The 138,534-nt window shown below is 36.3% G+C and overlaps 1 protein-coding gene and 1 long non-coding RNA gene across 2 annotated transcripts; both read right to left on the bottom strand.

Annotated features, from left to right (window-relative positions):
* Positions 1-25,643: 25,643 nt before the first annotated feature.
* On the bottom strand, positions 25,644-29,033 carry LOC130218216 (uncharacterized). The gene is made up of 2 exons (XR_008835926.1): positions 26,843-29,033; positions 25,644-26,754 (listed from the first exon to the last, which is right to left on the bottom strand). It is a non-coding gene; the product is annotated as an uncharacterized LOC130218216 (long non-coding RNA).
* An 8-nt stretch (positions 29,034-29,041) lies between these two features.
* Positions 29,042-112,775, bottom strand: vipr1b (vasoactive intestinal peptide receptor 1b). The gene is made up of 13 exons (XM_056450344.1): positions 112,426-112,775; positions 90,787-90,877; positions 84,712-84,822; positions 71,060-71,160; positions 68,548-68,645; positions 60,899-61,034; positions 48,477-48,630; positions 48,319-48,379; positions 48,048-48,120; positions 44,683-44,774; positions 35,407-35,536; positions 32,752-32,793; positions 29,042-29,902 (listed from the first exon to the last, which is right to left on the bottom strand). Exons 1-13 carry the CDS (start codon positions 112,480-112,482, stop codon positions 29,708-29,710), a joined length of 1,341 nt encoding a protein of 446 aa, XP_056306319.1. The 5' UTR covers positions 112,483-112,775; the 3' UTR covers positions 29,042-29,707.
* Between the last annotated feature and the right edge of the window lie 25,759 nt (positions 112,776-138,534).

Genomic DNA, 138,534 nt, shown 5'->3' with positions numbered 1-138,534 from the left:
TTTATAAGAAATGTTATGTAACTCGGCGAGGTTTGAGTGAGGTTTGAATATTTTACTTTAGTGCCTTGTAGTAATAATAATAATGTAATAAATACATGGGAAATATATGAATTTTACAAAATGATCTATATAAACTGTAATCACAAATTAACTATGTATTTGTTACTCTAACCCTACAGTAGTATAACCATGGTGTTTGTAGTAAAACTGTGGTTATACAACTAGTAAATATATGCTAAAAAAGGATTATTAAAGGATTGTTAATTTTCATTAGGGAGCAAACAAAGCCACCATTGTTTTTGTCAGAAATTCTAAGAAATTTAAGTCTTCCTGTATTATGCCTTGCTTTTTCCTTCCTAAAGTTATAGATTTACTCCGACCCTTAACACTATCTTAACAAAACTGTGATTAACAGCATCTGTTAACATTCTTTCTCAATGATAAATGCGGATGTCCAGGGTAAAAGAGCCACATCTTTATTATTGGACATGAATCATTAATCAGAGGAAGTTTAATGACTTTTTATACAGGACGATTTTCTCGCTTGTCTTGCACTGCTTAAATAAATACCTTAGTGCATCACCCATATGTCTCATTCAATTCATCTTTTAAAAAGTGTGTCAACAAGTGTTTATCCCTATTCAGAATGTTCTGATATTATTCATGACCTCTTTTTATGTCTCTGTGGCACACACACACACATATATATATATATGCATTACAACCAAACGTGTAATTCTAGGTTCATTCATGCACAGATGCACCAATCAGAGAAGGGAAATGGATTTTTCAAAGGTTAATTTCTGCATCCGAGTCTCTGTCAAAGCGGTTTGCACACCTGACTGCTCCGTGTATAATAATGCGTTTGTACTTGACACGGCTCTCAGCTGGACTCTGCACTCGGGTTGAAATTGAGTAGGATCTTCACCAAATAAGCTTTCCCACAATGCTTGGTGACCGAATGTCGATTGCTATTGTTCACAGGCCTCACAATTTTGGATTGAAAGGAGCCTCTACGGCAAACAAAAGAGCCACAGGAATCATGTCCGGTACTGTACCATCTCCATCATTTTTTACAATGCTCTTTGTCCTGATATATCATTGTCCTCTCAGTGAAAACGAGACACCCCAGAGACGTTTTGTACTGTTTGGAACATGAGACAGAAAGCATGTTAATTGAGGCAGTTCTTTGGCAGCATCTGATTAAACCAAACAATATATATAATCAGATTGTTGGTTTTATACATGTTTTGCGTTGATTAAATCTCATGTGTGGGCTGACATTTAATAAAGTCTTAGCACATAGCTCAAACATAATGTTAAATGAATAGTTCTGGCATTAATGAAATTTTGCTCATTCTTTAGACACCCGCGTGTCATTTCAGACCTGTATGACTTACTTTTTTCTTCTTTTATTATTACTTCTAGGTAACACTTTAGTTTATAGACCAATGGGCTATATGCACAATGTTTTCAGCCATTTTCCGTTGAAAGTTTTGTGCAACGATTTTCAATTTCATAAGGTCATAAGCATCGATGTTGTAATGTAATTCAAACATATTCTGTTACATAGACTTAAGCATCCATTTGGTTGTTAAAGCGTAAAAAGAGACAAAAATGGTTTAAACACAGGAGTTGTTATTAGCGGCAGGCTAGCATAGAAATTCCATTAAATATACTGGGGTAAAAAAATGTCCTGATTTGAAAGATATGGCATGGAAAATATAATTTAATGCAGTGCTTCTTCACTGAAAAAAGTGTTGCATGCAAAACTGTTGCAAACAATTTATTTGTGTTGAATTTAAACAAATTAAATTGAGCAATGTTCAACTTAATTTGTTTGTTTAAATTCAACCCAAATAAATTGTTTACAACCACTTAACGTAAAAAAATTGAGTAATTCCAAGGAATCATCTTTGAATAATTTTTTTCAGTGTTGTTTGGTCTGATACCCACTTTATGTCGTGTGAAGATCACTGTTTTTTTAACGAAATTAGATCTTAAACACAGCGATTTTGTATGGCATGACAATTACCCAGAAGCCCTGAGGCTGGCAGACTGAATTTAAAAGTCCGTGCACATATACCCCATTCTCACTATTAACTATTTTCTTATTAGCTGAATATTAAATTACTGGCTGTTCAATTAAAGGAGCCATAAAATGCATTGATATACAATGTACAATTTTTCTTTGAAATCTGGAAGGTATGTGTGAAAGTTTTCCAGAAATGGTTTTACAGGTCCATTTACAACCCTCAGAATTGGCCCTAATATGATATGGTTGGTGTTGACTATATTTGGAAGAGTCATGAATAATAATGAGCTCTGTTCTCCAGCAGCTCCAGTCAGTGCCTGACGTTAAAGTACATATATGTAATACATACCATGTCTTGTATTCTGAAATACACAAAATAATCATACTTTAGTTGTCAAATATATATATATATATATATATATATATATATATATATATATATATATATATATATATATTTATTTGTGTGTGTGTGTGTGTGTATATATATATATATTTATTTGTGTGTGTGTGTGTGTGTGTGTGTGTGTGTGTGTGTGTGTGTGTGTGTGTATATATATATATATATATATATATATATATATATATATATATATATATATATATATATATATATATATATATATATATATATATATATATATATATATATATATATATATATATATATATATATATATCTTTCAACTGAAATGGCAGAGAGGTTTATTTTAGCTAGAAGGAATGAGTGAGCTATATTTCCGCCACCAGAATATTATAGTTTGCTCTCAATTGACAACATCTGGCTTTCCTTTGTGAAGCTAATATGGAAGTAACTGAAACTGCAATTCATTGAAATTCTGCTAGTCCTGGCTCAATAATAAAGCACATTTCTATTAACCCCAATGTTAAAATGTCCAACTTTACAGCAGAAAAAAGGTGTTTACAGCCTGGTACAAAAAACGATTTTGGTGTATATAGCTGATATTATACCTATTGTAAGGGGGTGATTTAAATTTTTTTTTAGAACTCATTCGTTTCATTTATATTAAGTTTGCATAATTAAAGGCATGGCCACTTGAGTGACAGCTAGGTCTCGCTGGTCGCCATCATATCATTCCAGCTGAACCGAACTCTGCATATACATTATATTCTTGTTTTGTTTTATGTGACTTTAGTCAATTGTCTTTTGGGATTATTTCTTACAATTATCAGATAATATGGCATGCTCTGTGCACTTAATTGTACTCACAAACCATTCAAGTGACCTCCATTTCCCAGGTGAGAGCAATTCTTATATACCTCTACACCTTATCTATAAATGTATCTGTTTTAAGATAATTAATAATTAATAATTTTCTTTAGAATCTAAATGCACTCCAGAATCTGATGGATTGATTAGCTGTAGGCTATAGAACAATCATCTGAAACATTGTTGTATAGTGTTTTGCCTGGATTTCAGAAATGGCCTTGCATTAACTAGCACAGACTATATTTGGTATTTGAGACTGTAGCTCTGCTCATTCTCATGTTGGCCATGCCCACTCGTAGCTTCATTTGCGCTCTTCAGAAACCTATGGGTGATGTCACGGATACTACATTCATATTTTTTCAAGTCTATGTTTGCTCTTGAGTTGCATTTTTATATGACATATAGGCCTTTAATGGCTTATTTTTGCAAATCCATGTTTCAGATCTCTTAATCTTTACTAACTATTAATAAGAAACGAAGTATATGCTTATTTAAGCCAAAATTCATAGTTAATAGTTTGTGAATAGCTTAATTTGGACATTGAATTTTTTAGGAAAGTGAAAGGTAGCTGCCATTCTGTCTAATAACATGGAGAGAATAAATATCTCTTTAATGATTTATTTATTTATGGCATTTTGCATCCTTGATTATGTGTTTTAAAAATGATACTCCAAACATCCCTGTGACCCGGCGTGCACAGACATAAGATGAATATTTTATACTTCACATTACCAGAGGAATTCTTCAGGGACATTGTACTCTGTCCTGCACATTCGCTCTACTTTGAGATTACTGTGACCCTGAAAGACCCGCTTGTTTTAATCAGTTTTAGCTGTGCTGGGTTTTTTTTATTCAACCAACCAAATACACATAGAGTCCACAATGAAAATCTGAGATTCAAATTCTAATAGATGATCATTTAAGACTAATTCTTTTGTTTAAATTGATACTTTTTCTTGGAAAAGATCCATTAAATTCTATTTAAAATTTGTAAAAAAATTTCTCTCATCAAAATGGAAGCTTGAATCCATCATTGAATAAAATAAAAATCTTTCTCACAAAGGTTATTTTTTTCATTTTATATCACAGAAGTGCTTTTTTCTAAATGTTTTCACACAGAACTCTTGTTTTGTACTTTTAATCTTTTCAATTTGTAGTCTTGCCAAATTGAGTTCTCAGGGGAAAAAAAATAATTTTGGGATATCAACTTCTGAATTTTAAAGGGAAAATATTAGCTGCGAGTTATAAACCTGAAATTGTTACATAAACTATCAATTCTGACTTTTTCCTCAATTCAAAAAAAAATTAAGAATTGCTGGCTATAAATTTGGAAGAATTTAGTTGTTTAGATTGCATCTATGCAGTTGATTTTTAAGAATAGTGCCTATTTTAAATATTTAAAATTTTGGAGATTTATTGGAGACAAGCCATTAGCCTGTCATTGAGCAGAGCAAAGATGGTTGACGCTTATTTTAATTTATGACAATGAGCAATAAGACATTATAAGCAAAAAGGTGCACTTTAAATTTGAATGGTGACACTCACAGACATCGTCACCAAATATAAATCAGAGGTAAGACTTTGTCATACATAGCTGTTGGCTAGAATTATGCATTATAAGGTTTACATTAGCGAGAGAATTCACAGATAAACCAAGACTGCAGTTTTTCTAACCATAAACAACTCTCGTTAATATTTCAGCATGCTGTCACTTTTGTATTTGACAGGAAACGCACATTTACCAGTAGGAATGATGACATCCCGCCCCACTCATAATTCTTTCTTCATATAGCCATATATATGCCTGTTACATATCCATTACACTGTGATATAGCCTGGTTCGATCCTAATCGATCCGCTCCAGAGTTCGTTTCAATTGAGCCAAGACCACCTCATTCAGACGATCTCGGACCGATTGTTTTGGCGCGGATCCGAGCACAATTTCTGTATTTACATATGCCAAACGAACCACGCTAACGTGGGAAAAGCGGCAGGTTCCGAAACAAAAGTCTAGGTGTGAAAGCACCCTAACGAACGGCTCCCACATTGCCGATATACAGTACAGCCATATTGCACTGCTACGAGTGTGATATTGCTTATATTAACTGTTTACTGTTTATTAAGTACTAAATAAGCATATTAAGATGGTATGGCCTAATACATCAAGTGAGACTAAAGATTGGAATAATGACCACTAAAATTAATTTTAAAAGTTCAATTATATTAGATAAATGAAAGAAAAAAAATATTGTTAATCAAAATATGAAAACATCATACTTTTACACAAAGAAAGGCTTACACAAACTTTAGGTCAAACCAAATACCACAAATCTGACATTCTAAGTTGCACTTTTCACGCTTATCCTCTATTATAAATAATTTTATTACTAACTTTAAAAAATGCAACAGTTAAGCTTCTTCACAGTGTCCACAGACTTTCGGTTCCCTCTGTATTAAACACTGACATCTTTGTGTAAACGAGTCTCACTCTTTGAAAGCAGATTGTGAAATTCCATGTCTTTTGAATTCCAGATTTTACAGAATACATTCTCGATGTTTGGTTTTCAGAGAAATGATAAAAAATCAGTCACTACATATTCCATTTTATGTCCAACTTTGAATTATGTTTTTAAAACTTTTATTTTCTTGCCAATAAATGCATCTCATAAATAGAAGTCGCACACCATCATATGACAGATTAAAGCCGACTAAATTACAGACGCTATTGAGAGATTTATGAAGTGAATACAAATTTATGAAGTGGACACATATTATACCAGAAGCCTAAATCCTCCTCAAACAAGACTGTAGACTTTTGAGAAATTCATATTAAAATATAAAATTGTGAATATATCAAAATGTTCATATAATATTGATGCTAAGATATGAATAATACTTAAAAATTTACCCTATTGCAATTTAATGAATAAATTACACAGTCTGGACTTGAGCTTCAAATAAATGCTCCATACACATAAGTTCAGGCACATATTTAATACACAGTCTGTCACATATTTCATAAAGTCAAAAATGTGATGCTGTCAGATTTTATCCCGGCTTGCGTTTTGAGAACGGTTTATAGGCCTATATTTTTGACAGCTATAAATTTGCACCTCAAGCTAATTCAACATTCAATTTTTCTGGACGTTTTTGTGTTTTATTGCGACAGCCTATCCTATCAGTGCTGCAATGGTATCAAACCTTTCATTAAAGAACAAACACGAGTGAACAGAGAAATCCTGTTGGGACAGTTTTACTTTGTAGTTCTTTCTTCCTGAATCTGAAATGAACACTTGAAAGCAAAGCTTTAAGCGCAGGAGTTAATCGTCATTTTCATAAGAATTTGAAGTCAGCGGCCTGATGGAGTCATAATGAATGAAGAAGGAAACACTGTTTGTAATTAGAAATGGAGATTAAGCTACATGATTGTTATCAAAGACTTCAGACGGGTCTTTTCCAGTTTATTCTGTCGATGGGTTTAATCGCAGAATGATTCTCACTGGTTATCTGAAGCTTTGGTTTGTGGTTTATTTTTAAGCATGACATGGGTTGCTGGTGCGTAGAATAACAATGTGTTCACTGGGAAGTTTTTTTTTTATAATAGTAAATGATAACGAAGTCTGAGATTGAAGAACTGAGATTCAAGACTTTGAGTACGCATTTATGTTTACACAGAGATAAAAAGGGGCTTTTAATTATCAAAATAATTAATGTGGGATACAGATTTAATTATGGCTTTAATGTTTTTTTTATAATTTTTTTTCTAAGTGAAGAATATTGGTTTTTACTGTGATTTACAGAAATCATCCTTAAAAATGTACAGTGCACGGCATATATAGGTACTATCTTTCTATCTTTTAAGGTCTATCTTTTAAATTAATATTTTTATTAGGAAGCTATACAATATATATTTGAGTATATACATTAGATTAGTCAGTACTGAAGTCAAATCTGGAGCTTATCTAATAAAATAACATGATAACGGTCCAAAACCAATTAAATATTAAATACACTTAAAAATATTAAATACAAATTTTAAAAAGAGGAAAAATCGAGAGAGGGAAGTTTTTTAAAATAATTTAGTTGAAATTTTGTAGGTTGTAATTTATTGATTTATTTATTTTTTGCAATATTTTGCTTAAATTTAATTGTATTATCTTTCAATTTCTAAATATGTTTGGTGACTAAAATATTATTTTAATAAATATCTGTTTAATAAATCTGTTTTGTTTAAATGCACCAAAATACATTGCCTATATTCACTGAGAACTGGATACAAATATTCATTTTCAAAATGGGGTGTACCTAATTATGCTGAGCACTGTAACTCATAAACAGTAATTTATAAACCCAAACGTCTTGTTGGGCATATTTTAGTGCAAGAATGTTATTACATTTTATAGTTCATTGAAAATGTTAATGATTTGTCAGCATCCATCAGGCCATTTACTCATTTTTCAGAAAGAAAATGTTAATACCTTAAAGTATAATAAAATTAAGTTTGATAGCACATCTGTATATGTTATTCTATATTATTATATGATATGTTTTAATTTATAAATCAAAAATAAATATTTTTTTTTAATTTGTAGATGAATATATCTGTTATACTGAATTGTTAATAATTGTTGATGTTTTTATTCTGCTCTGGAATCTGTAACAGTGCACAGAACCATAGAGTATTATATAAAGTTGTGAAATTTTCAACACTGACCACAGCAAATTTGGAGTCTAACTCTGTAGCACCACCAACAGACATTTTTTTGTATTTGTGATATTAATTCTGAATTATGTCATTTTCTATTCTTTCTATTTTATTTACACAAGTTACTTCAAATTCACAAAATTCTGTCTTTACATTTTAGTTTTTTCAAAAAGCATACCTTTTAAAACTCTTTTAGAAAATAGATGATCAGTTTTTGGAAAAACACAAAGTGAAGTTTCATAAACTAATTTCAAGAGGAGCACGTGATATGATTGAGCACTACTGGCCACTCATCTGTAATCAGTAATAATCCAATCAGAGTGATCCCAGTTTACTATAAATGCATCATTTTCTCCCTACTGTTCTATCTTCGTTTGGAAGAATCCCCCTTCCACCCCATCTCCTCCTTTTCCTCCCTTTTCTAAAGGGGGAGCTCTCGAGACCTACCTGATCTCGGATCTCCTGATATGCTTATTGACCGGGCGGGTGCTCTGGGCTCAAATATCTCCGAGCTCAGGGTCTCTCCCAGGACAGCATGCCAAACCTGCTTTAAACGCCAAGCATATCTAAGTGGGAACTCTTGAAAACTGATTTGACGAAGAGCTTGCCAAAGCAGAGACTTTTCTTAAAGGGGTATATTTTATGTTAAACAAAGAAAAATATTTTAAACAAATTTGGAAACTGGTAGTCAATGACATACTGTAGTTGGAAAAACAAAAACAATGCAAGTCAATGGTTACCAGTTTTCAACATTCCTGCAAATAGAAATGAAAAATAACGACAGAATATTTAGTTTTGGGTGAGCTGTCTCTTTAAAAATTCTGCAGGGCAAAAAGCATTGCTCAAAATGAGGAATAAGCATTTTGAAAAATAGAAAAATGAGGTGGTTACTTTACTAATCCTTAAACCATCCAACATTAGAATTAAATTGAAAAATGTTTCACATAAACAAAATACTTTCAACAAACCATGAATAACCCTAAAAGCTTGATCATTTCTGCAGAAATATCACAGTGGTAAATAGCACTGTAGTAATATACAGCTCTGGAAAAACAAATAAGATGATGCTTGTTTGTATCCAGACTAAACATTACAGTGGTAAGAAGATAAAAAAATGGATATTCAGGCGATCTTACTAGAATCTTGTCTCTTTAGCAGTACACTCATGTTGGCCATTTCGATTGTTTTTTGCCAAACCTTTCGGAAACTCGGTATGTGTCCACCTGACAACAATATATGTGTATTTTAATATATACTGTTTTTTCTCAAAAAAAAAAAAAAAAAAAAAAAAAAAATCAATAAAACCTTAAAGGACTTCTCATCAAGCAGCTTTTTTGATTATTTAAAGAAGTGACACATGGACATTGACTCCAGACTAGGCTTTAAGTTTAAGCACCTTTGAGTATGTACTTACAAAAAATGCTGTGCATGCCACAAGCATAAATGAGGCCATGTACACTTTCTGTAAAGCGAACTTCTGCCAATGCCACAATGAAGTCATTTTTTTCAGCCTGCCCATGCAAACTTGTGGACAGGATGAGTAAATAAATTAGCCTTAACCCATTGACTTCCATCTATTAATTCATTCATTTATTTTCTTTTCAGCTTAGTCCCTTTATTAATCTGGGGTCACCACAGTGGAATGAACCACCAACTTATCCAGCATGTTTTTACGCAACGGATGCCATTCCAGCCGCAACCCATCACTGGAAACATCCACTCACACTCATTCACACACATACACTACAGACAATTTAGCTTACCCACTTCACCTGTATCACATGTCTTTGGAGTTGTGGGGGAAACCGGAGCACCCGGAGGAAACCCACGCAAACGCAGGGAAAACATGCAAACTCCACACAGAAATGCCAACTGACCCAGCCGAGGCTCGAACCAGCGACCTTCTTGCTGTGAGGGGACAGCACTACCTACTGTGCCACCACGTCACCTCCATTGACTTCCATATAGGAAAAAATACAATAGAGTCAATTTCTTTGGAATTGGTTCCAGCATTCTTTAAAGCCTCTTCTTATGCAGAAAAAATGAAACTCAAACAGGCTTGGAAGAAGTGGAGGGTGAGTAAATGGTGACATAATTTCCATTTTTAAATGAACTATCCCTTTAATTGCTGCTTGCAGCCATATTTTGAAACATTAAAGTAGACACTTTAATTACACTTAAAATGCTTTCTGTGTGTATAAAATCACTATTGTAATTTTAATTGGATGTAGACACCAAACGGGACATCTTGTCTTGGCTGACCCATATGAACACTGAAGCATTGGATTGTTCCTAGCAGTTCAGAACGGCCATATTTTCCCCCTAATTCAGAAGGCGATGCAAATAAACCTATATGTTTTGCTTCCTAGTCTTCCTCGGAGCATGGTAAGAAAGTCAACGGTCGATAAGCTCTGTCTGTGTTTGATGTTAGTGGTCTGCTCCATTCATGTGTGAAATTCTCCACCTCTGGAAAAATCAAACACATAAACCCATTAAAACTTGTGCAGTTTGCCACAGGCTGAGTCTGCACCACTAAGAGTGCATCTTCCCCAACTTGGACTGACTGGAGGAGAAAATGTCAAGCTATCCTTAAAGTGGAGAAGAACTGTTGAGAAAACATGAATTATTGGTCGAATGGCACTTAGCTTGATTCTGTTCACCCATTCACTCGTCTCATAATGACTTGCTCCATTGGATCTAAATAGGCTCAGTGTGTATTCAAACATTTGTAGATGTTTTACTGGACTGGCACTAGGAAAAAAGAGTCCGGTAATTCAGTTGAAGATAAGATTATTATTATTATTATTAATATTATTTTCCAGATGATATTTATTGGAAAAAATTATCTTTTGTCTTTGCCATGATGACAGTACATCATATTTTACTAGTTATTTTGCAGGAAAGTATTCATTGTAATTTAAAGGTCCCGATAAGTGCTTTGAAATGGGCATTTTTATTCAATGTTTGATGTAATCTCAACATTCAATTTAATTACAGCTCTGCCAGTGAGAGTGACATGAAAGTGCATCAAATGAAACTGAAGTGGGCGGGGCATGTCAGATACTAAAGAGCATTTGATTGGTCAAGATTTGTGGAGAAACTAATGTATGAGGTGACATGAAAAAAAAACCTATTCCATTTAGGCGGAAGTGATAAACTGCAAGCTTTGGATGTTTATTTCAATATCATATCTTCTAAACAGGAATTCTCTCTAGTTTTGGAGCACACTAACTTTTACCCTTAAAGAGCCCTTATTATGCTCTATAAAAGGCCATATTTTGGTTTTGGGGGTCTCCAACAACAGGCTGATTTGCATGCAAGTAATACGACAACAAGATGCTGTGGTGCTATACTTGAACTTGAATTATTGTCGGCTAAGTGAATGAGTCGTTCATAACAGAGATTCTTTCACAAACGAATCGATCCCTACGTTAGAATCAGAAGTGAAGGAGAGGGGGTGTGTTTCAGGAGACGAATTAGATCAAATTAAAGAGAGAGGGAGGATAATACATTTCCATGCACACAAACACATGCTCTTTGTCAGCAATACCCATGCGGACACTTAACCATTGATAGAGAAAAGTGATGTAAAATGATCATTTTCGTAATTAAAAAATATGTTTGCGTACTGACCACAGGGAAAACTCCCGATCATAGATATATGTGTATATGTGTATATCTCTGACTCTGGATTGCCACGGTCCTCCACTGCAGCTTGGTCCCGCATTCATTTCAAAAGAGCGCTACCCTGTATTAAAATGGCAGCTCTATTGACGTATTCCTTCCAATAGACAACAACAGGGTAGACGACATCTAATGCAAATATCTAAGGACAGAGAAAAACACCCACCACGGCTTATGAAGTAGCAGAGTTCAGAGTATATGGGCTCTAGATCTTTACCGATGTAGGCGCAAAGTCCAAAGCGCAGGGTGTAAAAACATTAAGGTAGTGTCAGAGTCCACTTTTGCTATTTTAAGGACGGAAAAATCCGATTTGCGCTGTGGCGCATGGTCTAACTGGGTTGAGCTTATTCTTTTAATGAGTTATAGGTGTGTTTTGAGAATAAACCAATCAGAGTCTCTTCTCCCATTCCCTTTAAGAGCCAGTTGCATTTGCTATTTACATGGCGGACTTTGTAAGTGGAAAAACTGAACGCTTCACTAGCGAGAAAACAGTTAAACAGAGCATTTGCAGCACGGGAATGAAAAAATGAACCTCCTCATTCTTCACTTTCACTTTCAATCTCTTTTGTGGATAAGGAAACGTGTTGTACGTACAGACATCCATTAGCCTACATAATTAATTTCATTTGTTAAGCGCAAAGATTTGTTTCAAAACTGTTTCTAAATTCAGTTCTAATTTCCAGCAAACGAATAAATTAACAGTAATAACAAAGTGTGGTCAAACAACTGAGTTATATCCAAATACGCTATGCCCATATGGTCCAAAACCTGACAGGTGGACAAATCTAAGCTACAACAAATACAAATATGCATATAATAAATAAAACTACAAATAATAACATTATACAAAAGCAAATTGTCATGAATAAACCGAAAAAGCCCCCCGAGGTGAAGAAGGCATGGAGGCAGTGGTTTTTATACTTATGTAGAAAATAATAATTTTTGTAATATTTTATTTCTTTTAATTCTTTTTCATTTGTAAAGATATTTGTGTATTGTTGTACATCCTGTGTGTACTAAGCAATGTGTACTAACGCGCTCTGCGCTGGACTTTAGACCTGCTCTCAGCTGGTCTATTGTGCAGTGTATTTTAATTCCTCAAAATAGCAACGTGCCAACAATGTGCCTTAACACACCTCTCATCTAGACCGAAACACCCATGAGTCCACAAAGTGGCACAGCTGGATTTGCCATTTAAACAACATGGCAGAAAACAGGAAAATTATGGTCTGAAAATAGCAACACGTCATAGAAACACGTCTTGCACCTTATTGCGCCGGGTGTATGATAGGGCCCTATGTATTGGTTTATTTAATGTTTTTATTATATGTGATATTTGTATATCTTTAAATGATTTCAATACAGCTAAGGCTATTTTATCTAGATCTATGAAATTGTGTTGAGCCTACAAAAGTGGACATGTAATTTGTAAAGTTTTATGTCTTTCTGTTGTATTCGTATGTGAATACAATTATGTATTCATTATCTCCAAAATAAATAAAGAAAGAAATCTAGCTGCTCGAGTCATCGACAGAGCTGAATAGAGCGCTCTTTTGCCCGGTCTCTCACAAACAAATACATGCATCTAAACACGCATGTTTCATGCACAAACACACATTTTAAATGTGACAAAAACCATTGACAACTGAGTCAATGGAAAAGCGGTTGCTCCTTGTGCTACCTGGTGGCTATTGCCACACAAATTTATTTTTTTATGAAAAGGCAGTGACTGCGCGTGACAAATTGCAGCACTACGCGTGAAGAAACACATGTTCTTAGTAGCCACATCTGTAGTTAGTCTAAAATTCCTTAGAAAAATTACATCATCAAAGTGGTTCAGAATTATTACCTCCAAGAACTGTCTTAATCGGCTGCGCTCCCAAAGAGCAATCTCACACACTCATTGCATTCTATTTTCGTCTTCTAAGATGCTAGTAATTTATTACTGTATATATAAAAAAGGCCCACAGTGACTTCTCCTACCACAGAAAATTCCAAATTTGGTGCCAGTTTATCAGGAAGTGATGTTTTTGCTCTCTTTGACACATTGGATGGAAAGGGTGTTTACAAATGATGAAAAAAGGTGAACGTATTTACAAATGTTTTATGCAAAATTCCAGTTATGCTCATTAAGTCTAATTTGCATCTTTGGATGGAAACACAGCGATTCTCTATATTGTGATTTTAAAAACAAAACAGCTTTAGGACTTCAAATATTGTAAATCTAATTAATTCCATAATAGCACAACACTAATATAAAAAATATGATATACTATGACCATTAAAATAATTAATTCTGGCACCAAAAGCAATATTAATTAAGATAATAGCAATCATTGGTGTGGTTTTGCAGTTAATATATATCTCTGTTTCTGTTGGAAATACAGGGAATAGCTGGCAAGCATCTGGAAATGACCAATGCAATTATAATTACATTTACACATCTGCCAACATGTACAAATACATGTTTATTTAGTTAATAATAGAGAGTCTTGTCTAGTCAATCTCATATAGCAAATTAAAATAATATGTGGAAAATATGTGACATGCTGGTCATGAATGTAATGCAGGTCTCATAATTTATATTCTCCAACATCATGAATTCGCTGCAATTAATTTTCACTTTCAAATGTGTGTGAAACCACAACCTTGGCTTTGAATAGCAAAAGAAGAAAAAAAAAATGGATGTGAAATCCAAAAAAATGGCCTTTGTGTGTCTGAATGGCTGGGGGACAGTGCCAGCATAACACATTAATGAATCTAATATTTTCTTGACTCATAATATACACATTCCTGCGCTGTGCAATGGTCCCTCAGCTACGAAAGGAAGCTTTGAAGCTTATAATTGGCCCAGCACTCAATTTATAACCAAGACAAGTAGTAGAGCCCATGTTCACAGGTTAAATAGCAGCAGAGTCGAACATCTGAGGAGAATATTAGAAGAATATGGCTCACAGAAGGCTGAATGAACACATACTGTACGCACATACTGCATTTGTGAAAATAGAACACCTTAATAAAAACACAACACGTCTTCTAAGAAACAATGAAAAGCTGAAACGTAACGCAAGTTAACGATTTAATACAAATTTTTAGCAAATGTTTATCTAGAAAGACTTTAATAGTATAGAAAGTAAAAATATTAGATCACACAGAATGCAAACTTTAAAAAAAATGAAATTAACCTACTATTACATTCATTCATTCATTTTCTTTTTGGCTTAATCCCTTTATTAATCAGGTGTTGCCACAGCGGAATGAACCGCCAACTTATCCAGCACATGTTTTACGCAGCGGATGCCCTTCCAGCCGCAACCCAACACTGGGAAACACCCATACACACTCTTTCACACACATACACTATGGCCAATTTAGTTTATTCAATTCACCTATATATCGCATGTCTTTGGACTGTGGGGGAAAGCGGAGCACCCGGAGGAAACCCACCCGGACATGGGGAGAACATGCAAACTCCACACAGAAATGCCAACGGACCCAACCGGGGCTTGAACCAGTGACCTTCTTGCTGTGAGGCGATCGTACTACCCACTGTGCCACCGTGACGCCCCTACTACTACTTATTCAGGCATATTTATTTATATATTTATTGATCCATGCATGTATATTTAACATGGATAGATCTCCTCCGCAATAAAAAATAACTTCTGCAGATGCAGATGAAGACAAAATTTTGGCCATCTGGCAAGTTTTTAATTCTTTTTCAAATATTTCCCAAGTGATGTATAATACAGCTAGTATTTTTTGTCACAGTTTGTCACAGTATTTAAATGTATATATATATATACACATTTCCATTCTCATTTCCATATAAATATATATATATATTAAAATAAAATTAGTTTTTAACTTGATGCCACAACCCAGCACTAAGGGTAAAGGGTACACTGACTCATGAACCCCCTGTCAGAACAAAGCAGTGTTGTCCAATGACTTGCCTAGTTAATCTAATTAACCTAGTTACGCTTTTAAATTGTATTTTAAGCTTTGCAAAAACATTTGGGACTTATCATAGTTTGTTTTGAGCAGATGATTTTACCATCGCTTTCATCATCATAGGTCATTACTCTTTTATGTTCAGCATGTTTTTTTTTCTTTCAACACAGGTGCATTGTTGATACATACCACTGTCTACATTTCTGGAAAGCATGAGTTATGTAGTCTGAGGTATGTATTGCAGCATTTCGTCTTTTAAAATAAGCGCTACGGGGCATCATGAAGCTACCGATGACTTCTGTTACTTTTAGCACAACCACTGCTTACCTCTGTACAGACGGCTTTTCTGGTGTTACGAGTTTGCCCAGTAGCTCGCGCGTACGTCAATGAACTTTTGATATGAAGCTGATATGACCGTGATGACGTGTTTCGAGTCTGGCAAAGAACAGTTCCAGAAACCAGGTAAAACCAAAGCAATAAAATGAAATAAATGAACAGGCTAAAAACATGGAGAAATCACACGGCCACGACTGCTTTTGAAAACACTATTGGTTGGGTTTAAGCACAGGGGTGGGTGGATCAGTCGATCAGTCGAAGCAGGCTGGCATGTATTTTGTAAGTGTGTATTGTAAGTATATATTGTGCCCTCTGATGGATTTATGCTAAAAGAGGACGCGAAAGAAATTTGAGATCAACAAAAAGCATACACAGCGGCCTCTGGTGGATTTGCAAAAACAAAAACCATGAGCAGACCTTGTGCTAGTCACGTATTTCAGTGTCCCCAAAAATGTAGATGTAGGTACGTCTCCATAATGAGCCTTGGTTGCTGTTTTTTATTATGTCTTCAGAATAATTTTTTTGATAACTTGCAAATAGGGGCGCTTTTAAACATGCAAGGCACATCGTATCAGAAAATAAATGAATTTACTAATATGACTAGTTTAGCACTAACTCTAGAACGCAAGCTTTTTGATTAATTCATTCATTTTGGCTCAGTCCCTTTATTAATCAGGGGTCACCACAGCAGAATGAACTACCAACTTATCAAGCATATGTTTTACGCAGCGGATGCCCATCCAGCTGCAACCCATCACTGGGAAACATCCATAAACTCTCATTTACACTCATACACTACGGACAATTTAACTTACCCAATTCACCTATACCACATGTTTTTGGACTTGTGAGGGGAAACCAGACCACCCATGCGGACATGAGGAGAACGTGCAAACTCCACACAGAAATGCCAACTGACCCAGCCGAGGCTCGAACCAGCGACTCTCTTGCTGTGAGGTGATCATGCTACCCACTGCGCCACCTTGACACCGACTTTTGTGATTCAAAAGAATTTAATTAATAAATGTTTTTTTAAAATAAGAGGCACCTTGGTTTGCTATGCAAGAACTTATGGTCTTGTGGATTTAAGCATGGCCTTTTCATTAGGGTTAAGTTGACCCTAGATCAGGGAGTCAGGGAATGATGCACAATAGTCCAGAACTGTCCAGACCGGTTGTGTATAGCTGTGATTTCGTATTTAAAAGATTTCATTAGGGTATTTAGTCTTTTCAAAACTCTCCATTCTCATGGGCTGATGGTGCTGCTGTAGTGTAAATGGCGGACATAACTGAAACAAATCCTATTGGTTTTAAAACAAATATGCACTAGTGTAAACACCACCTTATACCTTTGTTGCATCATGAAAGCCTTTTGAACATTCTGATGTTTTCATCTAAAAACTTTTAATAAATGCAAAGAAAAAACATTTCTATTTTTATTCATCAAACATTTGTCCATTATGAATTGTTGCACATTCGGAAAGAAAACGAGGAGATAAAGCAACAACAGACTACAGATTTGTTTGTGTGTTTTTAAGCTTGAAACATTAATGTGATTGATGTTATTATAAAAGGCTGTGTGTTTGACTACTGTATGTGTGGAAGTATACTTAGGACTTTAATCTCAATAGGAGCCTGGAGATTTTGTATGAATGCCATTTCAGGTGTGTATGTACGTGTGTGTGTGTGTGTGTGGGACTCAAATGCCTCTCATCAGCACTGCAGAGCCTGAGGCAAGTCAAGCTTTCTCTGATTGGAGTCTGTCTGACAGGTCGAGCTCCAGTCGTGGCTCTCAATCACGCCTACAAAGGTGAAATCACTGCCTTAGAACTGAAAGCACAGCAAATCATCTCGCTTTTCTGCTGAAATCACTTTAAGATCTATTCTGGCACAATGTCATGCTGTCTGACATGGAAACCACAGAGCACAATGTTATCTGTTGCTGTGGGGTCACTAGACTCGAGATGAGGATCGTTTCCTTCTATAACAGGTTGATCCAGCATTACTTTGGCACAGATTTGGTTCAAAAGGTGCAACATTCGAGAGCCTCTGTCCATCCTGTGCTCCATGAAAATTTGCACAAATTATGCAATTAACTCCCCTTAAGCTGTGAAGAATCAGCAAAAGCTTTGCTCTGAATGCAGTAATAAGCATTTTCTAAAAGTGGGTAAATGAGGTGATTATTCTAACTCATCAACCATCAAAAAATAAAAGAAAATGTTAAAAGCATAAAGCTTCATAACAAATTACTTTCAGAAGACCATGAAAAATTAAGAGTCCACTTCAAAGGTATTTTCCATTAAGAGTTTGTGTTTTGAGTTAAATGTTCATTTGTGTTTTATGTCAGAAATTACCAACGATGTTTCTATAAGGTCATGATACTGGGATTTTTATCAAGCATACAGTATTTGTTTTGTAAAAATGAAAAAAAAAAAAAAAAAAAAAAAAAAAGATTATCACTCAATGTTCCATTTAATATACACTCAGCAGCCACTTTATTAGGTACACCTTACTTCAGGTAGTACCGGGTTGGACCCCCTTTTGCCTTCAGAACTGCCTTAATCCTTTGTGACATAGATTCCACAAGGTACTGGAAATATTCCTCAGAAATTTCCACAGGTCCATATTGACATGATAGCATTTATGACTTATGACGCTTTATGACATGGCGCGTTATCCTGCTAGAAGTAGCCATCAGAAGATTGGGATACTGTGGTCATAAAGGGATGGACGTGGTCAGCAACAATACTCAGGTAGGCTGTGATGTTGACACTATGCTCAATTGTACTTATGAGCCCAAAGTGTGCCAAGAAAATATTCTCCACACTATTACACCACCACCACCAGCCTGAACCGTTAATACAAGGCAGGATGGATCTATGCTTTTGTGTTGTTGATGCCAAATTTTGACCCAACATCTGAATGTCGCAGCAGAAATCGAGACTCATCAGACCAGGCAACGTTTTTCCAATCTTCTATTGTCCAATTTTGGTGAGCCAGTGCAAGTTGTAGCCTCAGTTTCCTGTTCTTAGCTGACAGTAGTGGCACCCAGTGTGGTCTTCTGCTGCTGTAGCCCATCTGCCTCAAGGATGGATGTGTATGCATTCAGAGATAATCTTCTGTATACCTCAGTTGTAATAAATTATTTTTTGAGTTACTGTTGTCTTTCTATCAGCTCAAACGAGTCTGGCCATTCACCTCTGGCATTAACAAGGCATTTGCGCTCACAGAACTGCCACTCACTGAATGTTTTCTCTTTTTCAGACCATTCTCTGTTAACCCTAGAGATGGTTGCGCGTGAAAATCTCAGTAGATCAGCAGTTTCTGAAATACTCCAACCAGTCTATTTGGCACCAACAACCAAGTCACTTAAATCACTTTTCTTCCCCATTCTGATGCTCGGTTTGAACCGCAGCAAATCGTCTTGACCACAGCAAATCATCTTGACCAGTGCCTAAATGCAATGAGTTGCTGCCATGTGATTGGCTGATTAGATATTTGCATTGACGAGCAGTTGGACAGGTGTACATAATAAAGTGGTCGGTTAGTCATTCATTCATTCATTCATTCATTTTCTTTACAGCCTATTCTCTTTATTAATCAGGGGTTGCAAAAGCAGAATGAACCGCCAACTTATCCAGCACATGTTTTACTCAGTGGATGCCCTTCAAGCTGCAACTCATCACTGGGAAACATCCACACACACTCATTCACACACATACCATAGGGACAATTTAGCCTACCCAATTCACCTATACCACATGTCTTTGGACTGTCAGAGAAACCGGAGCACCAGGAAGAAACCCACGCGAACAAGAGGAGAACATGCAAACTCCACCCAGAAATGCCAACTGACCCAGCCGAGGCTCGAACCAGCGACCTTGCTGTGAGGTGATCGTGCTACCCACTGCACCACCGTGACGCCTGGCCAGTGAGTGTACAAGATAATAATGTACATGATTATGGCAGCATATACAGTAATATAGATATAGGGCTCTAGAATTTCCTTTCAAATCTACTACTAATGTGTCTTCAGTTTTTAGAACAATATTTGCAGTTTACTTATAACCTAATTTTGATTCATGCTTATGATTGACTGCGGCAGGTCCCACATTAGCTAATGCATGATCCACCAATCAGAGGATTTCTAAATCACTATAAATAATCAGAGTATCTTACCTTAGCCATCTTTGCTTTAAAAAATCCCCCCTTCCACCCCTACTCCCCCCCCCCCCCCCCCTTTACTTGACAGGGCGGCACGGAGGCCCAGTGGTTAGCACTGTTGCTTCACAGCAAGAATGTCACTGGTTCAAGTCTTTACCTGGCCAAGTTGACATTTCAGTGCGGAGTTTACATGTTCTCCCCGTGTTTGCGTGGATTTTCCCCGGGCTCTTCGGTTTCCTCCCACAGGCCAAAAAACATGTAACATAAGTAAATTGACCAAACCAAATCAAGACCATAGACGTGCGATTAATCAGCAATATTTCTCTTAGTTATTTATAATTTGCATTCACTATTAACAAGCAGGGGAGTTCTCAAGACCTACCTGAGCTCAAAGTGTGGTTTATTAATAAACCAGCAAGAACACTGCTAGTTCGGCGCTCTCCGGGCCGGTCAGCGTTTCTGTGTGGAGTTTGCATGTCCTCCCCGTGTTTCACGTGGATTTTCCCTGGGTCCTCCAGTTTCCTCCCACCGTTCAAAGACATGCACCTTAGATAGACTGACTACTTCAAAACTTAGTCAGATATATATCAGCAGTTCACAGCAAGCGAGTTCTCGAGACCTGAGCTCAAACTCTCCTCTTGCCCTCCAAACGGGAGGGAGCCCCGGGCTCAAGGATATTTTGGGCTCAGGGCTCTCTCCCGGGACAGCATGCCAAACAAGCTTTACTATCAATCATTAGCTAAGTGTGAACTCTTGAAATCCTCATCTCGAGGATCTCAAAAGCTCAGGGCTCTCTCCCAGGACAGCACGCCAAACAAGCTTTATTATCAATCATCAGCTAAATGTGAACTCTTGAAATGAAAGTATGTGAATATACAATATTACATGGTTTCATAGTTAAATACTGGGGAGATTTGATTAAATGGTCAAATTGGATTAAATGCTATGAAAGTGTAATTAAAATTATAATACAATGACACATTAAGTGTCTGTATAATATCTGATCTTCAATTCATTTGTTGGGCTTACAGCATTTTAAAATTATTTTTTGTAAAACAAAAATGAAAATAGGTGAATATTTATACCACAAATGTTTTTAGACTTTACTATGGGTAAAAACAAATATTTATTTTATGTAACAGAGTATGTTGCTTTAAATATGTTCATTAAATGAAACATTGAATGCCAATTTTCGAAGTAATTGTCAGCATGTAAACATCTAATAATTACTACATTTACCTGATCTAAAAACATCCACTAAAAAGGATTAGAAGTACAAAATTACATTTTAAAGCTTGCTGTCATGTAATTGGCTTTTTAATTAGCTTCTATTGGTGTGTATTTATTAAATCATGTCAAACATAAACCATTTAAAAATATACTGAAATATTACATAACGTTACTGAAACAGTTTATTCAGTAATGTCACGTCAACAAAACTAAATCAAAGGGTTCGATCAGGTATAAATAGCTCAACTGCAGGTTACCAGTTTTCAGTGTAGCATATCTGAACAATTTATATGGCATCAGACCCGAAGGGAAGCTGGGATAGATGAAATATTTTGTCTCTTGAGCATTCTGACAGCTTTATTTTTCATGTATTTTGTTATCAGTACGATCTGACCTCAGAAGATGGATGATCCCTGACTGAAGCGGTGAACTCTTCAAAACAAAAACACAGATAAGTGTGCTAAACTGGGGAATGAAACTGAAAAACACATCCGAAGCACACGCTGCTCTTTTTACACGCTTCAGTTTCCTGAAATACAGACTGGTTTCAATGAAAATTTAACATGAATGGGTAACATTTATATTCAGGAAACTAAATCTTTCCTGCTATTTTCACAACACAGCATCATGTTAAAATCGAAATAATTACAGAGCACATAATGTTCACAGTGATCTGTTTTCTGGGCCAGCTGAGAAGAAGGTGAAACCACACAGAGAAAATGATCTAATTTGGTGTTTTTGAGTGTTTTATTCATAACGTTCTCAGCCAGAGTCTGACGAACGACTGGAAGTGGCTCTTTCATGTCAGATTCCTGCTGATGTGTGCGTTTATAATAATGCAGCCACTTTGTGGTGTGACTTTAATTGGATTCACACTGGGTAACAGAAAACATAATATACCCAGAAGTGATAAAATGACATTAAAGAGCTGAAATGATGATAGCTAGATGATAACTCATCTCAGTATGAATAGCAAGACTGTTAAGTCAGATTGTGAGGTATTTGACATTACAGTGATAATTCACTCAAAAACAGTTATTTATCGTCAGGCCATCTAAGATATAGGTGACTTTTTTCTTCTTTAATAGGACATAACAGAAGATTTTTAGTTGAAACTGAAAGGAAATGCTAAACAGTCAAGAGCAGGGGTGCCCAAACTTTTTCCTATAAAGGGCCAAAAAGCAAACTGGATTGAGCGCTGTGGGCCAAATATAGACCAAACCGTATATATTAAATTTGCCATGGGTAATTTTCTAATTTATTCTGTAACATTTAAAAATAACTAGAAAATGTTGCTTTAAATCCTACTGACTAATGCAGTATCATTTTTAACATTTTAAAATGAACTTATTACAATAAAACATAAACGATCCCATTTATAACACAAGCTCAATGCTGAATACACAAGTCAAGCTTCACAGATGTTTTGAGCATCTGTTGAGTAACATTATTTACATTTTAAAAGTCGGATTCATTAACAGTATTTAATTGAATCTTTTCATTTCAGTTGGCTTTTTTGTAGCTCAGAAATAAAACAAAGGATCAAAAGGTTATGTTATGTTATGTTAATTTCTAAACGATGATCCTTGTCAAAGGCATTCGCCTCAACCACCTCCCCATCATTCCCCTTCTCATTTTAGATAGGATTGCAGGCCATGTAGGGTGCCATGGGCTCTACTTTAGGTATCTCTGGTCAAGAGTAAAAAAACAACAACAATGTGATCTTACAGCAATTTTTGTAATTTTTTTCATATTTAGTGACAAATTAACATGATTTTATTTGTAGATTTATTACGATTTGCTCATTATCTAATGACAGTTGGATTTAGCGGTGGGTTATGATGCACGCCTCTTTTTTTTTTTTTTTTTTTTTTTTTTACAAAAAAAAGAATAAATACATTAAGTATTAGCCAATTTTGTGACAATGTGTAAAAAATAGTTTCATCATGAGATCGAGCTTAAAAAAACACCACCTATTTTATTAGAATTATCCCAACCACAAAATGCAACCCCAAATCAGAAAAAGTTGGAACAGTATGGAAAACCCAAAATAAAAAAAGAAAGTAATGATTTCTGAATTTACCTTAACTTGCAGATAATACAACAAACATTATTTAACGTGTTGGAAGTTGAACTAAAGGTGGAACAGTAAAGTAGTTACCACTTTGTATTGTCACCATTCCTTTTCACAATACTTAAAATATGTTTACGGACTGAAGACAGAAGTGCAAATTACCTTTGCCAAGGGTACTGACACAACCCAGTTTCAGTCTGTATGATCCTTTCCTTCTTTGGTCCAGAGCACACAGCGTCCATTTCTCCCAAGAAATACCTGAAATTCAGATTCATCTTATCACACTACAAATTTCCATTGTGTGATGGTTCGTCCCAGATCCCTCCGAGCCCAGAAAGTGCTTCTGGTGCTTCTGGACACTGTTAACATGTGGCTTTCTTTTGGCACAGTACAGTTTTAACTGGCATTTGTAGATGTAACGTATTGTGGTACTTGACATAGGTTTGCCTAAGAATCCTGAGCCCATGTGGTGATATCACTTACAGGTTCTCTGTGGGATCAGAGATAAAGGTTGTTCTTCTTATGTTTGCATCCTTGTCCTTTACGCACGGAAATTCCTCCAGATTTCTTGAATCTTTTAATTATGTTAATCACTCTTGAAGGTGAAATATCCAAATGTCTTCCTATCTTTTTTTTGAGGAACATTGTTTTTAAACATTTCAATAATTTTCTGATGTGTTTGTTGGGAAACTGGCGGTCCTAAAGGAGTAGACCTTTCTTAGATGCCAAATCATAATTACAATCACCTGTTGACTTCACCTGTTTCAAATCAAATCATTATTTAAATAATTTACCTGATAGCCCTAAATTGCTCCTGTCCCAACATTTTTTGGAATGTGTTGTGGGTCTGAATGACAGGAAAGGATGTATGTTTACAAATGAAATGAAGTTGATCAGACAAAACATGAAATATTTAGTGTTCATATTGTCTGCAAGGAAATACAAGTCAAAGTAAATTTCACTACTTTCTTTTTTTTTTGATTATTGTTTTCCATACTGTTCCAACCTTTTCTGACTTGGGGTTGTAGTTATTTGCTATTATTTCTCCTTTTTAATTAAACTATAACTACAGTTATGCAAAGAAAAACCAATACAATGAACACAATAGAAGAAAATAGCTGTTTTTTTATTGTTTTTCCCCAACTACTTACTTTAACTTGTGACATAACTGACTATGTGAATAGAGATCTTATAAAACACTTCGTGTGTCTGTCAGTTAAAGTGCAACAAAAAATTTTGGGTCAATTATCCACTTACTAGCAAAAGATTTGGGAACTGATTTTCTCCCTTTTAAAACATACCAAAGCTCATTTATTTTGTTAAATCTTTTTATTGGTTTTACCGCTGTTTTGAGTTCTTTGGGTCTTTGAAGTTTAAAGTGCATGTCATAACCTACATCAACTTGTGTTTGTTGATTCAACGTGTTTTTCAGATTAGAATGGTCCTTTAAAGCTCAAAGGCAGGGTTAAAAAGTTGAACAGAAAAACCTTAACAGATACCAGGAAAAGTTCCCTTTCCTGCAGGATCAACATGCACCAGCACAATAGATTACTGCAATTATCTAGACAATTAAACAAGCCTCTAAAAGCTGAAAAATGTGTTTTGGTATAAGCATTTGCTTTCTTGCCCTTTATTTCATTCAGCGTTTACCAGAAGGCAAAAGCAGAACAGTTCTTCAAAGTATGTCTGGGATTTGACAGACACAAAGGCTCGGAGGGGAAGCTGGGTATTTGAGTAGAGTGAAATTTACACAGCAAATAAATGATTTATCCGTATCTCTCAAGGGGGAGGAAGACTGTGACACGGGGCATATTCTTAGCTTTCTTAAAAAGCCAGATGCAAAACATAAGCCAATGGAAAACCTCAAAAATATTTGGTAATTAATATATTTAAGTGTGTCATTCCAACATCATCCACTATAATAAATAAGAGTTAGCAAAAAGGTTTACCTGAAATCTCAATGTCTTCAATTGATCAGATGCACAGATAGTCCAGCTCCCAAATACTCCAGACTCATGCCATTTGTTGACAAAATGACTGAAATGCGCAAAACATTTTTTTTAGCTGAAATCAACCTACAAATGGCTAACTTTTAATTCATTTCAGTGTACATTTCTCAATTAACCACCACTTTTTCAATGTTTTTCCATGCTTTACAACAAGACTAATATATCCTATCAAAATAAAATAAGTCAAACTGACATTTTAACACAGAAATCGCGATGTAAATGTACAGCTCAAGTTGTTTATTTAAAATGATTGCTTGTGAACATTAAAACAGCCATGAAAAAATGGTCCCAAATGTTACAAAAATACATATACCATGTATCAAGCTGGTTGAAACGTGAATACAAAAATATTCAGCATGTGTACACATGGCTGTAAAGATTTTGGGTCATGCTTCTTTTGTGAATTTATTACTCGTAACGTGTGTTGCTGGTCTAGCATGCGGTATGAACAAATAGTACTCACTTTCACAGCACAGATACACAAATACTATAAACAACATCCAGTTCTTCCACCGATCAATTTTGCTTCACGTAAATTCATGTGCAACAGCGTATCTATATATCATTCCAAAACTAGACACAACCTGTACAGCGCAAATGATTAAAATTAGGCACCATTTCACACACTGGCAGCTAACACAAAGTGATCTTTTTATATAAATCGAAAATGACAACTCAAAACAGTTTTATATAAGAATATACATTCTTCGTTGTGACATATGAGAGGTATTCTGGCTAATCACACATTTAAACTATAAAACACAAGCCCTCGGATGATGTTTTGAGGCTTTTTTTTTTTCTTTTCATTAAATATTATTATAACCTTTCCGAGACATCCCAGCTCTAGCATTAAAATGAGTTCACTGTACATTCCCTTTATATATTCTATCCGATGTGACTGAATTATTATTTTATACTCCACTGGAAACAAAAACACAAGAGACCACAATCTAGACTGAACTACCTTGATGTGTCGCTGACCCAGTTTGAGCCGCTTTCCGGGATTTCACAGGCCTCGATCTGGCTGCGAGTCCATCTCGATGAGCACAACTGTAAGACAAGTGCATTGGTGTGACAGGCGGCCTGCCTTTTTTCCCTTTCCCTTTAGCTTGTATATAAACACTAAAATCCCCTAAGCACTGAAAGCAACCAAAGGACGTAAAAAAAGCAACCGTTAGCAGTAGCGCCAAGACTTACAATGCACATAAGTACCACTTCCATTGTTAGCATGAAGTGGTCGATGGGTGTCGACCGTGACGGATTTATCAAGCTCCAACAGTGGCGTCCTTGATGGGAACATTGTCGACGTTGATGTCACTATGGATAGTTTGTTCTTTGCACAAAAGGATTTGACGTTAGACCACAAAAGTGTCATGTCACGGTGATACATGGCACAATGACAGTAAAACAAGCATGCTCACTAAATGTTGACACTGCTGTGATGACTGATCTGGAATGATAGTGCAGAGAAGGGCATTCGGCTTCCAAACGTGCCTACACACACTCACACGCACACACACACACACACACACACACACACACACACACACACACACGCATGTTGGTTTTGGTGGTTTTCGAGGACCCTCCATAGGCATAATGTATTTTATACTGTAAATATACTTACATTGTGAAAAAATGCTGGGTTTACACAATGGATTTGTGTTGGGGTAACATTAAGGAATTAAGTTAACTTATGCATTAAGAAATACTGGGCTATTTAAACCCAAACTGGGTAAAACATGGACTAACCCAAACATTGGATTAAATTTGCAGTTGGGTTCAATAGTATCTGGATGCAGCCTTTATGTTACAAGCTGAGATTGCATCTCTTAGCGATGCAATGTCAGACACAATGCACTTAATGGAGCTAGTAATGTCACTGTGAGGGGTAGGGTTAGGTGAGCGCATTAAAAAGCATTGGATACAGCACAGATTGCACTGCACCAGATCTGCATCCAGGCCCCTCTCGTTGGGTTAGTCCCTAATACATCCAGAATTGGGTTACATTAGACTGTACTTTTTTCACAAATTTAAATAGGTTGAACCTAAGACAAATAAGTTGTAATTTAAGTAGTTTGAACAAACAACATGTCATTTTTGAGTGTATGTAAGTATACTTATGGCCTTACCCCACCCCTACCCCTAAACCCAACCCTCACAGGAAACCTGTGGCAAATATTGAATGTCAAAATTTTAAATTTTAAACTACTAAGACACAGCGCATGTCCTCATAAACCATTTCAACATTGTAATACCTTCTTTAGGTCATACCAATGTCATTATTAGGTATGGAATCACCACTCTTGAAAGATGTTAATTTAAATGTTTAATTGTGCAGAAAAAAACAAACACACACATGCCACAAAACTACTTTCATTCAACAATCCAACCTTCTGGCTGTATGAAACGCTTATACACAAAGAAAATGAAAGAACACCGTAGTCAATAACAATAATAACAGATCAAGCAGAGGAAGAAAATATGGAATCACTCAAATCTGAGGAAAATGATATGGAATCATTAAATAAAAACACCACTAGTACTATGTTGCACCACCTCTGACTTTTGTAACAGCTTGAATTTTCTGAGGCATGGATTTAACAGTATTCTTCATCAATCTGTCTCTAACTTTATCTTATTGCAGTTGCCAGATCAGCTTTGCAGGTTGGATCCTTGTCATGGACTATTTTCTTTCATTTCCACCACAGATTTTCAATTGGATTGAGGTCTGGACTACTTGCAGGCCATCCTATTGACATTTTATGTCTTTCCTGTAGGAAAGTTTTCACAGATTTTGCCTTATGCATTATCAATCTGAAAAACTGTCATCATCACCAAACATCTGTTCAACTGATGGAATAAGAAAAGTGTCCAAAATCTCAATATAAACTTGTGCATTTAAAGAGGATGTAATGACTTTCATCTCTCCCACACCTTTACCTGACATACAACCCCATATTCTTAATGATTGAGGAAATCTGTCATCATAAATTTATATGATGTAAAATGTAAATCTTTTAGGCGATTTCTTACAGTCCAGTCACAGACAGTGACCCCTCTTTCTGCCCATTTGTTCCTCATTTGCTTTGTTGTGCATTTTCTGTGTTGAAGGCATATTGCTTTAAGTTTTCTGACGCTTTGACATCTACCAGTATGCTTCACTTCTTCAAACCTTCCCATTTGATTTGTACTTGATCTAGACACAGCTGACTGAGAACAGCCAACATCTCTTGCCACATTCTGTGAAGATTAACCTTGTTTGAGAAGTTTGATAATCCTTTTCTTGATTTCAATTGACATCTCTCATGTTGGATCCATGAGTTATGCTAATCAGCTTGGTTTAACAACTCACTAAGGTGTGCAAGCCCTTTTTTTAACTGCAGACTAATTAGCAGTTGTAATCATATACAACAGTTTGTTTTAAAACTGCAAAGTACATGGTGATTCCAAATAATATTCCTCAGATTTGTGTGAGTCTTTGCTTGATCTGCAAAAACAGTTGTAATTGACTACAGTGTTATTTCATTTTCTTTTCTTTTTTAAGTGTTTCATACAGCCAGAAGGTTGGATTGTTGAATAAAAATAGTTTTGTGGCAAGTATGAGCTTGTTTTCTATTTCTACCCAATTAAACATTTGAATGAACATCTCCCAAGTGTAGCAATTCCATCATTTTTGCCAGGGATTGTACTTGTAAACCACCAAAACCAGTACACACACACACACACACACTGATCTGGAAACATCACAAAAAAATATATATGAACAACATGTTTCAAAGAAACATCACATTTGGTCTCTACAGTGTATCTCCATATATTGGATATTCAACAATCCACTTTTGGTTGCCTCCTTTTTATTATCATTTGTTTTACTTACCTCATAAGCAAAAATATATAAGAGCAGTCCAGGTAGAGAATCCCTAACCTCTTTTTCCAACAGTGCATCATCAGTCATTTTTGATGACGTCGTTTCTTCTGCATCCCTGCAGAGCCGAGTCGGCACAAAATGACGGCAAGAGTCTGAAACCACAATCTCTTGGTGTTCTCCAGAAATTCACTGCAGGTTTATTTACAGGTTTAATGTGTTGCTGAAGATGATTGGATGTTGCGTTTTTCTCATAAGAACCTTATGACTCTTCAAACTGCACTATGTTGGAAAACAATTTAATTTTAGTAAGTCATATCTCCCAAGAGTAATGTAGTATTTCAGTCTTTCTGCACATGTGCATGGCCTCTCGGGGTCTGGTCGTAGATGGCAGTAGCAAATCACTGTTGTGGGTCAGTTAGACTGTGATGGACGTTTCATCTTGACATGTGGATGCGCGGCGAGTCTTAGGGCTGCAGCGGGTCAGCATGGAGATCTGTGTGCTGAAGTTGTTGCCGTTGCTGCCCATGGATGGGTGCTGGTATTTTGTGTCGGGACCCAGAAATCTTTCGAGGTGCCATCGCCTCCATTTCCTTTTGATTTCACCTTGGACCTGAGAGATGGATAAGATCCACTCAGTTGGTGATGTACAAAATGAACTCATATGATACTGTATTGCGTAAGTCAAATTAAAGGGATAGTTTACCAAAAAAATCTATCATTGTTTCCTCACCCTTCCGTGTTCATTCTTCAGTTGAAGACAATGAAGGATATCTTGAAGAATGTTGGAAAGTTATTAACTCCACAGTCTTTTATGCTCCCTATATAAATGTCAATGGCTGTTGGTTTCCAATATTCTTTAGAATATCTTATTTTGTGTTCAACTGAAGAAAGGCATTTTCGTCTGAGCGATCCCTTTAAGTTAAGTAGAATGAGTTTCAAGTGTTGTTTTATGTTACCAAGGATTAGTAAATAGACTGCACACTCTTATAAGTAAAATAGAAGATCCATTTTAATTTTCTCAATGAACCTCAATAAAACTATTCCTAAATATGCATTTTAGTCATCCAATGGTCTAAATAAACATCTAGAAAGATTTTTTTGTTCAATGAAAATACTGATGAACTATTGATGTCAATAATTATTAAAGAAACATTTTGTTTAAGAGTGTACATGGCTCTGGAGTCTTGATATAAATATTCTTGTTTTCTCAATTGTTTTAAGCTTTAAAAGTTTCATTCATTCATTTTCTTTTCTGCTTAGTCCCTTTATTAATCTGGGGTTGCCACAGCGGAATGAACCACCAACTTATCCAGCACATTTTTATGCAGCGGATGCCCTTCCAGCCGCAACCCATCTCTGGGAAACATCCACACACACTTATTCACACACATACACTACGGACAATTTAGCCTACCCAATTCACCTGTACTGCATGTCTTTGGACTGTGGGGGAAACCGGAGCACACGGAGGAAACGCAGGGAGAACATGCAAACTCCACACAGAAACGCCAACTGACCCAGCCAAGGCTCGAACCAGCGACCTTTTTGCTGTGAGGTGACAGCACTACCTACTGTACCACTACGTCGCCAAATTGCAAGTTTTATAACTTAAAGACAATTGTGGGATATACACTCGCTTTTCTAAACAGCCTGAATTCTGAGTCAATAAATTGTGCAATATCTACTACCTCTAGAGTTATTTTCGCCAGAAACATGCATCAAAATGTGTTCCCGCAGGGCAACGTCTTTCAGATTCTATAGAAATGTTTCCATTTCAATAGAAATGTGTCAAATTAGTCATAAATATTACTAATAAATTAAAGCCAGTCTTAGCCATTTTTAATTTTCTTTTTTACAAAGGATCGGAAAAAGACTTTAGTTAATTTCTAAAAAACAATAACAGGAGTTTTTAAATATTGTGTAAACTATTTAGATAGTACTATGATTTTAGTGCACTATGAATGGAGCGCAATTGTCAATATGAAAATCGCTAAAACTAAACTTTAAAAAATAGATTAAAAAGCAAATAACACGTACTGTAAGAGAGATGATGTTAATGCTTTAATTTTTTTTAATCATTTATAGTTTAAATGTTGGAACATTCAAAATGAATAGGGTATAGAGGGGATAACTGGGAATAGAACACAACCAGGAACTATGCTTCTAACTACAGCTCTAGAGAAGTAGCTGCAAATGTACAAGTTTGCGACGCAGTTTGCAAATGGAACGATGGATTTGGCCCGACAATGGAAAAGCAGTTGTTCCTTGCGCCACCTGGTGGATATTGCGTAAAGCACAAAAGTGTTTTTTTTTTTCATCGAAAAGGCAGCCTTTGTTGCTGCAGCACTGTGCGTGACTGCGCGTGACAGATTGCAGCACTACACGCATTCTCAGTAGTCACATCTGTATATACCCAAGAAACCTGGGTTAGTGATGGTCCAGTAAAGTACGGTCATTTTAAACATCTAAAATGGTATACATTAGTGTAACATGTCTAATTCTTTTAAATGGGATCTATTATGTGCCTTCTTACAAGATGTAACATAAGTTTCTCTGATGTCCCTGAGTGTGTATGTGAAGTTTCATCTTAAAATACCACATAGATAGATAATTGTTGATAACTCTTTGAAACTGCCCCTTTTAGGCTTTGATCCAAATTGTGCCATTTTAGTGACTGTCATTTTAAATTCAAATAAGATTGTGCTCTTTTCAAAAGAGGGTGGAGCTACAAAGCCTGTGCTTCAGCATAGTGACAGATTCAAATAGGATTAATGTTATCTCTGTGAAAAACTGAAATTGGAAAAGAAGTGTCCTAGAAATGAAGACTACAGTTTTAATTTGTGCATCCTAAAACCCCACATTTATAATGTCTCTTATTCGCCAAAATTATCTTCAGGAAATAATAACTCTAATGGCGAACAACTGCTTCTCACTCAGGGCAGTTTTTGCCAATGAGGAAGAGACTGTCACAAATGGGCAGGGCTTTCCCTCTTTGATGACACGTATAAAGGGAGAATGTCAGTCAAAGTGTTCCTGCTGACTGTTTTTTTGATGTGTAATTATTTTTAAAAAATAGAATTAATTCATTTTTACCATTAGAGGCTGGCTATATTTACACACATATGCCACACAACTGTGTTTAAACTCCTTATAAAAGTTATTTTTGCATAATAGGTCCCCTTTAAATGACTAGAACAGAGCTTGCATTTTATTTAATCTCTACAAGCAGCAAGGCCCAAGATGCTGTGGAGATTCATGTGTATATATAAGTAATATTTCAACACTGCCTTTATGTCTAGAGATTCTAACAGCCAATGTGAGCCAGAAGAATCTAAGCCAATTACAGGCTTCTTGGGCTTTAGCTCTTAGCTTTAGAGAAATTAAATGACACTTGGATATAGGAAGTGGGTTTTGATTAGTTGTGACTGCATCTACACATTCTGTCCATCTAAGTCTTACCTCTCCATTTAGGAAACAGTAGAGTACAGCGACCACAAAACCCTGGTAAAACAAATGAAGAAGCTTATGTCAGTGTTGGTGCAGAGTAAGAATTACAAGGACATTCATTCAAAGCATCACACATAGCAGTGACAATGGGCTACATATCTGGATATTCATACCAGACTGTCTAGAATGTTGCTGGCCTCAAAGATATAGGTGGGTAAGTATATTTAACTAATGGGGCAGACCCGTCCTGAATTCATGCCTGTCATTCTACCGGTTCTGCCTTGGAAACACTGTATAATTGGGGCACTTTTTTGTCCCAAGGCAATTTTTTCTTTGAGACAGACTGTAACCGTTTTGTATTATTATTATTATTATGAAGGTCACACTTAAAAATGCCTTTGAAACTTCTGTACCATGACATCATTTATGTTTTATAAATATGTAAGTACATTTACTCTTATCACAGAGTGCAATTATGACTATTTGAACTAAAAGTAAAATAATAATTTAGATTACACATTTTTACATATTTATTTCATTCATTCATTTTCTTTTCGTCCCTTTATTAATCAGGGGTCGCCACAGCGAAATGGACTGCCAACTTATCCAGCATGTTTTACGCAGCAGTTGCCCTTCCAGCTGCAACCCATCACTGGGAAACACTCATACACTCTCATTCACACACATACACTACGGACAATTTAGCTTACCCAATTCACCTATAGCGCATGTCTTTGGACTTGTGGGGAAAAGATGAGCACCCGGGGAAACCCACACGAACATGGGTAGAACATGCAAACTCTAAACAGAAATGCCAACTAACCCAGCCGGGGCTCGAACCAGCAACCTTCTTGCTGTGAGGTGATCTTGCTACCCACTGCGCCACTGCACGCCCACATATTTATTTATATTTTAAAAATATTTATTGCATGATTAATGCATTTAAATTCATTCTAAAAATAGTAAAAGCTTTATTGCTACCGTTTTTTCTGACAAAGTATTTACACTCACCGGCCACTTTATTAGGTACACCCGTCCAACTGCTCGTTAACGCAAGTTTCTAATTAGCCAATCACATGGCAGCAACTCAATGCATTTAGGCATGGAGACATGGTCAAGACAAAATGCTTTGCTGATGCCAGAGGTCAGAGGAGAATGGCCAGACTGGTTTGAGCTGATAGAAAGCAACGCTAACTCAAAAACCTCTCGCTACAACTGAGGTATACAGAAGAGCATCTCTGAATGCTTAACATGTCCAACCTTGAGGCAGATGGGCTACAGCAGCAGAAGACCACACAGGGTGCTACTCCTGCCAGCTAAGAATAGGAAACTGAGGCTACAATTCACACAGGCCCACCAAAATTGGACAATAGAAGATTAAAAAAAATTGCCTGGTCTGACCACAGTGTACCCATCATCTAATGGCTACTTCCAAATATTTCCAGTATGTTGTTGAATCTGTGCTACGAAGGATTAAGGCAGTTCTGAAGGCCAACCTCGTACTTCTAAGGTGTACCTAATAAAGTGGCCGGTGAGTGTATTTAATGAGAACAATACAATTATAAAATTAAATACAAGAAAAATCCTTTGGAATATAATATGCCTGTAAAAATGCCTTGGTAGGAGTGCAAATATCATTATTTGAACTAAATATAAATTACCAATTTAAATTATTTATATACATTTATTTTATAAATTTGTATTTACTATATTTATTTGACAAATTGTAATATTTATTCTATGATTAGGGAAATTTCTGCCATGAAACTCTATGCGTGCTCAGGCTGATAGGTCACCTGATCTGCTCGTGTGTCATTAACTACTGTACATGGCGCAGGAGATTACTTGCTGCCACCTCGGCAGCCAATGAGCTTGCTCCTCATCAGCTAAAATGCTTCGCGTTGTTTTAGGCTAAAAAATCAATAATCAAAGCAGCAGCAGCAGCGTAGCAGATCTATACCGCCAAGATCAAATACATCAACATTGTCATATACTGTAAATATTCATTACCACACTAAGTCCCGAGAGTGTTCATGACAGAACTACATTTAAATGCATTCTTAAAATAATAAAAACTTTATTGCTACAGGTTATGCACTGAGGTCTTTTTTTTACTTAGAAAGAAAGAAAGAAAGAAAGAAAGAAAGAAAGAAAGAAAGAAAGAAAGAAAGAAAGAAAGAAAGAAAGAAAAAAGAAAGAAAGAAAGAAAGAAAGAAAGAAAGAAAGAAAGAAAGAAAGAAAGAAAGAAAGAAAGAAAGAAAAAGTAAAGAAAAAATACAATTTTCCCCAGCACAATATCTAAAACATAAATGAAAATGTGCCTGAATCAGCCATGCCATTGAATGAACTGAATGAACTAGTAAGTGTGTGAAGTGTTTTGAAGAGACTTTATTTTCCAAACATCCACAGGGCAAAAGTCTCCCACAGTTGAAGAAACACCCAATTATGCAATTACGAAGAAACAGTGGCCAATAGCCAAAGTGTGCGAGCCAGAGATTCTCTTTGAGCACCCGTGAGCCGTTCTACCAGACATCATTAAACTATTCTGCTTTCTGAACAACAGTGCTACGATTAGCCTGAGAGCACGTCCTGTCACTTGTACTATTGATATTTAGGCTCGACTTTTGTTTTTGCAGCTAACCGGAGCGATTAATTCCTTTTGCATACCTGAAATGAACCGAGAATGAGGTCAAACACAAGCCGTAGCTCAGTTTTGATGTTCTCCGGAATGAAGGCGAATATGATAAAGTTTATCCCAAACAGTGGAATCAACAGAAGTGTTGATTTTGCCAGCCTCCTGTGGAAAAGAAGAAACAACAACATAGGAAAAATAGCGTTATGGGATATTTTTCTGTCATTCATAAGCTGCACACAGCGCTGAGTTGAGAATGATATTATTACCAGGTTATATTGAAAAGCGTGGCACTGGAATAACAACATTAGTGATGCTGGGTAGAAAATTGCAGGTGTTTAAGAATTGAGTCTTGTTTTCGTGCGAACCGCTGACAGAGAGCTACTTAAGGACAAAGGACATTAAATCATGGGAACGGGGCGGAGAGACCAGTGACATTTTAGATGATGAGATTGCAATACGGCGGCTTCACACTCGCTGCTGGAGAGACTGGCTAAAATATCCCATACTTTATGCCTGTGTTAAAATTACATAAGCTGAAATGTTTCTCATGTACCTTCTGTTCTCACTCTGCTGAAAAGACCAGAATAGCTGCTCTACAGCAGATGTTTTTGATTAGAGGCTGGTGTCCCCATCAGACTTCAGAAATGTGATGTCCAATGAGACTCCTGTGGCCAACTAGATTTTGTTTTCTGTGGGGTTTTAGGTTGGTTTGGAGACTAGACTAGCAATGACTAGTTGAGCAAGCATTTAATCAGTACACTGAAAAATTGATTCATTGGATTTACTAAATTGTATTTAAGGTATGTGGTTGCAAATGCAAACAATTTATACGGGCTGAATTTATGCAAACAAATTAAGTCAAACATTATTAAATTCTGCGTAAAATTTAGTTTGTTTAAATTCAGCTCATATAAATTGTTTACAACCACTTACCTTAAAAATATTTAGTAAATCCAATGAATCATTTTTTGAGTGCAGTTTCCCAAAATATGAACAAACTTACTGACATAATTTAAAGGGATAGTTCATCCAAAACTGAAAACCCATTATTTACGAAGTCATTATTTACTCACCCTTAACTCGTTCCAGACCTCTTTGACTTTCTTTATTCTGTTGAACACTAAAGACGATGTTTTGAAGAAAGCTGGATACTTGTAACCATTGACTTCAATATTTGTTTTGGCTACTATGAATATGAACGGTTACAAACTGTCAGGTTTAAATGTTCAACAGAATAAAGAACTCACAAAGATTCGAAACTGCTTGAGGGTAAAATAGTGAGTGAGCTTTCTTTTTTGAGCTGTCTATTTAAGGTTGTAGGTTTGCAAGAAATATAGTTGTGAGAAAATGGTGAACTATTAGCTTTAAAATGTCAGGTAAGTCGTTTTTTTAATTTAAAATTGAATGCATCAGTAAAGAGGTGATGAGGTGGCGCAGTGGGTGGCATAAAGGTTGCTGGTTCGAGGCTCGGCTGGGTCAGTTGGCGTTTCTGTGTGAAGTTTGCAAGGTCTCCCCATGTTGCGTGGGTTTCCTCCGGGTGCTCCAGTTTCCCCCACAAGTCCAAAGACATGTGAAATGGGAATGCTAAAATTGACCGTAGGGTATGTGAGTGTGTATGAATGTGTCCCAGTGATGCGTTGCTGGAGATTTACTCTGATGAAATCATCTGAATCATTGAGATGTTGAATTGAGAAACTAACTCTAAACAGATCATTTGTACTTCATAAAATGCTTTTTGTTACTTAAGGCCACCCGGCGCAATAAGGCACAAGATGTGTTTGGCATGATTTGTTGCTATTTTCAGACCAGCGCAACTGTAATTTTCACTTTTTGCACCACGTTATTATAATAGCAAATCCATTTGCGCCACTTTGTGGACTCATGGGCGCGCTGGTCTATAAAGGAGGTGTGTTAAGGCGCATTACTGTCGCATTGATATTCTGAGGAAATGAAATAGACCGCGCCATTGACCAACTAAAAGCAGGTTTAAAGTCCAGTGCAGTGCGTGACAGTTATGCAGGACCAAAATGCTTACACATTACTTGATACACACAGAATGTTGTCATGGATTGGTCAGGCTCTCACGACCCCCACTCACGAAGATCACCATCACCTGACTTCTAATGAGCACACAGCTGCATCACATTCACGAGCACCAGATAAAAGCACAGCACTCCAGTCGCTCATTGTCCGGGCTCGTCTCGACGAAAGCGGACAACTGAGCGACCACTCAGCGTAGTCATCCTCAGCTAAAACAAACGATTTACTTACCTGTTCTCTTTGTATTCCTCCTAGTCTTCCTGGTCCTCCCGAATCGTCCTGTCTTCCAGTCCTTCCAAGTCTGTGTCATCCTCTGTCAGCTGTATCTGGTGTGTGCTGTCCATCCTCGTGTATTCCTGTTACCCAGCCACGGAGGAAAAGACCCCAACATCATTCCTGATCCTCCTGGCTATCCTTCATGTGCTCCTTGTTGTCATTTAATAAACACCCTAACGTTTCCTTACCTCTGTCTCCTGTCCGCTTCATAACAGAAGCCCGGACCCATAACGACGACAACATGAGCACCCCCGATCACCTTCAGGAGCTGGTGGACCAGTTGAAGCGGATTCTACAGCCACCAGCTCCACTTTCCAACGCACCACCAGCACCGAGCACTTCCGCCTCCACAGTTTCTTCTTCGGCCCTTCCTTCCAGTCCCATGGCCCGACCAGCGCCCTACTCAGGCGGAGCGGGGGAGTGCAATGGTTTTCTGTTACAATGTTCCCTCATATTCGAAATGCAACCTTCTCTATATCCCACAGATAAGTCGAAGATCGCCTACATCGTATCTCTACTCTCTGGACCTGCACTTAAATGGGCTGAGACGATCTGGAACCAAGCCGGGCCGGTCATGAATTCCATCACTACCTTCACGGAGTATTTCAAAGAGGTGTTTGGACGTTCTGATGGGGAAGTAGCCGCTGGAGAGCAGCTGTATCATCTAAAGCAAGGTACTCTATCTACACAGGAATATGCTCTCCGGTTTCGCACTCTAGCAGCTGCAAGTGGATGGAATGAGAGATCGTTGTTGACCACGTACCGGCTCGGCTTGGAACCCACTCTCCGAATCCAACTGGCCACATTAGATGATACAATGGGTCTGGAGAGATTCATCCAACATTCTCTCCGATGTTCCGATCGTCTCCGTTCCTATCAACAGGACACCATCACCCCCTCGTCTGCACTCCTCCAATCGCCTGAGTCAACAGCCTCTCCAGAACCAGAACCCATGATAATAGAGTCTGGAAGACTGACATCAGCGGAACGACAGAGGAGGCTGACCCGGGGTCTGTGTCTATACTGCGGTGTCAGTGGACACACCCGTATGGAGTGTCCCCTTCGTCCCATTCGGACTTCAGTGAGTGTATTCAGTACGAATATTGAACAATGTAAACCACTTACTACCACCGTACAAATAACTACTGCCTCTATTTCTCTCCTTGTCACAGCCCTCATCGACTCCGGGTCAGCAGGGAACTTCATCTCCCAATCCCTCTGTCGTCAACTCCACCTCCGTACTGAGGCGTCCTCGCATATATACCAGATACAACCGATAACCCAGTGCACTCGATCTTCGACCCGTATCCATCGACAATGCGAAGACATCCTTCTTCAAGTGGGGTTGTTACATCAAGAGAGGATTCAATTTCTGGTTCTGGAGGGTGCAAATATGGACATCATTCTAGGGCGCCCGTGGCTGGTGAAGCACGATCCCATCATCTCTTGGGGCACAGGAGAGATAAAGAAATGGGGATCTGGATGTACACCTGCCTGTTTTCCAAATCTCCCTCTTCAAGGTCGGAACCCCATTTCTTTGTTTGCAACATCGGTCGAGAGCCCTCCTGAGAAGCAGTCTATCCACATTCCTAAGGAGTACAGCTCCTTTCATGATGTCTTCTGCCCCAAGAGAGCTTCCCAGCTACCGCCGCATCGGCCATGGGACTGCGCGATCGACCTAGTTCCAGATGCCCAGTTGCCAAGAGGTAGGATCTACCCGCTCTCGCTTCCAGAGAATCAGGCAATGGAAGATTACATAAGGGAGGCTCTGAGTCAGGGGTACATACGTCACTCAAAATCACCAGCCGCCTCAAGCTTCTTCTTTGTGGCCAAGAAGGACGGAGGGCTGCGTCCATGCATCGACTACAGGGTCCTAAATAACGGTACAGTAAAATACCGATATCCCCTTCCTCTGGTACCAGCCGCTTTGGAACAGCTCCGAGAAGCTAAAGTCTTCACTAAATTGGACCTCCGCAGCGCGTATAATCTGATAAGAATACGTGAGGGGGACCAATGGAAGACAGCATTCGTGACCCCTACTGGCCACTATGAATATGAGGTCATGCCTTACGGTCTGGTCAACGCCCCCTCCGTATTCCAAAACTTCATTCATGAAGTCCTCCGGGAGTTTCTTCACCACTGTGTAATAGTGTACATAGATGACATCCTCATTTACTCCCGGAGTGAGGCCGAACATCGCCAACACGTTGCGGAGGTCCTACACACATTGAGAGAACATCACCTCTACCTCAAAGCGGAGAAATGCTCATTCCACCAGAAGTCGATTCATTTCTTGGGATACATCATTGACCAAACCGGTATACGTATGGATGGGAAGAAAATTGAGGCTGTTCTATCCTGGTCAGAACCCACTTCCATTAAGGAGCTCCAGAGGTTTCTTGGGTTTGCTAACTTTTATAGACGGTTTATCAAGGACTACAGCAGGATTACATCACCTCTCACTAATCTCCTCAAGGGTAAACCCAAAGGACTGGAGTGGACCAAAGAAGCAGCCGCAGCCTTCCGCCTTCTTAAGAAGGAGTTCACAAGGGCCCCACTCCTGACTCATCCTGACCCAAATCTTCCTTTCGTGGTGGAAGTGGACGCATCCACCACCGGCGTCGGGGCAGTATTATCTCAACATCATGATACACCGCCCCGACTGCATCCCTGTGCCTATTTCTCTCGGAAGTTGAGCCCGGCGGAGCAGAATTACAGCATAGGAGACAGGGAGCTTCTAGCAATCAAGCTAGCCTTGGAGGAGTGGCGTCACTGGTTGGAGGGAGCCAAACATCCGTTCCAGGTGATCACAGATCACAAAAACCTCCAATACATCAAAGAGGCCAAGAGACTATGTCCACGTCAAGCCAGATGGTCACTTTTCTTCTCACGTTTTGATTTCTCCATTTCCTATCGTCCAGGACCCAAGAATCTAAGAGCAGACGCTCTCTCTCGTTTACACGAGCATCACGATCATGAAGAACTCCCAACGAAGATTCTTCCCGAACACATCTCCATTTGTCCGATCACCTGGAACGCTCCTCCAGTCGTTGCCACTCCGGAAGCCCCTGCTCCGCCGGGATGCCCTCCTCATCGGCAGTTCATACCACCTGAACACCGGGTAGATCTGATCCACTCCTTACATACCTCGCTAGGCACTGGACATCCAGGGATCAACAATACTCTCTCGCTAGTATCCCAACGATTCTGGTGGCCAAACATGGCAAGGGATGTGAGGCAATATGTTCAGGGCTGTAAGGACTGTGCCCAATCCAAGAGCCCACGTCATCTACCCGCTGGAAAGCTCCATCCCTTGCCGATTCCGAACCGTCCCTGGTCACACCTAGGAGTGGACTTTATCACTGACCTCCCTTCGTCAGAAGGTAATACCTGTATTCTAGTCATAGTAGATAGATTCTCAAAGTTTGTCAAACTAATCCCTCTGAAAGGTCTTCCCACAGCCTTTGAAACTGCCGACAATATCTTTAATCAAGTCTTCAGGTCATTTGGTATTCCAGAAGATATTGTGTCGGACAGAGGTCCACAGTTCATCTCACGTCTATGGAAAGCCTTCTTCAAGCTCCTAGGTGTGGCCGTCAGCCTCTCTTCTGGATATCATCCCCAAACCAACGGGCAGACAGAGAGGAAGATTCAGGAGGTGGGACGGTTCCTGAGGACCTTCTGCAGTGGTCACCAGAACTCCTGGAGCCAGTATTTGGGCTGGGCAGAATATGCCCAAAATTCACTGCGGCAACCCTCCACCGGACTCACGCCATTCCAGTGCGTCCTGGGCTTCCAACCACCGCTCTTTCCCTGGGATGGCGAACCATCTGATGTCCCCGCAGTGGATCACTGGTTCCGGGAGAGCGAGAGAGTCTGGGACGAGGCTCATCAACATCTGCAGAGGGCAGTCCGTCGAAGCAAGGTAACCGCCGATAGGAGAAGGTCTGAAGAACCCAGATACACACCCGGACAAAAGGTGTGGCTATCCACCCGGGACATACGCATGCGACTGCCCTCTCGCAAGTTAAGTCCCCGATTTGTTGGTCCCTTCACCATCGTGGAACAGGTTAACCCCGTCACCTACAAACTACAATTACCCTCTCACTACCGTATTCACCCTACATTCCACGTATCACTCCTGAAACCCTATCACGATCCTGTTCTTCCCTCCACAGAGCCTGACCACGAAGAGGAACCCCCTCCTCCACTGCTCCTAGAAGAAGGAGCCGTCTACGCAGTGAAGGAGATCTTGCGTTCCCGACGTCGTGGTGGCCAGTTGGAGTACCTGGTGGACTGGGAAGGGTACGGCCCCGAAGAAAGGACATGGGTTCCCAGAGCTGATATTCTCGATCCTAGTCTCATGGTGGAGTTTCATGAGAGCCACCCTGAGTTCCCAGCGCCTAGAGGCAGAGGGAGACCACCACGGCGTCGGAGGTGTCGGCCCTCAGGAGCGGGCCCTGGGGAGGGGGGTACTGTCATGGATTGGTCAGGCTCTCACGACCCCCACTCACGAAGATCACCATCACCTGACTTCTAATGAGCACACAGCTGCATCACATTCACGAGCACCAGATAAAAGCACAGCACTCCAGTCGCTCATTGTCCGGGCTCGTCTCGACGAAAGCGGACAACTGAGCGACCACTCAGCGTAGTCATCCTCAGCTAAAACAAACGATTTACTTACCTGTTCTCTTTGTATTCCTCCTAGTCTTCCTGGTCCTCCCGAATCGTCCTGTCTTCCAGTCCTTCCAAGTCTGTGTCATCCTCTGTCAGCTGTATCTGGTGTGTGCTGTCCATCCTCGTGTATTCCTGTTACCCAGCCACGGAGGAAAAGACCCCAACATCATTCCTGATCCTCCTGGCTATCCTTCATGTGCTCCTTGTTGTCATTTAATAAACACCCTAACGTTTCCTTACCTCTGTCTCCTGTCCGCTTCATAACAAATGTACAGCAATTCACAAATATCTTTACATATGAAAAAAATTTAAATATTACAAAAATTATTTTTTTTCTAGATAAATATAAAAACCACTACCTCCATGCCTTCTTTATGTCGAGTTTTTTATTTTTTATTTTACTCATGACAATTTGGATTAGTAAAATGTTATTATTATTAGCATTATTATTTATTATATGCATATTTATATTGTTTCAATAAAAAACAAGTTTAGATTTGTCCACCTGTTGGAGACGTATGCATCACCACATGGGGCATAAGAATAGGACCTGTGTTTGGATACAACTCAGTATTTTGACCATACTTTGTTATTATTGCTCATTTATTTATTGCTGGAAATTAGAACTGAACTTAGAAATAGATTTGAAACAAACCTTTGTGCTTTACAAACAAATTAAATTATTATTAAATACGTAGATTAATAAATGTCTTCAGCGGAGTTCGTACAACACCGTTTCCTTATCCACGAAAGTAAAGGAGTAAAGTAAAGAGAAAAAGTAAAGTAAAAAGAAAATAAAGAGGCAAAATGAAGTAGGCTTGTTTTTTATACTCGTGCAGACGCTGTTTTCTCGCTAGTGAAGTGTTCAGTTTTTCCACTTACAAAGTCCACCATGTAAATAGCAAATGCACATCTGACTCTTAAAGGGAATAAGAGATGAGACTCTGACTGGTTTAATGCACGTTATGCTGAAAACACACCCATAACTCATTAAGAGAATAAGCACAACCATGTTAGACCATGCGCAAGGGTGCAAAGTGTATTTTTCCATCCTTAAAATACCAAAAGTGGATTCGGACATGCCCTTAATGCCTTTGCGCCCTGCGCTTTAGACTTTGCACCTAGATCGTTAAAATATTGTCAGTAGAGTTTGTCTCGCTTCTAGTCCATATATCAATAAATGTCTAAATCAGGCCAAATTTTCTAGACAAGTAAAAATATTGTTTTGTTTTCAGAAATAGTCGAATGTAAGTGGGTTTGTTTTTCCCGTACAAAATAACAAGGTACACAATAAAAGCAATAAAAAGTACTATAATATGATGCTTTAAAACGTACTGAAGTAGAAGTCAATTTGTGAAGATTCATTCATTAATTCATTTTCCTTCAGCTTTGTGCCTAGTTTATCATGGAATGAACCAGAAAAATTGTGAAGATACTTAAAAAATTAACTAACATGCAATTAAGAAGCAAAACCACTTTGCTACCTTTCAGCAGTGCACATAATATAACGTATAGTGCAAGTCTGGTGCATCATCGGTGTAAACAGCCCTTTATTCATCTTGTTTTTGTCCCAAGCTTGTATTTAATATTTATTTATTATGATGAAAAATGTATAAATAAGCAGTCATATGGGTCATTAGTAGGCCCACACTGAATCTGCGCCTACAGAAATCCACAGAAAACGCTATAGATTTTTTAGCCCATGATATACTCCATTTATACTTGCGATTGTAGATATGTATTTATTCCATTTTTATATTAATTTAAGCAGTACTAGAGAATATGATGCAAATGTTAATTTATTTGTGTTCAATACAATACAATTAGTGAACTAAATTTTCTCTGTGTTTTAGTGAATGCATTATATGAGACAGCTAATGTAGGTGTAAGCAAAACAAGGTTCTAAGTGGATCTTTTATGTGATAAAATAATTTTAATATTTAGTAAAAGTTTTTTTTTTTCAAAAACCTTCAGCAGATTCTGTCTGGCTCTGGTCATTTGCAATATTCCCAAAGTCATATGATAGCATAAATTGAAGAAAAGACTGACATTTAAATCTCGATTCACAGATAATCTTCACTTTCGCTGCAGATCTCAAATCTCATTCCCATTTGACAAGATGTCTCACACAGGTTAATATCCAGACTAACATCTCTTTTGAGTCATAGAATGTCCATACAGTATCCCTGTGATCTGTCCCTTTAAAGTTTGACCTGGTTTTCTCGGCAGGGCAAGGAGATTAAAGAGAACAAATTACAGAATGAATCATATCTGAACTTAAAACCTGTTTGAATGGCGTCCAAAATACTTACGAATATTGGTTTGATTCATTTCTCCCGATGTCAGGACAGTTGATCTTCTGCCTCAGTATCCGAATGATACAAATGAACAGGATAAAGTTCATCTGTTGTTGGTGGAAAAACAAAATAACAATAGTTATTTAGTGCAGATTTCAGCGCAGAAAAGATTACTGAAATCACTGAGAGTTCAGTGGTACTAAAGTACAGTGTTTGTTATAACAGAAGTAAGCATGGGTTGACGTCTATTAGCAAAGATACAGAACAAATCTAGCTCCTTCAGACGCTAGCGAGACAGACAACATTAACTCTAAGTAGACGAGATGGACTGTGCTTACTTTCTGACTCGCAAAAACAAACCATAAGAGTGCGGGAAGACGAGAAGTGCTTGAGATTTCCAGTCTAACATTAGCAAATCCCAGACACCATAAATAAATTTGCATAAACATTCGACTGGAGTGACACTTTTTCCTCTCTGTTTCTCTATCCCCATGAATCCCTCAAAAGAAAAGGCAAGAAGGGCTTGTTAGAATGTTTTTCACACCTTTCAGGCTTTATTGATATTTCATGTATAATGTAAATCCCTCTAGGGGTGGCATCGGCTGACACATACGTCAACAGGTTTGTGTGTTACTTAAATCTTAACACTCAGCACTAAGGAAAATCAATACAGTATATGGTGATGAAATAAACAAGCAGCAAAATCCAGCAAAATGACAAAACTCAAAGTAAAATTAATGAGAGAGTGATCGCTGGGAATGACGTCACAATAATTATTAGAAGATAGATCAAAGGTGTGTGTGTGTGTGTGTGTGTGTGTGTGTGTGTGTGTGTGTGTGTGTGTGTGTGTGTGTGTGTGTGTTTATTGTGTAATCTGCAAGCTTGCATTAATTATTTCAGGGGAAATTGTATTGATTATGTGACGCTGGGTTAACACATTTGTGAGACCTGTAGTAAAGATTATTGACTTATAAAGCAATTTGGCTTTTTTTTTTACAGAAAGTGAAAATACAAACACAGACATATTACATAATATTAAAATGACAAATAAAATATCATAGTACAAAATTTCACACAAATAAAATAACATAGCAATACATAAAAAAACATATATATACATATATATATATATATATATATATATATATATATATATATATATATATATATATATATATATATATATATATATATATATATATATATATATATATATATATATATATATATATATATATATTTGTATACATATATACACACACAGTTGAAGTCAGAATTATTAGCCCCCCTGTTTATTTTTTTTTTCCCCAATTTTTGTTTAACGGAGAGATTTTTTCAGCACATTTCTAAACATAATAGTTTTAATAACTCATTTCTAATAACTGATTTCTTTTATCTTTGCCATGTTGACAGTACATAATATTTTACAAGATATTTTTAAAGACACTTCTATACAACCTAAAGTGACATTTAAAGGCTTAACTAGGTTATTAGGTTAACTAGGCAGGTTAGGGTAATTAGGCAAGTTATTGTATAAAGATGGTTTCTTCTGTAGACAGTCAAAAAAAAAAAAAATAGCTTAAAGGGGCTAATAATTTTGACATTAAAATGGCTGCTTTTATTCTAGCCAAAATAAAACAAATAAGACTTTCACCAGAAGAAAAAATATCAGACATACGATTAAAATTTCTTTGCTCTGTTAAACATCATTTGGGAAATATTTAAAGAAGAAAAAAAATTTGAAGGGGGTTAATAATTCTGATTTCAACTATATTTATATATATATATATATATATATATATATATATATATATATATATATATATATATATATATATATATATATATATATATATATATATATATATATATATATATATATATATATTATTAGTTTACTACACACAAAGAGAAATATTTCAAGCTTTCATTTGTTTCAATTTGAATAATTATGGATTAAAGATGAAAAACCCAAATCAAGTAATTTACAAAATTTGAATATTTCATGTGACCAATAAAATAAGGATCTTAAACACATGTTGGCCTTAAAGTGTGTTAATGTACTGTATTATGTCCTCAGTACTTTGCTGGGCCTCGTTTAGCACAAATTGCAGCATCAAGCTGCTGTGGCATGGAGGCGATCAGCCTCAGACACAGTTGAGGTGTTATGGTAGCCCAAGTTGCTTTGATATTGGTTTTTCTAGTAGTTTTTCTTTTTAGCCCAGCACAGACACTTCTAACATTATTTTTGGTTCAAGAGTGGCTTGACACATGGAATTCTACAGCAGTAGCCCATGTCATGCAGACATCTGTATGTGGTGGTTCCTGATGCTCTAATACCAGCCCTCAGTTGCCCTTGCTTGACAATCCTCTCAATCCTCTTTTGCTCTTTATGGAGGGTTCCAATGATGGGTTTTTGCACAACCATCAAGTCAGCAGTCTTCCCCACCCATGCTTCTAAAGCCAACTGAGCCAGATTGAGGCAATTTCAAAGTTTTGCATTAATTAGGGGACTAGATTAAGACACAGGAAGCCTACAATGTTGAACTTTGTCATGATATTCTAATTATGTGAAATACTGGATTTGGGTTTTTCGTCTTTAATCCATAATCATTAAAGTTGAAACAAATGAAGGCTTGAAATATTTCACTTTGTGTGTAGTGAACTAATAAAATAAACAAGTTTCACAGAGCAAGGAAATTTTCACAGTATGTCTGATAATATTTTTTATTCTGGAGAAAGTATTATTTGTTTTATTTTAGCTAGAATAAAAGCACTTTTTTAATTTTTTAAAACCCATTTTAAGGACAAAATTATTAGCCCCTTTAAGTTATATATTTTTTCCATAGTCTACAGAATAAACATCGTTATACAATAACTTGCCTAATTACCCTAACCTGCCTTGTTAACCTAATTAACTCAGTTAAGCCTTTAAATGTCACTTTAAGCTGTATAGAAGTGGCTTGAAAAATATCTAGTCAAATATTATTTAGATGAGTTGAAAGTTGAATAAAAGATGAGTTATTAAAACTATTATGTTTAGAAATGTGTTGAAAATTAAAAAAAAATTAATAAAAAATAAACAGGGGGGCTAATAATTCAGGGGGGCTAATAATTCGGATTTCATATAATTTAACCAAACACCATTCCTTTAAATGTTTAAACTTGCATAGATTGCATAGCATGGATTGATTGTGTCTTAATGGAGACTGCTGCAATTAGTTCTGCAAAGAACTGACATAATGACAATCCTTTTCTTAGAAGATAATAATTTGCTACTAGACAGTCGTGTAATCATCAACCATGAATGACAGCAAACATAACATGCAAAAGCAGTTTTTTTCTAACCACTTTAATACTGACATGTCAGAAACACTTACCAGAATGGAAGCTAATATTGGGGTTTTGATAATCCACCAAAAAGGATCAGAATTTTCAATAATATCCCAGCATCTACAAAACACCATACAATTGTTCAATATAAATAAGCACACACACACACACAAATATGTATGTAATACATACATCATAGTATTGTAATAAGCAACTAATTATTTATGTGTATTGGTCCCTATAGTAAAATGCTACTGATTTTTGCTTCTCTCTTTCTCTCTTGACTTTAAATACGAAGTGTTCTTGCATTTGTCTTACCCAACATCATTGAAGTAAGCCTTGGCAAAGCTCCAGGCCATGATGAAAACAGTCGGGCCTCCTGCAGCAAGGTGAAATGAGAAAGTATTACCGTTACTTTGACACATGGACATAATCGAAGGTTAATGGCAGGTTAATAAAGAAACAAATGCATGTACCCCAACCGATGAGGATATAGCACCAGAAGTACTTCCTCTCAGAAAAGAAGGAGACGGCGAGAAGAGCATGAATGTACAGACCTTCCACCAGCAGCCAGAAGAAACTGGCCATAATGCAGTACTGGAAAAACACAATCACAGCTTTGCAACCAACCTGGAATTCAAAGAAAGATGAAATTAAATTGTGCTTGAAGAAGTCATTCACAGACTTAAGTGCTCATCTTCTGGGGGAGCAGGAGCATCCTGACATTTACCACAATCATTTGTCACAACAGATTGACAAATGTCTTTTGTTGTGGTGCGACTGATGTTTACACAAATGTCTTCCACAAAGATTAACTTTTTTTTTTAAATTTTGACAAAATAATAATCATTCCAAATATCTCAGAAGCTGTTTCCACTTGTATTAACATGCATGCTTGGTGATTTCATCAAAAGTGGATAACTGAAATGCATAAAAGAATTAAACGGATAATTCACCCAAAAAAGTCATCATTTTAAGTGTTTACAAACCATTATAAGTGTCTATTTTTTCCTCTTGAACACAAAAGAATATATTTTGAAGAATGTTTGAAACCTGTACTCAGTGACTTCAATGGAAGGGAAAAAAAATACATGGAATGTCAATCGCTACCGGGTTGCAGATGTCTAAAATATTTTTTGTGTATTTTCTTGAAGTGGTCGAAAGTAGACAAACTCAAAACATTTTAGACTTTGTAAAGTAAACATCTGTGTAAATGGGGCCTCCTATAACAAATCAACCATTCATTCAATAGTTTACAATTGAATAATCTTCTACATTATATTTTAAGTATATTACCAAACATAGTGGGCAAATAAAATATCGTTTATCTTTTGTTAACTTTTTTATTTCTTTATTTATTATTGCGCACAGAGCATTTCATTAGAAGGTTTGGTTTCAATTACTTGCAAAGCAACATTTAGGGCTAAATGAGCTCTATGTGCATTGTAGCTGCACTGTCATTCAGTGTTCTTTATAACTCAACAATGTCAAAGGGGAGCAGAAACTGTTGAGCATAATTCACAGCAACTGCAGGACCACAGTGCAACAAATCACCAGCAGATACAACAGTGGTGACAGAGTAATGAGCACACAGTTCATTACAAACCCGTACAGTATATAGACGATGACCCCACCGGGAGCTCATGGTAACCATACATCATTGCCAACAATGCATTAAATAAGCATAATATTACTAAGATTGGACCATTGATGATTGAAAGAACGCAGCCTGTTCTGAAAAATCAAGATCCACTGTGCATAACATTAAATTCAGAGAGAATATTGACATTATCTAATACCAAAAACCAGACCTATTGCCAGCTCAGTAAATTTAAGAATAAAGAGTGTGAGCCAAAGTTGGTTCAATTGGTTATTATATGGGTGGTCATAATGTTACGCCTTAGTGTATTTTTAAATACAGTATATTATGCACAGAGCAGAATTCCAGTTTGTATAAATTAAATTCAATGATTATAAAAGCAGACATACAAACATAGACACTGAAATGTTTTGGCTTCACTTGATAAACAGTAGCAAATGTGGAAAAGCATTAGTGGGAATCTTAATGATACTGTATATAAATGTCAAGATTTCTGCTCATTCTCCACAAAAAAATGTGTAGAAAAAATGACTCCAATATTACGACCAATCACTGCTAATCATAAACAACCCATATGACAATTATGGTGACTGAGCCGAAAGATATAATTTAAACTAGCCATTAAAATGATTAGTGCTTGTTACTTCATAATGACATTGCATCTGTTTATATAATTTGAAGCATGAATGCATTAACTTCAAATTGAAAACAAATGAATTTGCCACATAATTTTCTAATTTACATATATTAAAATATATTAAATTATATTGTGTGCATTTAGTTCACAATAAACAAGAAGTTATGTTTTATGATTTAGTAAAAACTTTCATACAGTGTGATTTGCAATTTCTCACATTACCAACCACAATCACTGTAGGTAATTATGTGTTTGTCAAGTATTGCCAAGCTACTGCAGTATCCGGTTCCAGATTAGCACGGGTAATAGGCTTTGATGAAGCCGGTTTTATTTGGGTGAGCAGTGGGAGGCAGAGAGGAGTTCGTGAAGGGAGGACAGTCAGACTCCACAGGAGGACTATAAACAAATAACACACTGCAATGAAGGCAGACAGGAGGGTGTAAGGCGAAAAAGGAAAAGCAGAGCAAAGATACAGCATTGCCTGAAAATGCCATGTCCTTTTGCTGGAGAGCAGAATGAATTAATAATGACTCTTAACTTCCGATTGTTCAATATAAACAAAAGGATCATGCTGAGACCTTTAGATGTGCAGTTAATGAGCTATGATGCTCATATCACTGAAAATATAAAAAACTAGCGATTCCTAGGATGGTTGACTAGTGCCAGAAGTATGAAAGTGTTTTCATAAAAAGTATGAAATATGTCATAAAAAGTTTGAGGTCAGTAAGACTTTTTTAAAGAGTTTATTCAGCAGGGATGCATGAAATAGCCTTTTTTGAAAATTACGTTTCAATCAGTGTTTTGAATGTAGCTGTTTGTGAATGTAAAAGGTTTGCAAAGTTTTAAAGATTAAAGTGAACAATAAATAGTTATTGTTTAACAAAAGAAAAACATAATCTGAACTACTGAAATAAGCCAGTAATTACAGCATCATTTCTGTGAACTGATCTACATAGATCTATAACACACAAATGAAGTTATAAAAGGCAGTATTAGTCACAGTAGCATTCGATCAATTGATTTGTTCAAAATAGCTGATTCATTCAATTTATATATAAATAAGGTAACTGAAAGTGAATGCATGATAGATCGGTGAAACCCTGAATTCATTCAGCAACAGATCACCACTGCTTTACTTGGAGACGAATGGACTTGGCGTGTCTATAAAACACTGTGTTATCATTAATAATTCTATTGTTTTCCATTACTGCAAAGAGCTACATATTTGACACCAGCATATTTGAGATTAACACCTTGTATGTAACATTAAATATGTAGGCCAATGAATGTCTTCAGCGGAGTGCATACAACACAGTTTCTTTATCCACGAAAGTAAAGGAGTAAAGTAAAGAGTAAAAGTAAAGTCAAGAGAAAGTAAAGAGGCAGAATGGAGGAGGCTCATTTTTATACTCATGCGAATGGTTTGTTTTCTTGTTAGTGAAGTGTTCCGTTTTTCCACTTACAAAGTCTACCATGTATAAAGCAAATGTGGAAAAGGGAATGGGAGATGAGATGCTGATTGGTTTATTGCACGTTATGCTCAAAACACACCCATAACTCATTAAGAGAACAAGCACAACCCTGTTAGACCATGCGCCAGGGTGCAAAGCATAATTTTCATCCTTTAAACAGCAAGTGGGTTCGGACACACCCTTAATGCTTTTGTACCCCGCACTTTAGACTTTGCACCTAGATCGTTAAAATAGAGCCCTGTATGTTTGTTAAAGTGCATTTTTGTGGTTTCATAAAAATGTAGGCTGAAGCATGTATTTCCAATTAAACTGTGATTAAGCATCTGAAGACTATGCACTAGTAGCTAATGAATATGATTTAGTAATTTATGGAATAGAAATTAAGTACAAGTAGCAGGAAATTATATACTAATCCAATTCATAAATTAAAGGTTAAAATGGCTAGCCATAGACCAAGTGTGAAAGTATACTCACATGGTGGGCCGTAATTCCTAAAGATTGACAAGTGAAGTTCAGACCCCAGCTCAATTTTTAAAATATGTATTTGTGTTGACAGCATTAAAACTTTCAGCCTTTCTAAAAATACTCCTTTGAGCTCCATGATCCAAGCATCAAGGAAAGCTTCACGCATCTTAAACTGGGTGAGAGTTTATGCCTCATGGGCAGGAGAAAAGAATTGGCTGGATGAAGCAATCGACAGTTTAGACAGCAGCAGCTTCTGAATGATGCTTTCTGCTTTCGGCCGTGTAAAATGAGGCAGCACGCGATGAATGGATGCAGCTCATAGTTCTAATGCGCACAAATCATCCCAAATTACTCTGAGAGCCACAGCCTCTTGCTCAGGGCCTGCACTCCTGAAATAGACAGAAAGCTTTCGCTGCGGGCTCGACCTCGCAAATGGCTAACAAACACCTTCTGCTGAGCCCAGCCTCTCAACAGCCTTTTATCATCCATTTATTATGTATCATTCATAAAAACGCTGCAATTAATTCCTTTTGTAATGCTGTTTCTGAAAATCAGTCATTCTGCTTTTCCCCATGGGCTACTGTTATTAAAATGTGAGAATAACGTTAATAAGGCAGCTTGACACAAAACCTAGCTGTGAAAATTCACAGATTCAACAGTAGATTAGTAACATTTTAAATGCAGATGACGTCTTTATTACAGAATGATGTTAGATTAGCTATTTACTAGTTCTTTATATGATTGTAAGTAGCGTAATCTGTAGAATAAAAGTAGACATGGGTTTCCATCTTTAAGAAATAGCTAAAGGGAAAAATGAAACTATCTATTTACTCACATTCAGGGGGTCTTTTATACTTCTATGTATCTTTCGTTGAACACAAAACAAGACATTCTGTTGGAAGAATGTTTGAATCCAGCAGCCACTGACATAGTAGGAACAAATAAAACTATAGAAGTCAATGGCTGCTTTTTCCATATTTTCCTTTGTGTTCAACAGAAGAAAGAAAGTACAGGGTGAGTAAATGATCACAGAATTTCATTTTTGGTCAAACTATCCTTTTAACCTACTGTAGTAGAGACAGTGTTCAGCATATATAAGCGCACCCCTCACAAATCTTTTAAATTCATATTTATAATAGGAAGCTATACATTATATTTGTGCATATACATTAGATTAGTCAGTACTGAAGGCAAATCTGGAGCTTATCTAACAAGATAAGTTACGATAACCATCCAAAAACTAGTACACTCAAATTTATGTTGTAGAAAAATATTAAATACAAATTTTAAAAGGAAGAAAAATCAAGAGAAGCAAAAAAATTTTTTTTGTTGATATTTATTGCTATATTTTGCTTGAATTTAATTGTATTATCCTTCAATTAAATATGTTTGGTGACTAAAATATGATTTTAATAAATATATCTGTTTAATAAATCTGTTTTGTTTAAATGCACCAAAATACATTGCCTATATTCACTGAGAAATGGATACAAATATTCATTTTCAAAATGGGGTGCACTTAATTATGCTGACCACTGTAGCTGTAAAATTGACAAATCAAGAATTTTTACATAGCTGGAAACTGCATTTTGCAATTTGGGTAAAAAAAACTAGTACTCTCTTGGTTTGGCACTGCTGTGGCACTGCAATTAATTTTTTTTGCCAAGTTCTCCTGTATTTTATACAGTGTTATATTTTATGTTGGGCGACACAGTGGCTCAGTGGTTAGCACTGTCGCCTCACAGCAATACGGTTGCTGATTCAAGTCCTGGCTGGGCCAGTTGGTATTTCTGTGAGGAGTTTGCATGTTTTCCCAATATTTGTGTGGGTTTCCTCCGGGTGCTCCGGTTTCCCCCACTGTCTAAAGACATGCACCATAGGTGAACTGAATAAACTAAATTGGTCGTAGTGTATGAGTGCGTGTATGAATATGACAATGTATTGGTGTTTCCCAGTACTGGGTTGTGGCTGGAAGGGTATCTGCTGCACAAAAGATATGCTGGAATAGTTGGCGGTTCATTCCACTGTGGCGACCCCTAAATAAGGAACTAAGTCAAAAGAAAAAATAAACGAATGAATATTTTATGTTTATATATGTTGTATATCAATGTCTACAATATATTTGTGACTCATGATATGACTCCCATAATATTTGTGAATATATTGTTCAGTTAATGTGATTATATCTATCGATTGTGATTTCAAAACTCACAATGTGATTTTTATTCATTCATTCATTTTCTTTTCGGCTTAGTCCCTTTATTAATCTGGGGTCGCCACAGCAGAGTGAACTGCTAACTTATTCAGCATATATTTTACGCTGTGGATGCCCTTCCAGCTGCAACCCATCACTGGGAAACACCCATACACCTTCATTCACACACATACACAAATTACCAATTACCCAATTCACCAATACAGCATGTCTTTAGACTGTGGGGGAAACCGGAACACCCGGAGGAAACCCACGCAAATGCGAGGTGGACATGCAAACTCCACACAGAAATGCCAACTGACCCAGCCGAGGCTTAAACCAGCGATCTTCTTGCTGTGAGGCAACAGCACTACCCACTGCGCCTGCATGATTTTGTATGACCTAATTATGACTTTGTTTCACATAATTGTGACGATCTCAAAAAAATATGATTTTAGATTGCATTTATTTTACATATTGTAAATATCTTATGACTTTAAATATAACTTTAATACCTCACAAATTTCATAATCAACAATGTGACTTTTTGGCCCAATCCCAGTTCTACCCCTTAGCCCTTTCCCTTACCCCTACCCCTTCCGCATTCCCATGAAAGGGTATGGGTGTCACAATTCTCTTTAGCTTGAAGGCGTAAGGCTAAAGGGAAGAGGTAGATAGCTCTTTGAATGAAGACCACTGGAAGTAAAGAGATCCACAAATTAGTATTTTTTGTCATTATTACGAACTTTTACAACAAACAAGCACATGTTTTAATATATTTATAACCGTGTTCGTGTTTTACCGTCATGCTTTTAAAAAAACCCACTAAAATAAAAAAAAACTACTTTTCACGATCTATAATCCATTATAATAATAACTCCTGTACAGCAGTCCCACAACATTCTGTCACTCGATGACACTCAAATACCCTGTCAGAAAAGTCTAGTGGCTGGGAATGACCTTTTTACAGTGTCTGATATGTTAATGTTGTTTTTGGTTTGTTTACATATATGAATATGGCCACTGTGTAAATGCACAGTATAGTTACAATCTTATTGCCACATTTGATCGTTATGATAACATAATATAATATATGCCTTCAGTGATTTCCTGAAGATAAATACCAAAAGATAACACAACTGGAATAACTACAGCAGTCGCGATTGTCTGATCTCGTATGAAGCAAGAGATCGCAATGACATATGATGACGTGTGCAGGTGCTGTATGCTGTCCCAATTCTTACAGGTAAATTATGAAGCCCTTCCCCTTCACACTCGGTTTTAAGGGCCAAGGGGAAGGGGTAGGGGTACAAAAATAGAATTGGGATTGGGCCTTTATCTTTCACTCAACCTTAATTCTACTTTATTTATCTGTTATTTTCTATCACAATGTGACTTTTTTACTGTAAACCTCATTTTCTAATCTGTGGTAGAAACAGCTTCTGCAGACATTTTCAGTTGACATCTGTGTCACAGAATAAAAAAGTCTCAGCCTTGAGTGACATGACTTTTCAGCAAAGAACCGGTGAACAGAGTGGCTTGATTGGAATGTCCACATTTAGACGTGTTCATCTTTTCTGTTGCAGCAAGATTATTTCAAATCCATACAATAACTAGAAATGATAATTTTCAAACACACAATCATCATCTTTCCAGAATTGCCTGTGTTTAAAATCCAATTGCTTTTAAACATGGTAAAATGCACCGTTTGAAAGTGCAATGCATTTCTGAAGATCTCAACGATGACCTTGATCTATTGCGTATCCCTCCACAAAGTGAAGACACTGAGAGACACCAGATCTGAAAGCCAGACACGTGTTACTGCACTACACTTCACTTTAGCCCCACACTCAATCCATACACTGCTTTCATTGAGAGCTCTATGCTCTTTTGTCAAGTTCAGTCAATAGTCATCTCAGCAGCTGAATCATCTCAGTAAACGTCCTTCACTATTCCAGCAGTCAGCGGATGATGACTGCTATGACCCTGCTAAACACTGCCAAACATTTGTTTCTCCTTTTAATACTGTCGAATATTCAACTATAAAAACATCAAGTATTGGCCTAATGCAAGTCTAGACACCTAAAAACCAGCATAGATTTACTGTTTTACTTGCATGGTCTAATTTAAAGGGCACCGAGTTTACCCCTTTTTAAGATTTAATATTAATATTATGGTTCTTCTGAGTGTGCCAGTTTAGGTTCAATTCAAAAAACAATTCAGATTTCTATTATAATGTGTTTAAAAGTGTCATTTTGGAGGCGTGTACACAGGTCGCTGTTTTAGGGGCGTGTTGCTTCACATGAAAATTAGTTTCGACTTCCCGCCCAACGTAACAAGGCGGCGGAGCCAAGAGGTCCCCTGCTCTGTGTGTGGCAACAGACAGATAGACAGAGAGAAGCGACATGAGTGAGAGGACCAGCATTCAGCCGTACATGTACGACTCAGACACAGACCAAGCAGAGAGTACAAAATCATTTGTGTCTTTGTATAGTTTTACAGCCATCTTTGGGCTACTTTAAAGTTCCAAGCTTGTACACCGAGACTAATAACCATGCACACTGAATTAACTTTGACTAAGACACCGGATGCGCCGCTCAGAGTTGCGACACGGTACACCAGACACGCACATCCGCATGTTATTTAAAAAGAAACCATTCAGATGGCGCTCTGTGGCGCGGCAGAAATATGAAGTGTCCTGAGTGGTGGCTGGGCGCCATGGACAGCCACCGACTTGAAGCGCCGCTGTGTGTACCCTGATAGAAACCAATGTTTAGAATTCTAAAATGCATGGCGATGCGTGGCGCGACGCTGAGCGTCGCCGAGCGGCGCTTCTGGTGGGCGACCTGCAGGCAAGTTCGTTATTTTATTTCCAATGGAGGGACGCGTGCGTGAGGCAATGCGCTCGCACGTTCCAGCTGCACCTAGTTAAGATCACAGGGAGCTTCTGTGACCGCGAGAAATGCAAACGGCTGAAGTTTACATTTGCAGCCAGCATGCATAGGACTTCAACATAACGTCAGATTGACGTTGTACCCCAACGTTGTTTAGAAATGAAAACTTGGTTGATGTCAATACCCATCAGGCCAACTTTAATGTCCAACATTCAACATAAAATTAACCAAATATCAACATCTAATGAGGTTACAGCTTGACATTGTGTGGACGTTTTCACTATGACAGCTATCAGACATTGGCGTAGCGGTTTTATGAGCACTCTCCCCCCCCCACTGGTTTTACAAGCACTACCACCTACCACCCCCCCTGGTCAATTCAAGATCGTCTTCAACCACCCCCCATACTTTTCAGTTTTACAAGCTCTTCTAGCATCCAAACCCCTACTCTTCATCTGGGGCCTCCATCTATAACCCTTGCAGGGGGGGCAACATATTTTGCGCTAACCCACTAAATATGATGTTGCTTTAATATGTTTGCTTGACATTGGATTTTGGTCTTTTCCAAACTTTTTTTGGACTTTTCAACACAGGCTAAAATCAACCAAATATCAACATCGTTTGACACCGTTATTAGACGTCAAACTTATTTGGTGGGAGTCCAAGTTTGGACAAAATTGTCTGCGATTCTTCCTATTCTAAAGTCATGCAGTGTGAAACTCCCTGTCGCCGATCCATCTTGCAGTGTAAGCACAGCACCGACAGAACGTTACCCCAGATAGTCATGCAGTGTGAAAACATCTGTGATGTGACTACTTTGAAAATCCTACAGTCTGAACTTGGTATTACTTATTTGTTTTAGTTTTGCTAGTTTTGCTTGCATGGTCTAATAATCAACCATCTTTCATGAAGGGTTGCTGGTTAAACTAGTCAAAAAGCTTAGTATTACACAAAGCAGTATACGGTACAATACTGTACGTTTATTAAAAGACGTTGCTAGTAAATGTCACAAAATGTAAGTAGAAAAACCGTGTTAGTATCTTGTGAAATGTGAATAGTTCTGAATAGTTTTGTCTTTGATTTACTACTTTTTTCCAGTCCATCTCTGTCAACACAGCAGTGTAAAACTAGCACAGAGGAAATCCCTTTGGTACCAGTGTAAAAAAATGACCCACAATTCACATCACATCTTGTAATTCGGCAGTGTTGTGAAAGAAAAATCTGTGAAATTGAGTTGGCTTGAGGGGCTGCAACAATAACAGTGAATGCACATGCCATCCAGAATGATTGGAACAAGCAATTTGGCACGTCGGTTCAAACAGAGGTCAGCGACAGCACTTAATTCAGCAGCCAGTGTGAAGTTATGCCCGTGGATGTTTAGCAGCAGACATAACAGTCGAGAGGCCCGTGACACTTCTGTTAATGTAGCGAGCATGAAAAAATGTAAACCTGATCAGCTGGGTATACTGTATTTATGCTGACAACTAACACTGCTTGGTCTGGATGTCATGTTTCGCTAACTGAAACTATTACAGCCTGCGAAACGATAAATGAGAAAATAAATAAACACTTGTGGGTGATTTTATAACTATGGATAGATTTTGGTGTCCAGATTGGATGTTTCTTTTCTTTTTAAAACATTTTCATAATTTGTCACTGACTGACATGGATCACAATATGTTTCAGGCCATATCAATGTAAAAAAAAAAGTTTATGAGGCTGAAAATCATAATTCCTTGTTTGAATTAGTCAGTGTATTTTTTCCATTGTATGATTGTGTAATGAAAATATTTTATTTGACTTTTTGGCAATATTTCCTTGATTTATTTATAAAGCCATAAATAGTAATTTACCTAATTGTACAACATTATCAATATTGGTCACACTTTACAACAAGGTTTTATTACTTCATATTAGTTAACATATTTATTAGCATGGACTATGAACAATACTTGTACAACATATATTAATCATAGTTCACCATTTTATTTTTGTAAAGTGTTACCATAACTTTAATCTAAAAAAAAATCTGTGTTAATTAATCTTGTGTCCATTCTGTTACCGAACCATACTTAGTCTTTAAACTAGTGAAATTAGCCTCCACAATTCTGTAAGATGCTAAAAAATAATGTCACTCCCCATCACTGAAAAAAATTTAAACTGAAAGATATTTGTGCCCCTGTTACAAAGTCTTTACACTAAGAGTTGCTTAGTTAAACATCAAAACTGTTAATTCAACGCAATCATAATCAAGGAACACAAAATTGATCAGTACTGAGTTGATTGGGTTGTTTAATAACATAATTTATTGTTTAATCATAATTTAATTAGTGCAGTGTACAATTGATTACATTTTTGGAAACACTTTATTTTAATGGTCCATTTGAGTATTAGTGGACTGTCTGTTTAATATCTGCTGATACTGCTTTTTCACAGGCATTTAACTGACTATAAGAAACTTTGCAAGTACATGTCAACTGACACTAACCCTAACTCTAACCCCAACCCTAACCCCAACCTAATAGTCTACTTATAATCTAACAAGAATTAGTTGGCATGTAGATGCAATGTAACTTAAACAAACAAACCATCAAAATATAGTGTGGCCATTTTTTTTGTTACAAAGTTAAAAATGTTTATTTCAGTTAATTTCAGGCTTGGTACAGTAGTTGACAAATAGTACCAAAATTGATTGATTGATCACTGATTTGTAACCTTGGACCACAAAACCAGTCATAAGGGTACATTTTTTGAAAAAGAGATTTTTACACCATATACATCATCTGAAATTTCTATTTTAAGATTTCTATTGAGGTATGGTTTGTTAGAATTGGCCATTATTGTCTGATATACAGTTGCAATCACAATTATTAGCCCCCCTGAATTATTAGTCCCCCTGTATATTTTTTCCCCAATTTCTGTTTAACGGAGAGAAGATTTTGTCAACACATTTGATGACCTTAAAATGTTTTTTAATAATTAAAAACTGCTTTTATTGTAGCCAAAATAAAACAAATAAGACTTTTTCCAGAAGAAAAAATATTATCAGAAGGAGCGTAGCGACATTTTAAAAGTGTGTGTGTGTGTGTGTGTGGGAGGGGGGGTCTGCATGAGATCATACATTCATATAATTATTATTTACCTGTTTCTAAATGGTCTGTCTCTAAATGTGAGGTATCCCCCCATCCCCCCCGGTTACTATGCCCCTGATTATCAGACATACTGTGAAAATGTCCTTGCTCTGTTAAACATCATTTAAAAAAGAAAAAAAAAATTCAAATGGCCTTTAATAATTATGATTGATGAATATTTGAAAATCTAGAATCTAAGGGTTCAAAGTATCCACATGTTGAGAAAATCGCCTTTAAAGTTGTCCAAATAAAGTTTTTAGGAATGCATATTTGTAGTTAGATTATTTAGACAAAATTATGTTTTGATATATTTATGTTAATTAGTGCAAATAAACTAAATATCTCAAAAATAGAACATGATCTTTACCTAATTCTCAAATTATTTTATGGTGTAAAAAGAAAATTGATCGTTTGGACTTTTAATTATTAAAACAATTATTAACCTTTTTTGAATGCAACATGCATGTCCAATTATTGAATCAACCTTAATCAATACTGAACTTACAGAACCAGTAGAGCAGTTGTCAGACTCCTGGACAACATCGTACAGCACTGCATCTTTGACAAAAACCGCGATGGCTTTCAGAATGAAGGACACGAACAGGTGCATGTGGATGTAGTTGCGAGTGCAGTGGAGTTTCCTGAGGGAAAACAAGAAATACAATCAGCCACACTCACGGACTGAATCTAAAATATGTTAAGCCTGATTGAGAAATCCCTTGCCCCCTAATTACACCCCGTCCTTGGAACTAACAACGGAAAAAATGAGAGCTAATTACACTACAAATGAAATCCTAATTGAGCTTTCTGGTGTGTCAAAGGGGTTTGTTAAACAGATAATTTTGTTGCCATTTTACAGGCATGTTTCTACTTACGGTAAACAAGGGAATTTTTTTAATTCAAGGTAGCTGCTCAATTAATGTGCAACGTGCTTATTATATGTGATCAAGCTATGGCTGGGAATCAAAATAATGACCACACTGCATCAGCTCTGTGAAAATAATATGGTTTAGAGTAAAATGAGAGGGAGTAAATGATGGCTTTTTTTTTGTTTTATGGGTGAGGTATTATTGTGAGAACACATCCAAAACTGCATAATTCAAAAAGCAGCCCTTTTTGAAAACATAGAGAGGGACTCTGATATCCCAAAACACCCAGAACATCATGTCTTTTGTTCATATTCTCTACAAAATAGCATTGTTGGAAATTACATGGTTGGTCAGTTCTGTAGTAGTACTCGGATTGGCTTCTAAGATGTTGCTATGCAGGTGGTAAGGTTCTCAGGGTGAGAATACTTTCTGTGCAGTTAGTAGGATGGTCGGGGGTGGTTGCTATGTTTTTATGTGGTTGCTAGGTACTCTGGAAGGTTGTTAAGGTGTTGCTATGGAATACTGGGTGGTTTCCATTAGCTTTGCTATGAAGTTGCTGGGTGGTTTCTACTGGCTTTGCTATGGAGTTGGTAAGATTCCCAGAGTGGGAATAAAGGTGTTCCTCTGTAGTTGCTATGGTCTTCTGTATGGTAGCTACAGTAAGGAGTTTCTGTGTTGAGATGGGTGCTAGGGCATTTCTGTGCAGTTATTAGGATGGTGGGGTGGTGGTTATTGTTTTATGCAATTGTACTTGTGGACAACTGTAAGTGGAAATAAATTTATTACAAAACTAGTTTTTACAGAGTACTTCAGTGTGAATTTCAAATAATAATCTATATAAATCTCATTCAGTTGCTCATCAGTATGAAACAATATGTGAATGTGTTAGTAAAAGTAATTTAAAACTAACTAAATTTGAAGTAACTGGGTCAAAATACAGTTAAAAACATAATATTGCATATATACATTTTTAGGAACATCACAAATCTCTTTACTGTCAAATATGCAATTATAATATATATATATATATATATATATATATATATATATATATATATATATATATATATATATATATATATATATATATATATATATATATATATTTTTTACTAAAATGTTAATTCCTCTTAAAAAATTATATTAATCAAACTATTTTCCTTAATCTGAATAAGACAATAATAGGATTAAGCCATTTACATGAGTTGTTTATTGAATGTTCCTTTCATGATACCGTTTTACATGTTATAGCACATACACTGATAAATGTCAATGCGTCACCACGCTATCCATGTTTCCTCCGGAGTTTCAGTAAATTCAGGTGTTTCATTTTTAATTTTTTGATTTTAACTGCAGTTCGGCAGTTTCACTTTCATTGAGGAACAATTAATTTATGTCCCTTGTCAAACTGAGGAATTGGGAGCGAGTATGAAGTAAGTACTGGTGTTTTAATAGAATTTGATATTGCCGGCCGAACGGGAGGGAAAAAAACTCTCTTTTTTGTGTGTGTTAGTGGTCCCTTGACCCCACTGTCCCACTGACTCGGTAGGCGCAGAGAATAGTGTCAAACAGCCATATATTTATGGACTATCCTGTCGCAAAATGTGGCAAAAAGTCCTACATGACGGTAATAGTTTGATTGTGGTGTTTACATGTCCGTACTGCACTTCAATAATGCAACTAAAATAGGCATATTCCACATGTCTTAATTCCATTATAGTTCGTTTATGACTTTAGTCAGATTAAAATAATCAAAGATCGCTGTTTATATGGTTGACTCTTAGTATTGTCTTAATCACATTAAAATCGGATTATTGGTGTCCATGTTAACAGACTCAATGTGAGGGTAAAAATCTTCTCCAGGAACGTGAGGCTGTCTGTCCGTCCGTACAGAAAAAATCTAAAAATGAACTGAAATTAAATCCCAGCTATACACTGTTAAAAAGTTATATCAGCAAATATTTTTATGGTAATTTCACTTTTAATGAGTTAATCAGGTTTCAACTAATATTTGTTTAATTAATACAAAATTTTACTTACTATTTTTAGTCAGTTTGACTGATGAAAGTTGAAATGATGAGAAAAGTTTATCTATTAACTAATGGCTTATTTCATGCCTATTAGGTATTTGTCAGTACTTATTAAAATACATATTCCGCATGATCATATTCTACATCACTAATACCAAATTACTACCTCAATAAATATTAAATTAGGAGTTTAAGGCAAAAGTCATAGTTAATGGTTCATTATAGCGAGAATTGTCCCTTAAAATAATGTGTGATCTATTAAAAAAAATGTAAAGCTCATATCAAAAAAGCCAAATATAAAACTAAAATTAAAAGGTAATCTAAATGTATAAAAACAACTCATTCGGAAGTGCAATCACAACAGGCATGCTGAGACTTCATTTACAGTAAAGTACATCAATGTGTCAGGTGCTGTTTATAGAGCATAAATTTAACAGTTCAACTGTTTAGGATTACAAATAATTTTAAATGTTATTTTTTAATATTATAATCCTTATGGAGGCTGCTGTTTTATATAAGTTGCAATTCTCATTTTATAACATTACCATTTTTACCTAACTTGCTACAACTTTGCAGTTAAAGGTCAAATCCCTGTGTTTCCGTTAACCTCACACCTTGATGCCGCAAAATTGCTCATTTCACACACTATGATCTGACACTATCAGCATGATCTTTACACACACAGGCCTATGTTAGGTCTCTAGTGTTTGACCATCTGCAGGATCAACCTTGACAAACCCCTGATGGATTTGGACACCATAAAATGTAAGCATCTCCCAGAAAAGGCATAATTTAATTAGACCACAGCCATTGATAGCGTTCAAACAGACAACAATATCCTGAGGTGCTATCAGGTCTTCCGCCTCTGTCATTCTCTGAAATCCCACATCAGACTGATATAGTCTCAGTTAAGACCGCTAAATCCCGCAGCTCGAGTGCAGATAGTGTTAATAGACTGGATTAGGACTGATTACATTGCTGAACATCAGGAGCTTTACTGAGAAGCGGTGTTACTTTGACACATATGAGCCTTATTACTGATGGGATTGACAGTATATGGGGTCGGTTGAGGTGTAGTTAATGCTGGGGGTTGGTAATCATAAGAAAAGAGCCGTGGGCTATTATGTTTGTGACCCTGAAGAGAGCACTTAACTTCTCAGATGCTGCAAGGAGGATTAAGCCTGTAAAATGAACACTGTGAACTGCTGAAAGTATTTTAATATGTGTGTTTACAGCAAAACTTATGGATTTTTATAACGGCTGTGATCACGTGAGTTTTTAAAGGTTGAATTGTTGCATTTATTAGCAAGATAGTATTTTATGGGTGATTCTGAACAAGATTTTATATAAAGAGCATGTTGCAGAAATATGCAGCTCTGGTACTGACTGACTGTATGTAATCAGATTTAAGTAATCATTGTTTAAAAAAAATAGTAATAATAAAATGGATATATGTAGACTCCTGTTACTTTTCACAGATGTAAATAGGATATATTTAGGCTGCTGTTACTTTAATATAAATATTCACACAATAGGAGTAAATGATTCACAGTTATTCTGGATTTTAATGTCACTCTCTCCGGATTACTCATGGAATGTTTTCAGCTCCGACAATATGAAATTGTGAAAATGTGAAGCTTTTCACATGGAAGATGTGACTGAGGTGAATACCTTGTGTTCACTGCAAATATATCATGGATGTGTTTGCACTGCCTATCAGAAATCTGCTTTTATTTGCATGTTTGTATTGACTTTGTACTTTGAATATTTATAATTAAATTTCATATGAACCCAGTGCATCTTACAGTGCATCTGGAAAGTATTCATAGCGCTTCACTTTTCCCACATTTTTTTATGTTACAGCCTTATTCCAAAATGGATTCAATTCATTTATTTCCTCAACATTCTACACACAATACCCCATAATGACAATGTGAAAAAATATTTTTAGAAATTGTTGCAATTTTTAAAAAAATAGAAAAACCTGTAAAATCACATGTACATAAGTATTCACAGCCTTTGCTTAATACTTTGTTGATGCACCTTGGGCAGCAATTACAGCCTCAAATCTTTTTGAATATGATGAGCTTGGTATGCCCGTCTTTGGGAATGTTTGTCCATTCCTCTTTTTAGGATTTAGGTCTGGGCTCTAGCTGGACCACTCAAGGACATTCAACGAGTTGTTGTGAAGCCACTCCACTGATATTGTGGAAGTGCTTTGGGTCACTGTCCTGCTGGAAGATGAACTGTCGCCCCAGTCTGAGGTGAAGAGCACTCTGAAGCAGATTCTCGTTCAGGATGTCTCTGTACATTGCTGCATTCATTCTTTTCCTCTATCCTGGCTAGTCTTCCAGTTCCTGTTGCTGAAAAACATCCCCACAGCATGATGCTGCCACCACTATGCTTCACTGTAGGGATGGTATTAGCCTGTTGATGAGCGGTGCCTGGTTTTTCCAAACATAGCGCCTGGCATTCACTCCAAAGAGTTCAATTTTAGTCTCATCAGAGCAGAGAATTTTGTTTCTTATAGTCTGAGAGTCCTTCAGTCCTTTCTTTTGGCAAATTCCAGGCGGGGAGTGGCTTCCATCTGGCCACTCTACCATACAGTGCTGATTGGTGGATTGCTGCACAGATGGTTGTCCTTCTGTAAGGTTCTCCTCTCTCCACAGAAGAACACTGAAGCTCAGACAGAATGACCATCGGGTTATTGATCACCTCCCTGACTAAGGCCCTTCTCCCCCAATCACTCAGCTTAGATGGCCGGCCAGCTCTAGGAAGAGTCCTTGTGGTTCTAAACATCTTGCACTTACGGATGATCGAGGCCACTATGCTCATTGGAACTTTCAGAGCAGCAGATTTTTTTCTGTAACCTTCCCCAGCCTTGTACCTTGAGACAATCCTGTCTCGGAGGTCTACAGACAATTCCTTTGTCTTCATGTTAGGTTTGTGCTTTGACATGCACTGTCAACACTGGGCCCTTATACAGACAGGTGTATGCCTTTTCAAATCATGTCCAATCAACTGAATTTACCACAGGTGAACTCCACTTAAGCTGCTGAAACATCTCAAGAATGATCAGTGAAAACAGAATGTACCTGAGCTCAATTTGAATACTTACGAACATGTGATTTTTCAGCTTTTTTATTTTTAATAAATTTGCAACAATTTAAAAAAATCTTTTTTCACATTGTCATTATGGGGTATTGTGTGTAGAATGTTGAGGAAATAAATTAATTTAATCCATTTTGGAATAAGGCTGTAACATAAAAAATTGTGGAAAAACTGAAGCGCTATAAATACTTTCTGGATGCACTGTATGAATTAAATTGTCATCTATACAATCTCTACACAAAAGCAGTCAGAATACATAGCCTAAAATGAGTAATGTTAAAGATTACATTACTGACTACAATCTTTATGTAATTTGTCATTAGTAACAAACTTAAATTTGGAAGTAATCTATTCAGCACTGCTGATTACCTGTAATCTGGATTACATAATAGACAGTTGAAGTCAGAATTATTAGCCCCCCTGTTTATTTTTTAAGGTTAAATAGGCAGGCTAGGCTAATTAGGCAAGTTATTGTAAAATTGCTTTAAGGGGCTAATAATTTTGACCTTAAAATTATTTTTTTTAATTAAAAACTGCTTTTATTCTAGTCAAAATAAAACAAATAAGACTTTTTCCAGAAGAAAAAATATTATCAGACATACTGTGAAAATTTCCTTGCTCTGTTAAAAATATTTTAAAAAAGAAAAAAATTTAAAGGGGTTTAATAATTCTGATTTCAACTGTATGTGGCCAAACAATCCTGTTATGATATTCAAAATAGGAGGGAATAGTTGTGTATGGAGTAAGGAATCTGAAAAATATGGGTTTAATGAATCCACAAAAAAGCCTGCATTTTGCGTCATGCTGCTGATAATTTTGCCAAGCTTTAGTCCGCGAGAACAACTTGCTAGACGTGCATTATTCATTATGTTATATATGTTCATTTTATATATATATATATATATATATATATATATATATATATATATATATATATATATATATATATATATATATATATATATATATATATATATATATATATATATATATATATATGGTGCAGGCTTAGGCTTCTCACATCAATGTGTTAAACATGTCAGGTAAAAAAAAATCATCTATAAATAATCAGATTACATAAATGTGTAATCATGATAAATTACATTAAATAATTTAGACTACAATTTGGTAAATAATATATACCCAACACTGGTAATGTTCCATGTGAAACATGAATCACCTACTAGAACAGTATCATAAATATTATGATCCAAATGCATGCAATCCTTCATTAACATGTAATTAACTTTGCCTAGACTACTTGAATGCTAACTTGGTGCCAATTAAAGAGTTGTAAATCATGTTTATAGCTCAAAGTGTCACTTCTGGGTTTATATATGAGCGCTGCGCACTGAAATAATTCTCTGATGGTGGACAGTCTAGTTTGGCCTGAATGAAATGTGTTTGTTGGAATATATATGTAAGAAAGCTTTTATCTCTACCATTAGCCGGCTGTTCAGCCTCTGGTGAGGTAGATCAATCTGTGTAGTGTCAAAACGGAAACATGTTGCTTCCTGTTTAATCTTCGACAGCTTTAGTGATTCATTTTATTATCACCCTGTGGTAAATCTGGGGCTGGAACCACGCATGTTTTCCGTGTTTAAAGCCATTAGCTTCATCAAAATGTCTTACTTTAGCCCTTTATTAAAGCAAATATCTTGAGTTTGTATCTTTTTTAAGAAAAAAATGTGTGCATGGAAATATAAAATGAATCATCTGTAATTAAAAAATATAAAATTATACAATTATATTAAGAGTTAAGATTTCTCATTTCATTAAAAAAAACTTTTTAAATGTGTTTGATGCCAATTTCAGTTAATTCTCAACAGTCAGCAAGATATTACGTCACTCTGTTTCTTGAAATAACTGGCTTGGATATGTTCTATAAAACTTTTAAAACTGACCTTTAAAAGTGCATGATGTTTAGATATATATATATATATATATATATATATATATATATATATATATATATATATATATATATATATATATATATATATATATATATATATATATATATATATATATATATTTTATTATTTTTTTTGCTGCAAATATATTACAATTGTTTGTTGAAAAACTGATAAACTGAAAAAAAAAACACACAAAAAAGTTTAAAAAAGTAAATGTAGAAGTTTTACCTGAATATACAGAGTATTACAATGGCAGTTGTGAGAGAAATGAGAGAAACACTGTGGCCGATGGTGTAGCCGATCTTCACTGACCTAAAGAAGCTGTCCTGCAAAACAAAGGAAAAAATCAGTATACCAGTATATACTGTATTTTATTGATCATATATGTTATTTGCTGAACATTCTAGTCAAAGAATCTATGAACAATGTTTTACCACCAATTCAGCATTAAGAAATGATTTCTGAAGAATTATGTAACAAAAAAGAGTGGAGTAATGATTGGAGTAACGAAAATGTATGTTTGACATCTCAAGCATATTTAAAACACATTAAAACAGATTTTAAAACAGTTAAAATCAAGTATAAACACTTTTACAAACATAAAAATATCTTACCAAATCCTAACCTTTATTTTTTAGTGTATAAAATATTTAGCTTCTTTAGTGCTTTACTGATAATGCAAGAATAAAACAATACAGAATTAAAAATGACAGATGCAGCTAATTTTCATCATAAAGCAATGCAGATGTCATCAAAAAATTATCCCAGCTGGTGCAAGCTGTTAGTAAAATGGGCCCTATTTTTTTATTTTATTTTATTTATGTATTTTTTTTTTTTGGTGGTGGTGCTGGTGGTGTTAGTATCGGTTTGTCAGTCTAATGGTTATCTATAAGCTAGTATGCAACATTCGAATTTAGAAGATAAGAATTCAAAACTCTCAGCACTCTCTAACTTCTGCCTATTCAGATAACTATTTTGATAACATCACTTACCACTTCAGCTTCTTGTCAGATCTTCTGTCCAATTAATTGCTCTTTATAATCTAAAGCATCCTGCACTAGCAATGGGCCGGTATAAGATTTTGACAGTATGATAACCTTAGATAAAAATATCACGATTTCACGGTTTTACGGTATTGTGATTACTGTTTCAAAATATGATCTTTTTAAAAGTTTGGGCAAAAAACAATAACTTTTCCCCTTTGAACACAATCAATTTTATTTTAAGAAACATTTAAAATACTTTGGAACAGTAAACATGTCAGGTTAAATAATTCAAATGAATCATGGACTTCTGCTGTCTCCTCTTGTTTCAAAAACACAGATTTCTTTACAATTTAAAATGGTATCCTTGGATATCTTTTCTGCTGGAGATACTGTTGTCCTAAAAACTCTAACATATACCGTAGGAAGGGTATAGCAGAAAATTTTGGTGGTTATAAAATCTTGACTTTTTCAAACCGCGGTATACCTTGAAAACTGTTAACGTCGCATGCCTGTCCCACACCCTACAGTAAAAGTTGGGTAAGAAAACATGCAAACTCCAAACAGAAATGCCATGCTATTTATAGTAAATATATTTATTTATTTACTTTATGGTGCATACAATGCACAACAATGGGGAAAATATCTATAATTATCCTTTTAGCTTCCAATCTAGCTATAAAAAAATCGATATTTTAAAAAAGAAGAGCCACTCGTCATGTCCTGCCTTATCTGGTCCATTGCAATGCATCAAAGCATCACATTAAACTGCTTATTTCACTGTTCACTTCTGTGATTTAAACATCACTGAACATGCTTTCTAGCAAAACTTTCTCATAAAGGATGACAAAATACATCTTGTGCTAGTCTAAATTAATTTATTTATTTAAATCAAATTTTTTTAAATTGTCAGTATAAAGAATGAGACTGGGATCAAAACAACCTTTATAACCACTACAGCTTTAAAAAAAAAAAAAACTGCCTACAGTATGACTCAATGCGCTGTCCTTTTCATCTGAATTCATCTGAAGAATTCTTACTCAAGGTTATCTCTTTTGGTAATAATGGCTATGCTGACTCTCCCACGCAAAACTTTTCTGAAAGATTCACCAGTGTGGAGAGCATTTTAATAGTCTTTGACCAGAGTTTAATCTAAAAAGCAGCCATGCCAACAAGGAGCATTAGAGGCTCATCAACAAAAACATTCAATTCTTTTGAGTCTCATGCCCACATACTCCCGGTGGCTCTGAGGACTGACTGTGCTGATTACTCGTCCTGTTGTTGTGAACATACGCTGGGAAAACTTTCATTAAAAGCCAAAGGTCAGTTGCTCTTCACTTAACTACTCTCTGCTCAAAAGATCAAGGCGTTTCATGTTGCATAATAGCTGCTTCAGTGATGGATTATTAGTATGTTTACAAATGCATCCAAAGGCTGACACTGGTGTGCAATGCTAAATAAAAGAGCTATTATGTTCGGACTTGTTAGTTTGCACCAGGCAATAAAAGGCTGGAAAAGCATGCAAAGGGGTTGACTGAAAAAGGTGATCGCTGTTTTTTTTTTTTTTAGGAAGAGGAACACTTCATTTGATGAAAACGATCGCTGTGTGGGTCTAAAAGTTCAGTACGTTCAAGAGTCGGATCATTTTGGTGTTGTATAACACCAGTGGGGTTGAAAATGCTCATCTGACATACTTTAAAGAGATTTTTGCATCTTGCAAAGACTCTCAATAACCTTTAAAGATGTAAAGTACTTACATCGTCAACAGTGCCATTTAGATTATATCCACAATTCACTGCGATTTCCAACGGGTCCATTTCGGTCCAGCCATCAGCAGTGCAGGTTTTAGAGAGGTTACCTGTGTGAGAGATTTAAAGGTCATTAAGCTGAAGATACACATGCTGGCTGCTTTGTTTCGAAGTTGCATCTGTTTATTATTCTCTCGACTTTAACTGAGCATGAGGGCTGGTTTCCTGGAGTTTGTTTGCACAAAATTAAATGGCTTTCTGAACTAAAGCTGAGAAATGGAGGGCCACGTCACCTCTCTCGCTGAGGTGTTTTTGCCTTTTCTCACTGCACACTGCCTCCACTCAATGCTAAACTCTGCGTCCAATCAATACACAAAGAGACCCAACCGAGATCTGTGACTCAGTGAGCTTATTGTTGTGATCTGTGCTGTATATAAATATGAACAATGAATTATTGAGATGCTTGGATGAGAAAAACATTTTTCGGGGTCAATGGATTTATTCAGTGTTAAGGAAGCTACTTTGAAACTGTAGTCACAATATCTTGAAAAGAAATCTGAAACTTTTGCTGAAGTAGATTTTTACAATTAATCACAAAGAAACAAAAACGTACACATATATTTAAACATTCATTTTCAGACTTGAAGTAGAAGCCTATAGGAATATTTCATGTAAATTGACATTTAGTTATTTAGTCTTGTAGAAATCAATAAAATTAATCAGCTACAATGATAATATTGAACAATATGTTTTTATTTATTAAAATAAAACTCAATTAGCTTAACAGTATCAAACTTGAAAAAGCTAATTCATATTAAAACAGCACATTTTGTAAACATTTTAGAAAAATCTGTATATCGTATATGTGTTTATGTTGATTAATCCCTTTTTTAACATATGTCCATTTATGAATCATTCAACACAACCAAATTATACCTCAAACTTCCACTTAACTGAACCACTGAACCATTAAAAATGAAATGATTTATAAGTCGATTTATGAGAGAAACATTTAAGTGAACCAATTCAAAGGAATCTGATTTTCTGACTGCACATATAAGAACTCTAAAATAAACTGATTCATTAAAACAAACCTGATTTTCCAAATCCATTACATTTTAGAGAGAACCATTTAATCAAATCAGTTACCCAGTTAATCAAATCCTTAGACTGGACTAGAATCAAATTATATTTAGAGAAATAACCATATATAATGACTTAATAAAAAGATTACATTGTTAGTGAAAAATCTATAGAACATTGAAAACTGAACTTTTGTTACATTAGTGAAAAAGTTTAGACGAAAACTCTACAGTCTCCAATTGGTTATAAGAGAGTGTATTGTATATTACACCACAATCCATGACTCATTTCTATGAGTCTTTGATAGGGGGGCATTCAAGGACTAGGTGTGGGTTTCTCACAACAATGATTCATTTAAAGAACATTGTCTTACGCTCCATAGAGTTTGAAAAATATGATGTATACTTCAGGAGGAAGGACACTTAGCTCCCCCTCAGTGATTTCATAGCGGATCCTGGGTTACAATGCCACATATTGATCCAAAACAAGCCAATCAATTTCTTCCAGGCTTGAATTTAAAAAGACTGTAGGTGCATGAGTCCCTGAGTAGGTTTTTCTTCAATGTGCTTGTAATGTGAATGTTGAATGAAGCAATGGAGCCTCATAACATTACAAAATGCTCTCTGAATAGAGGCATACAACAGAGCTCTCAAATAGGAACACACAAAAAACAAAAAATACTTTCCAAAGGAACAATTGCCAGCAGAAATACTTCAGTGCAACAAATCTACTCACAAAGACCACCTGTTTTAGTCCTGACGGCCAATAACCTCCAGTTTTACAATGAATTGTTTAGCAACTAATGGAAAACTGAAAAATTTAAGTTCTCCTCTTCTGCTTTTTCATATCATCTTTCATGCAGTGGTCTGCAATTTTTGTCTCCCAAAAGAAAGAGCAGCTTCAGAACTGCCTGACTTCAGTCTTACTTCCTGCACAAACATTGGTTTGAAACAAATTTGCATAATGCCAGTCAATTTTCTGCATTGGCTACCCACAAACAACTGTACTTTGACCCTCAAACACTATAGTTGTAGCTGAGGTCCGGTATAATTTGCTTTGTGTTGTCAACATGTTGAGATGATGTTGTTTTCTGCATTGAAAAAGCAACTTGTCTTTTCATGCACTTTGATGAAGAATCAATCTTGAATTTATATCTTAAATTTAACGCCATTGTTACTAGTCATATCACATATTACTGCTAAGGAAAGCTCTGTTGAAATTCAGATATAATGGCCGTTTGTGACAAGACATGAGGCTACAATATATATTACGAGAAAATGTGTGTGTTTGTGTTTTTTTGCTAAAACCTACTAAAGGAGACCACCAAACCAAAGTTAGAAACTTTAAAAACTTTAGAAAACATTTCGGTGGGCCTTTAAAACACTGGGATTTTGATCCTATTTTAATGTCAGGAAATTTTTAAAAAAGAGACTTGTGTTTCTATCACTCCAGTATGACTGTGGACACACTACACCTACACACAGTTCTTTCCAAACAGCTAACAAAAGTTAATTTTGCATCACAAGGACCCTTTAATGTGTTTACTGCCATCAACTAATTATGAATAATACTTGTACAGCATGTATATAATCCTAGTTCAACATATACTAATGCATTATAACATTCAAATTCATGCTAGTTAACATTATTGCACCGTGAGATGACAGGAATTAACAATGAACAACAGTATTTTCATTAACTAAAGTTAACTAACATGAACAAATACTGTAATAACTGTATTGTTTATTCTTTGTTCATGTCAGTACATGTATTAACATTAACTAATACAACCTTATTGTAAATTATTAAAAAAAAAACATGGCAACATTTTAACATCTTGTGGAATCACATCTTTAATGAAAGTAATATTACGTAGACAGACTTATTATGGTTGACAATTTTAACCAAATCACTGCTGACAATGTTGTTTTGTTCATATTTGAAAGGCTGCTTCTTAGCACACATACTTTATTATTCTGTTGCCATGTCCACATATGTTAAAGAGGTGGGGCTTCAGCTGAATATGGGATTATTTGCAGATTTTGTTTTTCAAACAAGATTTGGCAACACTAATGAGTAAAGCTGTATGTAATCCCCTGTGTCTTCAAACTCTGGGCATTTGATTTATTGCTGAATTAGTACTTGAAATTGCTTGAAGGAAAAACAAACAAACAAACATAGCATAAATCGCATACATTTCAAAAATGAGCTTTCTCCTTTATAAATCTTACAAGCAAACATGCAAACAATCATGAGGCAAGCTGAGAACATTATCAGAACAGACAAGAAGAAGCTAAATTAAATTCTCCATTTGTCTGGTGTGTGAAGAGCTTATCACATGATCCTGACAAAATAATAAAACGATTTAATAAAATGATTTAATAAAACAATTTCAAAACTGCCACCTGCTCGAAATCCAGTTGACTTTTGATAAGCAAGTGCTTGAAATAACACACGTCTACAAAATCTCATGTCTACAATCCAAGAGTAGAGCATCTGAACATTCCAATAATCATTACATCCATAAAAACAATATTTTAGCCTCGACTTGAATAAATTAATGCATTAATAATCAGAGGTGCTTATTGCGTAGGATTAAGATTATTTAAGCTAATACCTCCAGCTATATCTAAAAAGCATATCAGAAAGACAGGGATTAAAATCTTCTCATTTTAATACATCGCATTTATCCAAACACCTGAAAGCTTGTGTCATTTTATTGAAGGGGATGTTTACTCTTGGCTTTTAGCGTAAGCTTTGTTTGTCATGAAGGGTTGATGCCAACCCTCTCACATTTATCAAAACACCCACACATAATATATCCATCCGCACACATTATTCCAGTGGACCTCCAGCTTTCTCATATAAGCCACAGAGATCCCACCAAGCAAAAACCCACAATGTCACATTAATCCTTGATATTGAACTATGGACAGACTTTTATCATTCTGAAAAGCGTAATCTATCTTTTTCTATTCAGAGATGTGCTGTATTTGTATGCCTTAAATGAAAATCCATCAGAAACGTGTGGTACTTGAGTGAAGGAAATTGCTCCTGAATATATTTCAGCTGTACCGGTATCTGTATGTTCATTTTACATTAGTGTTATCCATCTGAAATGAACTTCATTTGAGCTACCAAATTATAGGGAACATATATGTTTACTTCAAAGGGCATATAGGCAATGATATATCACTTCACAGCCAGGAAATTGAAATTAAAATTGTCAATGTTAAAAAAGTCAATGTGCTGTACACCACATACATACACTGTATATATTCCAAACCCTAAAATACACATATTTCCCAAATGGGCGACAAGGTGGCCTAGTGGTTAACATGGTCACCTCACAGCAGAAAGGCAGCTGATTCAAGCCCTGGCTGGGCCAGGTGGCATTTCTGTGTGGAGTTTGCATGTTCTCCTCGTGTTCGTGTGGGTTTCCTCTGGATACTCCGATTTCCCCCACAGTACAAGACGTGCTATAGGTGAATAGAGTGAAGTTAATTTATAAACTAATTTCGAGAGATCATGTGCTCATGATTGCTCACAGCTGGTCCCGCATCAGCTCACGATTAATTCACCAATCAGATGATTCCTATGGCACTATAAATAACCAGAGTTTTCTTATCTCAGTATCTTCGTCTTGAAGAATCCCCCCACCCCACCCACCCCTACTCCCCCTCCTTACCAGATGGGCGACACGGCGGCCCAGTGATTAGCACTGTTGCCTCACAGCAAGAATGTCTCTGGTTAATGTTCCTACTAAACCAGTTGACATTTCTGTGTGGAGTTTGCTCATTCTCTCTGTGCTTGGTGGGTTTTCCCCGGGTTCTCCGGTTTCCTCCCACAGTCCAAAAACATGCAACCTAAGTAAATTGAACATACCAAATCCATACCATAGCCAAGCTCTTAGGAAGTGTACATCTCTTCTTAGCTATTCTTTCAGCCAGAAATAAGTCGGGAGAGTTCATCGAGATCTACCTGAGCTCAAACACCCCTCTCGCCCTGCAAAAAAGGAGGGAGCCCAGGGCTTGAGGACCTCATGAGCTAAGGGCTCTCTCCCGGGACAGCATGCCAAACAAGCTTTAGTATCAATCATCAGCTAAGTGTGAACTCTTGAAATAAACTAAATTGGCCGTAGTGTTTCCCAGTGATGGGTTGCAGCTGGAAGGGCATCCGCTGCATAAAAAGTATGCTGGATAAGTTGGCGGTTCATTACGCTGTGGCGACCCCTGATTAATAAAGGGACTAAGCCGAAGGAAAATATTATTTCCCAAGTGATGTTTAACAGAGCAAGGATTTTGTTTTACAGTATTTCCAATTATATTTTTCTTCATGATAATTACATTATTAAAAAAAAAAAAATACTCCTTAGTTTAAAATGAATAGTTCTCTAAAATTAAAATTAACAAATGTCCTAAAATAATAATTTTTTGACTGGCTAAAGAACAAACGCCAGTTATCTAATGACTTACCTAATTAACCTAAATCAACTAATCCACCCAGTGAGTTCTTTAAATCACACTTTAAGCTGAATAGTAGTATTTTGCAAAGTATAGCTAGTAAGTTATTCTGTAACTTCATTATGGCAAAGACAAAATAAATTAGTTATTAAAACTATTATGTTTAAAAACGTGTTAAAAAAATCTTCTCTTCATTAAACAGCACATCATTTTATTTAATTTAATTTTACAAATTTTAGGATTATTATAAATAACTTTATAATAATTGAAATTTCACAGGAGGGCTAATAATGTTTTTTAGTAGTCACAGTTTAACAGTGTCTTTTTTCCAAACACAGTAGTGTAACAATGTCTTTTCACAAAAAAAGTAAACAGAAGTGCAACATTCATTCATTTTCCTTCGTCTTAGTCTCTATTTCACAGGTCGCCACAGTAGAACAACCCGCCAACTATTCCAGTATATGTTTTATACTAATAATATGGGCTCATTTGTCCTATTTTGACTGCTATACCATCATAAATAGTGAAAATAACCTCTAGAAAAAGGTTTTAAGACCAAGTGGAATTCTCTGTTGGCTGTCGATTCGGTATGACTTTGATCAATTCAAACTATGTTTTGATCAATGCAAACTATTATTTTTCCAACATCCAGCTGTGCAAGAAAACATACAGTCTGACATAAGTGAAGTCATCTTTCACTACTGTATTGTTTTTAATTGAGAAACTATTTTGCTTTCTACGTGGAGTTTGCATGTTCTCCCTGTGTTCGCGTGGGTTTGCTCAGAGTGCTCCGGTTTCCTCCACAATCCAAAGACATGCGGTACAGGTGAATTAGGAAGGCTAAATTGTCCGTAGTGTATGAGTGTGAGTGAGTGTGTATAAATGTTTCCCAGAGATGGGTTGCGGCTGGAAGGGCAACATGTGCTGGATAAGTTGGCGGTTCATTCCGCTGTGGTGACCCCGGATTAATAAAGGGACTGAGCCGAAAAGAAAATGAATGAATGAATGAATAAATGAATGAGTTATCATGACCATCCAACAATCTATTTCAGCTAAAATGTTGCTTAAAATGTACTAAAATGCAGTATTTAAATCAAATAGTAGAGTAAATGAGGCCAATTAAAGCTCCGCTTTTTTGAGAAAAAAAAAACACTGTGCCGCTAACCACTGAGCCACTGTGTCCCCCTTATATTATATTATATTATATTATATTATATTATATTATATTATATTATATTATATTATATTATATTATATTATATTATATTATATTATATTATATTATATTATATTGGTATAGTCACATACTGAACTGTAAATGAACTGCAAGATATAAAGCATTTATTATTACATTACTTATATTAATTTCTATACATGCATAACCCGAGATGAATCCGACCCCTCTGCGTCAGATTTGATGATATTGCACGGCACTTCAAATAAACATACTGTCTCATTAATAGTGAACTACAATATCCCCTGCTCACTGCACACAGAGAACATATGAAATCGAACAGCAGCTAAAACATCCAGGTGAACATCACAGCTGTGTGTCTACAAACTGGGGCTCAGATGGTGAGTCTATTGAACTCTGTTACTAAAAAAAAACACTTGTTCGTCAGAAGCACCAGAAAGATTTGGGATCTGCTGTAGGCATTCTAGTGTATATAGAGAGCAACAGTACAGAGCGCATGGCTGATTTGGGATGAGAGATCATTGAATATTATTATATTCTGCACTCAAACATGAGCATCTTCATACTTTGCTGCTTATGAATCAAGATGAGTGAATGAACCAATGCTTTGTGATCCATACAATCCACAGGCACAAAAAACCCAGTGGCAGATTGTGTGTCATTAATCAAGCATTCAGTAATGAAGCACTCCTGAGAGGAATGAATAACATTCTACATTTTAATTAGAAGCAACTCCATGAATATCTTAACAATACATCTCTGTACAGAAACAGAGCATGATTGTACTTGCTGATTGCTGAGTGAGACAACAGATGATCAGATGTCTGTTAAACAAAGCCGTTTTGGGATTTTATCCAGGTACATTTGAGCACGGATGAGTTATGAGTTATGGATGTGACATTTGCAGTAAAGCCTTAAAACATAAATTCACAGAGAGAGTAAATGTTAACATTATATTGAAACATCTGTTTATATATTCCAAAACAACTAGCCACAGAGTTATGGGATCAGAAAAATATCAATCTGTAAACATATTTTATATTTTAAATGAGGAAAATAAACATGCGTTATGAATGTGACCAAAAAAGTGAGTTAAAAAAAAGTAGGGATGCACCAAAATGGATTTTTTGGCTGATATCGATAACCAATAACTCTTAAGATTTGGAGGCCGATAAACAATATACTATAGTCGACAAATATTTCAAAATGTTAAAATTTTTTATACAGTAAACAACTGATTTTATTTTTAAAACTTCATAAATGTTTGAACTGAGCTTATGTATGGAATAGCCTACTCAAAGTAATAATTTCAAAATTGCAAGGTGATTATATAGACCTATATTCATGACTTTACATAAATCAGCAAGCCAAAAATAAATTATTTACTTTTCTTTGCATAGAAAATTATCATGCAAATTGACTAAAAATAATAGGTTAAATAACAAAATTAAATTTAACTGACAAGGAAGTGGTGTGAAATTATGGAACAGTCTAAATTCTCAAACATTCATTCATTCATTCATTTTCTTTTCGGCTTAGTCCCTTTATTAATCTAGGGTCACCACAGCAGAATGAACCACCAACTTATCCAGCATATGTTTTACGGATGCCCTTCCAGCTGCAACCCATCACTGGGAAACATCCACACACTCTCATTCACACATATACATACACTATGGACAAATTAGCTTACCCAATTCACCTACAGTGCATGTTTTTTGACTTGTGGGGGAAACCGGAGCACCCGAAGGAAACCTACGCGAACGCAGGGAGATTCTCAAACAATGTCAGGATATTAATCAATTTAAAAAGTTGTATAAATATTTATTATTCTCTCCAGGAATATAATAGATAATGCTGGGAATTTTTTTCAATCATCACTTATTATAAAAAATATTTGAAAAATAAATTAAAATTTAACAGGAGTGCTAATAATTTTGCCTTCAACTGTATATATAAACAAACATAGTAATAAAAAACAGTTGGAGCATTATCAAAAACTAAAAACAAACAAACAAACATGACATTCATCCAACAAAAAAAGTGCACTATAACTAACCTCAACCCTGAAACATAAACATCTAAACTTCCCCAAAAAAACTACAGTTTTCTCACCCATTAACAAGTCAGATTGATGTTTGAGTCATCAGCACTTAGTCTTCATCTTCTCAGCACTCTCATTCACCTATCTCTCAATGTCCCTTTAGCGTAGAAATGTCACTGCTGTGAAAACTCTCAGACAGCAGCGATTTTAAACCTCTGTGCAAAAAAACAAGTTCTTTTCAGACTGCAAGCTTGAGTCGACTATGACCAGAATCATCACATTTCATTACCGCTGTACATGCTGCGTGAATGAGCTGTTGAAAGAGAAATGGAAAAGGACATTTCAAAGAAAAGCTGCTGAATTCTACCTACATTCTCGCAGCCCATCATTCTTCAAGCGTTGAAAATGATTGCCTGTTGAAAATAATTGAAATCCAGAACACCTCAAACAAGATGTGCTCTTTTTCATTAATGCAGAAATACTTTACATCCTACAAGACAGAGGATGTCATTTCAATACTGTTAATGGAACTGATTTTGGTTTTCTTGTAAACTCTATGTGATGCACATTTTTGCAAACTTAATGCTTCTACAGCATTGCAGTCTCTGATTATTACTACCTACAGTACAGTAGGGTATTCAAAAGTTAATCTAAAGTTGAGAAATATTTACATTACAGTGTGATTCAAAAGTCTGAGGGCACTTAACAGACACCTAACGGGAACTTAACTTTAAACCTTAACTATAGTTTGTAATAAACTGCTTAAAGCGCAGTGCAATCATTGTTTTTAAATCAGCATAGAAGACAGTTTAAACAAAGTTATATAGATCACATGACATAAAGACATTATAGACAATATCACTTAACATTAGATCATAACATTAAATAGTACAATTATTCTAGCATTAACAAAAATAATAAAAGGGATAATTCACTCAAAAAGGAAACTGTGACATAAATTCATTCAGTCTCAGGCAGGGTTGCCAGTTTCACAAAAATTAACTAGCCCAATGACAACTCAAAGCCTGCACAAATGGAATTAAAAGTAGTCCACTTTAGTTTACTCCCTCCAGAGTCAATTGCTAAATGCACACAAAGGAAAGGTTTACCATATATTCACTGTCTGATATTATAATACTTGTACGGTACTATACAGTACATAATTGACTTTCTACAAACCAAACAAAGCTTCTAAGAACACTTTTCAGATGTGCAACTGACAATCAGCTCGTTTAATATGTGACGTGGTGTCAGGCAGTTTTACTTTTTCCACTTGCTGCATTTTTTGGGTTGCTAGGTATGATTTGTGATCAATGTCCATTAAAAAGCCATGAAAGAGTGCAATAGGGGGCGTGGCCAGCAGAGCAGGGGGAAAAGAGGGGAGCGAACAACTGTTGTCAGTTGGCTAACACAATGAGACACAAACAGTGAGGAGACCCATGAATTTGTAGTTTACAAAGTAAAATGCAAAAAAATAAACAGTAAATAATTTAATGCCTTGCTATATATGTTATTTGTTCAATCATTATAAAGATTATCATGTTTATAAAAACACTACAAATGAGGAGGACTTCTCTCCTTCTCAATCCCCGGATCTGAATGCAGACACAGTGGATATCAGTGCAGCAGGTCTCTTGCCCTGTCTGTTCCAACCATTAACCCTACTGGTAATTTGGAGGATTTTAAATATTGGCGAACAGTGCAGCACGGATATAGGCAATGTGTCTGAATGGTAACGAACTGAACTGATAAAATGGTAACGAACTGAACTGATAAAGAACTGAACTGATGAATTCTCCAATTCTCATACAGCTCTCTCAGCTTTGCTGTATCGGCCCTGACAGAATTGTAAGGAAAAACATGCAACAAACCCCGTGGATCATGGAAACAAACACATACGACCCATGCCGTGAATGATCCTCAGTCTCACCCAGTCATTGGGTCTCACAGCTTGGCAGGTCTGCCTTGACTTCGGAATGCACGTGCTCTCATGAATAATTAAAAAGCATGGTCTTCTCATAGGATAAGAAAACTCCGCAATGAAGAATAATGAGAAACCGTTGTGTCATCCCTCTACAAACAGATTCGCGATACACCACCGATTTTGATCCCACCTCAAAAAATATTTTAAACCTGGAAGATGAAATTTATCCAGTTGTCCCCACATTTAAAGCTGACAGGTGCTAAAGTTGTTTTAACTGATGCTCAACACACACAAATCTGTTTAGTACTCCAGGGTGTCTTGAACCTTAAAGAAGTGATTATTATATATTTGCAAAAAAGAAACATTTTAATGAAAGGGGTAACTTGTGAAAGAAAAAATATATAATTTAAAAATAATTACATAATCATATATAACAAATATATATATATATATATATATATATATATATATATATATATATATATATATATATATATATATATATTTATATATATATATATATATATATATATATATATATATATATATATATATATATATATATATATATATATATATATATATATATATATATATATATTATATTATATATAACTCATAGCTCATTTCTAATAACTCATAACTCATTTCTAATAACTGACTTATTTTATATTTGCCATGATGACGATACATAAAATTTGACTAGATATTTTTCAAGACACTTCTATACAGCTTGAGGTGACATTTAAAGGCTTAAGTAGGTTAATAAGATTAACTATGCAGGTTAGGGTAATTAGGCAAGTCATTGTATAATGATGGTTTGTTCTGTAGACAGTCCAAAAAATTTGCTTAACGGGGCTAATAATTTTGACCTTAAATGGTTCAGATAAAAAAGTTGCTTTTTGTAACGCCACGGCAGTAGAAGGAGCCCTCGCACGACTACTGACTCAGCTCCGCTCCCTCTGCAGTCACTTCCTGTTTGTGCTGTATTTCAACAAGAGCTCAGGCCATGCTTCCTTGCGAAGTTTACCTGCCTTACCAAGCGTTGTTCCAAGTGACTTTCATGACTGCTTTTCTGTGTATGACCCTGCCTGCCTTGATCAAGTACGTTATCTGTCTTTGCCCTCTTGCTCTGTTCTGGACTGCTTATTGTTGCCTTGAACTTTTGTCTGCCTTCTCAACATGTCTTCTGGATTTGCCCCTGTGTATTTTGATCTGTTTTTGGACTGATTATTGTTGCACTGATCCTCTGCGTGAATTACTACTACGTCTCCTGGAATTGCCTCTGTGTTTGTTGTTTGGTTTGGACTGCTTACATGTTGCCGACTCTCCGTTTGTTTACCCGTTGATGTCTCTGTCTAAACCCATTATTAAACTTCTGCATATGGATTCTAACACAGCCTCAGACCCCTCGTTACACTTTTATTCTGGCCTTAATAAAACAAACAAGACTTTCTGCAGAGGAAAAAATATTATCAGACATACTGTGAAAAATTCCTTGCTGTGATAAACATCATTTGGGAAATATTTAAAAAAGAAAAAAATTCAAAGGGAGGCTAATAATTCTGACTTCAACTGTATATATGTATTAACTTGAAATATATACAGTAGCCGATATATAGCCGATAGATCATGTTTATTTATTCATCTGCTAATATTAACAAATGGACCATTTCTGTTAAAAGTATGTTAATTGTAAAAGAATTAAGATAACCGTAACATGTAATGTATCATTTAAACTTAAGTTTTGGATATTTGTGTTAAATGAAGTAATATTCATCAACTGTGATACTAATGTCAAAGTAAGACTAAAATTCAAATTACACCCCAATGTACTGCAAAAAGGCTATTGGTTGAACTTGGTATGTTGCCAGACTTTTAATGAGTTTAATTAATAGTTTGTGTTGGGATGTGGCTGAGACAGGATTGTCAGATAAACAAGTCTGAGCAACAGCAGCACACACTCGATCAATGAGTTTGATTGCCTCCTGATGGATTACCAGTTCAGTTCACTCAAAGCAGCACTTCTGCATGTAAAGTATAACCCCAGTCACTGGCTTAACTGCATTAAAATATCCATAAAAATAATGGCTGAAATAACATTATACAAATTCTATTCATTTTGTTCAACTTTGGACCATGCATTTATGACAACATACCACTAAAATTATGTTTGAGGGGGAAAACTGATTTGATTTTTATGTTCTGACAATTAAATTGAGAAAACATTTTTTCATGCACTTTTCGATTTAGAATTTTGGGTTATTTTATTTTCATAGATAGATTTGTATTATGAAAGTTTTTACTAATGGATACAGTATCTCCATGCATGATAATATTCTTGCTTTTATACAGTTTATCTGTTTGCAGTATTCTTTGAAGTGTGAGGTAATAAAAACATTTCTAAAACCTCCTCTGTAAAAATCTTTGACTTTATTTGTCATAAAAATAATAATAATCATGAACCTGGCTTCACCGAATGTTCAGTTGTTTTGTGCTAGTAATGTATGCAAATTACTGCATAATTAATGCACAATGCTTTATTTGCATATTCAATCATAACAAATAGAAAACTTGTAGTATGAAAACACTGTGATTTTTAATTTAATCAATCAACTATAGGAAAGTATGGTGATAATTATTAGTTAATTACAATACCCTATTCACCTGCAGTGTCTTGGCTTGGGTTGATTTTGTAATTATCATTTCCCCAAGCACACCACTTTGCCTTGAGAAGTCTGATATCAAAGAATCTACACCAGCGAGTATGTAGGAGTTTCAGATTTGCTCCTGAACTTCAGACACTGAAGTGCCTCTAAACTTTTAGCTTTACAGCAACTTGACAGCGGCTGACAAGATGACAGAAGACACTTTGCACTTTTTTGAAGTGTTGCATGTGTTGTTTAATGCCTTGAAGTTCATCAAAGGTTTGTGATGGTGATTTCAACTTACCCTCATGTTGATCAGAGAAGTGTCTGAAGTAATTTGGACAGGGAATAACCACGTGTTCCCCAATTTTGGCTGATGGCCAGCAAGCAATAATATCCCACATCCCTTTGCAGCCTGACAAAAGAATAGAGAATAACAGCATTAACTCAATATAGGCCTGTAACGAGACACAAATATAAAGCATTACAAAGTATTGAATACATTTCAGTAGTTCAGTACTTTCACCTTGTGTCATTCCATTATTACCCAATTTTTGTTCCTTTTTAAATTTTTCTGAATATATATATATATATATATATATATATATATATATATATATATATATATATATATATATATATATATATATATATATATATATTGTTGATGTTGATCTCAGCTCTGTTCATTTTGATGTTAAAAATTTAACTCTACAGTTGAACAAATTGACTTTTATTGACACTTTAGCAGATTGAAATAATTTAAGAAATAATAAATAGAAAAATGTGTCTGTAAAATCACAGAAAAAGCTGCTAAATTACGGATTTTTTAAAGTGCATGTCACTTATTTACAGTAATTGCTGTGCTAAACACATGAAAACATCCATTTATCATTAAGTAGATTTGCATGTCCAGTGGTCTAGCAAAATATTAATTTTCCCACTGTAAATTTCCAGCAGTAAATTACTCAAACTTTATCCCATGGGGTTGTTTAAAACTAACTCAAGGACTCTAAAACTCTCGCTTCCCTCATCCTTCAGTTGGACACCTGTGAGCACAATAAACTGAGATACGCTATCAGCTTATTGCTTTAGCCGTAATATTCGGAATATTTACGAGGCTCCTCATGCCCCAGAATGCATCCGTCAGGTTCATGAGGCGAGATGAGCTGCCTGTTGACTGTGAATGTGGAAAACTGACAGCCAGTTTATCTTACTCGTCCTCTTCAAGCTACAGAGGAATGTTCCAGAGGCAAGTGGACTGTTTAAAAATCCACCTCTTTCAGACACTTGCTATATAATATATGTGAAGCTGGGTCAGACAGTAGACATGTAAATTCAGCCATCAGAGGACTGCAGTTAAAATTGAAATCTGATAAATAAAATGTGAGTCCATCTACTGAAAACATTTTATAGTTGAACACACTGACTGGGGAAAGAGTAGAAGCCTTGACTACTAAATCCACTGACAAAAATACAGGTTTAGTTCTACTTCAAATGACTTGTTAAATGTATTTTCTATACAGAAAAGCTCATTCTAAGAGATTGAAAAAATGGTGATCTGTGTCTCATAATCTCGATGTTTAGATCAGGTGATTGAGGAAACTCTTGTGATTGCATCCTGATGTTCTAAAACTAATCAGGATGTGTTCAGCTGTGCGTACGGAGGCATTTTCACATAAAGCATCAGTTGTTTGCACCATAAGACGGATGTGGTTTTGTAAACTGTCCTCTGTGATCATTATACTAATGTTCATACTAAATTCAACAGAATCTGACGTATGGTGTTGTGGTGAATCGTAAACATCAATGGGAGTCAGGAAGCAAGAATTGATTGCTCTATCTCAAATCGTGTGGAACAGTGAACGACAACTAACAGTGCTTTAGTGATATTTCACAAGCTAGCATGTTTAATACAATATTTTGTACAGACAGCATTTGTACCATTTTTGCACAGCTTCAAATATGGTCAGTGAAAATGCTTTAGTTGCTGCTATATGGATTTACAGTGCATCTGGAAAGTATTCATAGCGCTTCAGTTTTTTCAAATTTTTTTATGTTACAGCCTTATTCCAAAATGGATTAAATTCATTTATTTCCTCAAAATTCTACACAGAATACCCCATAATGACAACGTGAAAAAATATTTTTAGAAATTGTTGCAAATTTATTTTAAAAAAAAAAGCTGAAAAATCACATGTAAAAAAATTGAGCTCAGGTACATTCTGTTTCCACTGATCATTCTTGAGATGTTTCAGCAGCTTAATTGGAGTTCCCCTGTGGTAAATTCAGTTGATTGGACATGATTTGAAAAGGCATACAAACCAAGTATGAAGACAAAGGAATTGTCTGTAGACCTCCAAGACAGGATTGTCTTCTGGCACAAGGCTGGGAAAGGTTACAGAAACATTTCTGCTGCTTTGAAAGTTCCAATGAGCACAGTGGCCTCCATCATCCATAAGGGGAAGATGTTTGGAACCACCAGGACTCTTTCTATAGCTGGCCGGCTATCTAAGCTGAGTGATCAGGGGAGAAGGGCCTTATTCAGGGAGGTGATCAATAACCCGATGGTCACTCTGTCTGAGCTCCGCAGCGTTCTTCTGTGGAGAGAGGAGAACCTTACAGAAGGACAACCATCTGTGCAGCAATCCACCAATCAGGCCTGTATGGTAGAGTGGCCAGACAAAAGCCATTCCCCGCCTGGAATTTGCCAAAAGGCATCTGAAAGACTCTCAGACCATAAGAAACAAAACTCTCTGGTCTGATGACACTAAAATTCACCTCCTTAGAGTGAATGCCAGGCGCTATGTTTGGAAAAAACCAGGCACCACTCATCACCAGGCTAAACCATCCCTACAGTGAAGCATGGTGGTGGCAGCATCATGCTGTGGGGATGTTTTTCAGCAGCAGGAACTGGAAGACTAGCCAGGATAGAGGAAAACATGAATGCAGCAGTGTACAGAGACATTCTGAATGAAAACCTGCTTCAGAGTACTCTTGACCTCAGACTGGGGCAACAGTTCATCTTCCAGCAGGACAATGACCCAAAGCACACCGCCAAAATATCAATGGAGTGGCTTCACAACAACTCGATGAATGTCCTTGAGTGGCCCCGCCAGAGCCCAGACCTAAATCCTATTGAACATCTCTGGACAGATCTGAAAATGGCTGAACACCGTCGCTTCCCATCCAAGCTGATAGAGCTTGAGAGGTACTGCAAAGAGGAATGGGCAAAAATTCCCAAAAACAGGTGTGCCAAGCTTTTGGCATCATATTTAAAAAGACTTAAGGCTGTAATTCCTGCAAATGGTACATCAATAAAGTATTGAGCAAAGGCTGTGAATACTTATGTCCATATGTTTTTTAGGTTTTTTATTTTTAATAAATTTGCAACAATTAAAAAAAAAAAATCTTTTTTAACATTGTCATTATGGGGTATTGTGTGTAGAATGTTGAGGAAATAAATGAATTTAATCCATTTTGGAATAAGGCTTAACATAAAAAAGTGGAAAAAGTGAAGCGCTATGAATACTTTCCAGATGCACTGTATACCTTGATTGAAGGGTCTCCAGGGCTATACACATGTCTTTATCATGTTTGATCATGTTTTATTTATGATCTTGTATGTGGACGTCAGTAGCTATTTCTGCTTTCTCAATGACATCAGGCATGACATTAAAAACAGCAACAGATGACTGGTCAAAAAGCAAAGCAGTATATAGGAGTCCAAATTACATAATCTGACTAACAAAACAAACTTAATTACTGTGTATCCTGAACATGGCATGAATAGATTATAAAAGATGTCTACCATTACATTACAGCTATCACACTACATCTAGTGCATGTCATAAACTGCCTTTTTTACTTTTACACTTACATTTATTTATTCAGCAGATTCTTTTATCTAAAGCAACTAGATAAAAACAGAAATCATCAGCTAACAGGTCTAACAGAATGGGCAAGTAAAAAAATATACTGGGATTTTTCAGCTGGAATATTACTGATTAATTTTACATGCATGTCCGTTAACCATAAAACACACAACGTTCAAATGAACATAAATGAAAATCTAATGAATACAAAAATTCATATTAGTACAATATGCCTTTTATTTAGAGTTTTTGGGGTGCTTCAAGGTTGTGTTGTGTGGCTGTGGTATTTGTTTCCTCCAGTAATGCAAGGTTTATAACTTTATTTATTTAGTTGATAAAGAAGTGGTTTCTGTGGCCTCAATGGTCCATCCAGCCCAACAGATATCTAAGATACAAAAAGCCTGCCCATATAACTTCAAAAGACCCAAAGTCTGAGCTTTTTTTTTAACTCTCATGTCTAACTTCGACCAATACATATGGACACAACGGGGCTTTCACTTCAAACAGTTACATGAATTGCTTGTGGGCACTGCAGATCCTTTCATTCATCCACTCTCTATCCAGGATGGGGGTCTGACTTTTACAGCTGCCTTCCACTTAAAAAAAAAAATCATCTTTCATGCCTGATTGCCAGTTCACCTCGTCAACCTGAAGAATGAGTCAGTGGAGGAGAGCCTGCTTCATTCCTCAAAGGAACATCTGGATAATTGTGGAGATCTTTATAGTGGTCCATCGGTCCTTTGCTGAAAACCAAACTCTGCATGATGCATCTCATTGATGAGAATGAAGGTAATCAGCCTCAGACTACAATTATTTTTTAATTTATTACTGTTATTATTCAAATGTACCCCTATTAGAAGAAACACTTTGTTGGTTTTGCTCATTTATATATTTTTTCTGAATATTTAATTGTTATATGATATAAATTAATATGAAATGTATGCATAATTATATTGATATATAACAAATGTTTCAATAATAAAATAATAAAATTTATTAGCGGTTCATTTGCAAAGGACTAGAGTTATTAAAGTTAAAATCATTTGTTAGTTTTTGTTACTTGAAATGAATGTTTAATTATATAATAATACTGATAACTAACTTTTAACTATTAATAATATTTTTCATTATTACATTTTTTGAGCTAGTTGCTAAAATACATTTCTTTCATTTAGTTAAACTTGATATATTACAGTGGCTAAACCAAATGAATATAAATACAAATTATTAAATCATTTATTAATTAATTACTTATTACATCATATATTTATATATTTATATAAATCACAATAATTATCCTTGAAAAAGCCAAATCAATGCAAACACAACCAGATTACTGTTGTGTTTGTGATAAGGAAAAAAGCTAAACACATGCACATTTCTTCTTTCTTTTTACTGAACTAGTCTGCAGTAACAAAAACAGGAGACGCATTAGAAACAAACAAATGCTATACAAAAGTGGCGAACACTAAACACATACATTCCTGATGTGAGTCCCATATGAAACTCAATACATTACAATTATATGGTATAAATATAGCACTACCACATACAAAAGACAGAGATCAATTTAGAACTAACCAGTTTAATATTGATTTGATCAGCTGTAGTTAGAAATTAAGATGTTTTTATCCTCTAAGGACTCATTATGTGGTCTTTTTCGCCATCTTGTGGATGAACAACGTCAACTGTCTTTGCTCTGCTCGAAGACAGGCTAATGGCCGCCGACACGCTGTCTCTCAGAAATTATAAATATTTAAAATAGGCACTATCCTTATAAATAAACTGCATAGTTGCAATGTAAACAACTACATTCTTGCCTAAAAATCATCAAAAGTACATTATGTTTTCCAACAGCTGCAATATTAGTCAAATTGTAGAGTGTCCTTTGCTTTTAGCTGTATGTGGGTGGAGTAATACAAAAGGGTGAAGGATAAAGAGGCTGTACCAGTGCTGTTATTTGCAGAATATTGCACGGCTATCAGCCAATCAGATTCAAGAACCAGACAGAATTGTTGTGTGTGTATATATATATATGATTAAAACTACATGAGCATATTAAAACTAACAACAATGATACTTAAATACTGCATGCATTTCATATTTCTTTTAATGGTTTTTACAATGCATTTTTTGTAGTCATCCTCTACAAATAAACTTTTCACATGTTGTGCGATGCTATTACGTAAAAGGTAAAATAGTGTAATTTATTATGTAAATATTAATTACTAAAAATAAATGGGGACAATAGAATCATACAAAAGACTTTGCTAAAGATTTAGACAATTTAAAACGGAACATATTTACAGTATCTACAGCACACTTTAGCTATTTTTTTACTTTCTGTTATTTATTTATATTTAGAACTACCACAAAATATCCTGTTTCAGCACCAAATCTCATATCTATGTGATCTACAGTTACATCCATTTTTCCTCATCAATGCAAAATTGTTTAATGACTGTGAAAAATAGCACAAAGCAACATTGTTTCTTGAAAATCACCTGATGTGATGTTTCCTGCTGTTTTATTCTCACACCTCGCTCTTGCCAGCTCAATCTCATTTACCACGTCACACATCTGAACAGCAGCAACCTGTAAAAGACACAGAGAGAAGAGAGAAAAAAAAACATTTGAGTTGTTGAAACAGCACGGCCTTCAAAGCTTCAATCTTGTTCATCTCAGTGATTCACTACAATAATACTCTCAGGGTAGTCTATTACTTTAAGGTGTCAGCTTTCATCTTGTAAGGCTTTCATTTCATATGCATATTTATGGATTGCAGCAAAGCCTCACGGGGGCTTATTTTGGATAAACATTTACAGCATTAGCTCATCCACTGCTCAAATTAGCCACAAACTTAAATTGTCCATATTATGCTATTTTAAAGCTGCCTAAATTTGTTTTGGAGGTCTTTTACAGAGGTTTACATACATTTTCCCATAATTTTGATAATTTTTTAAAATTTTTATTTATTATTTAACAGGGAGAGCAGACAAATAACTCCCCCAGAATTAGCTACAAAGCTAAATTTTATCTGTATTTGCTTACATTTTCTCCCTAATTACTTGTATCTGTGTATCAATTAAACTCACTTAAAACATTAAGTTGAAATATGTATTACTTAAAAAGAGCAATTCCATTCAAATGTCAACCTTGCCGTGAAGTTTTCACCAAAATACTGAAACAGTTTCTATGTTTTTTGTGTAAGCAAGTATTTTACAGTACTTTAGAAATGCTAATAAATGTCTCTGTCAATGTTTTTAAACTGTTTTATTTGAAAACAATGTGGAAGCTTCAGCAAGTGTGGTTTAGTGTGAGGTTTGCTTTTGGTAAAGGTGCAGTACGTATGTTTATAATATAGACACTTCCAACAGCTATAATAAATAATCTGATGGGTGTTTTGAGCTGAAACTTTACAGACACATTCTGGGGACACAAAATACTTATATTAATTATGAAAAAAGGGGTAACCTATGTGCCCTTTAAATATCTGCAAACATATTATGATATCTTTATGCTTAAGAAGAGTCAAAAATGTACATAGAAGACCTTTAATACTTTGTTTGAAGTAGCTATGATTCAGTGTAGGTGAAACAAAAAACCTTGTTGTAGACACTTCATAAGAAAAGTGCAGCAAAATGTACTGTAGCAGGAGCAACGTATTTCAAGTTCTGCAGAAACGTAGCCAGAATTTCATACCTATGAAATAAAACAGCACCTTCTTGTGGATGATTTTTAAAAAGTGCAGCAAAACATAACAAGAGCCATGTATTTCAAGTTTTGATAAATGTAGCCAGAATCACATACATAAACATCTTCTTGTGTATGCTTCATATGAAAAGTGCAGCGAAATGTACCAGGAGCAACATTTTTCAGGTTCTGCAGAAATGTAGCAAGAAATTTGTACATACAAAAAACCCAGCACCCTCTTGTGGATGCTTTATAAACAAGTGCAGCAAAAAAACCAGGAGCAAAGTATTTTAAGCTCTACAGAAATGAAGCCAGAATCATGTATACATAAACAACAAAGTCCTTTTGTGGTCGCTTCATATGAAAAGTGCAGCTAAACGTACCAGGAGCAACATATTCAACCCAGGCTCATTCTATAAACGTAGTCCTATGGACATTTCTGAAGGCCGCGAAATACCACCCGGGAGGTACGTATTTTTGCAGTTTTTGTTTTCGCGAATCCATGAGAGGCCGCTGTGTGCGCTTTTTCATAACTCAAATTTCTCTCGCGAGTGCCGTTCGTGCCCGCTGTTCTCGCGTAAACCCACCAGAGACCGCTGTCGACTGACTGTCTGTCTGACTGACTGAATGACAGGATGACTGATTGGCCGACCGACCAATCGACTGACCCACCCTCCTCCTTCACTAAACCCAACCAATTTTATTGATTGACCCGCCACCCATTTACTTCCCTAAACCCAATCAACAATTTACAAAAGCTGTTCAGAAAAAGAAAAGCCCTCGTCTGATTTTTACCACGTTTTCGGATTTTACCCCATTCTCACACTGTTATTCACTTTTATTTTTTTGGATTCTGTTTTTGTCTTACCTGATTTCTGGAACCGCTCTTCCCCAGACTCCCCGGAACCCCATCGACGTGGTCAACTCCTCTCTGCATCTCAAGTCCGCCGACATACATGACAAGCTAACTGGACAAACTGGTTGCAGCGGGAAAGCCCTTCACATGGAGGTAAGCGGTCAGCTGGTAAGCGCGAAAAGGAACGGCGTCAAACCGCCCCCGTAGCGTCCGTTTATAAAATGAAATGAGGTCATACGTACCCCCGGCTACATAATTCGCAGTCTCCAGAAACGTCCATGGGACTATGTTGAATATATTTCAGGTTCTGCACAAAATGTATGTTAAAAAAAAAAACTGCGCCTTTTTGTGAATGTTTCATAAGAAAAGTGCAGCAAAATGTACAGGAAGAACATATTCCAAATTGTGCAGATTGTAGCCAAAGTAATGTATTAAGAATGATCTTGGCTTGCCTTTTACATTCAGCTTACACATAATATCTTAAAAAAGCATAGTAGAAGTGCTAAAAAAAAAGCTTATCAGACATTCAATTTGTCATACACCACTTATTGACCATCTAACAGGCCAATGAGGGCCTGTTTGCTAGCAGCAGACTGAAAAAAGAGTGGGGTTGCGCTGTGGAGATGATATCATGCCTGTGAGGAAGAAAAGGCGTGAGTAATCGTCGGATTGCTCACTGATGTCCACTGCTGATGACAAATTCATGCTGACAGTCAGTGGCAGACAGCCTGCGGGTCAATAAGAACGTGAAAGTCCAACGAACAGCTTGAGAAGGTCAATGAAGACATGGTGCCGGAGAAGAGGGGCATAATGGACAGGGCCGAGTGAATCCCTATAGTGTTGATAATGCTGTATGTGTGTGTGAGTGTTATGGTCCGTTGGTGTGTGTGTTTGATGTTCATTGTGTTAGTGTTAATTTGTGGTTCTGTTTTGGTTTATGTGCACGTGGCCCTGCATTTGTGTGCTTGTGGTGAGTACAGGTGTGTCTGTGCATTTCAGTGTGAGAGACAATAGGCACACAGTAGATATCAGTGACCTAAAGCAAGAGGAGGTCTGTGGGAAATTGGGAAGACTCAGATCTGCCACTGATATGTATGGGAATGCTTATCATTTTCTAGATGCATAAGAAAAATTTAGGCCAAATCAATTTTGACCATGGATAAAATGGTGAAAGTCACATACAAAATTAAAAATCTTCCAGGCACTGTCTATATAGCCAACTAATGGTTGGAAAACATCTTAATATAAAGTCTCTTGCTCACCAAAGCTGCATTTATTTTAATAAAAAAATAGTAAAAGCACTCACTCACTTACGCACATTCCTTAGGCTTATTCTGTTAATTTATCAGGGGTCACCACAGCAGAATGAACTGCCACAGTAAATTTATTTATACACAGTATAATTTATTCCTATAATGTAAAGCTGAAGTCTTCATCCAGAATTTAATCTAACAATCCTTCAGAAATTCTTCTAATTATTACAAATTCTTGTTAAGTGATTTTTAATAATAATAATAATAATAATAATAATAATAATAATAATAATAATAATAATAATAATAATAATAATAATAATGGTGACACGGTGGCGCAGCGGGTAGTATGTTCGCTTCACAGCAAGAAGGTCGCTGGTTCAAGCCTCGGCTGGGTCAGTTGGTGTTTCTGTGTGGAGTTTGCATGTTCTTCCTGCGTTCGCGTGGGTTTCCTCCGGGTGCTCCGGTTTCCCCCACAGTCCAAAGACATGCGGTACAGGTGAATTGGGTAAGCTAAATTGAACATAGTGTATGGGTGTGAGTGAGTGTGTGTGGGTGTTTCCCAGAGATGGGTTGCGGCTGGAAGGGCATCCGCTGCGTAAAACCATGCTGGATAAGTTGGCAGTTCATTCCGCTGTGGCGACCCCGGATTAATAAAGGGAGTGTGTGCAGCCCTACTAACAGCATATTTATATTTTTAAGTGAACTATCTATTTAAGACGTAGATTTATTCAATTGACCATATCACAAACAATTTAAGTGAAAATCTACACCATTTCAATACATCTTATAGAGAATTCCTTTAATGAAGTCTTTTCTGCTCCATGGCATGGCCAATACCATCTAAAATGATGCAGCTGTACTTCATGATAAATGTTTAGGAGAAGAGCAGCAGCAAAAAAATGATGTTGAAAATATAGGCGCTATTTTTGCTCAGTTTCAGCTGTCAGTCTCTGATACTTTGGTGCATGGATAATGGGGTCAGTTCAGTGAGAGGCTGCTTCACTGCCATCATCAGCCATGCGTGCACCTATAATCCCCACCAGCAGAAGATTCCATCAGACTTTTTTATTGCATCATCTGACCTTGTGTAGCTCCGAAGACACCATAAAAGTAGGAGTGGAAGGGAAGAGTACACAAAAAAACACTTGAAATAAGACTTAAAATGTCATTACCTCTGGTTAATAATTGCCTTCTCGGTCTAAAGTATTGCAACCCCTATGCTAAGGCTGGTAACTTCATTTGGTTCCTGGAAGCTAATAAACTGCAGGTTTACATTAGATAAGTTTTTGTGGAGCTTCTCCAGCTCAAGCTTCGGACAAAGGGCCATTTAGAGCTTGTTTACAGTGATTTGCCTAAATTACAATAACAGTGTTCTATTAGTCTCATAATAAATCTGCCAAATTCCCTCAAATATTTCCATCAGATAATGGACGTGCATTCCTGCTTACTCCACATTGGCGCGTTCATCAGGTGCAGGGTTCATTGCGTGTGAAAGCGACCCAATAAAGCGGCGGGGTCAGGCATTAGGGTGATCGCTGATGCATTCCTGGCGAAGAGACACACTCAGCTTCACATATTTGTGTTTATGCTCAAATTATTTGCAAGAGTTCAACTATGTAAGTGGATTCCCTGCTGGAAATCCAGCTTAGGTTGGATTGCTGTGTTTTGGAACATGATAGCAGGTCTAAGCTGGTCATTAGCTGGTCCAAGCCTTGTGTTTTTACACTCTTTTTTCTCAAACAGCTCATTTCCAAAAATGTCAGAGCATAATCCGCCTTTCACTAGATAAGGCTCGAATCCTGCTTAAAAAAACAACAATGCAATTGTTGTTTAGGATGATCTATCTGGTCTCAGAAACAAGTGCTTGCTGCACTCTAAAAATGCTGAGATGATTCAACCACAGTTTGGGTCAAATATGGACTAACCCAACTGGATCAAAACTGGGTTAAAAATGGTATTTTAAATGCAAGCTGCAAGAAGCGTTGAATGGGCCCTGGTTCACTTAGGGCCAGTTTTACCAAACTGCGGAAATTTACACATGAAGGCAAATCCAAAACATCAGCTGGTCATGGAAATTTCTGTGGATGATTTATAGACAATACGCAAATCAAAGAACAAATATGTAACATCTCATTTACATATTGATCAATGCAATAAGCACAGCACACATTAGCATAGTGGCAAATAAGCAGACCTTAAGGTGGGGTTGATCGACTATTACCAGGCACTGTGCAATATTTTTTCTCTACTGACAATAAAGGGGGCTAGAAAAATGTTTAGGCGTGCTAAGAAAATTACTGATATTCATCTCAAAGCTAACCTATTTCCTATAATATTTTAGCATTTAATAAAAACACCTATGGTACACGTATTGAAAAAGTGTATTATTATTATTTATTTCCCAATTATTTATTACCCAATAAGTAGGCATACTTTTAGAATAGACAAGCTTATTATAAATAACTACAAGACAATGAAAAAACTTTTTACATGCCAAGTTGAAAAACCTCAGAACTGGACAGCCCTCATATAGTAAGCCCTACTTGACTGTATGTATGTGAGAATGTACAAGATGTACATTTTGACAACACTTTGTTTCTTTGACATTTCATGTGTAAGGAGAACAAATTGCATGCTGTCTGAGGTAAGTTTGTGCTGGTATTATGTGACTCACTCTAGTTTTTTTTTGTCCCAAAACATCTTTTAATTCCTGAAGCAAATAAAAAAGGGCAAAAACAATTTGTGCTGGTACAAGCTGTCAGTAGAGCTTGGCCCTTAGGATACCAGTGAACAGTTGGCATAAATATAGGATGGATATGTCAAAGTCAAATTTGCTTCAATTGCAAGGTGGTGAAATGTATATAAATTCATATTCTAGACATATGAAAATGTCTTAAGGTCAGGATTTTTTTTTTTTCAAATATGTGATGTTTATTGCAGATTTGTAAAACATTACATTTCCTCTCAACAGCAGGTGGTGCTATGATTATCACTGAATAATGACAAATAGAAGTCTTCAGGTCAAATCTTCTACCAAACTAATTTGATAGACTTTTGGGGCAGATTGAACATTGCACAGTTGAGCTATAACTTCCTGGTTAATAGCAAAACTGAATAAAAATTTAAAGGTTATACATTTCTCAATGAAATCTCAAGACCTTTGTCATTTCGTAAAACAAAAGGCCTTCGTAAAACAAAGAACTGACCTAATTTGGTGTTGATCTTATCAAATCTCTAAGAGGAGAAAATGGCAAAAACAGCTTATATTTTGCAGAGACAATTTTAAAGTACTGCAGGATTTTGCTAGAAAATATGGTGTATGCACTCAAATAATCTATGTGACTTCTGTACATTGTATGCTTACATGAAATGTAGTATAAGGGGAATTTCATTAAATGTGCCTAGGTGATCGTGTTTAGCTATTCTGCCATTTTATAAAACTGACATCAAATTAACGTTTTGACCACTATTGGTGTGTGTGCCAAGTTTCATGAGATTTTAAACAGAATTAAGCTCTCAAAACAGTAGAAGGAGAAGAAGAAACAGAGCAATTCCTAACACTGGGAGAATCCAATTGGGTATGTCCATATTTGACCCACATTTGCATTGAAACGATCCAACTTTTTTAGAGTGTAGTTTAGTTGGATGCCAAATAGGTTTCAGAACTCCAAAATCATCTTAAACATCCAACAAGACCATCCTTGGAGACCAGAAAACCACTTTGAGTATGTTTAAAATGCTTTTCAAGCAGAAAAGCCAGACATCCAGTAACACCAAAGGAGTCAGTCATTGAAAGGTCTGTGAAGGTGTCTCAGCAGTCAATACCTCTTTTGGCTTTAGTAAAAGAGTATATTCTTCACAACAATTCTTTATGGGTGGTATTGATCCATTTATTTAATGTCAGCCTTTTCAGTGGCATTTGAGAGAAAGAGACAGGAGGGTGAGGGCTTGTCTGCAAAACAATAGCCATATGATGACTCAAGCCAAGACCTTGGCAATGAAAAACATCAGCTTTTGTATACAGAGATTATTATTTACACAATAAATGAGAAGATCACCAGAAAAAAACAGGGTTACAATGTTGTATCATATTATTATATTAATTAAATATAACTTTTAAAACAAACTCTTGTTCAAAAGCCAACAAGATAATCTTAAATAATGCTTATACATTGATGCTATTACATTTTTACAGTTACAAATAAATTAATGAAAGAATTTGTGAATAAATAATAAATGCCTCAGGGCTACAGTAAATAAAATGAAATCTTTGGACATCTGACACGAGTCAGTTTTTCCTTATTTTCTAAAGAAAGAAAATTAGCAGATTCAACCACATATTGAAGAAGAGGGCAATTTCATTAATTGTTCTTTATTTTATTTACCCATTTAGTTAAAATCCTAAATAGCTGTTAAACTGAAACATTTCATGACTTTAAATTTATTGAACATGGTTTTTGATTAATAAAATAAAACATTTAGTAAATATTTGGTTACACTTTACAGTAAGCATTTGGTAATGTATTTACTAACATGAACTAAGTGTAAACAATATTTAAAAAGCATTTATTCATCATAGTTCATAGTTTCCGCTACATACATTCTTCCATGGCAGGGCGCCACACTAAAATTCATCCCGCCACGGCTACATTACAGCTTCTCATTCAAAACATTCAGTCGTTGTTGGTTTTCACACCAAACGTATTAAAAGGTGAGTGAATTATTCAAGCGCAAACTTTTCTGTAATCGTAGTAGTGCTGTGCTTTATATGTTTAACCCTTTAATGTGACATGCTGACTGACTGATTGACTGACAGGTGCGTGATGCGTGAGGTCAACAAACACGATGTAGCTTTCAATTAAGATGAACACAGTTTCCATAATTATACTTTATAGATAAAGGTCTATGGCTCTGCTTACAATGACTTTATCTTGCTGGAGTTTATGGCCGTTTCACTTTACTTCAGGATGCATCTCAATGACTACAGACCTGTGGCCTTAACATCTGTGGCCATGAAGTCATTCGAAAGACTGGTGCTAGCATATCTGAAGGACATCACTGGACCCCTGCTGGACCCCCTGCAGTTCGCCTATAGAGCAAACCGGTCTGTGGATGATGCAGTCAACATGGGACTGCATTATACCCTACAACATCTGGACAAACCAGGGAACTATGCAAGGATTCTGTTTGTGGACTTCAGTTCTGCCTTTAACACCATCGTCCCATCACTGCTTGAGTACAAACTGGCCCAGCTCTCTGTTCCTAGCTCTGTCTGTCAATGGATCACCAGCTTTCTGACAGATAGACAGCAGCTAGTCAGAATGGGCAAAATCACATCCGACAGCCGCACCATCAGCACTGGTGCCCCCCAGGGATGTGTTCTTTCTCCACTGCTCTTCTCCTTGTACACCAACGACTGCACTGCAAAAGACCCCTCCATCAAACTCATTAAGTTTGCAGACGACACTACTGTTATCGGCCTCATCCAGAACGGTGACGAGTCTGCATACAGACAGGAGGTGGAGCGGCTGGCGTTATGGTGCAGATACAACAACCTGGAACTGAACACGCTCAAAACAGTGGAGATGATAGTGGACTTCAGGAGAAACCCCCCTGCACTCCCCCCACTCACCATCATGAACAGCACTGTGGCTGCAGTAGAGTCATTCAGGTTCCTGGGCACCACCATCTCTCAGGATCTGAAGTGGGACACTCATATAGACTCTATTGTGAAGAAAGCCCAGCAGAGACTGTACTTCCTTCGTCAGCTGAGGAAGTTCAACCTGCCACAGGAGCTGCTCGTACAGTTCTACTCAGCTGTCATCCAATCCATCCTCTGCACTTCAATCACCGTCTGGTTCGGCTCAGCTGCCAAAACTGACCTCCGTAGACTACAGCGAATAGTCCGGACTGCTGAACGAATCACTGGCACTACCCTTCCTACACTTCAAGAACTGTACTCTTCCAGAGTGAGTAAAAGGGCTCGCAAAATCACTCTGGACGCCTCACACCCAGCACACTACCTGTTCGAACTGTTACCGTCTGGTCGGCGCTTCAGAGCACCAAGCACAAAAACAGCCAGACACAGGAAAAGTTTCTTTCCTCAGGCTGTCTACCTCATGAACAGTTAAATATTCCCCTACTGTGCAATAAATATGTGCAATACTTTCTCATACGCACTTGTACACAGCACCTTATATCAATATACAATGCAATACTTTCTACATTCGCACTTGTACACAGCACCTTATAACCTGTATATTTATAACAATCTGTACATACAACTCAACATCCAGGTTTCTTCACTAACCGCATCTGTTTAATGTTCATAATTTCTTATTATTATTATTTTATTTTTTCAGATTATTTTGTGTTGTCACATGTCACTTTATGTACACTGGAAGCTTCTGTAGCCAAAACAAATTCCTTGTGTGTGTGAAGCACACTTGGCAATAAAACCGATTCTGATTCTGATTCTGATTCTGATGAATGCAATTCTGTAGGTCTATTGGAGACATTCATAACTATTCCTAGCAAATCTAATAAATGTTGGAGACATTCTTGTTACATGAACGCACTAAATCGCTCTTCAGCTACGTTTATTTGAGAGTGCAGAAAATCTGCTCTTGAACAGTGTATATTTGAGGGTGCGTGCAAGCAGTTTTGTGCATAAACAGAGGATATCGGCATGCAAGCAAAGAGTAATACTGTGCTGACGACATTTGTCATTGAAATTACGCCATAGGTAGTTGGTAGATCTGTGTAAAAGGCCTGCCGCCACAGCTGGAAAAAAATCCTAGAGGAAACACTGTAGTTTAACATTTAATGGCTTATTAAACTCCAATTCCATGCGTGTTAACATAATTTAATGCACCATGAGTTAACATGAACTAACACTGAACAACTAATGTTAACTAACATGAACAAATACTCTAGTAAATGAATTGCTCATTGTTTGTTCATCTTAGTATATGCATTAACTTACATTAATGAATACAAATCCTATTGTAAAATGTTACCAATATTTTATCCAGTTATGTTAGATTAAACAATTAATAAGGTTTATTGTCCATCATTCTGGACTCATTTATTCTAATTGGTTAAATGTGTAATTCTGCACTTTAATATATATTACAACAGATAATCATTATACCAAAACCTGGATTTTTGCAGCAATGCAATTGAAGAATCATTTTGAGTTTCACAAAACACATGAAGCATTCTTAAAAATGTCATCTTTATGTTGTTGTGAAGAATAACTGAATAATCTATAGAACCTTTTCCCACTTTAAAAAAAAAAATCTTTGAATGAAATGCTTCCACATATTTTTGATGGATACAAATCGAGAACCATTCTTAACCCGTAATAAATTAATTCAATTAAAATTCTAATTTTATAGCAAATTTTGTCATATACATTTGAGAAAGGATGTAAATAAGCAAGATATCACACGTTCCAAAATAAACTCCTTCAAAGTCCCAATCAGTTTATTTTTCAAGAATAGCCAGCTAAATTCTCGTTATCCCTAACATATTAACTGTTTAGTCTGTCGGCATCAAATAATACGACAGCAGGTCTGTGCATGCTTTGATCCGACTCAAATCCGCAACTAATACCACTAAACACAGCATGCAGCGCTGATACGCACACAGCTGAGCTGAATAATGAAGTCCTGTGCCTCAGATGACTTATCAGAACATCTGCTGACCTCTGGGATGAACCTGCACGGCTCGGTGCTGAGCCAGATAACAGTGTGTAAATGCAGACAGCAGCTCTGCACATTCTGCGCATAGTGAGGAAGTAACAAGCAGCACATTGGCAAGCAGATGTTCCCTAAAACCATCCAGTGTAGGGTAATGCAGTGTAGGAACTTTTACAACTTACATGTGATAAGTGTATTTGATTGTTAAGTCCCCCACCCCCCACTCAAACACATATGAGCCAATGGCAGCTGAGGATCAGTTGATCAGTTGCACAAGGACTGTAACTCAAATATCTTTATGCTTCAGCATCATAAAGATTTTGTTTGATGATGTTTATGCTACAAAAATGGTCAAATTATGTGTCACTAATGTGATGTGGTGCTGCAAAATGCGATAAAGGTATCTTTTTCAATTTAAAAGGAGGATTTTTTGTCCTAACCATTTGCAATGGAGACATGCAGTTTCAATTTCTGCAACATCATGGCTGGAAAAACAGCATAAACTCTGCCTACTATGACAGTGAACCCTCAGGTACTGATTATGGGCTTTATTCAATGTTAAATGTTTAATAAAAGATTTAGTTCACCCAAACATGACAATGATGTTATTAATTTCCCACCCTCATGTCATTCAAAACCCCTGAGACCTTCAGTAATCTTCTGAATACAGATTAAAGGTAAAATCTGAGAACTCCCTTGTCCTCCATAGACAGAAAGATACTCATCTAATTTAAAGTCCAAAAAAGGAACCAAAAACGTCCTCAAAACAGACCATATGTTTTCAGTGATTCAATTTCTAACACTATCCAGCTTCAAAAATACTTTTGTGTGCACACAAAACCAAAAAAGCACGATTTTAACCATATATGGTCTTTTTTGTGATGTTTTTTCTGGACTTTGAACGATTTGATGCTCGAATGTTGTCGCATTGCATGTTCTTAGGATTTCTTAGTTCTTGGAACACCAATTCCTGGTATCCTGATAGGGTAAGCAATGAAATTTACTTTATTCCATTTTTCTAAATCCAAAAAAGACAACTTAATGTCCAGAAGATAAAAATGGCTGTGTACATTTATTCTAAGAAAAAAAAAAATGATGCTAATGTCACCTGAAGTTATTTAAACACAATCATTATAATAACACAATCATTATAGTAACTTTGCCTTAGGTAAATTAGATAGCATTAATGTTAGCGAGCTTGGGTTAACATTAGCTAAATTAATCGCCACTAGCAAAGCTAGTGTAATGTAAATTAACTTAATGTGGAATATAAAAAGGTGTTGATCCTGGGTGTTTTCATCTAACATGATTTAGGTCCCAATCTTGGAGGAAGGTTGACACTGACAACTTTTGTCTTAAAACAGGATTGCTAGATTGATGTTTCACCTCCGGTGAGCTCCAGAAGAAACAGGTATTATGACAGATATGGGTGGTCAGTGGTATTTAAAAACTGTTTTATGCATTCATTTACAACAGAGTTCATCACTGCGTTTATGACATACAGGGCCAGGGTATACTGCATTACTACAAAATCATTTGGGAATACTTTAACAGTCTTTGGCCGCAGTAATGTGCAACCAGTGAACTGTTTCTTTTTTATTTCCATGAATGCAGTTAAAGAGAACAGAAGTATCAAGTGACATCAGGACATCCACTTTTGTTTCATTACCTTACAAGCTAAAGTGCAGTTGGACAGCTGGCAAGTCATGTAATTTCACTGTCTTCAAAGAAAAAGGACAGTCTCTTTTCTAGTATTTCCATCATTTTGAAGGACACTGATTTCGTCACCTGTGGCGGCATACAATTATCTGTTTAAAATGTGCTTTATAATTATTTATATATATATTTGTTCTGAAAAACATTGTGATACACTTTATTTTCACTTTTTTGATAAACAGAAAGTAAAAACTGTAAAAACAAAAACTACTGAGTGTATCTGTAAATGCAACATGTTTGAAAAGTGTTTTGTATTAGATCTTATTGTTCATTTTTCAACATTTACAGGAAAGATTTTTCAATTGTCCAGACGACTAAGGTAACTGTTAGAGTTTTAAAAGCTGTAGAGGAACTAAAGTAACATTCATTTTTTATTCCTTATTTATCCAGTATTCATTCATCCTTTCGATTTCATCTTCAAGGTTAAAAACTTCTGCCCACACTGACATGTTTTTTATACTGACATCATGAATCAGTGCAATTTTTGATTAAGTTCCTGATTATTCAATATACATATGCAAATGTTACTGATCCTTCTAAAAATGAATAGTGGACATCAGTTTACATACTTCACATCTTACTTTTGTCATACTAATATATTATTATAAAATATTACTTATGGTGATGTATAATGTTTTCCATAAAAAAAAATGAAGCAGCACACCTGTTTTCAATAATAATAATAATAATAATAATAATAATAATAATAATAATAATGATGATAATGATAATAATAATAATAATAATAATAATAATAATAATAATAATAATAATAATAATAATAATGTTTCTTGATCACCAGATCAGCACATTAAAATTACTTCAGAAGGACCATGTGGCTTCAACTTTAAATCACTGACATAAATTAAATTAAGATGTTAAAATAGTAAGCAGTTATTTTTTATAGTTATTGTATTTTAATCAAAATAATATGTGTATATACAGTGGGGGAAGTAAGTATTGAGCACGTCACCATTTTTCTCAGAAAACATATTTCTAAAGGTGCTGTTGACTTGAAATTTTCACCAGATGTTGGTAACAACCAATAAAGAAGTTCATATATATATATAAAGAAAATAATCTTAATTAGTTTACAATTTAAGTTGTGTAGTAAAATGAAATGACACACGAAAAAAGTATTGAACAGATAAAGAAAGGGAGGTGTAGAAAGGCAGTGAAAGCCCAGACAGCAGCTGAAATCTCTCAGTAGTTATTCAGCAACTCTCTGCCCTTCCTCAGTGTAAATGAATATTAGCTGCTTCAGTCCAACATCTACATTAGCTGGATGATGAAGATGAAGTCAGGGTGGCCATTTCAGCAAAACAATGACCCAAAACACAACCAAGCAAACTCTCAAAATGATTTCAGTGAAGGAAAATCAAGCTGTGGAATGGCCCAGACTTAAATCCAATAGAAAATACAAATTAAAAATCAGATTTGATAGACGAGACAGACAGAACCATCAAGATTTTTACACTCTATTGAAGTCTGTGAAAAAAAAAAAAAAATCACACCTGATCAATGCATGTGACTTTCTCCATATGAGGGGCGTCTTAAGCTGCCATCACTAAAAAAGCCTTTTATATAAAGTATAAAATACATATCAGTAGTTCAGACTTTCTCCTTGTGTCATTCAATTGGTGTTACACATAACAGTTGTTTCAATTTGATCTTTCCTTCAGTAATCTAAAACAACATTTGATTTATTTTTATTTATAGTTTGACCACAGCGATTTCACATCACTATAAAGTAACTCACAAAGGAAGCCAAAAATCTAAATGCCACTGAAAAGTGTACAATGGAAACATTAGTAATGCCTCCATCAGTGAATGAAATACACATCAGCACATGCCATAAGTGCTCACAGTGCAATCACTTTAAAAAAATCCAAATCTGACCTCTAACACTGCCATTTCCTAATTCCGGACACTCTCTGCATGCTGAGTTCCCTCAGTTAGATGTTGACCTTACACAAGTTCTGCTAGCGTTTAACATGCAGGATACTTTGCAGATATTCAAAGTGATTGAGGACTTGTTATGTGGTCTGCTAACCGCTAACATATTGCTGCTGCAAAGAAGGTCAGAACTGTACTATTTATGAGCGAAGGAGAGAAGAGCAAGAGTGTATAAAACCTGAATAAACAGGAAATTCATCTGTTGCACTCACACAGATGTAAGTAAAAACCCCAAGTTCATCACTCAACAGACTATGCATAAAACAGTCATAAATGACCACCCCAGAGACAGCCATAAACTTCCGGCATGCACATCTGCTCTGTGTCACTGCAAGAATTTAGATAAGAGAAGGTTTTGGGGATTTTTCTGTTGCTCCATAACACTTAGGACCCTCGACCACTACATAATAACAACATGTCAGGTTTTGTTATTATAAAACTTGTGTGTATGGCTGAAGCATGACATTACTCTAGGGGGGAGTTTCTAGCAGCTGTTTAAATGACTTCACACTAACACAACCTTTATAGACACTGGAGAAACGTCAACAATGCACAGAGACAAGACTGACCAGCACACAAGAATGGATGAACGAATGAATGAACGGACGAATGAGAGAATGGATAAATTGATAGATTGATGGACGAAGGAACTAATTAATGGATGAATGGATTGATGGACAAATGAACCAATTAGTGGATGATTGAATTGATGTACAAATGAACCAACGGACGGATGGATAGGAATACGGAAAAATGTAAAAAAAAACAAATAGGTAGATGGATGGATGGATGGATGGATGGATGGATAGATGGACAAATAAACTGATGGATGATAGATGGATGATGGAAGAACATAAAGATAAATGAAAAAACAAATGAAATAATTACTGGATGGAAGGATTTATGTATGAATGAACCAACTAAAGGATGGATGGATGAAAGGATGGATGAATAAACTAACAAATGGATGGTTTGGCAGGCATAGGGTTGAATAAAATATAAAATAAAAGGTTGGATGGATGGTTTGACAGGCATATGGATAAATGAAAAAACAAATGGGTAAATGTGTTGATGGATGGATGGATGGATGTGCAAACAAACTGATGGATGGATAGATGGATGATGGAAGGACATACGGATGAATGAAAAAACAAATGGTTGGATGGAGGAATGAGTGAATAGACAAATTGATGGACAAATGGACCAACTAATGGATGGACGGATTGATGGATGAATGAACCAACTAATGAATGGACAGTTGAATGGACGGGAAATCTAATCAATACAAGATATGTCATCCATACGGATGAATGAAAAAATTAATGGGTGGATGGCTAGATGATGGAGGGACATACAGATGGATAAAAAACAAATAAATGGATTAGTGAGTGAATGGACAAATGAATGGATTGATGGACAAATGAACCAACTAAGGGATGGATGGATGAATTGATGGACAAATTAACCAACTGATGGACGGGCAGGTGGATAGATAACAAAAAATAACAAATTTATTCATCAGGGGTCGCAACAGCGGAATGAACCGCCAACTTATCCAGCATATGTTTTACACAGCGGATGTCTTTCCAGCTGCAATCCAGTACTGGGAAAGTATGGTTGAATTGATGGATGAATAAATAAGCTAATGTATGGATATACTAATGAATGAATCAACTAATGAATAGATAGATTGACGAATGAACCAACTAATGAATGGATGAATAGACTAACTAATGGATGAATGGAAGGATGGATGGACAGTCTGGAACAGACAGACAAGTGGAATGATGAATGGATGAATGAACAGATGGATGGACGGACAAATGAACCAACAAGTGGATGGACAGATGGACTGACAGAAAAACTAATGAATACATGGTATGATGTGCATTCGAAAAAAGAAATGGTGGATGGTTGATGAAAGGAAATATGGTTGGATAAAAAACAAAACAAGTGTATGGATGGATGGATGGATGGATGGATGGATGGATGGATGAGTAAGTGAATGGACAAATGGATGGATTGATGGACAAATTAACCAATTAATCAATGGGCAGGTGGATGGATGACAAAAACTAACAAATGAATGGACTGACGGGCATACAGAGGAATGAAAAAACAAATGAGTGCATAGATGGACAAGCAAACAGATGGACTGAAAGATGAATAGAACAACATATAGATGGAAAAAAAGAATGGATGGATGGACAAGTGAGTGAAGGGACAGGTGGATGGATTGATAGACGAATAAACTAACTAATGGATGGACGAATTGATGGATGAAGAAAACAACTAACGAATGGACGAATGAACCAACTAATGGATGGAAGGATAGAAGAATGGATCGACAGATGAGTGAACCAACAGACAAGTGGAATGATGAATGGATGAATGAACAGATGGATGGATGGATAAATAAATGGATGGATGGACAGATTGATGAAGGAATGAAGCAACTAACAAATGGACGAATTAATAAATAAACCAACTAACAGATGGATGGATTGATGGAAAAATGAACCAATTAACGAATAGATGAATTGACGAACTAACCAACTAATGGATGGATGAATTAACCAACTGGACAGATGAATGGAAAGAAAAATGGATAGATGAGTGAACAGACAGTTGGACAAGTGGATGGATGAATGGATGAATGACCAGATGGATGGATAGACTAACGAATGAAGGGATGAATGAAGGCATGAATACTTAGACAGATAAACAGACAGAGTCACAGGACAACCAGTGAAAGACAGCAGGTGAAAACCACTGAGTTTTTGTATTTCACTCCTGAACCATGCTATAAATACCATCATTTATGTAGAACACAGATGAAGGACGTTGTCATGGTGCTTAAGCAATAGCTGTCTCCTATCTATTCTCCATGAGGAAGAACGGTGGACTGAGATACCAGACAGGTGCATTATGGGTTAGTAGGAGTGTTCTTGAGAATGGGAGTGCACTGATTCTACAGTCAGAAGAAAAAAGAAAAATAAGAAGCTACTTTCTCTCGAGTTTAAACACTAGCTCTTCAGAGAGTGCGTGCAGCTCTTATAATCTGTCTGGAAAACTTTTCCCATGCACACAGTCGGCTGCCTTAAGCATTTGTTTCCAAGTGTGAAGAAATGACTGGATTCAAGTGCAAAAAAAAGCAACTCAACTTTTGGGCGAAGTAAATACTAAAGAAGACACTTTTATCAAAATATAAATCTAGTTTGTTTGATTACATCAAAACAGCTCCAAGATGTAATGCAGAAAACACAAAGGAATAACAGTGTTCCCTTTTTTGCAATAAACAAGAAGTCTTGCACTGAAGGCACAGTTTTGGATCAGGACTGTTGAGTGCCACAACAAAACCTCATTATCATGATGTATTCACAACTCCAGCTGTGAGGCTCCTCATTTGCTCCCAGAAATCTGTTTTTCTTGACAAAGCTGAGCAAATTCATTTGAACGTAATAATAAATGGTTGTACTTAAATCTAATTATGTTATAAGGAGTTCTTTTAAATATGAAGTCTTTGAAAATAATATTTTAGCCCCAACTGTACATAATATATTCTGTAAACAGGGTCATTCTTTGAGTAAGGTGGGAATTTGTTTATCTCACACTTCACCTCACAGACTATCCTGCATAAATAAAACAAGCAAGCAGCTTCAGGCTGTGTGGCAAATGTAAAAAAATTATAAGGTGTCAGCTAATGTAATTAAAGTGTTTATCTGTAATTACAAACTAGAAATGCAGCTAATTTACTTGCTTACTTCTTAATATCGAACACATGCTTATCTATAGTTGAAAACCATTTCACGTGTATCCTTAATGATTAATTTCTTGTCTTAAAAAGTTTCCCTCATTAGAATTCAGTGAGTGGAGTGAAGTGCACATTCATTTATCCTGCATGGAACTGAGTGTCAAGATTATATCAGTTTGAAAACAAGCTCTGTCTAAAGCTTGTTGACCTTAGATTAAAGTAAATTAGTAAAGAAGGTGGCGGCAGCCACCATACACAAAGACAGCGCAACAAGTATATTTGAATTGGTAAATGATATTATTTGCAAAACAGTTGATAAGAACAGGAAGCTGAATTTATGTCAGCTGTCTATCCATAATCTAAAACAGTCTTACAAAATGTTTAAATATAATTGATGCTGAAATGTTAAGAATCAATAATCGATTCCAAGTTTGGAACTGATACCATAAAAGAGAATATCCTTTTAGTTCATAGAGTGAATACAAAATTAATTTGCCTCTCAGCTGCTGAATATCTCTAAAAAATAGCTTTGAAATGTATCTTTGAAAAGCAAATAAGATATCATCATTGCAGATACTATAGTAAATACAAGATTTTGAGCTTTAGCCATTTTGTAGTAAAGCGTGTGCTTAAATGTTCAAAATGGACTTGCCCCTATGCCTTTCTGCTTTTTAAAAAGAGATTGCTGGGAAGCAGTAGATCTACCACAGCAGCTTTTATTGGAAACTGTAAAGTTATATATTGCAAAGCATCATTTGCTCTGACCGTTCTCTCAGTTAAGGTGTTCTCTCAGATGCGGTGTACTTAAAATATAATACAATTTTTTATCATTTTTAAAAAGCCAATAAATCTTGATTGACAATTCTTGATTCATAAATAAAGAAACTTGTCATCATGTTTTATAAAATTGTCTAAACCTTGTAGTTTTTGTTTTAGTAATTCATAAAATCCTTCCTATAGATAAATTATGGCTATCATTTCAGTTGAAGCAATGTTTATTGTATTTGTCCCTAAAAAATTAAACATTAAATGAATAAAATCCCAGATCAGTTCGCATCACGATGATGATGTAGTGTTTTTCAATTTAATTTCAGACGTTCTGGAAGTTCAACTAATAGAAACGGGATCTCAGGTATAGTGGGTTTGTATAGTTTGTAGCAGAGTGCAATTTATAAGGGGGTTTGACCCCCTAATTATTGCCTGATCCCCCTTAAAGGACATCAAAAGGTTTGAGGGAGGCAGTCTGCCCTTAAAAGGATGAAAATGGCTTTTCATCACTGATCCGTATAAAAAAATTATTTTACATAATAAAAAAAAGCTGTAAATAATGAAAAAAGAAAAAGTTAATATAAATATGGCAGCTCGGTGGTGCAGTGAGTAGCGCTGTCACCTCACAGCCAAAAGGTCACTGGTTCAAGCCTCGGCTGGGTCAGTTGGCCCCACAAGTCCAAAGACTGGGTGTTTCCCAGTGATGGGTTGCAGCTGGGAGAGCATCCACTGCGTAAAACATGTGCTGGATAAGTTGGCAGTTCATTCCGCTGTGGCGACACCAGATTAACAAAGGGACTAAGCCAAAAAGAAAATGAACGAATGAATAATATAAATATGAATTTGAGCGCCACATAATAATTCATACCATTGTTGATCCATTACTGTACCTAGCAGGGATGCGGGAAAATATTCAGTCAGTGGTAAATAAATAAATCTAGTCTACAGATTGACACCATATGTGTTCAAAAAACAACATACAATAGGTAAAAATAGATGAGAAAGATTTAAAGAGGGTGTTCTACACAAAGCCTAAAATAAAATTTGACTCAAAGTGTGTATTTTAATAGATTAATGAGATGTCATTGAATTGGTTCAAAATGTAATGCATGTGGAGTATGCATTCACCCAATATTCAATGTATAATTTGTTCACTGGTGGAAGGGATTGTTTTGGATTGGATAAATCGCTCAGATTGACAGCACTTCCATTTACTGCAACTTGAAGAACTACCCTCATCCACCAGGATTTTATTACCTCTGCTTATTCTTTAAATGTTTTGATGTAGGATTCCCTCTGGACCATCTGGGCCAATCAGAGTGGGCCAGTACCACCCTGGCCTTTATATAGCCTTCACCACTGGCTCGTTTTCACACTGATAATGTGCTTCAACTGAAACAAATGCATTTAACAATAAACACATAGGCACTGCAACCAGCTGCTCTTCATCAAGTGTGCTGCTTTTCTCCACTGTGAAACGTCCTCCAACATGCAAGCTGACATCAGCTCCCATTTCTGCTGAAATAAATAGCAGCAGGAATGTCTTGTAAAGGATGCTTTTAGCTTATGTCAGTGCCAAAAATGTCTTTTCATTCAGCTGCTGGCATCCAACGATGGTGAGAGTGGTAGACCACTGATGCCTTTATCAGTGATTCAAGAGGGTGAAGAGTGTTAAAAGTGCAGATAAGAGGCTTTTGTGAATGCTGAAGTGTATGATTTCTGCCGAGCTAATACTCCGGTTGCAACTGCCATGTGTATCATTACAGAACCAGGAGTGTACAGAAATTATACAGGAAGATTTTGGTTTTTTTTATATAGAAAAGACAATCTACAATACATAAATTTGCAACTTTGCAGTGTGAGTTATTCTATTCTAATGTTATACCAATTATACACAATCAGTTGTTTACAATTAGCCAACCTGTTTTACTACCAATTTAATAGTCATTTCAATTTCAATTCAATTCAATGAACTAAAAATACAATTACTAAACACTTTGTTATAACGATAGATAGATTAAATGGCAATTCCTTGCTCTCTGGTGAGGCGCACGCTTCTGCGAGGTTAAAAAAAGTGTTGCAACATGTATACGTTGCATTTAAAAAAAACCCTAAGCCTGTGTATCAGGTGTTCGAGACATCATTAATGACTTGCTAAACCCACATTATTATGCCTTTATAAAGTAAAACACGCTTCTTCGCTGCATAGTGCCATGCGCGCGCACTCCTGCTTTCGGTCTGTTGAATCAGCATCCAACTTCTCAGTGGCTTTCTAATAAGATTTGCTGGTTTTACTGAATATACGAGGTACATAATGTTATATCTCTACACAAATTACGTGTCATTCACACCAAATGGATTAAATGCATGCAAACATCCACATTACCTCATCGACTGCAATCGAACACAGAGCTATTTAAAATACCAAAACAAACACTTACCGGAGAAAACACGGAGCCGAGCGCTGATATCAATAAAACCACTTTTGAGACGTCCATAGTTGCGTTTTCTTTGTTCAATTTTCATTTAACGTGTAAAAACTTAAAAGTCCATAAAGTTTCTCCTGCTTTACAAGCGCGTAAAAGTAACCTCAGTCAAATGTTATCGGACGCGTCGCTGGCAGACGAGTAAAACATCGCAAGTTTAGATGTGTGGGCATCACCAGAGCCGTGAGTGAACTGTCCTTCGGGTGAGTGGCTCATATCGCGGCTCGAGCTGCTGACAGTTCAGCGACCAATGAGCGAATCACAGGCAGAGAGCGAGAAGTGCTTCACAGCCTCACTACTTGCGAGATACGGACAATACACTGAAGACTGCATCACTAGTGTTCGTCATCGGCTTACGAATGCCTTTGTTGCGTTAGTGCGAAAGCAGTGGGTTAAATTTCAAGGTCTGTGCTCTTTGTGAACACCTGGCCGTAGAAAATTACTCAGGTGGGAGTTTTTTTTATATATCTCGTTATAATTGCTTTCTGGTGTGCTTAACAATTTAACCGGCGTCATTAGAGACTGGATGACCTCTTGTGCATGTATTAAAACAACAGTGATAATTTTAAAACTCAAAACTTGCTTATTTTTTAATAATAATAGTACATTAATAGGAGCACAAGATTAATCAAAGAAATTGGTATTTGTTTTACTTCGAGTGCAGTTAAAGGCATAGTTCTCATTATTTACTCAGAGCTTTACCCTCAAACCTTTATGAGTTTCTTCTGTTGAACACAAAAGAAGATGATTTGAAGAAACCCTTTAACCGCGTTGACTTCCTTAGTAGGTAAACACAAATGATCTTTGTTGTTGTTGTTGCAGTGGAGCGGTAGGTAGTGCTGTCGCGTCACAGCAAGAAGGTCGCTGGTTTGAGCCTCGGCTGGGTCAGTTGGTGTTTCTGTGTGGAGTTTGCATGTTCTCCTTCGTTCGTGTGGGTTTCCCCCGGGTGCTCCGGTTTCCCCCACAGTCCAAAGACATATGGTACAGGTGAATTAGGTAGGCTAAACTGACCATTGTGTGTGTGAATGAGTGTATGTGGATGTTTCCCAGAGATGGAGTAAAACATGTGTTGGATAAGTTGGCGGTTCATTCCGCTGTGGCGACCCTGGATTATTAAAGGGATAAGCCGAAAAAGAGAATGAATAAATAATAACGGAATTTTCGTTTTTGGGTGAACTATCTGTGATCTCTTTTCTGTTCTTTTGAAAACATAATAATATTTATAAATAAATACCCCCCCAAAAAAAGAGTTAGGTTAAAATTGTATTACTCTAAAATGGCTTCTTCCACTGGCTTCTGATTGGTCAAAAATGCTTCGCAGTCCTAAAATACTAACACAACTCCAAACATCACAACAATGTTAATAGCAGGAGACTGTTCATCCATTCATTCATTTTCCTTCAGCTTAGTCTCTTTGTTCATCAGGGGTCGCCACAGCGGAATAAAGCACCAACTTATCCAGCATGTTTTACACAGCGGATGCTCTTCCAGCCGCATCTCAGTACTAAGAAAAGGGGGATGTTCATTTAATGATAATGCTAACAGGATAATTCACCCAAAAATGAAAATTCTGACATCATTTACTCATAATTTGATAAATTTTAAGTTTTCATAATATGCGAATACACCCATTTAACCTTTATTTAAGTGACTAATATTGCAATAGAGTAATAATTCAACCCCTGGATTGCTGTGTCAGATTTTGATGCATTTTTTAGAAATAGATTCAGATAAAGAGTGAATAGTACATTAAGTAGCGTTCAAGGACAGTGTATGCGTTTAGAAACAAAATAAGGTGTAGAAACAGTGTTCACTCATAAATGCATGTCAATATCACAAATAATTGCAAAAAAGCCAGTATCAAATGAAGTTCAACATTTTGTTTTTAAAAGACTAAAAATGCTATTCTTTGGAATTTATATTACAATTATGTTTTTTATGTCCTTGTTCAGCTTTAGAATTAATAAAACATCTTAAATGTTTGCCTTGAAAGCAATCACCAACTAGAACCTATGCAAATTAGACTCACTTCCTTTATCATTAGCTGACACATCTTATCCAAAGTGACTTTTAACTCTATAAATAGTATAATAATTGCTGGAGCAACCTGAGGTTAAGCACCAGACTCAAGGAAAGAGCACTGGGTTATTGGGTATGCCGTCTGAGGAATATTCAGACACAAAATAATTTAATTAAAACACTGCTAGAATCCATTATTGTGATTAAAAGTTTATTATGTATGTGCCCAGATTAATATGTTGTTATATTCACATTTCACACAGTGATCCATCACAATGCTGATTTAAACAGCCCTTGTACTTTCGAAGTCACAAATTGCTGCAATTAGTTCAAGAGTGCTTTTCAACAGGTACAATAACTAATTAATAACTGCTGGGAATTCAGTACATCAGTTTTGGGATTCAATGAGAAATAGCAGAAACATTTACTTAAATGCACACTAATCTATTTTTTATGAATGATTTTTTTCAGATTTCTTATCATTTTAAGAGATACAGTTATTTTAAAATAAGGCCATTTAGGTCTTTTGGGGGAGGGAATGCCTATCCCTTATTTTACATTTGTGTAAAAAGTAAAAGTTTATGAAATTTATTTATTTTCTTTGAAAACAGTTAACATTTATTCATTCATTCTCCTTCATCTTAATCCCTTATTTATCAGGGGTCGCCTCAGTGGAATGAACCATTGCTAACCAGTGTGTGCATTGACGATCGGGGGGGGGGGGGGTCAACTTTTTCTTATATATTTATTTGGTCCCACTTTATATTAAGTGTCGCTTATACCTCTAAACTTACATGGTAACTAGATGTGTAAGTAGTATGTAACTACAGTGTATGTACACACTGGTAAATAGTATTTACTTGTTTAATACTGGTGTAACTGCACACATGTAACAACCCACTGAATAGTATGTGTAAGTTCAAATGTGTAACAGGACATTAATAACACAATCTTTGGTAAACTACCCCTTTAATGGGAGCTACTGATGTAAACAGAAGGCATTTGTATATTTCTATATACACTTCTACTTTTTTGGCAGAAGTTTGCTGTTGATAAACAGTTGCACTAAGGCTTAGGTTTTATTTATTACACAGTCATTTGTGACCATTTAACACTTTACATTGAGTGGACAGTTCCTGATGATTTACCCTGTAATTACACTGGTAACACAAGGTGAAACCTTCTAATGCAGCGTTAGTTCTGCTATTCTTATTCCAATACAGTGTTCAGAAGTACATGGTATACAAACAGGTGTGGAAGTGGGAAAACATTTGCAAGTATATTGTTGTTACACAATGCACTTATGTAATTCTTGTTACAGATGTGTACTTTTTTAGTGTTGTTACCAATGTCCTGTTACACATTTAAACTTATGCATACTGTACTATTCAGTGTGTTACCCGCCTGATCTCAAAAAAACATAAGTATTTTAGGTTTTTTCAGTTTAGTGGCTAATTCGTATGAATTCGTATGAGTTCAGTCATTCGAAAATGTACGATTTTAAAAAGGAGGCGTGGCACCCAACCCTACCCCTAAACCCAACCGTCATTGGGTGATGAGCAAATCGTACTAAATTGTACGTATTAGATCGTACGAATAGACACGAATTAGCCACTAAATCAAAAAGTTACGAATTGCCATGAGATTGTTGATTGTTGCATGTGTGTAGTTACACCAGTATTACACAAGTAAATACTATACCAGTGTGTACATACACTGTAGTTACTACTTACACATTTAGTTACCATGTAAGTCAGGCATGTCCAAACTCGGTCCTGGAGGGCCGGTGTCCTGCAAAGTTTAGTTCCAACCTCAATCAGACACACCTGGGCTAGCTAATCAAGCTCTTACTAGGCTTTCTAGAAACATCCTTGCAGGTGTGTTGAGGCAAGTTGGAGCTAAAATCTGCAGGACACCGGCCCTCCAGGACCAAGTTTGGACACCCCTGATGTAAGTTCACAGGTAGCCTATAAACAACACAATATAAAGTGGGACCAAATCTGCTCTAAATCTGCCGGTTTCAGACTGTTGAATGACATTTTCTCTCATAAACTGATTGACCATGTTTCTGTGCATTTCCGAGCGCATTCCTTCATGTCGTAAATACCTTGGAATCATATTACACACTGACCATCCAGTCTATTCTGGGTAAGAGAGGTTGATGGTGTTTTATTTGTTGAAAAAAGCAAAAATAATTATTCAATTCAATTCAATTCACCTTTATTTGTATAGCGCTTATACAATGTAGATTGTGTCAAAGCAGCTTCACATAAAAGGTCACAGTAAATAGGAACAGTGTAGTTCAGTTTGTAGTGTTTAAGTTCAGTTCAGTTTAGCTCAGTTCAGTGTGGTTTATGTGTCTGATCAGCCACATTCATAACAGTATTTTCTCAAAAAAAGGCTTTATTTTGGTAAGAAGCTGTATTAAAGCCCTCGCACAACTTTCTTTTAATGAATGCGATTATGCGTTCACGATGGTTTGAACTGTTATAGGGGTGGTCAAATAGATATTTATTATTTTAATTATTAACATTATTATTTAAAATACACACCAGAGTGAATTCTTTCTCAGATTCAGAGGGCCCCCCTATACATCTTGTTCTGACACTCTAAGGGGGATCAAGCCTTAATTAGGGGGTTAATTCCCCCCCAAACCCCCCTGTAATTCACACCCTGGTGCTAACCACTGAGCTTTTTTCAACCCACTTCACTTGCTTTTTACACAACAGTATTTATTTATTTATTTATTTATTTATTTATTTATTTATTTATTTATTTATTTATTTATTTATTTATTTATTTATGTGATTCATATGTCATTATAAATTTAGAAGACTTTCCCAATTACTTTATTTTTTAAAGGGTCAAGTGCAGTTATAACATGGTTGTATTCAAAACATTGATTTTCTTCACATTCCTTCAGTAATGAGAAATAACAGATTCAGTGTGATTTTAGCTGAAAAATAATGAGCTGTGACCATTTTATAAACATTTTACAAACAATTCTCCCAGTCAAAATGGATCCAGAATGTGAACCTCACATGCAAATTATGAATCCCTTATGAGGCTTATAAATATGGCAGTGGTCAAGTGTTCCTAAATTCAATTAAGCTGAGATAAAAACGGTCTATATAGACGTAAATATATGCATCTGTGCATGTGACGCAGGATTCGACATGATAAATAAGCTAATTTCTGTGTCTCAGAGCAGATCTCATTCCAATCATTTTCCATTTACACTAACTAAATCACATTTAGAGAGAAAGGCTCACTGTAATATCTGTGTTGACACCGTTGAGGGTCAGCTGCCCCGTTTCTGATTGTTCAGAGATTGATTTATTCTTTTTCCCATATTATCATTCTGTGCACACAGTGTTTACACTGATTTCGCTACACTGAATCATGTCATTAAATTACACATCATGTTTCATTTTATTCAGTACATTTGAGAAAACACACTTTACTATAACAAATATCCATTCATTATTAGTTGCCTGTAGCTCATGATTCATGGGTGTTTTCTGTTAATTTGCGCTTTCAAAATGCATTACGAGACCATAATATTTGCTCTGACAACAGTTGTTGTGGAAAATGCAACTCTTGACATTTTTAATCATTTGAAACAATACATTAAATAAGAAGCAACATATATAGGAACTGTAAAATAACAGAAAAAAATACGGGGAGCTCATTACTCCGTGTTTATATTGTAATTTAAATGACCAAACGATACAATACAGTTGATTTGATACTAAAAATTCACTTTGTTAGACTGTCAACATTAAAAGCTGCCAAAACATAGATCCCATGATTCAATTTAAAAATGAATCACAAAATATGGAAAACTGTGCAGGCATCTTTTTAAAGTGACTGGCACATCTAGCATGATTACTGTATTGTTAGTCGCTGTCATTATTCTGTGCATTAATTTTACTCAGTCACATACCATCATTGCTGCTTTTTATAGCCTTCACCAAGCAATTAAGGTCTGACCTGAGTTTATGTGCAAGATGCATCCTCACTCTTGGGTTTTAAGATGTTAAGGTCACTTGAAAATGAGAGGCAAAAAAGAATTTTAATTGCATCAGGATTCAAGGGTTGGGTCAGAGAGCGCAGGTCTATTCTTATGTAGATTTTTACCTTTGGGTACCATTGTACTTATTCAGATCTGACTCCATATACAGAGCAATTTTTATGGCATCATTTTCAATTGCTATTGAAAACCCTTGACTTGCACTTTTTTCATTAAATGCAAATAGGGGCCCTTGTGGCTGTTTCATTTTTCATAAAGGAGAATCTGCTGTTTACAAACAAGCATTGAAGCGGTAACACACCTTGGAAATAGCTGGTTTCCTCAGATTTTTGAAATTGATGTTGGTTTTAATTCCACTATGGTAATGGCACACTGTCTGATTTGACCTTTTCCCAACAATACAATGTTTAATCAAAACATGTGTGTCAAATGGATTTATTAATTGGTTCTCTGTAATATTCGACTTGGATCTGGTTAATCACACTGTCCAGATGTCAGATATTTCCGAATATGTAATGCTGCACTGTTTTTCAGCTCACTCATCCTGGTAACTGAAACAAGCTCAACTTTCAATTTTTTCGAATCATACCATTCACTCGCAATGTTGAGGACTAGCTCAGCTAGTAGCTACATTTTTCAGTAGTTTGACAGTAGTTCAGCTATTCTTATGATACTTTGTAGCTTTTCAGTTGCTAGCTATACTTTTTCCAGTAGTTTGACAGAAAAAGCTTGACAACAGCTATATTCCAAAGTGAACCTGCATAGCAGTTTCTTGCAAGATCGCATATTATGATAGTGTATTAAATCCAGCTATTGGTAAATCACACATATCATGGTTTAACATTTATTTACTGGTTAATTTATTACTGTCATTTTGTAAATTATAGTTTTAAGTAACAAAAGTTGAAGTTCAATACATAAAGTATTATAACAGTTGACAAGTAACCCAAAGAAAGTTATACGAAGGCTTTAAAATTTAACATAATTAATCAAGTATAATATCATTTATATATAATAAAATATAATTTAACATTTTCTTACCTAAATTTTTTCTTTTTTTTGAAAATACTACAGTGTGCTTAATGTAATTTAAATAGTTTGTGATTGCAATGCTACATTTGTTGCAGCTTTGTACTTTTTTGGACAGTTTGTGAAATTTGAAAACTGTAATAAAACATTAAGCTTTGACATTATATTGTACTGTTATTTAAATGTCCACATTTTTGTAATATACACCTTTGTGGACAAAACGTAGCTTCAATGGTACTAGCTACTTTAAGGATGTAGCTTGTAGTGTAGTTACTTTTTTACAAGCATATTTAGAATCATATCAATCTATAATTTCAGAGTAGCTTTCCCAACGCTGTTTACTCATATCATATTGTTTCAAATACAAATTCAACTGGTGCCATTTTATAACTCAATTTAACCAATTAGAGGACTTAAGTAATATTGTCGGAGTATACTTTTTTGGTATGTTAGTGAATTATTTGTTACTGAAAACTTTATACATGATTCATTCATTTATTAATTCATTTTCCTTCAGCTTAGTCCCTTTATTCATCAGGGGTTGCCACAGCGGAATGAACCGCCAGCTTATCCAATGTATGTTGTACACAGTGGATGCCCTTCCAGCTGCAACCCAGTACTGGGAAACATCCATATACACTCATACACTACGGCCATTTTAGTTTATTCAATTCACCTATACCGCATGTCTTTGGATTGCGTTGGAACAGAAGCACCTGGAGGAATCCTATGTGAACATGTGGAGAACATGCAAACTCCACACAGAAATGGCAAATGACAAAGCCGGGACTTGAACCAGTGACCTTATTGCCGTGAGGCGACAGTTCTAACCACTGAGCCACTGTGTGGCTCTTTATACATGATAAAATATTGTAATATTACATTTTCCTTGGTATATTGTTAAAAATGACAATAAATACAAATGACAATATGTAAAAAGCCAAAATACTGCTTAAGGGAGCACTAAATAAACCAAATTGAGCTGTTTCAAGTAATTATGGTTTAGAAACTAGATCCACTGATGTTTTTTAATTTACTCATTGTATATTTGTCATTTTTGTTGTTGGCTTAATTTTTTTTTAATGAATCTAGAATTGGCTTGATTTATGTTTATTAGTCCAGTCAACATTAACATTCTGACTGAATTGGAAAATAAACTTTCATTGCCATTTTTAAGTAAATATGTGCAAATTTAATGCAATATATCTTCTTAACTTAGCCCAAACTAAAATATTCGTTGTGTTTAAATATTTTCTCTGTTCCACCCTTTTATTAAATGGCATGTTAACAAAGTAGAGCCACACCTTTACTATATAAACTGCTCATCTTTAGATCAGAGGCAGGGTTTACGATTTTACATAAGTCATTATATCTATTCCTCTTTTCAGGAGAGCAACTAATCAAAGGCTATGTCAAAAGCACTCACTCAAATTGGCATATATCGATAAATTATACCTCAGTGGGCTCACGCTAAAGATAGATCAAACTTTATGACTCAAAAACACTAAAAAAAAGATGTGTCACTCAATGCTCGGAAGCTCAAAACCTATAAAAGGAAGACTTCGCTTTTTAATAGACATGCCCTTTCCCGATTATGACCAACATGTGGGCACAAGATGACTTTCAGCCAAGCTCCTGTTTGCCACCTTCCACAACCAATCAATGAATCCTGTGCAAATACAGTTCCTTTGAGGTAAAGGAAAGTGTGAGGATTTTGAGGTGGCAGACATTTTTTTTCAACACCTCTGTTATTCACTGAAAATGAACGCCTGTTTCCTTGGAGAGCGAGTGAAAATTACACAAAGCTTACTCTATAAAATATCTGTTTAAATCCTGTTGAATACATCATTAGTGAGAATATTTTAAGGCTTTGCTGAAAAGTAGCAAGTGTATATGTGTCATTTGGTAATTAACAAAGTTTGTTGTGTGCTGACAGAAAGCCATTACTCACTGCTGTTTAAAATCACTCATGGGGTGTTTTAAATGGCTTGTAATTTCGCAGTTGATTCCACCATACTGCTTGCTTGTTTTAACAGTCGTTTAATTGTTAAAGATTCTTAGTCAACTCAACGACCCTGGCTGAAGTAATCAGTAATAATTATCATAAACTCTTTCAGCAGGCTGGGGCTGGGTAAACAACCTAATTGAAAGTGTGCATGTGTGCGTATATACAGTATATATATATATATATATATATATATATATATATATATATATATATATACAGTTAAAGTCAGATATATTAGCCCCCCTTGGAATTTTTTTTCTTTTTTAAATATTTCACAAATGATGTTTCACAGTATGTCTGATAATATTTTTTCAAACCATCGTTATACAATAACTTGCCTAATTACACTAACCTGCCTAGTTAACCTAATTAACCTAGTTAAGCCTTTAAATGTCACTTTAAGCTATATAGAAGTGTCTTGAAAAATATCTAGTAAATTATTATTTACTGACATCATGGCAAAGATAAAATAAATCAGTTATTAGACATGAGTCATTAAAACTATTATGTTTAGAAATGTGCTGAAAAAAATCTTCTCTCAGTTAAACAGAAATTGGGGGAAAAATAAACCGGGGGGCTAATAATACTGACTTCAACTGTATATATATATATATATACATATATATATATATATATATATATATATATATATATATATATATATATATATATACTATTATTATTATATATATATTCATTCATTTACTTTTCTGCTTAGTCCCTTCTGGGGTTGCCACAGCAGAATGAACTTATCCAGTATATGTTTTTACGCAGCGGATGCCCATCCAGCTGCAACCCATTTCTGGGAAACATCCACACACATTCATTCACACTCATACACTACGGACAATTTAGCCTACCCAATTCACCTGTACCACATGTCTTTGGACTGTCCGAGAAACCGGAGCACCCGGAGGAAACCCATGCGAACGCAGGGAGAACATGTAAACTCCACACAGAAACACCAACTGACCAAGCCGAGGCTCAAACCAGCGACCTTCTTGCTTTGAGGCGACAGCACTACCTACTGCATACATATATATATATATATATATATATATATATATACATATATATATATATATATATATATATATATATATATATATATATATATATATATATATATATATATATATATATATATATATATATGGTATTGTATACATAGTTATATAGAAACATTGATGTGTGTACTCTGTTCTCATTTCACAGTTTTTTCAGAGTATATTACACACCAAAAAAAAAAAAACTGTTGCAAAAGCATAGATGATAAACCTTTTATAGATATAACAGGGCTTGTTTTATAGAGTGGGGTGTAAAAATTATAAACCGCTTATAAGAACAGTTAGAAAAATAACCTATTTCAGGAAACAATAATAGTAGTGTTCACTTGCTTTATACCAAAGTCAATAATTGTATGGTTATAAGTGACTGAGAAAAAGCTAACTGTATAACTGTGTATGAAAAATTTACATTTCTGTTTCTTAATTTGGAATGATGTTAATAAACGTCTAAAATAAAATAAACATACATGAACTTATCTTTTAATGTATATATAAAATGTAACCTACACTACCTGACAAAAGTCTTGTCGTCACCCCAGACAACAAATAATAACGTGACTTAGTTGATCATTTGGGAAAAGCGGCAGAAGGTATTTTCAAATTAATAATCTGTTGAACTGCATCTAAATCATCACAAATGCTGCAGAAGACCTATTAGAACCAGCATGAACCTAAGATTCTCACAGAAATCAATCAAGTTTGGTGAAGGAAAAATCAGGTTTGGGGTTACATTCAGAATGGGGGCGTGTGAGAGATTTGCAGAGTGGATGGCAACATCAACAGCCTGAGCTATCAAGACATTTGTGCTGCCCATTACATTGCAAACCACAGGAGAGGGCAAATTCTTCAGCAGGATAGCGCTCATTCTCATACTTCAGCCTCCACATCAAAGTTCCTGAAAGCAAAGAAGGTCAAGATGCTCGAGGATTGGCCAGCCCAATCACCAGACATGAACATTATTAAGCATCTCTGGGGTAAGATGGAGGAGGAGGCATTGAAGATGAATCCAAAGAATCTTGATGAACTCTTGGAGTCCTGCAAGAACGCTTTCTTTGCCATTCCAGATGACATTAATAAGTGATTTGAGTGATTGCAGAGATGTATGGATGCAGTCCTCCAAGGTCATAGGAGTCATACACAATATTCATTCTTTTTCCACTGCACCATGACTTTATATTCTATACTGTACGTTATTTCTGTTAAGTGACAAGACATTTGTCTGAGCAAAGTTAGACCTTACTGACCTAATTAAATTATTAAAAATCAAGGCATGAATATATTTTATTTTGGTAAAATAAGCATAATCTAGAGGCCTTTGCCTTTCATATATAGTAAGCCACTTCTGATACCAAACGATCAACTAGAAGTCAAGTTATTAATCTTTGTTCCTAAAGCTTGGATAGACGACAAGACTTTCGTCAAATAGTGTAATTTAGATGGCATTTAACATTTACATGTGGTCAAGAGGATCTGCTTAAGTTAAAACTAACAATTAGAATGGAAAATAAAAGGCAATTAAAGCGACACTTTGAAGCTGGCATGGTTGTTGGTGCCATACAGACTGAAAGTAGTCAGTGACTGTATATTTAGGGTGTTATTATTAATATTTGCTCATTTAAACACCATTAAATGTCTTTCTTGTGTTTCAGGAGTGTGAGAGAAGGATGTCTGTCAAGCCATGGCCATAATTATCACACAGAAATCACATCTTTAAATAAAATCAGGCTGAGAAACAAACACAAAGGTCCAAAAATACCACGGAACTGCTGGTATAGCAGATCTTTTACCTCATCTATTTATAGCAGTGATTTTATTTGTAGTAAACACACAACTGGAGCTTAGTGGACAATCAAGTAACTATAATATGATGATGTTTATTTACAGAATGAGCCTGAGGAATGAGGAGCCACACAGGAGATACTATAAACCATGAGAAACACAACAACCTCACACTTCACAGCACCAGAGCGGTACTAAACAGCCTTGACGGCATAATGGACATTTAGGGGGGATATTTTTAGGTCCAAAGAGTGCAATAAATGTTACTCAGCCAAGTTTGTCTTTAGAGGTGAGTGTTGCATAGCTGGAATATTAAGACAGTGAATGTTTGAGACATTTGTGATATATTAGGTCTGCTGGAGGAGAAATATGCTCCTCATTCTACCAAATTCTTACTTATTGGGTTGTCTTTATAGCCTTGTCTCATAGTTTGTTTACACAACAACTAAATATGGGACATACTTTTGGGAATATGGGAAGGTTTTGACTTTGTCTTTTTGTATGGTTTTGTGTAAAGGTTTGAGTCAAAAGGATTATCATTTATTCAGATATGTATATTGCATGCCAGGGCAGTAGATGGCAATCTCACTCTGAAGAAACTATGTATCTGTACACTAGTAGTCCTGTAGTCCACCATTGCTTTTTAATACAGCTGAGCAAGTAATGTGCATGGGGTCACGTTTTCACAAAGTGAAGTTTCATAAACTAATTTCGAGAGGAGCAAGTGATATTATTGAGCACGTCTGGCCACTCATCTGTAATCAGTAATAATCCAATCAGAGTGATCCCAGTTTACTATAAATGGATCATTTTCTCCCTACTGCTCTATCTCCCCTTCCACCCCATCTCATCCTTTTCCTCCCTTTTCTAAAGGAGGAGCTCTCGAGATCTACCTGATCTCAGATCTCCTGATATGCTTATTGATCGGGCGGGAGCCCTGGGCTCAAATATCTCCGAGCTCAGGGTTTTCTCCCAGGACAGCATGCCAAACCTGCTTTAAACGCCAAGCATATCTAAGTGGGAACTCTTGAAATTATATTTACTGCTATATGAACTGTTAAAGTCCATTAAAAAAACATTTCGTTATTTTTCCAATGAGCTGTGAATTTAAATCAGACCTGGGCATTTCATGGCCCGCTGGACTTCTTTGATTGGCCCGCGTGAAGTGTTTATTTAATTTAAACTCAACCGCAAACAGGGCCTTGCAATGCGCAGGTCTGATATTGCGAGTCAACAAAAGGGGACTTTCACAAATAGCATCTTTTGCACGCTCAGTTTTGTTATTTCAAATGGAGACGCGCCTGTTCAGCGAGCAAATAGGAAGGGATGCACCAGCCTGATCTCACGAGAAAACGTAAGTATTTTACGTTTTGACAGTGTAGTGGCTAATTCGAACAAATTCGTACGAGTTCAGTCGTACGAAATTGTACGATTTTAAAAAGGAGGCATGGTACCTAACCCCACCCCTAAACCCGACCGTCATTGGCGGATGAGCAAATCGTACTAAATTGTACGAATTAGATCGTACGAATTCATACGAATTAGACACTAAATCAAAAAGTTACGAATTGCCGTGTGATTGTGTTGGATGCACATATGCGGTATGTCACGCTCACGTTGTTCAGGCACTGCAAGTTTAAAAAATAAAAAATTTCAGTGTGCCACGAGCCATGTGACATCAGGGAGCTTTACACCTTGTATGGAGTTACACAGTAATAAAGGCAGACTAATTACCTAAGATTAATGATTTAACAAATCCAGATACAGATCCTCCCTCAGTGATGATAATTACATCACATATCCACCTCACATTCAATCTGACCTCAGGACACTAATTCAGCCCAACACAAACCTGCCAGCACAGTAGCTCATGTTAGAATACTAAACATGTTAGCATGCTAAATATCCCAATCTTAATGCTAAACATGAGACAAAATGATAGCTAGGTACTATACTATGCTTGCCAAATGTTAAACATGCTAGAAACATGCTAGAAAAATGCTAATTTGTGTTAGCAACAGGCAAAAAAAACATTCATTCTTTCATTAATTTTCCTTCCGCTTAAGGAGGTTGCACACCAGAAGCGCTGCTCGGCGATGCCTTGCGTCACACCACGCAGCGCCATGCATTTTAGAATCCTAAACTTAGGTTTCTATTAGGGTACATACACCGGTGCCACAAGTCGGCGGCTGTCCGCGGTTGTCCACGGCGCCCAGCCACGACTCAGGACACTGTTCATATTTCTGCCGTGCCACAGAGCGCCATCTCAATAGTTACATTTTGAATAACATGCAAATCTGTGCGTCAGGTGCACGCCGTGTCACAGCGCTGAGCGGTGCATCCGGTGTGCAACCTGCTTTATTTCTCTATATTTATCAGGAGTGGAAAGAACTGCTAACTTATCCAGCTTATGTTTTACACAGCGGATGCCCTTCCAGCTGCAACCCAGTACTGGGAAACATCCATACACACTCATTCACACACATGCACTATGGCCAATTTAGTTTATTCAATTCACCTATAGTGCATGTCTTGCACTGTGCGAACACAGGGAATGCAAACATGCAAACTCCACACAGAAATGCCAGCTGACCCAGCCAGGACTCGAACCAGTGACCTTCTTGCTGTGAGGCGACAGTGCTAACCACTGAGCCACTATGTCTCCCCTGCAAAAAAACATGTTAAACAGAAACATAATCAAGATTTACAATCAAAATGTTTAATGCAAATAATAAAATGCAAAATATATATCTTTTTTATTTTTATTTATTTATTTGCAGTAAATTTCTTACTAGTTGTAGGTGAGTTTTAGTTAAAATTTTTTGATACATTTGCATTTTGTATCATACATATGTTTGAATCGTACTTGATATCAATCTGAAGCAGACAGATGGATTATATCTTACATCATCCACAGTTCAGAATGGATTACAACATGGTTTCAGGTTGTCCAGTAACACCTCAGTCCTTTTTTGAAGTGACAGATGAGGTCAGAAGTGAGAATGATTTTATTCCATGTTGAGACTGTGACACTGAGGGAAAAGAGTGAAGCGATATGACAAATTTCCAACACCCTTCCCAAGAAATGACTGTTTGGAAAAAATGTGAATTCTGGAAGCTCGCTTGTCAAAGAGTGCATCTGTTCTATTTCTATACTTAAAAAGTATAAAAGATCTCTAGGCTATTATTTGCCAACATGTCTTTGATGTTGCCTTTAAATCATACGTTGTGGATTGCAGTCATTTACTGTCCATCTATTCACTTCCCAGCAGCACTTCTGAATAAAAAAGACATCTGCTTTTGACTTTCAAAAAAGCGACATCCTCCCAGAGGTCATTATTGGGCCAGCGTGAGAGCAGGACCCCATAGCTGGAGAACTGCGGCTTATTGAACTTTTCAAGGGTATAGGGACAGCATGGTCACACATTGCACTGCTAAACAGCCTATTTATATAGAGCTAATTAAACCACAACGCTCTGAAGCAGACAGTACCTTTATTCTCTTGACAGTGTGTAAGCTGTGTGTAAAGGGTTGGTGCAGCTGTGTCAGTGCTCAACCCCATTAATGTTACACCACCTGCTGTTGAGATCCCATCGCACATGATACTGTTCCCCCATTAAAATCATAAGTATACTTCAAGTTCATTTTATAAAGTACACTTCAGGTAGAGACTTTGTTTTTAACTGTACTTCATGTAGTACATATTCTAACCAACCCAGGCTCATTCTGCTTACGTACCTCTATATACATTTCTGGAGAGAGCAAAATACGTCCCAGGAGCTATGTTTTTTGCAGTTTTTGTTTTAGCAAATCCACCGGAGGCTACTGTGTACGCTTTTTCAGATCTATAATTTCTTTCGCAAGTGCCTTTCATGCCTGTTCTTCTTGCTTAAGTCCACTAGAGGCCGCTGTTGACTGACTGACTGACTGACTGACTGACTGACTGACTGACTGACTGACTGACTGACTGAAAGACCGACCGATCCCCCCACCCTTCCCTTGTTCTAAACCCAGCCAATAGTATTTTAAAAAACAGATTGACCCGCCCACCCACTTCCCTAAACCCAACCACAGTGATTTGAAAAGCAATCCAGAAAAAGAAAAGCCCTCGCCTGATTTTTACCACATTTTCAGATTTACCACATTCTCACCCTGTTATTTACTTGTTTATACTACGTTCTGCATCTCAAGTCCACCGACGTATGTGCCGAGCTACTGGAAAAATGGGTAAAAGATAACACATCCAGGCACTTACAAATGCAGGTAAGCACTCAGCTGGTAAGCGAGAAAAGGAACTGCATCATACCACCCCGTAGCATTCATTTTAAAGACAAAATGCAGCCATACGTAGCTCTGGCTACATAATTTGTGATCTCCATAAACTTTATAGGGCTACATTTTCAGATTGAGCCTGTGTTGATTCTAGCAAATATATATTAGTATTAGCCTATATTTGTAGGTGTACTATCTAAACACTACTACTTAACACTACTCAAATGGCTTACTTTTTTGTTTATACAAATATACTTCTTTAAGCAACTATACTACAAGTTTACTGGTTAGCAAAAGTTGATTTTACATCAGGTGTCGTTTAATTCAGGCCAAAAGCATGGAAGCAACATGCTAATTCATGCTAAATGTATGTTAGAAACCAATCCATGCTAACCATATTCTAATTATAGCAGAAACATAATAGCATCATGCTAATGGATGATAACAGCAATCTAACTCATAGAATGTAGGCTAACAACAAAGTAATAGCCTACGTGATAGCAATATGGTGCTATAAACATGCTAGCAGTTTTTATTCATGATATCAGTATGTTAATCATGACATAAGCATGCTAAATCATGTAACAATATGCTATCCATGTTAGAAACATGTAAACAACATACTAATTCATCCTAGCTGATTCATACTAATTCATTTTTGCTACAACTATACAAACTATGGTAGTAACATGCTAAAAACATGCAAAGTAAGCATGTATAAGTATCTACCATATTTATAGCTTAGCATGTTGAATGCTTTTCCACTTTGCTAACATGTTTAGCATTCTAAAATAAATTAGTGTGCTAGCATGTTCAATTTTGCATGTTATTAGCATATAGTGGCCAACTGGCTGACATGACTTGCATAGCAAGCTTCTAGTATGTTTTCCACATTGCTAACATAAATTAGCATATTGCTAATTAACAAAATGTTAGCAACGTGGAAGTTTGCTACTCAATTCATGTTAGCCAACTGGGGATTTTAAAAAAGGAAAAGAAAACTTGGTGTCACTTGCTGACCACATAGCCAGCATTTCTGACTGAGAGAACTGAGAAAGTGACAGGGTAATACTGTGAATCTGGCAGCAAGATTTAAAAGATTTACTAAGACTCGATAAATCTTAAAAAAGCCTTCAATCCTGGAACGTCTGCTATCGACTGAGTGACTCCTGCAAGATGACAGGCAGCAGTTTTAAGGGAATTTTGATTTTGATAACATGTTGGGCTCTTAATGCTAAATGTCATTGCTCTTTAAAACAGCTATACTGACATGAGATCGCACATTTGGGGTTTAACAGTTTTAAATCCAGCCATAATTCTAGAGGTTAGGCTCAGGAGTAACCAGAAGCTGTATTTTATGATATAAGGCTGCACAATATATCAAAATGAAATAAACTTTACACTTTAGGTAAATAAATGTTTGCACTTCTGGTTTTAGGAATATATAAAAGTTATTTTTAAAAGTACATCCAAAAAATACTTATTTTTAGTCCAATTAACTGGAATATTTTTTGTCTGCTACAGTCTAATTTTGTGGCAGTTTCCTACAATTGCTAGGTGTACAAATAAATTCATAACTGCTACTAAGTAATTGATATCTGTTAATCTGATTTATAACTATTAAAAGAAACTATCAAAACAACAGAATTTATATGAAGATATGTGATTAACATTTGCTTTTGTAAGCGTCCATCTATTACGAAATGACGGAACTAACAGCATGAAGAGGTTAAATGTGTGTAAGCCTTTTAGCACATCTGAAAAAAAATATTTTTATTTGTTAGAATTTATTTTCATTTGTTTCCAGCTCTGAATTCATTCTGACTCCAATTTCAAGTGATTATTAAGTTAAAGATGTGTTCCTTATAGGGAACTGATCACATTCATAAATGAGGAATGACTATATTTTAAACATATGATCATTTCATTTAATGTTTCATCGTTTACCCGAAGTCATTTAGAGTCAGTATACTGGCCAGTTACATCTGCTCATGGACACAAGCTCACCAGTTCTGGTTTTTAGATAGGGGATATAACTAAACTAATTTCCTTTAAGTAATATTACCATGCTTGCTCATACATAAAGAAATTTGGATTTAGCCATTATATTACATCATACTAAGTCAGTGGTTGTCAGAAATCAGCAGGTCTTTTATGCTGTGCCTATGCTCCATCAATTGAGCCTGAATGTATGAGCAATCCTGGTCGTAGGCTGCGGAAACATCAGCCTAAACAATCTACTATACTTAAATGATTTTAGTAGAACATAAAATGTAACAAATATAACATTTTATATGTCAGGTAAAGATATTCCATGCTAATTCACATAATTAAACAACAATAAACCAATTCAGAAATACACAACATCAATTATCGAAAGTTACACTTAAGAGCTGGAGATTAATACTTGACCATGTAGAAGTACGTTGCAGCATATAAGTCTTGATGCAGAGCTCAGAGACTCACACGCTGCAACGGGGTATCCTGGCTACAGGATCCCACAGACACCTTTGCACCTTTCCCTTAAATACTCAAATCCCAAAAAACGATCATAAATTCAAGATAATAAAAAGCATCACAAAGGTCTTGCCCGGTCATGAGTTGATATGAAGACCATTTTCCCTGGAGGGCAGCATCTGGCAAAAATCTTCTCAAAGCCGAAACCCAGATCAACATAAACAAGTGAAATTGTAAAGTACTTAGCATCCATCTTACACTTTTTATTTAGATTGCTATATGGAAAAGTTTTGTCAGAGGAACAAATGCCTTTTGACTGCATACTAAGAGATTTAATACTTGCCATTACATTTTTCTGCAAGGTTTTCTTCATTCTAACTCTGTGCCTGCCACAAAATTTACAATTCCAATGAGAAACAATATTTTGTGTTCAGTTCTGCTATTGTTAATAGATGCTGTTTAACATGAATGCATTACTCATGTTCATAACACCCAGTCTAAAACACTCTAACACACACACCCGCACATGCTCTTACCATGAGTGGTGTAAAAATGCTACTGTTTGCACTTTTATATGCAAAGAAATGCTGAAGATGTTCATTAATCTAAATTATCATGCAGAATGAGGTCAGTAATTCCTGTGTCGTTTGTCAGTTCCTCGATGATCACAGCACCCATAGTCCTGCAGATGTAGGAAAATCTCCAAGAAAAAATTAAAAAGGAGATAAAAAATTATGAGGAAAAACTACAATCATTTCTATGCAGATTTTTTAGCCTTTAGCTGAGTATGTACCAATGATTCCTTTAGTTTCGTGTACAGAACATTGTAAGTAAAAATTTGAAGACAAAAAGAAAGATTATGTATAATATAATGTAATCTTTATCATTCAAATTGTAGCTATACAGTACAGTTTTTTACAAAACAACACGTTGAGAACGTAATTATTGCAGTATGAAGAATGATTACAAGTTACAACTAAAATGTACTCCATAGGCCCTTTATTTGAATGGATTTCATTAGTCTCTTAGACAGTCTCTTCCACAGTCCACCGACTGTGATGTTTCTTAGACATATATTTGATTTTCCACAGATTTGTGTGGAGGGCTTTCCCGCCACCACCAGTTTGTCCAGTTAACTCGTCGTGTACGTTGGCGGACTTGAGACGCAGAGAGGAGATGACCACGACGGCGATGGGGTTCGAGTCCGGGGAAGAGCGGTTCCAGAAATCAGGTAAGACAAAAACAGAATCCAAAAAATAAAATGAATAACAGTGAATGACAGGGTGAGAATGTGGTAAAATCCAAAAACGTGGTAAAAATCTGCGCTTTTCTTTTTCTGGACAGCTTTTGTAAACCGTTGGTTGAGTTTTAGGGAAGTAAGTAGGTGGGCGGGTCAATCGATAAAATTGGTTGGGTTTAGGGAAGGAGGAGGTTGGGTCTGTCGATTGGTCGGCCGGCCAGTCAGTCATTCAGCCAGTCTGACAGACAGACACTCGGTCTACAGCGGCCTCTGGTGGGTTTACGCGAGAACAGTGCGGGCACGAACGGCACTCGCGAGAGAAATTTGAGATACAAAAAAGAGCACGCAGGGCCTCTCGTGGATTCGCGAAAACAAAAACAGCAAAAATACGTTACCCCCAGGACGTATTTCGCAGTCACCAGAAACGTCAACGGGACTACATTTTCAGAATGAGCCTGGGTTGTCATTATTTCACTGGTTAAAGCCTTAAGGAATTTTGTTGTGGCAATGCTCACTGTTTTTCAAGTCATTTGTTGATTGATTGATTGATTGTCTTAACTCTGCAAGAAAAAACATCCCTCAAACCATAACACTTCACCTCCATCTTTCACTGACTTTTTTCATGTAATGGAAATAACAAATTTAGAATAAAAATCACTTCATTTACAAAAAAAATGTGTTATGCTCACTAGAGGTGGTTTGAAAAAAAGGGTCAATGCATATAATAGGTGATTTGCTCAGATAAACTCTGATGTATTGAACATTAAACCCATGTGACTAATCTCCATTAAGCTGCGGTCACACTTGACTGTTCTTCCCATAGACTTCCTTTCATATGCACACGAATGCGTCAGACCGGAAACGCAGGGACATGCGTCAAGTTTCGCAGGTTGCTGCGGTGCAAAGTTCAAGCCTGAACCATCACCAGCCTTCTAATCATCTGCACCCGTTCCCCCAATCAAAAGGACACTAAAAAACCTACCTCATTCTCCCATTCATCGGCCGGTATTGAAGTTGGATGGATGTCCTTACGTTTGCTCCTTCGTCTACTTCTTTTGTTCCATGGATGTCTCCTTTGTGCCTTCAGATCCGTAATCTACTGAATAAGGGAAGTGATTATACTCATATGGTGTTTACTTGAAGATCTGCCATTTACCTGATGAACTGTGTGTTTGAATGCTCACCTTCTGATGTTCCCAAGAACGAACTGTGTGTGAGATGGCTAACATCAGATGTTTACCTTATGAGCTGTTGATGAGATCGCTAACAGCCTTTACACCACTCTCCTGCTTCCTCACTTTGATTCAGTGACTTGTTTTGAATAAAACCCACAAAAGCGTGACCCGTTTATTGTAGACAGTAAGCTGATCTAACAACCTGATGGAAACCCAGCTAATTTACATTTGTGATTTTCTTTATTTTTTTTTGGGGGGGGGGGTATTTTGACTTCATATCAGGAAGGAAACTCAGCTGGGGACATTGTGCAGGCCTGCAGCCGGAGGGGGGGGATGTTGGGTGGTTCATAAGTGGTTCGTTTGGTGCATTAATAAGTGTGGTCTCCATCCGACAAGCTAATCAAGCAAAGCTAAAACCTCATAACTGAATAGAAATAACTGCAAAAAGGTCCACGTTTTGAGAAAAAAAGAACCACCCCTTTCAGTAGGCTGGCTACGAGTCTGTTGTAAAGTATTCTATAAATCACAGATTTGGAACGACCAATTCTCTTATGGCTAAAAGGCTTGTCTTTCTGTCCTTCATCTGGGAGATCTGCTGTTAGAGGGTTAGAAAAGCTCACCATCTTGCAAAGTCAACTGGTAGCTGAAAGGTTAGTCTGCCAATTAAATAGGTTTTGTCAGAATTAGCGAAATTACCACCAGGTACCATACCACCAATAACTGAGAGGTATCTACATTTTCTGTAATTCTCTCATTTTTATCAATCTCTTTTTCAAATATTTAATTTAGGTTTTTATACTGTACCCTATTCCCTTTTTTCACTGTTAGTATTTCAAATAGGGCTAAAAGGGACTATTCTCTAATTTTGATATACATGTGTCTAAGACTGAGAGATATCACCTTAGAACACACAGATGCTCTTAATAAAACATTATTTTTCTATTTCATTCAATCTGAAGATGTTTCTGCAAAGTGTGTGTGTGTGTGTGTGTGTGTGTGTGTGTGTGTGTGTGTGTGTGTGTGTGTGTGTGTAAAACTGTTTGAGGCTAGTAGATAAAAGAACGATGAAATGATTCAGCTTGTTCAGTGAAATGAAATTCTACTAAAAGCCCCATTTGACTGAAGCAGACAATGGCTTTTTACCCATTTCATATCCGACTTATGAACATTTTGCCCCTCCAGGCTAAACAAAGTTAGTGTGCCTGCAACGTATTCATTCATTTGCTGCAGTTAATTGAAATCACAGTTGTCTGAGGCAATGAGAGGCTTGACAGGAGGAGAGATTTCACACTCCTTTTGACATTAGGCCTTTGGCTCTGTAAACTCCATATGAGCGTAATTCTCTATGGAATACAATATCAGTTGGATGTTGACTTTGATGATTATTTTTAACTTTAAATAAATGCATGTTTCAGAGTGGAAATGCTGTTTTTTCATCAGGAATCAGCCATTTCAGTAAGCTTTGTTGAATGGATGGTGTATTCAAAAACATGACAAATCTGTCATCCTTTTATTTTACCTCATGGCACTGCAAACTTGTTTGACTTAAAAAAAATTTGAAAAATCAATATTACTATTTTTTTTCCACTTGCTTCGAATGTTATCACTCATTTGAAAGGGTGTTATCAGTGGTTATCAGCTGATAGATATGGGCCAGTAGGGGTCAGGGCCGGTGCGTCCATAGAGGTCGCCTAGGGTAGCAGAATACAGAGGGCGGCGTCCGCGACACCTTCCTCACCACCTCAGCAGTTAAATCCGCGCCTAGGGTGGCAGAATAGAGAGGGCGGCATCCGCAAAACCTCCCTCACCACCCGCGTTCTCAGTTATATCTGCGATACCAACTTTGTTTTAAAAAAAAACATTAACTTCCAAATATTTCAAGGGTGCAGATTTTCTGGTTGAAATTAAATGTCAGATTCATACATTCTGGCAAGTATTTTAAGCAATAAAATAACTCAATATTTGATATGAGTTACATATAACAGAAACACGGATTTTGAAATTTATGATATCTAAAAAAGAACTTCAAAATTGCAAATATTTCAAATGCCAGCCTTGAAAACACCATCAACTGACATCTAAAAAACACATCAAAAAATGTATTTAGGGTAAGTCCTATGTTAAATGTTAGGTGTCAATTTGATATTAGTTTGACATCAAGGTGCCAGCTGGGAAAAGAATCAGTGGAACTTTACAGAACACATTACTAGAAACATCTTTAGAGGCACATTTAAAGGGTCACGAAACACCAAAACACATTTTTTGAGATGTTAACAGTCATATGTCCCACGTTGTTAAATGAGAACACATACAGTGCATTCGGAAAGTATTCATAGCACTCCACTTTTTTTATGTTACAGCCTTATTCCAGAATAGATTAAATTCATTTTTTCCTTAAAATTCTTAATACAATACCCCATAATAACAATGTGAAAAAAGATTTTTTTTAAATTGTTGCAAATTTATTAAAAATAAAAAAGCTGAATAATCACATGTACATATTGTAAGTATTTACAGCCTTTGCTGTGAAGCTCTGAATTGAGCTCAGGTACATTCTGTTTCTACACACTGATCATTCTTGAGATGTTTCAGCAGCTTAATTTGAGTTCACCTGTGGTAAATTCAGTTGATTGGACATGAAAAGGCACACACCTGTCTATAAAAGGTCCCAGGGTTGATAGTGCATGTCAAAGCTCAAACCAAGCATGAAGACAAAGGAATTGACTTCATAATTTTTTACCCCAGAGCTTTTCGCATCTGGAAATGGTGAAATCTGGATTTGCCACTCGGCTCCTTTTAAAAAAAGACGCAGTTCCAGTTGGTGTTGATTGTCCTGTCTCTACGAATTTGGTAAGTGTGTCAGTGTTCTTTGTTTGTGTTTCTCCAGATGGCAAAGTAAGTTAGTATCATCTTCAGTACTCTTTCAGTTTTTATGTGATGTATTTGTTGTGGACTTAATTCAAGTTTTTCTGCAACGAATCACACACAATGTTGTTACAAAGTTCTCACTTGCAGACACGCGCGCACACACACAGTGGACACACACACAGCACATTTAACTTCACACGGTTTTTGCGCGGCAAATGTGACAGGATGCACGTTAATATCCATTGCTGTATGGATACGCGTTATGTTAATGAACAAAATAGAAATTATTTAACGTCCACAAACCGGGATTAAAGCATCTTCTTTTATAGTTGTACTGACATGCGGCTGTGGTGATAAAGTAAAGATGGTAAAATCGCTGTAATTCATTACAAACATGCACTGGTTTAAAATGTTTTAAACTTGTTAAACTCACTCTTGATCACATTTGATGATGAATGATGATCACAGCGAGCTGAACAGATCTTTTCATCCCATTTGCTTTGCACACGTCCTGTCTTGTTGATATCATAATATGCGTTACTACGGAGACATGTTAAATACGCGGCTGTCAATCAAATTGGTGGGCAGGGAAATCGCACTCCTACGTCACGTTGCGGTAGGCCTTAAAATGGGAGGGATTTGAAGCCTATTTTAACGTCAGGAAATTTAATAAAAAAGAGACCGATTGTCTTTATATCTTCCCAATATGACTGGACACACTATACCTACACACAGTTCTGTCCAAACAGCTTACAAAAGATGATTTTCATCATAGGTGCCCTTTAAATAAATTGTGTCTGTTCGGTGTCTTTAAAGGTGTAACTAAATGTGACTTAAAAATAGTGTTTCTGACTGCACTACTTTATCTCTTCCTTTTATTTATGCATGTTAACCTATAGTCATTTGTAGTTTTTGTGAGTGTTTGACATATTAACAATTTCACTAATATCACATAATAGAAAGAAGCACAATTTCACATTAATCTGCTAATTAACTTCGTCAGTTCATATAAACGTAAATGGAACTGGAAATGTTAAAAGCTCCAAAAATCGTCCATGTTTACTTTAAACTCTTGCCAAAATACAGACATTTAATTTGACGTCTCACAAAACCAATCAGTCAGTTTTTATCTGTCGTTGCAGACCTGGAGAGTTATTTAAATGGCATTTCAATTTCAACTCGGGACAGAAATCAGCATATAAATGAAAGACCAAAACATCTGGAGGATCAAAAGGTTGAACATCAACATGCATGCATCATAACTTCCATGAAATATTGTAGGCACATGATTCTGTCATGTGTTTCCTTTGAGTTCGGAAGCCTAAAAATATTTTCCAGTCTCGCGCGTTTGACCCGCTTCCTTCTCGACTTTTGACGCTGCTCGAAAATTTACATTAAATCTGACTCATACAGATATCTTTGGCCAGGAGAAGCTTTTAAAGAGATTAGAGATTTTTAGAGGAGAGCAAATTCCATCAAACTGTCAGGAGTTTCTCCGCTTGTATTAAAACCTTTTATTAGGTCAAACAGACTCCGGATTTATTGATACAATGTGACACAATATGCACATGACAATCCAAATTAGCTTCCAGATATTTGCCAGGACACTTTAATCTTACTCCCAGGAATAAATAAAGAAGCATTGAAGTGTCCTTGTGTCTGTCTTTGCTCAGTATTATCAGAGATTGTGCCAAGCTCAGCGACTGCCAACATGAAAGAGTCACTCACCCACTGCTGCGTTTTCCCGGTTTGACTCCACAAGAACCCTACGAGAGTCAATTATAGTATAGCCTCCGAAATTTACTAGTCACTTAGTATTTTTGCAAAGCCTGTAAAGGATGATTCATGCCCGAGTCAGGCATTGGTTGTAATGAAAGCACACAGTCTATGGCTTTATGAATTAAAACAAGCATTAAATAGCTGGCTTAGTTAAAAAATTATGTCATTATTGTGGAACAAAAAAAGATATTTGGAAGAATGTTCATAAAGCTGTTTTTCATTCATTCATTTTCCTTCGGGCTTAGTTCCTTTATTCATCTTGGGTTACCAAAGAGGAATGAACCGGCAACTTATCCAGCATATGTTTTACACAGCGCAGGCCCTTCCAGCTGCAACCC

Source organism: Danio aesculapii, chromosome 24 (genome assembly GCF_903798145.1).
Source record: "Danio aesculapii chromosome 24, fDanAes4.1, whole genome shotgun sequence".
NCBI lineage: Eukaryota > Metazoa > Chordata > Actinopteri > Cypriniformes > Danionidae > Danio > Danio aesculapii.
Note: the sequence above shows the minus strand (reverse complement) of the source record. Positions and strands in the feature narration are given on the sequence as shown.

What these genes read in the sequence shown, in the direction of transcription:
- vipr1b (XM_056450344.1), bottom strand. Translation starts at nt 112,482, where the DNA reads ATGGACGTCTCAAAAGTGGTTTTATTGATATCAGCGCTCGGCTCCGTG. An exon ending in CAATATTAGCTTCCATTCTG is followed by an intron (nt 44,775 to 48,047) that starts GTAAGTGTTTCT and finishes CACCAACAACAG; the next exon opens with ATGAACTTTATCCTGTTCAT. An exon ending in TCATTCTCGGTTCATTTCAG is followed by an intron (nt 32,794 to 35,406) that starts GTATGCAAAAGG and finishes TTGTTTTACCAG; the next exon opens with GGTTTTGTGGTCGCTGTACT.